The sequence below is a fragment of the Engraulis encrasicolus genome, chromosome 18 (genome assembly GCF_034702125.1).
Source record: "Engraulis encrasicolus isolate BLACKSEA-1 chromosome 18, IST_EnEncr_1.0, whole genome shotgun sequence".
NCBI classification, from domain to species: domain Eukaryota; kingdom Metazoa; phylum Chordata; class Actinopteri; order Clupeiformes; family Engraulidae; genus Engraulis; species Engraulis encrasicolus.
Window position 1 is genome coordinate 22,656,452 of NC_085874.1, and position 119,755 is coordinate 22,776,206.

The window sequence follows — 119,755 nt, forward strand, 5'->3', positions numbered from 1 at the left end:
GCCCACTGTGTGCATGCGTTCGGGTAGGGATGGGTCACCGCCCGGCCTGGCCCACTGACATGGCTGGGGTGAGTTTCTCAAAAGATAAGTTGCTAGCCTGTTAGCAACTTCGGTAGTTGCCAATGGGAAAATGCATTGAAAACAACAAAGTAGCTAATGTAGCAACTTTGGTTTCGAGAAATCCACCCCTGGATTGGTAAATGGCATACAGGGCATTTTCCCGGTGGGCCGACACAGTCCTCAGAGGCTGATATTGTTGTTGATGTAGTTGTTTTCCTCGAGACTGGGGCACAATTTTTGACAGGGAGCCCCATTGCTCCATCTTCAATACAGTGGACTTAGGCAGTATGAGAGGGGCCTGTGTCTGTGTTAGGGGCCGGCCTATGCCAAATATGCCTGGGCCATTTTTCTGTCCCAGTCCAGCCTGGCCCGCTGACTATAGCCAAACTGTAGGGTGAATTTGAAATGATCACACGCTTACTTCGTTGGCTACGTTTACGTGACGTTTTTAATTCAGACTTAGTAATTCAGAATTTAATCGTTCAGTCATGTTTACTTTGATTTTTCATTTAATTCAGAATTTTGAAGTGTTTACATAACGTTTTCAAAGTGTAATTAAGCTTTATTCAGAATCACGGTGAGTTCATTCTGAATTAAATGTCTCATGTAAACGTAGCTAATGATAGTGCAATGTTTGAGGAACAACTAAACAACGCAACTTGCTAGTAAACTAGATGAACTCAGCAAGCATCCCAATTTTTTTGTTTTTGTTAGACGAGTTGGTCTAGTCTCATTCATTATTTGATCACCACAACAGGCACCAACCGTAACCCACCAATCACAATGCAAGTTTTTGTTTCCCTCTCTGTCTTAGGGTGGGCTTTGGCCGGATGATGAAGACAGTATATATCTAATGACAAGCCATTGTTTTATTGGTCATGGCTTTGGCTAAGGCAGTGCAGAAGCAATTTGAAGCATAATGACAACAGTTTGGTCCCCACCCACAACCTTCTGCCGTCTGATACGAGCGATCCCAGAATAAAGTTCTCAAATTTAGTCTGTCTCACCAGACTAGCAATTGGCCCCCAATGTCTTGAAGTATGTAATGTATGGGTGACAATCAGGAGAACTGGTGAGCCACCTAAACCAGGGGTGGGATGTCTATGTTTCGAGGGCCATTTACCCGGCTCCTAATATCATTTTAATGTTATGTAGTTAGTTTGACATGAAATTACATATTTTGTAAAGAAATCTTAAACATTTTTGCAATGCAATTAAGTTATATTTTCAGGTGACCTAGTGGAGGTGGGGTCTTTTGTAAAAGGGGTCAATATAGGCCTAAAGTGCAAGGGGGAAATCCTGGTTTGTGTTCATAGTACAGCCCTTGGAGGACTTAATAAAATTTGAAGTGGCCCCTCCAATGAAAACTGTTACTCGCCCCTGGGTCCTAAACGATGTAGCCAGCCATGTCCTTGGCCTCATGGTTGGTCTTTGGGTCAGAGGGTTGTAGGGTCAAATCCCACCCTGACCAATTGATAGATGGTGTTTTCGATACACCCTCATCCATGACTGAAGTGGCCTTGAGCAAAGCACGTCCTGTAGTGTAACCCCATGTTGCAATATCCTTGTATAACTCTTTGGACTAGTGGAATGGCCTGTTCTATAGGTAGTGAAATGCCGTAAATGCCACCTGACACTATATACCCGTAAAATCTGTAAATGTATTATTATTATCATTAGTAGTAGTAGTAGTATTTATTATTGTTGTTTTTGAGTGTACTGTATTTTTTAGTAGGTCTATCTGAATATTCAGTGGAGATGTCCTCATGTCTGTCTGTATCAGTGTTGCCAGATGGAAAATTATCGCACCAAAACCTCAAAATGGTTGTAAAACATGTTTTTTTTTAACCGTACAGAGGACAAAACGGTCACAATTATGGTACAAACTCGATAATTACCATACACACTGGCATAACGAAAGTATTTTAGGCCCCCCTGCAAGCTAACAAGAATGGGCCTCCGAACGAAAAAAGAGCGCCTAATATCATGTGGAGAGGGTCCGTTTCTTCAAGTCAAGGGCCCATGGGCCCCCCGCCTCGTATGGGCCCCCCTGCCTCGCGGGGGCTGCAGGGGTATACTTTACATCCCTGACCATACATCTGGCAACACTGGTCTGTATGCTACATGTTGGCTGTGAGAAGGTGTCATGGAGGTGAAAACTAATTTCCTATTGGGGGTAAAAAAGGCATACTGTATCTACCAGTAATACCCGAAAGGAGTTACGTAAAATATCTGCCAAGAGGAGGATCACAGGTTCTGCTATTGGTTTAGCTCGGTAGAAAAGTTGCAACAGACACTCACTGAAGACTAGAAGACTGAGCTTAGCTATAATGTTGTAGTGTAGTGTGTTGTTTTGTGATGAAAGCCGCTATCTTCTGGAGTATCAGGGATTACCTTCTCCCGTTTCCAATTACCTTGCCCTTTGACCGACTAATCCCCGTCACTTAATCCAAGTAGACTCCTGTGACTCCTGTGACGATTAACAGCAGCGGGCTCTGATGAAATCTGTTCCATGTGAAGCCAGACGCTTATTGTTATTATTACATATACAATGCAAAAAAAAACAACAACAAAATGTTCCTTTTAATTTGATATAACGTATCAAATTTCAACAGAAAAGAGCTTTGATGATGACATACAGAAATACCTTTTAAGTCAAATTTGATTCAAGAGAATTTTCATTCTTTCAGAGAGGTGGCACATACTGTATATTAACTAGACTGCCTGTGCAGTCGCCTTCGACTGCTTAAGGTATATCCCCGAAACGCGACGCTTCCAGTCCCACATCATTCCTACCACTCCCGTCCACCATTTCGTAAACGTATATACAGACGTGACATGACGCGCATAGGCTTAAAACCAAACGACTATTGTGAAAATGAAGCAAAAAATGGGGCAAATGGTAATACTGTTTTAATGGTTCAGTGGATATACCACATTAGGTACAGTGTAATAACCAGTGTAACAATATTTAATACAATGTAATTTTTTTTACTTGCATCATGTGTTTGTGCGTAAGTGGTATTACATGGTATTGCATATTGTTACACTGGTATTACACTATATTACATGGTATTGCATACTGTTACACTCGTTACTACACTGTACCTGATATTGCATATTGTTACACTGGTATTACACTAGTATTAAATGGTATTAAATATTGTTACATTAGTTATTACACTGTACCTAATATGGTAGATTCACTGAAATGGTGAACCATTAAAATAAGGTGTTACCGGGCAAATCAATCCACCCAGTCAGAAGTTATGGGCCAAATGAAAATTCCGCCATTTTGAAAGTGTTGTCTTCCAAACTCGAATCAGTTCATGAACCTACCCTAGAGCATTCACACACAAAATCTGGGACAAATCCATCCAACCGGTCAGTAGTTATGGGCCAAACAATAATTCGGCCATCTTGAATTCAGCCATCTTGAAAGTGTTGACCTCCAAACTCGAATCAGTTCATGAACCTACCCTAGAGCATTCACACACCAAATCTGGGACAAATCCATCCACCAGGTCAGAAGTTATGGACCAAACAAAAATTCGGCCATCTTGAATTCAGCCATCTTGAAAGTGTTGACCTCCCAACTCGACTCAGTTCATGAACCTACCCTAGAGCATTCACACACCAAATCTGGGACAAATCCATCCACCCGGTCAGAAGTTATGGACCAAACAAAAATTCGGCCATCTTGAATTCAGCCATTTTGAAAGTGTTGACCTCCAAACTCGAATCAGTTCATGAACCTGTCCTGGAGCATTCACCCAAAAAATCTGGGACAAATCCAAACATCCGTTCAAAAGTTATCGCGCTAACACGAAAGACCTTACGCGGCGGCGGACGCGGCGGACGCGGCGGACGCGGCGGACGCGGCGGCGGCGGACGCGGCGGCGGCGCACGCAAAACCATTACATCCCCGATGCTCCGCGTTTCGGGGATATAATTATAGTGAGTTTTTTTTCCGTACCTGTGCCATAGTGTAGGGCAGGGGTGGGGAACCTTTTTCATTCGAAGGGCCACTTCAAATTCATCCGAGGGCCGTGAAAGTCCTCCAAGGGCCGTACTATGAACACAAACCAGGGTGTCAGGGGCCGGATAAAACGGCCTCGGGGGCCGTAAATGGCCCTCTAAACATAGGTTCCCCACCCCTGGTATAGGGCATGGGTGCCATTAGGACTGGACTGGCAATCTGGCATACAGGGCATTTTCCTTGTGGGCTTTGTCCACAGGGGCCGATGCTGTTCTTTTTTCTAAGGGACTGGCCCACAATTTACAAGTGGTGGCCCATTGGTCCTTCTATAGCAGCGGTGGGGAACCTTTTTCATTCGAGGGGCCACTTCAAATTCCTCCAAGGGCTGTAAAGTCCTCCCAGGGCTATATTGTGAACACACACCAGGATTTTCCCTTGCACTTTAGGCTCATATTGAAGGCAGCCACCTTTAAAACAGACCCCCTCTCTAGGGCCCCTGAATATAACTTACAGCGATTGTATATTGCGAATGTAAAGATTCCTTTACAAAATTAAATTTTTCATGTGAAGCTGCATAACATTAAAAATATATCGGGGGCAGTTAAAACGGCCTCAAGGGCTATAGAAAGTGGACTGACTGATTAGGATAGTGTACGACAGAGGCTTGTGCATGTGTGAGGGGCTGGTATAATCCACAAATGCTAGGGCTGTTTTTTGGGCCTATTCAACCCTGGATACCATCATAGTTACTGCCTGTTAGGGATGGGCAGTTCAGCCTCTGCCAGTCGAGTAAGTAAGGGAAAATCTGAATGAGGTCAGAGTGAATTTACATCGATTTGTGTATATCGTATCTATCACGAATGCACTGTTCATTTGTATTAAAATACTGAAACGTGGGGAATGATTTGAAGATGCCTATCAGTCTATAGTTCATATTTATGGTTATGGTTATGTTTCACAATGCCAGCCAATGCGTTGATTATGCCATGGGGCAAATTAAGACTGTATTTGAGATGTTAAGACCCTCGAAAGAAAGTGCTGTCCAAATAGTATCATAAATAAACTGGTAAACTATAAGCATGATCCATATCTTTTGTCATATTGATTAGACATCTTGTTACTTTTCCAAGTATCTCTAGATCTGATTTCTTCCATATGAAAAAGACCTGATTGTTTCAAGGCCTCCACTCTTCTCTCCACTCTTCTCTCCCTGATCCAGAAGAGTAACAAGGCTGCTATGTATTCATAGCTCCCCAGGGGTGAGTTTCTCAAAAGAGAAGTTGTTAGCCTGTTAGCAACTTCGGTAGTTGCCAATGGGAAAATGCATTGAAAGCAACGAAGTAGCTAATGTAGTAAGCAACTTTGGTTTCGAGAAATTCACCTCAGTTCCTCTTAAACCAGCTAATATCCATCATATCAACCCGAGAGCGCTGGAATACAAAGGAGCCTTTGATCCTGCGTCTGTGTTTGCCTCCTGCCTCCTCAGAAGATAGAGCAGGTTTATCGGAGGATAAACAAAAACACCAAATGGAACACTTTGCCGACCTTTTCTGTATACTGGGGACTCTGAAATTGGGAACAGATTGTGAACAGGGTTGCCAGATGTGTCAGATAATTTCAAGCCCAAAGAAATGCGCCTGGAGGCACTAAATCCCGCCCAATTTGAACCAAATTTTATTGATTTCTATGGCCATATAAATATAAAAGAAATACCCGGCCAATGGCCTTTTTACCTGCAGACGGCCATCCTAAACAGCCCAATTGGGTGGGAAACCGCCCAATCTGGCAACACTGAATTTGCAAAAGGAGACTCAGCTTCAGATCTTCTGTCCCGTAGTGGCCATGGTTTAGGCCTAAGCAGCACATCCTAGAAAAAGAAATGCATTCAAAATGCAATCATAGCCTACTTCTACCTCTGCACTTTGCATGCTGTATAATTGTTTATCGATTCTCTGGATTAAATAAAATTCTGAAGTAAAGCAAAAAAACTGATAAACAAACTATCATCTGAAAACTTTTCAAGTATTCTTTTTGGGTGATCCTCAAGGGTGAGCTTCTTTTTACCTCCGCCAAGGATGTTATGTTTTTTGGTCGCGTTGGTTTGTTTGTCTGTCTGTCTGTCTGTCTGTCTGTCTGTCTGTCTGTCAGCAGGACAACTCAAAAAGTAAAGAACAGATTTTGATTAAATCGTGTGGAGTTGTTGGAAATGACAAAGCAACAAGTTATTGAAATTTTCACGATCCGGATCTAGAAATTGTTTTGAAAAAATTCTTCACCATTGTGGGACAGGGCAAATTTGGAGATTCCAGTTTCAAACTCCACAAAAACAAGGCAGAGGGCCTTGAAAAAAATAGGGTGTAACATAATAGGCCTATAATGTTCTAGTTAACAGAAAAGCAAACACAAAAGTTTTTGATGATCGGATGTGGATTCCTGATCTGTTGTTCCAGAATGTGGAAAAATATACTGTAGAAAATGTGTATTTGTGAGGTGACAAATGAAGGTACTTTTAACTACTGAACAAACATCATTGTACGTTATATTATAGGCATTGGATTCAGTGATTCAGGATTCAGTGACCCTATGGCCTTCCTTCGCGGAGGTTTGCACTCTCTGAGTCTCTCTGGTCACTGAATTTAGAGAGGTTTTGCCTCGATCATTAAGTTGTTATTGCTGTTATTTAAATACAAGTACATAACCAGTAGTGGTGTCAACAATAATCGATTCGGCAATGCAATGCAATGCGGGGCACAGACAATTCAATTCAATGTGGCAAGTTCCAGAATTGATGCTGCATTTTTATTTAAGTTTCAATTACTTCCGTGGATATTTCAGGAGCAAATGAATGTTAAATTAAATAAAAGCACTTCAAAGCATTGAAAACTGCAAGACTGATACAGAAAACAGCCAATAAAATGTTGTGTAGTATCGGACTACTTGTATTGCCTCATCATGACTGATGAAACATCTGCTTTGCTTTCAGTAGAAATGTAATGCATTGCAATGCATCGTAGAATTGAATCGAATAGCTACCTCCCGAATCGTAATCGAATCGAATCGTGAGGGCAGTGCCAATGCACACCACTAATAACCAGTCATGATGGGGCTTTCGGCTGGGGGCCATATAGGCATTAGTTTGCTTGACTGATTGTGACAGACCTGCCTGTCTCTGATCAGATTGGAAGGTGAAACTGCGAAAAATAAAAGACACACACCGGAGTACACATCTTTGTATTTATCACAAACACGTTTCTTTTTTAAAATGCTTGATGCAGTGAAATGAGACAGGAATGATGATGATGTACATGGATTAACATTGTTCTGTTGTTTTTGCCCCCGGATGCAGTCACTGCTACGGAGGAGGCGTGAGACTTGTGAATTCCCTTTTGACCTGTGGCTCTCAGTGGGTGGTGCACCGCATGGACAGAAGCAACAGTTAAAAGCTTAAAACGTTACAAAATGGACAATAAATACTGTACAGGGATAAAACGTTTTAAGGATAGTCAATGAAATGACTTATATATAGGACTTGCATGACACGAAGCACTTCAAAGAAAAGAATGCAGCATTTCTGGCAAACAGTCATCCTTTCTCCACGTATACAACAAATTCAAAGTCATTTGACGGGTCAACTCTCATATATAGCCTACTTTGAATAAAGTGCCTTTCATAAAGTGTGAGTGTGACGCACATTATGCACACACACCACAAAATCATTATGTTCCTGAAAATAGTCCACAAATTAATACAGGCATCGTAACATGTTATTGGAATAATAGTGAGATATATAATAATTATATCATTATAACATATACATTGACTGACATGAGCAAGAACTTCATACTTTTGCCAATAAAGACTGCAGCTGGATTATTATGCAAATGCACAAATGGTATCAACAGTGTGCCATTCATTCTCCGATCTTCACTTACACCAACTACTTTATCCATATATTTTACTCGCTAACATTCATCGTTCTTCATTAACGCTAAGTACCAATAGTGCTTCGTCATAGAGGTACATTTACTCTAACTGAAATAATAATGATCTCCCCCTGAGTTTAACAGTGAAAAGATGTCCTCTCCTTTCGGTGCCAGGAATTGTCAGTGATTTGCTGACAGTATTAAAAGGAAGGAGGCATGTGTCCAAAAAAAAAAAAGCAATCAATAAACACAGGTGCTTGACAAACATAGCAACAACTGACTTCTAATGAGAGGTGGCATGTACAATGTTTTGCTCCAAAGTTTCTTGATAGAACAAAAATCTGTTTTTTTTTTAAATGGCTAATTTGGGAATGACAGCAAGCAAGGGCAATCCAAGCAAAGAGAGTTGTTGTTTAAGGCCGGTGTTGGCATGGGCGTGTTTGCCAGTCGACAGATGCTCTTCCATCTTCTAGATGCTTAATAAGATATCTTGTCAAGATGTTCATTACGGTACATCTGATTTTGATTACACCACCCACTTCACTGGGGCACTGAATACTGAACACTGGGTGTCTCACATTCTCTCCCACTTTGCGGCAGTGTTGAGCTCTATTTGAGCCTGCGGACCTCTCAGTCTCTCTCTCTCTCTCTCTCTCTCTCTCTCTCTCTCTCTCTCTGAGCCAAAATAGTTTCCAAAGGCTGAGCTTCCCACAGTCAAGACAACATGGCCCAGTCACACAAACACATGCAGTGTTTGATCCCGTTAAGTTGGTGTTGCTTAGTTTCAGTTGAAGAAAAAGAACTCTGTCTAATGTCTCAGCCCATTGCAAGCTGTTTTTTTTACATGCTGTATGTGTGTGGGTGGGTGACTGTTTGAAAAAGAAATAAAAAATCTTAAAAGGACTTGTGTCTAATCAAACATCATAGTACTACATCTCTACACATCAGTGTCAGACACCCACCTAGTCACACAGCATCATCTAAGCAGCGTCACTGACATTAGCAAATGGTGTGTGTCTTCCTGTCTGTATTTTTGTGTGCGTGTGTATATCTGCGTGTGTGACAATTCATTGACATTGGTTTTAAAGAAAAACCTGATGAAATCTCTAAATGCTGCCTTGCCAATGGACATACATGTATGTAACATGCTGGTCCTGCCGAGACCAGAGTGGCATTTAAGTTACATGCAGTACACATGCCAACCACAACAAGAAAAACAACAACAGCAACAACAACAAAATGACTGATGAAAACGGGCATTGTGCTCTTGTGCTTGATGTCGCACCAGAGCTTGGATGATTTAAGAAATCCATAAAAAAGACCATGATGAAAAAAATCTTTGTTTGGGCATGTTTTGAGTAAGTCTGGAGTTTGAGTTAGCTTGAGTGGTCGGTGAAGCGGTTTGCGAAAACTACCAAGTGGAACATTGGCCTCACATTGAGAGACATATTTTTGTGGTTTGATTGAGTTCCTTGTTATTGGACGGGATACGGCTTGACTTCATTGGTGTTTTGGTGATGTACTATACCTAAATATACCTTGCTTTCCATCGAACACTGCATCTTTCTGGCCTTGCCATCCAGTTTTGAACTCTTCTTGAGCCTTGGTGGAGGTGATCGGTCAGTCAAACTTATTTTTCTTCCTCTAATAATCTGAAACAGTCTGCATCAATTTGCCACTGGTCAGAGGTGGACTAATCCAGGATCAGTTAGTAAAGGCATCCGCCACATAGTATCTGTTTCAACCAAATTCAGTCAGCCAGTTGATCCCTGGGTGGAGCTTGGTGAACGCACCTGTGTGAACAACTGTGTGAACATGCAGGCAGGTAGAAGGCATATATGACAGGACTACCAACCCAATCTATTGTAGTTCATCCAGCCCTGATCTGGTGGTTCGGTTTAAGTCTGGTTTCTGTCCACTTTCAGTCTGGATCAGATCAGTTCCCATCCCGTCCGCTTTTTTAAATCCAGTTCCGGTTCTGATCCAGTCCGGTGTCCGTCCTTCCTCCTCAGTACTCGCGAGCCTCCTCCAGCTCGTTCATGAAGACGTCCTCGTGAGGGTTGGCGGGGCACCCCAGGTCGTTGTTGGGCGGCCGCACCTCGTGGAACCGGCTCCAGTCGCCCTTGCACAGTATCCAGGGCAGCACGTCCACCTTGAAGTGGAGCTCGCGGGAGAACTCGGTGCTGATGAGGTTGGGCGTGCCGGCGCCCTTCCCTCGCGTGAGGAGCTGCCCCTGCTCGTCGTAGCAACAGTGTTGGGCCGCCAGCGTCGTGCCGTCGCTCCGCAGGGCCGACCGGGCGCACGTCCTCGCCGACGGCTTGTAGATATCCAGGCGGTCCTTTGGGCTGCTGGCATCGTGCCAGCCAAACGTCCGAACGTGGACCTCGTCGAAGACCTCCACCGCCGCCGCCGCCAGCGCCAGGCCCTCGGGGTAGACGCAAGGGCAGCTGGGTAGCTCCGCCAGCGCCGTCTGAATATACTGCTGCAGGTACTCGCTCTTACAGTTCAGCCACTTCTCACAGGTGTCCACGTCTGTCGGGAAAAAATAAATCACCATAATATTAGCTTTTTGACAACAGCTGCTGATGGGTTTTGTTGTTTTTATGTGTTTTTATATGTTGTGGTGACTCTTTGTGTGTCTTTAGTTGACGCATTGTTAGCGAGCTCTATGAGATGACTCCAAACGGTGAAAAGATCATGTCCCAACTCCCATTACTTTTTAAATGGCAGGTGTGTAAAAAGTGCTAGGCTGGCCCAATTAGCCGGGGAGCCAAAGTCCCAAAATTGGGTTGGACCTGACATGGCTTGCCATACTTTTTATTTGTGATTTTTTGGATAGTTCTATCCCTTAGGAAAAATAATTGGAGGGTCTGCTCGGGCGGAAATATCGCAAAAAAAAGTTGTGCCTATTTGAATGTATGTACCCTTCATTTTTTGAGAGAAATTTCTGAAAAATGAAAAATGACCTGAAATCCTTGGTGGCTTGGGTAAGCTGTCAATAAAGGCTTTCCAGGTGCACAGGACATACATGCTGACAACATTCAATAGAACAAATATTCTTAAACCACATTTCAATAGGATTTTGACTCAATTTTGTGCTTAAAAATTAGGCGTTTTTTCACTTTTTTGCTATAATTTCATCTTTACCTCATTGGCAATCAAGTTTTTCTTCATGTTTTGACATTAAACAATATGCCATTCTTTTTATTACGAAGTATAGTGATACCACAACAAAAACTATGAAAATACAACCAAAATCAATGGATCTGCGATGACTGTAATGTATGTACCCTTCATTTTTAGAGAGAATTTTCTGAAAAATGTAAAATGACCTGAAATCCTTAGTGGCTTGGGTAAGCTGTCAATAAAGGCTTTCCAGGTGCAAAGGACCCATCTTCTGATGATATCCAATAAAGAAAATATTGTTGAACCACATTTGTACATGATTTTGGCTCAATTTTATGACCTAAAGTTAGTTGTTTTTTCACTTTTTTTGCTATATTTTCATCATTTCTTCATTGGCAATCAAGTTTTTCTTCATGTTTTGACATCAAACAATATGCCATTCTTTTTATTAAGCAGTATAGTGATACCACAGCAAAAACCATGAAAATACAACCAAACTCAATGGATCTGTGGTGGGGACTCCAACTCTAGTTGGTGATCAACAGGCCCAGAAAGTCAATAGAATTTCAGCCTACAATCAAAATGCTGAAATGCATGCTGAATACTGAGCCATATGACACACACACACACACACACACACACACACACACACACACACACACACACACACACACACACACACACACACACACACACACACACACACACACACACTTAATCTGGGGATCCTACAATGATCTCCACCCCAGGTAACACCCTGCATACTGTACATGCTTTGTACATACCCTACACATACATAGCCCTACTTCCTGGATGTGACACAGTGAACTAATTACACAGATGGGGCCTAAACAAAGCCTGGAAAGCCTATATTTTCAGGAATCACATAACTCATTGCAGTTTGCACACAGGCCAAACTGTTCTACATAGGACATCATCGCCAGCATGCTTCATACACTACTGGAGAACATGGAGCTGAGGAACACATATGCACATTTTTGGACCACAGTTTGGCCTCCAGCACCATCCAGCCATAGAGTCTTTGTTCTAAACCCCACTATCTGAGATTGTACACCATCATGTACTGTGGATTTCCTCTCTAACTGCTCCCTCTTGTTATCAACACCAGCACACCTCAAGGGTGTCTGCTAAGCCCTCTGCTCTACACCCTATCCACCCTCTCGGATGACACGGCCATTGTTGGATGCATCAAAGATGGGCAGGAGGGGGAGTACAGGGGACTGGTGGAGAACTTTGTCAAATGGTGCAGAACCAACCAGCTGCGGCTGAACACCACCAAAACCAAAGAAATGGTGATTGACTTCAGGCGAACCACCCCACCCCTGGTGCCTGTCTCTATCGAGGGGGAGACTGTGGAGACAGTCTCCACATACAAGTACCTGGGTGTTCACCTGGACTCTAAACTGGACTGGTCTGCCAACTCACATGCACTGTACAAGAAAGGCCAGAGCAGACTCTACTTTCTGAGAAAGCTGAGATCTTTCAATGTCTGCAACAGACTCCTGCAGATGTTCTACCAGTCTGCCATGGCCAGTGTGCTCTCCTATGCTGTGGCATGCTGGGGTGGCAGCATTAGGAAAAGAGATGCTGGACGGCTCGACAGGCTGGTGAGGAAAGCAGGGTCTGTTGTAGGCACAGAACTGGACGCCCTCACAACCACAGCCGACAAGAGGACACTTGGCAGATTGGACTCTATTTTGGACAACGACAAGCACCCACTGTACCCAGTCCTCAACAACCAGAGAAGCCTGTTCAGCTACAGACTGCGCGCCATCTCCTGCAAGACAGACAGGCTGCGGAAGTCCTTTGTACCCAGGGCCATTCAGCTTTTCAACATTGCACAGAAGGACACACAAAGAGAGATCATCATAGGGGACTGGACTGCATAAACAGATCCCACTCCTGCATACTCTTTTTACCTGGACTCTCTACCCTTCGACTCCTTTTCAGCGGAATGCACAGCTGAGTGTGTGTGTGTGTGTGTGTGTGTGTGTGTGTGTGTGTGTGTGTGTGTGTGTGTGTGTGTGTGTGTGTGTGTGTGTGTGTGTGTGTGTGTGTGTGTGTGGGTAGATACTCAGTCTGCGATGTGTGTAACCCCCCTGACTACTGATACTCCTGGACTATGTACACTTTATTTCTGGTGTGTGTGTGTGTGTGTGTGTGTGTGTGTGTGTGTGTGTGTGTGTGTGTGTGTGTGTGTGTGTGTGTGTGTGTGTGTGTGTGTGTGTGGGTGTGTGTGTGTGTGTGTGGGTGTGTGTGTGTGGAGTGACACAGGGGGTGACTTGTGTTTAACCCCCCATCTCTTTTTCTAAGGAATACAATGGACATTGTTCTAGGAAAGAGACTATGGACACTCCTGGACACTTTATGGCCACCTTGTCTTGGCTACTATGTGCCACTTAGCTAAGGCACATGTGAACACTGGACACTTTACACTTTATATTTTTGGTGTGTGTGTGTGTGTGTGTGTGTGTGTGTGTGTGTGTATGTGTGTGTGTGTGTGTGTGTGTGTGTGTGTGTGTGTGTGTGAGAGAGAGAGAGATGCCTTGGCAATAAGTATGCAACAGCGAGCTATATATGATTATTTTATTTTATGTGTAAATATGTGTGTTATGTCTTGTGGACAATGTCTTTATGTCTTTATTTATGTGTGTATGCTACTTGACACCTTAATTTCCCCCTGGGATCAATAAACGATACTCTACTCTCTACTCTACTCTACCCTATCCACCCACAACTGCCTCTTTCTCCTCATTTGCTGACACGTTGTCGCACTAATTATGAATGAAGACAAGACATACTACAGGAACAAGACAAAACATCTTCCGCCGTGGTGTAACGACAATTACTTCGTATTGGACTCCAAAAACAACAAGGGAATCATTGTGGACTTTCACAAAAACAATCACAGAAGTCACAGACCCCTCTGGTGACTCATACAGTGGTGGAGAGGGTCAGCAGCTTCTGTTGGTCAACTTCCACATCTGTGCCATCAGAGGACAAGTAGGCACTCCAGCATGTGATGACAACAGCTCAGAAAATCCCTGGGATGCCTCTACCAGAGATTAGTACTATCAACCACACGCACTGTCAGGATGTGGACACCAAAAGCAGAAGAAGTGCTGAAATACTGCTTTGAGTCCACTGATTGGTCTGTTCTGCAGCTGCTGAAACATCTGCATGGGGGAGTTCCCAGTAGTTTGGTACAAATGTGTGTATGTGCATGTTAAATGGGCAAACATCCTCTCTACACGTTTTAATGTCATCAACGGGGTATGACGGGGGGAAATTTTATCTCCAGCCTTATTCAATGCTTATATGGATGAAATGAGGTATGACAAACAAGTTTTATAGTTGGTGATAGTTGGTGTTGACTAATCACTTGCTATATGCAGCCAACCTTACCATTCTATCTCCAAGTAAGAGTTAGTTCCAACAGCTCCTTTATATCTGTTCTGATTATGAGGTAGAGTTTGACATTAATAACAATGTTAGGAAGAGTGTGATACTGTGATAAAAGTTCCCTCCTGTCTATCTATCTAAGAGCTGGGAGTAGCAAATGCCACAAAATATCTGTGGTGCATCCTGCATCCTGATGGCTGAAACTGATAGCGCAATTAGTTGATCCAGGTCATAGCTCTGTTAGGAACATGTCTATGAGCAGGGAACACTGGTATAAGTGCCTTAATTAGCTTCCCTGTTTATATGTACTGTATGTAGGCTACTGTATGAAAGTATGCTGTTGTGAAGTATTGGTGTACTGTGTATTTCATGTATCCCTTTTGGTCCTCAAGCCTGTAATATTATTTAACACATGTACAAAAGAGGTAGCTGAGCCACTGTAACACATCTTCAACAAGACTCTACAAACGGGTAAGGCACCTGTAGATAGTGCCTACAGTAGAAGACCTCTTCTCTCATACCAGTCCCCAAAAAGCAACACAACAATGATTGCAGACCAGCTGCTCTCACATAATGAGAACATGTGAGTGGGTACTGCTGCTCAACAGAAAGAAAACCCAAGTTTGCCATGCTCTGGATTCCATACAGTTCATTTATCAGGATAATGTGGACGGTATCCTGTAACTGCTACACAGGGAAAATTCTCACTTGGATAAAGGAAACAGTGAGAATCATGTTCTTTGATTTCTCTAGTGCCTCAAACATCCAGACACTTTTGCTGAGAGATTAACTTCAGCAGATGGTGGATACAGCTCTGGTGACCTGAATAAATGACCGCAGTACATCAGACTAAATGACCTTACATCACAAACTGTGGTCAGCAGCACTGGAGTGCCACAAGTAATGGTGTTCTCCTTGGTGTTGTTCACCCTATACCACCTACTTTTGCTACAGCACTACCACATGCTTTTGCTATACCTACCACATGCAAGTTTCCATAATGACACTGCAATTGTGAGGTGTATCAAGGGTGGGTAGGATGGGGAGTACAGGCGACAGGTGGATAACTTGGTGCCGGACCAACTAGCTGCAGCGGAATTCCATAAAAACTAAGGAGACGGTGCTTGACATAAGGAGAACCACCCCTCCACTCTATTAGAAAGGGTTCTACACAGTGTGGTCTAAAACGTCAGCAACGGAAATGTCTCACACACTGTTGTGTTGTATGACCACCCTTTTCTTAAATTATGATACAAATTTGGTGTTGTATTGTCTTAATAAATGTATACAATGTCTGTACTTACTTTCACCAAGTTTCACCAATGCAAGATCTTGTATTGATGATGGTAGAGTCTGGACACCATGTAACACCTTCTCCAGCATATCCCAAAGATTCTCAGTGAGGTTGAGGTCTAGACTCTGTGGTGGCCAATCCATGTGTAACAATGATCGCTCATGCTTCCCGAACCATGATTTTATAATTTGAGCCTGATTAATCTTGAAATATGTCCGTATTTTTTTTTTTTAAATCCATTGACATAATTGCATATTGATTCAGCTGTCCAAATACAAAGTATTTCAGTGACTGTTAATGGAAATTATTTAACCCCTCAAACAGACTAGCATATTTTATATGACCTTATATGTTCATTTCTTTAAAGAAGTTTTAAAAAGTTAGAAACAAGTTGTTGCACCCATTGGTTCAGGGAACACAATTGGTATTAGCCTCCTCAGAGTTTAGATCTCTCATTCAGATTCTTGAGCTTGGTTGGAGAACGCTTTACATAGAATTCAAATTCTACCATCATACAATACCTTGGTAAAAACGTAAAGCAACACTAGATGGAAAAAGTCCAGATATTGCAGATTGAGTGTGACCTTATAATAAGCACCATATGCATTTTTTGCCTGCCTGAATTTGATACATATTATTATGGTTAAGCTTACCCCACCCTCTGGAAGATGAGGGCCCACAACTTTCAAGCCATAAGTGAGTTAATCGCTAGAACCTCATCTCCATGGCATACTGCTGTATGCATAGGTGCTGTGTGTATATGATGTGTATTACAGAACAGTATGTGTGTGGTTGTGTGAAATGCCTTATGGCTAAATGTGTGTTACATTATGTTGTGCAATAATATGTATCATGTTTTGCATATCTATTTATTTATGCTGCTAGAGACCTTAATTTCCTTCAGGATTGATAGTTATGTACTCTACTCAACAGTACACACAGTGTATCTTTCAGAATTTTGAGAGTAGTCTAGGCTTTCCTCTGGGTTACTGTGCCTGCAGTCTCTGCGGTCTCCCCCTTCTGTGAAAATAGCTCACTGTCACATCCACAAAGTATGTACAGAGTGTACGGGTGATGTACTGTACATAGTAGTACATACGTTGTGGGGGGTGTCACCTGGGATGCAAATCATTGTAGAATCCCCAGATTACTTGTGTGCGTGTGTGTGTGTGTGAGAGGATGTATGTCATTGCTAAGTATACAGTGTGCTTTTCAGCATTTTGATTGTAGGCGGAAATCCTATTGAGTTTCCGGGCCTATTGATCACCAACTAGAGGTGAAATCGCACAGATCCATTGATTTTGGTTGTATTTTTTATATTTTTTTTGCTGTGGAATCAGTATACTGCTTAATAAAAAGAATGGCATATTGTTTGATGTCAAAACATGAAGAAAAACTTGATTGCCAATGAAGAAATGATGAAAATATAGCAAAAAAGTGAAAAAACGCCTAATTTTAGGTCATAAACTTGAGCCAAAATCATGTACAAATGTGGTTTAACAATATTTTCTTTATTGGATATCATCAGTAGATGTGTCCTTTGCACCTGGAAAGCCTTTATTGACAGCTTACCCAAGCCACCAAGGCTTTCAGGTCGCTTTTGATTTTTCAGAAATTTCTCTCTAAAAATGAAGGGTACATACACTACAGTCATCACAGATCCATTGATTTTGGTTGTATTTTCATAATTTTTGTTGTGGTATCACTATACTTCTTAATAAAAAGAATGGCATATTGTTTGATGTCAAAACATGAAGAAAAACTTGATTGCCAATGAGGTAAAGATGATAATATAGCAAAAAAGTGAAAAAACGCCTAATTTTGAAGCATAAAATTGAGTCAAAACCCTATTGAAATGTGATTTAAAAATATTTTTTCAATTGAATGTTGTCAGCATGTATGTCCTGTGCACCTGGAAAGCCTTTATTGACAGCTTACCCAAGCCACCAAGGATTTCAGGTCATTTTTCATTTTTCAGAAATTTCTCTCGAAAAATGAAGGGTACATACATTAAAATAGGCACAACTTTTTTTCGCGATATTTCCGCCCGAGCAGACCCTCCAATTATTTGTCCTAAGGGATAGAACTAACAAAAAAATCACGAATAAAAAGTATGGCAGGCCATGTCAGGTTCCCCTCATTTTAAAGCACTTTTGAGAGTTTGGCTCCCCGGCTAAATGGCTTTTCTTATTGATTCTTAAAGTGCCTTTCTGAAGAGGTCAGTACATCTTCCACAAGAGGTCCATTTGTGACTGAACCGTTTAACTTATAAACTTCATTCAAGGACTGTTAGAAAGATCACACGTATGACTCCAATCTGTGAGCAGGACATGTGCCAATTCTTTTTTGTTTTCTAACAAGAGCGATCTAAAAACTAGAAACTGTTTTGATTCTGCCTTCTGCCTTAGAGCACAATACTAACTGCCATACAGACAATCAGGACAAGTGTTGCCAATAAAGGGTTCCATCTCAACTGTCACATTATCTCAACATTCTATTCTTAACGAGCAGCTGCACTACAATTCTATTGTTCAGCTCTTCAATGCAATGTGATATTGACTTGCTGGAATGCTCTCAACAGCCTACTGTTTGGCTCAATGGTAAAGGTGCTGGATTAGCGATATGGAGGTTGTAAGTTCGAATCCCACTCGGACCCATGTCGATTTTCAAAATTATATCATATGCAGTGTTCCTTAGCCAACTTAAAATAGCATGTATGTCATTTAGTATCAATGGCAAAGGTGCTGGATTAGAGATATGGAGGTTGTGAGTTCGAATCCCACTCGGACCCATGTTGATTTTCAAAATTATATCATATGCAGTGTTCCTTAGCCAACTTAAAATAGCATGTATGTCATTTAGTATCAATGACAAAGGTGCTGGATTAGAAATATGGATGTTGTGAGTTCGAATCCCACTCGGACCCCTGTTGATTTTCAAAATGATATCATATGCAGTGTTCCTTAGCCAACTTAAAATAACATGTATGTCATGTAGTATATCCACAAAATGCGGAGCCACAACACTTTCAAGATGGCTGAATCCGAGATGGCTGAATTGTTTGGCCCATAACATCTGACTGGGTGGATGGATTTTCCCCACATTTCTTTTAGCTTTGTTTTCTCAATAGTAGTTTGTTTTTAATTTAGGTATAGAGATATCAAAAATAAAACTGCTCAGCTCTGCCCCAAAAGGCAAGCCCGCTTCCAGCATTTTCTGTGAGAATGCAATCTAGTTTATAGTTAGCTCTTATTTATTATGTTCTTCTCTGTGTCTGGAATGTGCTGTGTGGATGACCAGGTGGCATTCAATTTCCCCTGTGGGGATTAATAAAGTCTCTCATCATCATCATCATCATCATCAATAGCCATTTAATAACCATTTAACAGCAATGCCAGCCATCTTAAAAATGTATAACTACAAAAGGCTCTGTGTCTTGTCGTCATAGTGTTGTGCTATGGTTGTGAATGTTTTTTTTTTTTTTTAAACCAGTTGCAAAGCATTGTATGCAATGTAATACATTCCACTGAGGGAATGGCGCACATCATTATGCTACATGATTGATATAGTACCTATAGTCGCCTGTCTGTGAAACTATGCCAACGTCTGTTGGAGTACACTACTAACCGGTGCCGAAGGGTTCGGAGCCATTCACCATTGGAAACGGGAACAGGTCGGCCACCAAATTTAGATCATCTGCGTTAAAAAAAGAGAAAAAGGTACTTTCCCATTAATGTCAATCATCATTGTCATCATCATCAATCATCACCCTCTTAGCTCGCACGCACACACACACACGCACGCACGCACACACACACACACACACACACACACACACACACACACACACACATAAAAGTAGTGTAAAAGTAGTGCTGTGTATACAGGCAACTGTACTTTGTATGTAGGCTAGATATAAAGGTAGATAGATAGATAGATAGATAGATAGATAGATAGATAGATAGATAGATAGATAGATAGATAGATAGATAGATAGATAGATAGATAGATAGATAGATAGATAGATAGATAGATAGATAGACAGATAGATAGATAGATTTATTGTACCGGGGCATGGTTCCAGGTCGCAGGTGCGCGTCTCCGTGGCAGTGCAGGCGTAGCCACACGTGCGTCTGCGTATCTGCTGGCCCTGGCCACATGTCACGTTGCAGGGGGACCAGGTGCTCCACTCCTCACTCATCTCTGAACACACAAACAAACACAAGAGTCGTCGTCAGCGTTGCCAGATGGAAAATCTATCATCGTACCAAAACATCTTATCTAACGTCATCTTTTTTTTTTCTTGAAGAATAACGATCGCAATCAGGGCCGCTGACAGCTTTTGCTGGGCCCAGGGCAAAGTCATCTGAAAGACGGGGGCCCCCACCCAATACATACAATGCAATGAAAACCCAATTCTGGGCCCCCTCTCTTCCTGGGCCCGGGACAACTGACCTCTTTGTCCCCCCTTGTCAGCTTCCCTGATCGCAATACAGCCCAGGATGGAATGCTACAATCTGACTTGCAAAAATACGGCGTTGTTTAGCCAATATGTATAAAACAGGTCAAACATGTAATCGTCACTGTGTCAGAAATGCCCTTTCATGACGTTGAAAAACCAATGAAATTATCTTGCAATCATGTACAACGAACGCGTCCTCTTGCTTTTGAGCGCTGTCAGTCACTCACAAGCTCAGCGAGATCCGTATGTGGCGCAGAGCAGTTTGAAAGGCCTCTCTCTCTCTCTTTAAACGCTTGTTCTCGACCACACTCGTTTAATGGGCACACCAGGAAAAGGACAACAACTTCAAAAGAGTGATTAGAGGGGCTGGCAGCAAGCTCCCACACTGGCAATACTGGAGGCAAAAAATAGATTTTAACCTTTGATTACCGCCGCACCGCCATGCAGGCCCGACGAGGACAAGCAAATTCCACCAAAGCTTTTGCCATTGGATAGATCCGAAGCATATAGGCAGTTTGAGTAGAGAAAGAGATAGATAGATAGATAGATAGATAGAGAGAGAGAGAGAGAGAGAGAGCTAATTCCACCAAAAAATTGCCATTGGATCCGAAGCATATAGCAGTTTGAGTAGAGAAAGAGATAGAGAGAGAGAAAGAGAGAGAGAGATCCTTGTTTTTGTTTGCTCTCATCCATAACCCACACATTGTGCCTTTACAACTGATATCAATATCAAACAATATCAGCATCAAACAAAACCACCTCTACCAGGCTGGGATGGATTATGACTCCATGGGCCACTGGGCAAAACAACAAGAATGCCCCCCCCTTCCATGCAGTGTTGCCAGATGTATCTGATCAAGTCCTGCCCAAAAGGTTATCCAAAAACGCCAAAATGCGCTAAATTCCGCCCAAATTCATCAAATTACATTGACTTCTATGGACCCAAAAAGGCTGAAAAAAAACGCCAAATGGCCAATTTTTCCAGTTTTTACCCGCAGACACTCATCCCAAGTAGCCCAATTGGGCGGGCACCCGCCCAATCTGGCAACACTGCTTCCATGCATTGGAAGGTTCCAAAAGCCTTTAACCCGTTAATACGCAGCGTCATAAAATTTGCTGATACCAGAATGTGTTAGGTCATAGTGTTGTAGTAGTACTATGGTATTTAACTGTTCAATTACAGCGCGCCACTGGAGTTACGGTGCACAGTTATCTGCGCTTGCTACAGTGTGGAGTGTTTTCTTCCACCGTTCCCTCTACTGCAGTTCCATAATGAAAAGCCTTCACGATTACAGGCACACGTTATCTCAATATTTGACATTCAGGAAACAGCTGAGAGGGCAAGTTAGTCTGGTGGTGTTTGGTGGAGATACAGACGGACTGGCCAGTTGGTTTACACAGACTACAGATATTCAGAGGGATGAGACGGTGGCTTTTGCATGCACGCGCGCACACACACACATGTACACAAAAGCACACACGCACGCACGCACGCACACACACACACACACACACACACACACACACACACACACACGTGCACAAAAGCACACACACACACACACACACACACACACACACACACACACACACACACACACACACACACACACACACACAGACCCGCACACAGACACCACGCACATGCACACACACACACACACACACACTGTAGCCATGCCAGAGACAGAGGTGGCCAGCTTGTCAGCGTGACACAGGAATAGACTCCCTGGAGCACTTTAATTACAGGAGTATACAGCGCAGTGCCGCGCATGTGTCTAAGTCATGGTCAGAGGCGGACTTTCCATCGGGCAAACCTAGGCAATTGCCTGGGGCCCCCAACCAAATCTGTCCTCCATAGAGGCCCCACTTGTCACACCAGCTGCGGTAAACACACAAAATGTGTCACTTAAGCAAAATAATCTAAGATCTACGTGTATATGACAGAAAGCATTTAAATAGCATCAAAACATTTTCTGTCTATAACCTATAATGTCTTTTCAGGGCAGCATGTTGATACTTCGACTAGGGCCCCAAAATGGCTAGAGCCGCCCTGGTCATGGTTTTCCTCCAGACATCAGACTCGCTGCCACTATCACTACTGTTTAAATCTACTGGAGACTGAAAACATACTTTTACACCCCAGCCTTTGCTTCTTAGTTTTTAGCTTCTCAAGTCAAGTCAAGTCAAGTAGGTTTTATTGTCAATTTCTTTACATGCACTGGTCATACAAAGAATTTGAAATTACATTTCTTGCTTTCCCATACAGACATAGACTAATCTAGGTAAGGACCAGAGGTGGAACGTAACTAAGTATTTGTACTTCGTTACTGTACTTAAGTATTTTTTTCTGGAATTTGTACTTACTTGAGTAAAAATAAAAATGCAGACTTTTACTTTTACTCAATACATTTTTTTGACAATTACTTGTACTTTCTACTCCTTACATTTCTAGAAGAGGACTTAGTTACTAGTTACATTTATCCTAGGTTTTCCTGTTGTGTTTCGTGGATATTTGAGTAGCCTCAGCTGCAGGCAGGGAGGCGGGACCAAGCCCCTCTTTCAAACTGACACCCAGACAGAAAAGATACTTTAAAAAACATTAACAGGACTCCATAGTCATGTTCAAATAGAACCGAAAACCGTTGCAGAAACTTTTTCCTATTGGATCAAGTAGGCAGACATACTTGTACTTTTGTACTCAGAAAGTACATTTAAAAGTTAGCACTTATGACTTTTACTTAAGTACATTTTTGGTGTACAACTTTTACTTTCAATTGAGTATTTTTTTCGCAGGGTACTTCTACTTTTACTTAAGTACACAACCTCTGTACTTCTTCCACCTCTGCTTATACATGGACTTAAGACAGTATGGACATAGACAGTGCTCATACAGACATTTAAAGTGCAAGACTGGACAACAGAAGACTTGTAGAGGACATACATTAAGAGGTATTGTTGTGCTTTTGTGCTTTCCTAAAAAAGTCCTTTATAGCGTTCTGACATGGTAATAGTAGCATTTTGAAGAAAAATAAATATTAAATATTAAAAAGGTCTGTCAAGTCAAGTACACCAGCAGCAGTGTGTGTGTGTGTGTGTGTGTGTGTGTGTGTGTGTGTGTGTGTGTGTGTGTGTGTGTATGTGTTTAGTGCAGGTAGAAGGTGCGGTGTGCGTCTGTGTGTGTGTTCGTGTGTCTGTGTGTGTGTGTGTGTCAGTGTGTGTCAGTGTGTTTATGTTTGGGTTTAGTGCAGAAAGTGCAGTGTGCTTGTGTGTGTGTGTGTGTGTGTGTGTGTGTGTGTGTGTGTGTGTGTGTGTGTGTGTGTGTGTGTGTGTGTGTGTGTGTGTGTGTGTGTGTGTGTGTGTGCATGTTTTGAGTTAGTGCAGGTTGAAAGTTCAGTCACAAGTATAGTAGTGCAGGTGGAATGTTCAGTCGCAGATATGGTGGTGGGGGATGGGGGGGGTTGTCAGTGGCCTTGCTGGCTAGAGGCTGACAGTGGAGGGAGAGTGGGTTGAGTATTCAGCATCTTGATCGCTTGGTGCATTGTGCTGCTCGCCAGCCTGGTGGTACGGGAACGGAGGCGCCTGTACCTCTTTCCAGAGGGCAGGAGGCTGAACAGTTTGTGTGCAGGGTGGCTTGTGTCTTTGATGATCATCAGTGCTTTCCGGGTGAGGCGTGTGGTGTAAATGTCCTGCAGGGAGGGGAGTGGTACTCCAATGATCTTCTTCGCTGTGTTCACAACACGCTGGAGTGTCTTCCTGTTTTTCTCCGTGCAGCTTCCTCCCCACACTGTGATGCAGTTGGACACGACGCTCTCTATGGTTCCTCTGTAGAATGTTGTCATGATGGAGGGTGTAGCACTTGCCTTCTTTAGTTTGCGCAGGAAGTAGAGACGCTGATGGGCCTTCTTCGCCAGTGATGTAGTGTTGGTGGTCCAAGAGAGGTCGTCGCTGATGTGCACTCCAAGGAACTTGGTGCTGCTCACTCTCTCCACAGCATCGCCGTCGATGGTCAGTGGTGGCAGTTGTTTTTGGACCCTTTGGAAGTTGACAACAATCTCCTTGGTCTTGTTGACATTCAGCAGGAGGTTGTTGTCTTTGCACCATCTGGCCAGCAGGTCTACTTCTTCTCTGTAGTGAGTCTCATCGCCCTTGGTGATGAAGCCCACCAGTGTTGTATCATCCGCAAACTTCACTAGATGGTTAGTGCTGTGGGTCGTTGTGCAGTCGTGTGTCAGCAGCGTGAACAGCAGGGGGCTGAGAACACAACCTTGCGGAGCCCCCGTGCTCAGGGTCAGGGTGCTTGAGGTGTTGTTCCCTACCCGTACTGCTTGTGGTCTTTGCATCAGGAAGTCCAGCAGCCAGTTGCAGAGGGAGGTGCTGAAACCTAGTTTGTCCAGTTTTCTGATGAGTTGTTGTGGTATTATGGTATTGAATGCTGAACTGAAGTCAATGAACAGCATTCTCACATATGAGTCTTTATTGTCCAAGTTGGTGAGGGCTGGATGGAGGGCAGAGCAAATTGCATCCTCCGTGGATCGCTTGGCTCGGTATGCGAACTGGTAGGGGTCTAGGGTGGGGGGTAGGGTGGCTTTGATGTGTGACAGGACTAGCCGTTCGAAGCACTTCATGATTATGGGCGTCAGTGCTACAGGACGGTAGTCATTGAACCATGATGGTGATGATTTCTTCGGCACAGGTATGATGGTAGCAGCTTTGAAAAGTGATGGGATGACTGCTTGCTCCAGAGAGATGTTAAAGATGTCTGTGAAGACATCCTTCAGCTCTTCTGCACAATCCTTCAACACTCGGCCTGGTATGTTGTCTGGGCCAGCTGCTTTGCGTGGGTTGATGGTGGCCAGTGTCCTCTTAACACTGGCAGAGGACAGGTAAAGGGGTTGATCATGGGGGGGAGGGGGAGTTTTCTGTGGGTGAGTGTCATTTTGTGCTTCAAAGCGGGCAAAGAAACTGTTCAGGTCGTTTAGCAGAGAGGTGTTGTTGTCACAGCTTCGTGGTGCAGGCTTATAGTCCGTGATGGCCTGTATGCCCTGCCACAGGCTCTGTGCATCTCTGCTGTCTTTGAAGTGTGTTGTTATTTTGTCTGAGTATTCCTTTTTTGCTTTCCTGATGCCCTGGGACAGGTTTGCCCTTGCTGTCTTTAGGCCAGCTACGTCTCCTGCTCTGAAGGCTTTGTCTCTGGCCCTCAGCAGTCGGTGAACGTCTCCTGTGAACCATGGCTTCTGGTTGGCCCTGGTGGTGATGTGTTTTATTTCTGTAACATCATCGATGCATTTTGTGATGTAGGAGGTCACGGTGTCTGTGTACTCCTCAATGTCAATGTGATTGCTGTGGGTGGCAGCTGTTTTGAAAATGTCCCAGTCTGTGGTTTCAAAACAGTCCTGTAGTCGTGAGATGGCTCCCTCAGGCCATTTTCTCACCTCCTTCTGAACTGGTTTGGTGAGTTTTGCCCTTTGTCTGTAAGCTGGCAGTAGGATAATCGTTGTGTGGTCTGATGATCCAATGTGGGGGATGGGCTTTGCCTTGTATGCTCTCTTCTGATTTGTGTAAACGAGGTCCAGGGTGTTTTGTTCTCTTGTTGGGAAGTTGACATGTTGATGAAATTTTGGAAGTACTGTTTTGAGATTTCCGTGGTTGAAATCCCCCAGTACCACTGTGAAGGCATCTGGGTGTGCATCTTGTTGTTCACTGATGCCCCGATGCAGCTCGTTCAGTGCCTCGCTTTTGACGCTGTTGTTGTTGCTGGGTGCGAGGTAGACGGCGACTAATAGGATAGCGGATATTTCTCTGGGTAAATAGAAGGGTCGGCACTTGATGATCATGAACTCCACTCGTGGAGAGCAGTGCCTCTGTACTACCGTAGCATTATTGCACCAAGCATCATGTGTGTAGACACATATTCCTCCCCCTCGTTTTTTCTCTGCAAGGGCTCTGTCCGCTCGGTGGCACGTTAGTTGTTCCAGTTGTAAAGCCGAATCGGGTATGCCGTCGTTCAGCCATGATTCGGTGAACACCGTAACGCAGCAGTTCCTCACGGTTTTGTTCGCTGATCTTAGTAGCCGTATGTCATCCATCTTATTGTCCAGAGATCTGACGTTTGCCAAGAGAATTGATGGTATTGCTGGACGAGTTGGGTTGGCTGCAAGCCGTGTCTCGACGCCACCTCGTTTGCCCCTTTTCCTAATTCTGGAGCATCGCTTTCGGTGTCGGCATGTAGGCGATGCAGACGGGTCTGATGTAGTCCTATGCCGCCGCAGAATTCCTAGTTCTTCCAGAGTCTTCGTTTAGCTTCTTCACTCCCTTAAGCCACTGCTTTTAAAGGATAACTTCTGCCAATTTCAATATGCTGTTGTATTGCTCACGCTACCCTTGACTTGTCAGTGCATTTTTCGACTCAGCCCTTTCCGAGATCTGAGCTATTCTAATGGGGGCAGACTTTGTTTACATTAAAAACCTTAACATAGGCCTATTCCAAATATTATCCCAAAAGGTACTGCTGTTTTCTTGTTGTCTCCTGATGTTGCATAACCTTTTGGATGTATTAGCCTACCTATTGCACCTATTTCAAAGACTGAAAAGTCCAGGGTAGTGTGAGCATTACAAATGCATGTCGAAATTGGCACAAGTTATCCTTTAACACCTTTTTATGTATAATAATTGCTCTAAAACAGGGATTTCTTGACCTTTTTGACGTCAAGGCCCATTTTTTTCCAGTGCACAGTGACCCGGGGCCCATAGTACCCATGTATATTATATTATATAGGCTATATATTATATTACATTGCATTATATTACATATTACATTATATTACATCATATAGCCTACAAAGCGGATTCCAAAAAAGTTGGGACACTTTGTATTTTGTGAATAAAATCAAAATTGTGGCATTTTCAAAACATTCAATATGTTAATAAGGTAGAACATCATATACAGACAACATATCAGTTGTTAAAGTCATACAGAATTATTGTTTTGAGGTAGGGTAGAATGCCCTAAAGTGGGACGATGCCTAATGTGGGACACCTTAAGGTTTAAGGGGTGTAGCTTTGCCCCAAGTTGGTAAATGTTTACAAAACTATAACCAAATAAAAGCCCTATCATCCTGTTATCATAATATCATGATTTAGTAAATGTATAGTAATACTCCAGAGAGTGGTTACAATTAAGAAGAAGGACCCTGGGTGAAGTCCGTCAAATGGCAAATTACATAGCATTTGGCCAAATTTGTCTTTAGGGTATAAATCAATTCCAATCAAAACAACATTGTCAATTTTTTGATAAATATGTTGGGTAGGTATATGTTCATCAGAAAATAATGTGTGGTGTATATAAAATAATGTCATATTTTATTTTTAAACCATATTATTAGTGTCCCACTTTAGGATAGGTGCGTCCTAAAGTGGGACATAAGATTTTCCTAATGTGGGACAGTTGTAAAAGTAGTAATTTAATAAGTCAAACAATTACTATGAAGTCAAACACCATGTCCACATAAGAAAATGGATATTTACATCTATATCAAAGGTGTATTTCAGTCTTTCTGGCCTAATCTACTGGAGCACAGCTATCAACACAACATTTGGGTCCAAAAACCGGAAGTTCTTTCCTCAAATAGAGCTGCCATGTTGAAGTGACCAATTGTGTGCAATGGGTTCAAACAGTCTCAGTCATATTTACCAATAAAAGAAAGTAAAATTAATTCATAAAACATGCTCTAAATGTGTAGCTGATATGTCTTAAAGAGTGGCAGATCTCATTTTGAATTAATATTTTACACAAACATGTTTTAGAGACCTTTTAATATACACTGTCCCACATTAGGAAACCGATTGTCCCACTTTAGGGATAACCATGGTTTTTGACCAACTTACATTAATATCCAAATTATTCAAATTAGAAACACTTAACATGTTTTTAAAGGTTTTATTTGATTAGAGCACAACTAGAGGATGAAAATGGTGTAATTTGTTTGTATTGAAATGTTGTCATTAAATTTTAATAAACCATCAAAGTTGAAGTGACAAAAAATGTCCCACATTAGGGCATTCTACCCTAATTATGTGGTCATTTAAAATTTCACACGCAACACATCTCGAAAAAGTTGGGACAGGGTCAAGAAAATGATTTTTATATTGGATAAGACTAAACACAACGCAAGGGATGAGACTGAACAGTTAAATACTTTGACTGATGGCATAATTGTATTCAAAAATTAAATCTTTTGATGTGCGAGACATGATTTCAGCAGCTCAACTGATAGGTGTGTTCTTCAACTTGTTTACCTTTTTGTTATGCTTAATATGTGGCATATCCTGACTGCAAGAAAACAATTTTTTGACCTGTTTACTCTTATGATGGAACCACACTGTTGGAACATAGAAGAGATTGACATTTGCCACCGTTATGGGGCAATATCTAAAGGCGGTGCTCCAAAATATAATGCCTTGGTAGCTATGCATGCTGTTTAAAGTCTGTATTTATCATTCAACATTCATTTTAATGCTCTACATGAGCAAGAAGACCATAACCAAGGCACCTCTGCCCCCATTTACCATCATATATGCTCTCTTTAAGACTGAAAACTAAATCAAGCTGAAGTATTCACTTTCTATATAACCTGGAGGGTGCATGACTCCTAGATTTTAAAAAAGGATGAAATATTTTCCATTCTGTAATCAGAGGACAGTTTCACATGTCTCCTAGGTCCATCTAGAATGAGCTTTCCGCATGCAACACTGTTTAATGTCTGCATCATGTGCATTAATCAAGTGTTGTGTTTATGGTCATTTTTTCGAGAGCTGTCATTGTTGGAGTGTCATAGTTTGCTTATTGACGATGAGTATGTCATGATCTCATAACTCATGCAATGATTACACAGAACTCTATATTACGGAAATAGGCCTTATATGCCTGCAATTTTGATAATTCAATCTTTCTGTGTAATAGATATAGTAATTAGTCCCTCAACATCTTCACTTCTGAGTGACACAGCCTCTCTGTAATGACCTTTTGTGCATTCATGTTGGCAGTCAATATAGTTCCTTTTAAAATATTCTTCCTTGTGTTATTTTTAGAATTATCCAACTATTACAACATGTGTTGGCCCTGTCCCAACTTTTTTGAGATTTGTTGCATGGGTCAAATTTGAAATGATAACATAATTACCTCAAAACAATAATTCTGCTTGACTTTAACAACTGATATGTTGTCGGTACATAATGCTCTACCTTATTAACATATTGGATGTTTTGAAAATGCCAGCATTTTTATTTTATTCACAACATACAAAGTGTCCCAACTTTTTTGGAATCCGCTTTGTAATACAATATAATGATAATATAATATAGGCTTTTTTCCCACAAGGGATAGCCCTATATTAATTAATGTTAATGTTAATCTAATTTAATCTCACTCATAAAATCTACTCACAGTTTAGCAAGACAGTCATTTACATATTTGAATGCCTGTCTGACATCTCAAAGTTTGCGTGACAGCTCTTGACTTGCACTTTGTAATGAATCTGCTGGTCATAAATACAAGACGCTTTTCTATACAAGTGGAAACGCAACGCGGGAAGAACAGAAGTGCCACATCCTGACGGAAAACTTTCCAGTAGGCCAAGGCTATCAAGCAAAATCCGTAAAAGGACTGTCATGTTCGGGACACTTGGACAAGGATAAGGGATAAAGATTCAGTAACTAGAATTATTTTGAGTAGCCTGACCGTTGAACACTAACCGCTAAAACTTGAGGATTTTAGGACAAGACGTCGCCAAATCAGCTGGGAACCGGAACCGGTTGGTAATTTCTCCTTTAACCGAACACCAGTAATAACTAGCGCACTGCAAAGTGTGTTACAATCACAGGCTGTGTTACTTCTTGTTCGTAATGAATCGCCCTCCAACAAACAACAACAAATGGTGGGGTGTGGTCATTGCATTATGACAGTGTTGCGTTTGAGGGAAAAGACGCACACTAGTAACTAGCAGGGCCGCGTTATCCTATGGTGCAACCGGTGCTGCAGCACCGGGCCCCGCCACTAGAGGGGGCCCCGGACGTCGTGAGATCAGAGAGATTGGAAAATATGAAACGATATTTTGAGACAATCAATTGCACTTTTGACGCATTTCGCCATCCGTAGGCAAGCAGAGGCGCATATGCATATCTTGTCACTAGGCTAGACAGGCAGCTTGGCCCCCCCAAGACTGTAGCTGGAGAACAGTAGTGGCGATTTGTTACAAGTGTTCTTTCTTTTTAATTTTCGCTTGGCCCCCCTACTGAGCCTAGAATCGCCTCTGCATGCACGCAGGAATCGGAGGTCGGAACTTATCATTTCAGTCAGATGCTTCTGGTTGTGTGCCACCAGTGAAAACGGTGGTCAATAATTTTATAGTTTGATGATGGGCTACTGTCTAAAAAAGATGTGAAACTCGGCGTCAGCACTTGCTTCAGATTGTACGGATAAACTTCAGCCCGGCATGGATTAACGCATTGAAGAGAAGGTTGGCAACGTTATCCATTTTTGTAATGTCAGTGTTATAATCGCTTTTTGTAATAATTGTTGCATAGCGATCATGGACTTGTGCAATCATGTAGGCCTAAGCTAAGCAAACAGAGCACAGCACACCAACCTAACTTTATCTTATTCTATTGTTAAAACATGGGGAAATAAATCACGCACCCAACTGCATTCGCGAAACAAAAGTCTTGCATGGCGCGGGGAGGACCACTTCTGAGGTGTTTTTTAAAAAGTGTTCACAACAATGCTACGTAGCAAGTGCACCAACCAGCACTCAAAGTTCTGACAGTCTGACAACAACAGGGCAATCCAATCTAGCAAACACTAAAATGATATAGGCTAGTCGCATTTTTCTAAAGCAATGTTATGGCCATTTCCCTAAAGCACTGTAATAGGTCTAATGTCGATGCTCTGTCAGCGTATATCTTTGCGTTCGGCTTTGTGTTCAGTTAAAACATGCCTGGGTACCACTCGCGGATTGTTCAGTTAGCAAGTGGCTCTTAACTGGGAGGGGAAAAAAACTTGCGTGATACATCCACACATCTAAACATTTGGCCTACGAGTTTGCACTGTAATCTACTGTAATGATTGCACACTATTGCATTGTAATGCACCATCTAGATGAAAACCGCTGACTTCTTAAGCCTATATGGTACATTTTGAGGGGATTTCGTGACAACTTCACTTTGCTGTGGTTCGCTGCTAAGGGGATTCCCCTTCCTCGCGTCAAGCGACAGCTGAGTAGGCTACTTTCCTTTGACAGACAGCCAGTTTTTCCAAGGCCATTGGAAGTTACATTAATTAACACGTGTTTCTCACAACGGTTTCGATTCGACAAATTGGTCGGCAGCAACGTAGCAAAAATAAGAGACTTTTGGTTGTGCTTCTGTTTGGTAGTTCTAGCTGAGCCGACGTTTACTCTGCCAAACGGTAGTGCACAGAATCTCCTCCCTGTCAGCTGGCTAGCCTTCCAATGGCTTGCGTTGCGACTGGTGAACTCAGCAGGGGGTTCCGCGCACCCTTTTTTGTGTTGGAGTAGAACGTGTAGCCTGGGTTGTTTCATGCGTTTTAAATAGGCTATGGCCATTGAGAGTAAATAGAATGGAGGCCAAAATTCTATTTCATTGTTGAAGCCAAGTTGGAGCCAAGGTTGGACCCAAAAAGACCAAAAAATGGCCAAATCCCATTCATTCCTATGAGAGACATAAAACCCTGTATCTCCCTTAAATGCCACTCCAGGGGGATCATTTTTCGCTCAACTAGTAGGTCCCCTTGCTCTCCAACTTACCAGGGTGGTTATTTTTTGTGGTGATGTTTTATTTTAGAGAGATATTAAAAGTTAAATTGACCAATGAGCATCAGAACATGGTTTGATTGACCATTAGAAGTCTTGTTGTTGTCCAATCAGCACCTGCGTTTGGCGTTGCTAAGGTGGAATGTAAGTTGGAATGTTCCCAAATCTGGCTTCAAAGCGTTGAATGGCAAATAGCGTTGATTTGGCGTCCATTCTATTTACTGTCAATGGGTATGGCTCATTATAATGTGGTGTAGGGGCCCCGGATTGCGTCTGCACCGGGCCCCGGCGAGGGCTAACGCGGCCCTAGTAACTAGCGGTCTCACGGCCCATCCCGGCCCACTGGTGCGAAATTGAAAGTTGTCTGCGGCCCAGGAGTTTGTGAGCGCGGCCCAACTTTGGTCCGTGGCCCTATGGTTAAGAATCCCTGCTCTTAAACACTTTTGATGTATCTTATTATTGAACGCTTCATCTTCTTTTACCATGGTCAATGCTGTCAGTTTTGCCACTGTACCAGAGATTCTTTAAGTATATAGAGATATGCCATTGTAATAGGTTGCTATGGGCACCTAACATGACCAGGTTCCGGTCTGCCTAAAGGGGCGTGTCATAATACTCCTAGCATTGAATAGAACAGTCCTTAGGTCTGCTTAGGTCTGCCTAAAGGGGGATCCCCCCCCCCTTGCAATAATAGAACCCGGAAACAATGGAGCCTCTCTCTCTCTACTCTCTCTGACTGTACACTGCGGCCAGATGTCTTTTGTCTGTTGGAATGCTGATCAAATGTTTTCTTACCATTCTACTACAGTAATATGCTTTATTGCTTTTATTTTTGTTCAAGCCAGACACTGTAAAACACGTTTTTGCTCTATTCTTAAATGTGCTTTATGAATAAAATGTACTTTAATACTTACTGAATTTACTCCAAGTCCTTTGCTCTGCTGCACTGGGGTGCATTTCTCGAAAGCGTACTTGTTAACAGTTAGTTGTAGTTGCCAATGGGATGTTGCATTGCAACCAACAAAGTAGCTACCGTAGTTAGCAACTACACTTTTGAGAAATAAACCACTGCACTGCAATGCACGTCTGGCCACCCTGTGACGCCCATGTGTGTTTCAAAGCTCACACAAGGTTACTTATGGAGGGGCTGAGTGTTTATAAACACAGAGAGAGAGAGAAGAGAAAGATGCTAGCCACACATGGAGAGCCTTAAACAGAGACGTGCATGCATATGGAAAAAGAGCACACACATGCACACACAAACAAGTTGAAGCACATGTGCACACACCTCTGCACGCATGCACGGACATACGCCCGTGCACACACATGCACGCGCACGCATGCACGCACGCACACAACGTGCAAACACATATTCCAGTGCACTTTGTAAGATGCTTTGGATATTATTCTTAAACATACTTATGTATGGGCAAGCTTATACATACACAGTCATAGGGGTGGATGCATGAAGCAATGCATGCACATGCAGACACACACACACACACACACACACACACACACACACACACACACACACACACACACACACACACACACACACACAGAGAGAGGGAGAGAAAGAGAGAGAGAGAGAGAGAGAGAGAGAGAAAGAGAGAGAAAGAGAGAAAGATAGAAAGAGAAAGATAAAAGGCCCTAATCTAACAATCTTATCTACTACTGCTCTGTGTTCAATTAGGGCTACATATTTGCGGTCCATGTCAAGCACTCTGGGAGAAATGAATGCCAGCAACAGCAACAGCAACAGCAACTCCACTCGAGCGCTTGCACTCCTGCGCACAAATACCGACGGCCGGGCTGCCTGCCTGCGTCAAAGCAGCCTGGCTGCGCTTCCTTTCCCTGTTCAGTGGCGGCTCCTCTCCTCTTTTCCTCTCTCTCTTTTTTCTTCTTCTATCTTTCTATCTCTGGCTCTTCCCCGCACCAAACACCCCCCCCCCCAAACTCCACCTCCACCGCGCCACACGGTCAGCTGCCAAACAGAACAGAGAGAGAGAGAGGGAGAGAAAGAGGGAGAGAGAGAGAGACAGAGAGAGAGAGAAAGAGAGGGAGAGAGAGAGAGAGAGACAGAGAGAGAGAGAGAGAGAGAGAGAGAGAGAGAGAGAGAGAGAGAGAGAGAGAGAGAGAGAGAGAGAGAGAGAGAGAGAGAGAGAGAGAGAAAGGCATGCCGTTCCTTTCCCACCAGAGCGAGAGCAAATCGGCAGAAAATTAAAAAAGATGGAAAAAAAACACAAAACACAGACACACACAAACACACAGACACACTCACACTCACACACACACACACACACACACACACACACACACACACACACACACAAGCACACACACAAAACAAAACAAACGGAAAAAAAACAACAGAGGCATAATGTTATGCGTGACCCTCAAAGGGCCAGCCGAAATTCTGAGCTGAGAGGAGCAAGAGTGCTAGGGGCCAGGGAGGCGGCCGGCAACCCAGGATAGCGGAGGGGGAGGCTGGGCAGAGGATGAGGGGAGGTTGGGGAGAGGCTGGGGAGAGGCTGGGGGGAGACTGGATAGCGGAGGGGGAGGCTGGGCAGAGGATGAGGGGAGGTTGGGGAGAGGCTGGGGGGAGACTGGATAGCGGGAGGGGGAGGCTGGTGGGAGGATGAGGAGAGGTTGGGGAGAGGCTGGATAGTGGCAGGGGGAGGCTGGGGAGAGGATGAGGGGAGGATGGGGAGTGGCTAGCGGGAGGGGGAGGCTGGGGAGAGGATGAGGGGAGGATGGGAGAGGATGGGGGGAGACTGGGGGGGGGAGGGGGAGGGAAGAGGATGGGAAGAGGATGAGGGGAGAGGATGGGGGGGGGTGAGGGGAGGCTGGGGGAGAGGCTGGGCAGGCGCTCAAGTTTTTTTTTCTTTCAGGGTGGGGGGATGAAAAGAGCAGCCGAAAGGGCCCTGTCACTCAGTGTTCCCAATCTGCACCCTTAATTGAACACAAGTACTGCCGCGGCCCGTTTCTATCTCTCCTCTCTTTTTTCCTTTTACTCTTCTCTTCTTTTCTTTTCTTTTCTCTTCTTGCCTGGGAGAACAGCTCCGTGCTGCCATTAGCGAGGGCCATTGCCACAGGGCCTTCAAAAAGAGCGTGTCTCTCTCTCTCTCTCTCTCTCTCTCTCTCTCTCTCTCTCGCTCTCTTTTGCACTCCCTCTTGCGCTCTCTCTCTCTCGCTCTCTCTCTCTCTCTCTCTCTCTTTTGCACTCTCTCTTGCGCTCTCTCTCTCTCTCTCTCTCTCTCTCTCTCCAGAGCAGAGGACTCGCGTCAACTTCAAAGGCCCTCAGCCCTCGCTTACAAAGAGAGAGAGAGAGAGAGAGAGAGAGAGAGAGAGAGAGAGAGAGAGAGAGAGAGAGAGAGAGAGAGAGAGAGAGAGAGAGAGAGAGAGGGAGATGGTCCTTCAGAAGTCTGCAAAGCTTGAGCTTTTGTCCTCATCTGTAGTACTTGTTATTCCCCACATTTGTTGTGATTGGTCTTTTCTTATTTACTATAACTTTTGTCAACACTCTGGATATGATGTGAGTCCCCTTCCTGTGCGGCTGTGCTATATGTGGGGTCATGATTGCACACCTCCCACCCCCCCCACACACACACTCATACAATGTAATGGGGAGTGAGTTCTGGCCCTCCTTTTTTCCCTGGGCCCGTGACAGGTGGCCCCTTTGCCCCCCACACCCCTCGGTACCATCCCTGATTACCATGATAAGATATGCAGATGACAACGCCATTGACCCGACTCACACTTTGAAAGTGTAAGTGAAAGCCCAAATGGGAAACTCCAACTCCCATTGTCATTGTGACCTAGCATTCCACAGCACACAAGTGCACACTGCACACAACGAAATTGCATGTATGCCTCACCGGTGCAAGGGGGCAGCCCCCAGTGGCGCCCCAACGGAAGAGAGCGGCATGGCGGTACCATCCTCAGTCATGGAGGAGGATGGGGGAGAGCATGGGTGCCGCGAGGGGGGGAAAGGTGGTACAAATTCTAAGGGCCCAACAGCACTGATAGGGCCCTTGGAAGGATGCTGATAACATAATTTGTCATTTTGGGGGCCCAAAATTTGAATCTTTCATGGGTCCCAACATTTTTAGCGGCGCCCCTGGGGGAGAGCACTGGCCAATTACTCCTCACACCAACCTGGCGGGTCGGGAGTCGAACCGGCAACCTTTGGGCTAAAAGTCTGACTCTCTAACCGCTTACCCATGACTGCCACTCTTTATGAAAGGGTTAACACATGATCATAGTATTGGGAGACGAGTATGATACCTGCCGACGGCAAGGAAGTCTTTTTTTCTACGTACTCCTGTTGTCCTGCAGCGTGTTCCCTATTCCAGGGGTTCCCAAACTTTACCATGACAAGGCCCCAAATATACTGGTAGATTCCTGCCAAGGCCCCCCTAACATGGGCCGTGCCAGCGACACAATTTTTTCTGTGTACACAGTTTCACAACTCGATGGAGTTGGTGCATTCCTAAACTCATTCAAGTACTACAGAAAGCATTATACATAAACATTGTAAAAAATAAATGGATTCCACTGGGATAGTTTAGCTTCATTTAGGTTTATTTTGGTTTACTGAAGTTATTCACTTTATCAAGTTATTCATTTTATTTTGCTACACTTTACCTGCCAGCCTTCCGCGGCCCCCCTGGCATCCCCTCGCGGCCCCCCAGGGGTCCCCGGCCCCCACTTTGAAAACCACTGCCCTATTCTACTCTCCAAGCTTTACCAGCACTGACCGAGCACTGGTACCACCCATGACTGCTGCTCCATGTCGTCGGGACTAAACTCGTAGCAGGCCTTTATGCAGCCTGCAAACATTTCCTTGAGCTTAGGGCTTTCTCCAAAAACACTTCCCCTCACTAGTGGAACGAAACGTGTTAGGCACGCGGAGGTTCCGGTCAAAGTCAGCCCAGCTGTTCTGTCTGTCTTGCCTGAGAGGTTTGTAGCGAAGCTGGCCGACAGTAGCCTAGTAAAGATTTTTTTGTGGTCTTTTTCGACTTTATTTGGTAGGACAGTGTGAGAAGTGGACAGGAAGCGAATTGGGAGAGAGACGGGGAGGGGTCGGCAAAGGACCCGAGGTCAGCCGCATGGCAGGCGAGTGCCCTACCGGTTGGCCACGGCAGGGCTGACACTAGCCTAGTAAACTAGCCCCACATGCCTGCGGCCAAAATTATTTTTTGCCTGCGAGTGGGTCTTGCCTCGGACAATGCCCCAGGCCCTGAAACAGGTGGACCAATCACAACGCAGGAGATTTGTTTTGAGTCTTTGGATGGAAATAGGACTGGGTTTTGGTCAGAGCGTTGGCCTATAGGCACGGACACGGTTTGGAAAACAACGGGTTGTTCCCATCAACAATCTTCCGATGTCTCATTGATCGGGGCCAGACTAAATATTCACAACAAAAACACAACATACAGTGAAACCTAACCCTTGTAAGGTGTTTGGGTCATCTTGACCCATTTTCAGTTTTTTGCTTAAGAAAAACAGTATCAATTATTATTCTTTCACACTGAGATTCACTTTGGGTCACTATCTGTGAGGAACTGGAATCTGAAATAGATGCCTATTTGACCTCAATTGGGCCGCACCAGTAACATAATTGCAAAACATAGCACATTTCTGCTTCATATCGGAATCGCATTGCTAGTCAATCATGTTGAGGTGGGTGACACCGGCTATATCAAGAGCACTGACTGTAAATGGCGACCAAAACAGATGTTTGTTCTCAAGTTCTCTCTACAAGTCTGGGGCCGGATTGGACCTTCTGGCGGACCGCATCCAGCCCCTAGGCCTCATGTTTGACACCCCTGTCGCAAGCCGTTTTGTTGTACCACGAGTATCCCCTCACTCATGCTCATATATATCGTATATCTCTTCCTATATTCCACTGAGACTATGTCCCATACAGTAGGCCTACACTTTTGTTATGTTCACATTTTTTTCACCGTCGAAAAGACTGACGCCTGTCTGTTTGTCATGCTAACCCTGGATTAAACTGCAGGAATTACACCCGAGAGTACGGCTTTTTTACTAGCTATGAACTTTAATGTTTGCTCGCACCCGAAGACCTTGTAAGAAATACTTGGGAATTGAGCGCACTTTCTAAAAAAATAAATAAAAAATAATAATCATTTTTCCACCAACAGTGTGATTGCTTGCGTAACCCTGGTTGGGAATCGCTGGTCCACCAGTAGAAGTAGTGTCACAAAGTTCCCCTGCGAACAGCACCAACACCCCCAACACAAACTATCCCCAGGCAGGCAGCGTTGGTTGTTATGACTGCCCCTTGCTCTCGTCTCGTGCGAGAAGGGGTTAACTGCCGAGTCCATTTTTTTAATTCTGTGTACTGCATGCTGTAACCGCGCAACCACAGCGACAAACAGGGCCGCTGACAGCTTTGGCAGGGCCCAGGAGAAAGTCATCTGAAAGGGCCCCCCACCCAATACATTCAATGTAATGAGGACCCAATTATGGGCCCCCCATCTCCCTGGGCCCGGGACAGCTGACCCCTTTGTCCCCCCTTGTCAGCTTCCCTGGTGACAAATTCAAGCGAGTGCTGTTTGATGCTGTTTGAAGTGGAATGTGTGTGGAGTGGACCAGACCAGACACCTCCAGGCAAGACCATCATTACTACATTTGCGCTCCACTCGTGATAATGTCCAGGCGACTACCAGACAGCCAAAAAGCCCATGTACAGTGTTTCTCAACAGAGGCTCTACAGCCCTAGCCAGGCCGTGCCCTCCTAGTGACGCAACAGCTTCAGCATTGCTACCAGTCAGGTCAAGAGCAATGCAAGTACTTTCTGAGTTCACGCAAATACGGGAACTCCTCCCACTTTGTTGGGAACCAAACAATCATTAGCAAACCAAGGGAGGCAATTCGGGAAATGCCGTTTGGGAAATGTTAATTGTTATGCACTTGGTCAGACCAAGGCTCGAAGAGATTTGAAAGTCGATGATAATCAGGCTACTACAGCCCCCCAGGGCCATTAAGGAGTTAAAGTTAGGTCAAGAGCCGTGTAATTATCGTCTCTGATCTCCCGAAAAAAAAACGGGAAGTCCACCCACTTTGTCGGAAACTAGTCAGCCAGTAGCAAAGCAAACCTAGGGAGGCAGGTCAACCATGCCGTTTGGGAAAAGTTAATTGTTATGCTCTTGGTCAGACCAAGTCTCGAAGAGATTTGAAAGTCAAAGATAATCAGGCTAATTACAGAGGCCTCAGGGGCGTTGAGAAGGAGACAGTTCAATAGCTCAATGGCCTATTTTACTGTATTTTTTTATTAGCAGGCTTATGATGAGGTCAAGAGGACATTGGTAGACTAGGCTTATGATCAAGGCTTATGATGAGGTCAAGGGGGTATTTGTTCCAAAAAAGGTTGAGATGCACTGATGTAGGGCTTTCTCACTATGAGTTTTCTGTGCCTTTTGAGTTATACTTTTATACAGTCCCTATTACAACAAGGCCGACAGGCGGACAACAGATGCGTCCCTCTATGCCAGTTCCAACCTTTTTCCCCCCCAAAACGCCCCGCTGGCCTCCTCCTAACCTGTCAACGCCCACCCCCCTCTGAGGATGTGCTTTTTGTTTATTGGTCATAGCCTATTGCCCATGGAAACTCCAAATAATGTGGCAGGCAGTGAAATGACGAGACAAAGCTTTGTATTTTGCAGTTTAGACTATAATAAGGTCATCATGCTTGGATTTGGAAAAGAAGCATCTAATTTCAAATTTCACATAGATCAAGTGGCTACATTACAAATTACCAGATATTATTAGTACTAGGTTATTTATCAACCTTTAGTAGGCTATCACGCCATTTCAGCGTCATGTGCATGTGGGAAAGAAACTAAACATCGCCAAATAGCCTAATAAATAAATAAAACCGTTTGGGTGAATCATGCGCTATGGGTTCACACTTTGGATGCATTGTGCGCTTAATTTTCAATGCCAGCTTTTTACCGTCAAGGCACAAAGCAGTGAGCTTCAGTGGCAGAGTTTACCAAATGCATACGACTGCAAACGAAGCAAAAGACGCATTCTGTCCCGTGCTCTCTCTGAGCGCAAGGGAAAGCACCTGTGGGGTCCACGCGCCGCCAGCAGAAAACGACTCTCCCTTGCAATATGCCCGAGAACATCAGTAACACAGCGTATGTGAAATGCAAATGGCCCATCTGTCTACTAGTTCGAGAACACTGACTACTCGCTGAAACGTAGTGGCAGAATGTTTGCAAACTCACGTTTAGAGGAAGAGCTGTAGCGCTGCTGGTCGCCTGTGAACTTATTACGGCTCCATGTCGTGGAGCGTTCTCCCTTGCAATATGCCCGAGAACAACAGTAACACAGCGTATGTGAAATGCAAATGGCCCATCTGTCTACTAGTTCGAGAACACTGACTACTCACTGAAACGTAGTGGCAGAATGTTTGCAAACTCGCGTTTAGAGGAAGTGCTGTAGCGCTGCTGGGCGCCTGTGAACTTATTACGGCTCCATGTCGTGGAGCGTTATGCAATGCTAACGCCCCTCTATCCGAGCACAAACATCTGTGAAATACTGCCTGCCGACTTGTAAATCGTTAATTTCCATTCTGATGAACCAAAATAGCTGCACAATGCGACACTGTCAGCCGAAGTGTAGGCCTATCACAAGACCGTGAACATTAAGTGACACTCACAGTGGTGTTGGTGTGCTGTGGAGAAGGAACGAAGTTGCCTACCACTGTCCAAACGCAAAACAATGCTGAAAATTTAATGCACCCCTCAGTTGTCTCACAATGCAATCAGCTTAGCCTTGCCGGTTTGGTAACATATCGTATACGTTTTGACACACATTCGCTCCAGGCCAAAATGCCTCTCTGCCTCCGCCTTGTGGACACAGGAAGGAACGCGTTTCAGACAGCGTTTCAGACAAGACAGCGTTTCAGACAAGGAATGCGTTTCAGACGGACGGACGGACGGACGGACGGACGGACGGACAGCGGACGGACAGACCCTCTTATAGAGATGCTGGGACGCATCTAAAAATGTAACAGCTTAACACATTATGTACTGTAGTGTAGGTTTAGAGTTAATATTAAGAGTTGGGGGTTAGGAATAGGGTTAGGTGTGCACAGTGTAGCCTGATACCAAATAAGTTCTCAACTCTCTCTGGCAGGGAGATTAGTAAGTAGTTTCCATGTCTTTTGTCATGTCATGTTGTTGTTCCTAACTGTACTTCATGTCATGTCATTGGCAGGTAATGAACAGGTCTTGCGTGCCTGACTTGCTGGCCAAAAAGTCCCCATGGGGGGAACTATAAACAAAAATCTTGTAAGAGAGAAAAATATGTTAAAACCCGCCCATCCAATGCAAAGGAGTGTACTCAAAATTTGGTCTCCTAAGGGGAGGGGGTTGTCCCTCCCTCTTCTTCTCTTTTTGTGTCTACAGCGCTAAGGGGACTCCATTTATTCTCGACCTCAAGACTCCTAAGGTCTCCTAATCGAAGGTTTCCTAAAGGAGCGTTCACCCGACAACACATGGATGCTGGAAATGAACCCGCCTGATTTATCTCTCTCTCATATACGATTCTCTGCTATGAAGTTTGTAACTAACGCTCACGCTAATGTAGTACTGCTCCATAAACTGTGTTATGCTGTGCTATGTTGTGCTGTGTTGTGTTGTGCTGTGCTGTGCTGTGCTGTGCTGTGCTGTGCTGTGCTGTGCTGTGCTGTGCTGTGCTGTGTTGTGCTGTGCTGTCTGTGTTGTGTTTTGGGGATGTCTCACCGTCGTATCCCTGCGTGGCGTCCCATCCTTCGTTCCACTGGCTGTCCCATTCCCCTCCTTCTCCTCCTCCTGCTCCTCCTCCTCCTCCTCCGGTCACGTCCACTCCACTCAGCGGGGGCTCTCCGCTATCGTACTCCAGAGGATAGTCATCCTCCCCCACGCCCCCTCCGCCTCCTCCCACGTCCTCCAGGGAGGAGCGCCCGGTGCCGTCCTCGCTCGAGTCCGAGTCCGTGTAGCCCCAGAACAGGGGCCAGAAGAGCTTCTTCCCCTCCGGCCAGTCCACCGTGGAAGGAGCTGAGGAGGAGGAGGAGGAGGAGGAGGAGGAGGAGGAGGAGGAGGAGGAGGAGGAGGAGGACAGAGAGGTGGGTAAAGAGGCCGAGGTGGAAGAGATGGAGAGAGATGATGATGATGATGAGGAGGAGGAGGAGGAGGAGGATGAGGAGGAGGCCAGTGTAGCCGAGGCGGCGACTCCTAGGACTGGAGAGGAAGAGGCGAGGGGAGGAGGCCATTTGCTGTCGGTCTCGCTGCCGGCTAGCTCCATCTCCATCTCCATCTGCATCTGCGGCTCGTCCACCACCTCTATGGTGACCTGCATGACAGAACAAACATTCAATCAGATGTGTCAAAAGTAAAAGCAAGAAAAAAAGAAGCAGAGTTTCCTTCCAACACAGATAACTTAGCTGAGTAACCAGTAGACCTGTGCACTTGTCTTATGACCAGCTGACTCTGCACTGGCGGGATCAGGTTTGTGGTGAGTTCTCGTTAGGTTTTTAGTGTTTTTCATAGGGCTGGGACATGAACGTGTTAATTTCGATTAATTAATCACGCAATTTGATTAATTAATTAACGTGATTAAAAAAATGAATCGCAGTATAATATAGCTACATAGTTCTGGATTAGACCAGTGGAGGGCAGCATTATGCCTGATGGTGAACAGTCTGCTGAAATGCTTTTAAAAAAGAACATTTTTAGATGAAGCTTATTTATTGTAATTATTCAAAATCCATGTGGGAAATAAAAGTTTTTCACTGTTCTCAAGACAGATATTTAAATGTGATTAAAATGTGATTAATTCGATTAATTAATTCCAAAGCCTAAAGATTAATTAGATTATTTTTTTTATCGAGTCCCAGCCCTAGTTTTTCAATGACAACACAGTCTATCTCATAAGGTACAATGGGGTAAATGCAAAGGCAAGGCAAAGATTTCCGTGCTGGATTCAACAGTGTGGGATGTCCTTCAGTTTGGAACGAGGGCAGCGTGGGAATTCCCTCAGTGGACTCGTCAAAGAAGGGTGTTGGGACGACATGGCTGAGAGGGCTAGTGCTCCGTACTATTTTGCCAGGGACACAGGTTTGATACCTGCCTGAGGTCATTTCCCGATCCTTCCCCGTCTCTCTCTCTCTCACTCATATTCTTGTCACCATCTTCGACTGTCCTATCTCGGTAAAGGCTACAAAGCCCAAAAACAAATATTTTTTTTAAAAGTAAAATAAAAACTTACAATGTAATGTATTGGTGCTGACTGACACACCCAAACATGTGGCCTTGCTTTTCACTCAGCAAAGGCAAATTTCCATTACTTTGTCACACGCTAAGAAATGAAAGCCATGTTTTGCATCAATGTTCTTTAATGGCTTGTTAATGTTAGGGTATGATATCCTGGTGGTTTGAGCAAACAGATATTTTGATTCGAAAGTCCAAATTTATGCAGATGAAGTGATGTTATGCCCTCAGAATCAATAATTCCATATTTTTGAATGGGATGGTAAGCAGTGTAGTCATTGAAGAGGTAAGCAACAACAATCTTCACATTTTTTGCTTATTTACTTCTTCCAACCTTTGCTCATTCACCCATTGGGCAAATCAATAAGCAAAAATATGTCGAATGCTGTCCTTTACGTCTTCAATTTACCTACTTTATGCGGGATTCAGCGTCCAGCGTTCAGCGTCCAGTTAAAAAAAGTTGAAGAATGAGTAACAGGAGCTTGTGTTGTGCGGCTTTTCCACTTTTCAAGCAATGCAGTGACAAGGAGATCCAGGAGAACCCAACCCTGCCTTTAAAATCTCCTCCAGTCTACGGAGAACCAAACCGGAGAAAAACAAGACTCCAGCTACAGCAAAGACAGCGAGACAGATCACTATACACATGAGAAGCCAAAGGCAGAAGAGGGAGAAAAAATAGAACCCTTCAAAACACATTCAAGTGATTTCCTGTCTGCAGAGAGAGAGAGAGAGAAAGAGAGTGAGAGAGAGAGAGAGAGAGAGAGAGAGAGAGAGAGAGAGAGAGAGAGAGAGAGAGAGAGAGAGAGAGAGAGAGAGAGAGAGCACGAAAGAGAGAGAGAGAGCTAAAGAGAGAGCAAGAGAGAGAGAGAGAGACAGACAGACAGACAGACAGACAGACAGACAGACAGACAGACAGACAGACAGACAGCAGTGTCTGGAAACAACCTGCTAGGGCCTCAAAACTCAGAGGCCAGAGAGTCAATTGAGCGCACTTCCCCCTGTCTCTGCTGGAGCTGTGATCGCTTATCATGCCTTACTACTCGCCCCTTAGGAGGTGCATAGGGATGAGCTGTGATCGCTTATCATGCCTTACTACTCGCCCCTTAGGGGGTGCATAGGGATGAGCTGTGATCGCTTATCATGCCTTACTACTCGCCCCTTAGGGGGTGCATAGGGATGAGCTGTGATCGCTTATCATGCCTTACTACTCGCCCCTTAGGTGGTGCATAGGGATGACTCATTCTGGATGTTAAGTCCAGTTGTAAGCCAAAAAGGAAAGGAGAAGAGAAGAATAAGTGTCCATCCAGCCTTGCACACTTTGAACTGCAGGAGGTATTTCAACTGGAAACATCCTGGCAGCCTACAGTCCCAGGAAAAAGTTTGTACACCCTTTGAAATTTCTTACCTTTCTGTCAAAATTGGTCATAAAACATGGTCTGATCTTCCTGGAAATCACATGAAGGAACAACCAGAGTCTGCTTTAACTAATTCAACCCAAACATTTACAAGTTTTCATATTTTCATTGGCCATAAGATGTAAACATTCACAGGAGAGCAAGGCATAAGTAAGTACACCCTTGCATTCAATAGGTTTTAACCCCAAGTTAGTCGCAATAACCTCAACCAGATGTTTCCTGTAGTTGCAGATCAGATTAACAAAACAATCTGGATGTATCTGCTCTCCCTTTTCTTTAGAAAAATGCCTCTCGTCAGCAAGGTTTGTGGGATGTCTGGAGTGTATAGCTTTCTTGACTTCATGCCATATAATCTCAATTGTTTTTTGTCAGGGCTTTGACTGGGCTATTCCAGAATGTGTATTTCATTATTATGAAGCCATTCTAAAGTCGATTTGCTTCTAAAGTATGAGTTGTTGTCACATTTCAGCACCCATCCTCTTGTGTGCTTCAACTGTGTGACAGACTACCTCACTTTTTTCTGTTCATTGTTCATAGTTCATTGTTCCACTGATAATAGCAAACTGAAAAGGGCTTGAGGCAGCAAGGTAGCCGCATATAATGATGCTCCCGCCACCATACTCAAAGGTGGAGATGATGTTTTGGTGAAGGTGTGGTTCTCCAGTTCTCCTCCAAACATGATATTGTGTGTTCCCCTGAACAATTCAACTTTGGTTTCAACGTTGGTCTACAGAATATTTTGCAGTAATTCTATGAAGCATATAAATGCTTTTTCGCAAACCTCAAAGGTGCAGCAATATTTTTTTGGACAGAAACCCCATTCGTTTTAGATTGGCAGAATGAATCCCATTTTTAGCTATTCTTGGTTACATCTCCTCTTCTGAGTATGGTGGCAGGAGCATCATTATATGCGGCTACCTTGCTGCATTAGGCCCTTGACAGTTTGCTATTATCAGTGGAAAAATTAACTCAAGTTTATTGTGATATTTTACAGAAAAAACGGGAGGAAGTCTGTCACACAGTTGAAGCACACATGAGTATGGGTCCTGAAATGTGACAACAGCCCATACTTTAGAAGCAAATCGACTTTAGAATGGCTTCATAATAATGAAATACACATTCTGGAATAGCCCAGTCAAAGCCCTGACAAAAAACAATTGAGATTATATGGCCTGAAGTCAAGAAAGCTATGCACTCCAGACATCCCACAAACCTTGCTGACGAGAGGCATTTTTCTAAAGAAGAGGGAGACAAGATACAAACAGATTGTTTTGTTAATCTGATCTGCAACTACAGGACAAGTCTGGTTGATGATATTGCAACTATCTGAGGGTCAAAACCTACTTAATGCAAGGGTGTACTTACTTATGCCCTGCTCTCCTGTGAATGTTATGGCCTTATGACCAATAAAAATATGATAACATGTAAATGTTTGGGTGGAATTAATTAAAGCAGACTCTGACTGTTCCTTCTTGAGATTTCCGGGATGATCAGACCATGTTTTATGATCAATTTTGACAGAAATGTAAGAAATTTCAAAGGGTGTACAAACTTTTTCCTGGGACTGTATAACAGACTTTGACTGACAGACAGACTGACTGACAGACAGACAGACAGACAGACAGACAGACAGACAGACAGACAGACAGACAGACAGACAGACAGACAGACAGACAGACAGACAGACAGACAGAATGAATGAATGAATGAATGAATGAATGAATGAATGAATGAATGGCTAGCTTACTGACTGACTGACAGGCTGGTTGCTTAAGTAACTGTGGAATGTTTCCAGGAGGAATGTGAAAAATGGAACAGTCAGGAGGGGTTGCCCTGGGTTAATAGCCAATAAAGCGATTTGCAAATGGGTCAAGAAGGGAGGTTAAGGATTGTTTTTTTGACCACAACATTCTCAGTTCCATTGTTTTTTTTGTAACCCCTAATATAATCCAATTACACATGGTTTATGAAATAAATGGCTCCAGAAATAAAAAAAGAGTGCAGTATTTATCTCAGATATTGTGTCTGCATTCACATGAGTAATCAGATTCTGACAGCGAATTCTGGCCTTGGCCTGCACACAAAGACACACACACACACGGACGCACCCACGCCTTCACAGACACACACACACACCCACCCACCTGAATGTTTGGGTTCTGGGAACTGATCTCGGCGTTGGCCAGTTCTGGAAAGTTCTTCAGATCCAGGACGAAAGGCTTGGTGTCCTCCTCCTCCTGCTGCTCCTCCACCTCCTCCTGGGGCTGAGGTTTAGGGAGCACCCCTGCGGAGCGGAGCTGAGACCACCTCCGCTTGTGACGATGGCGCGGAGACGACAGCACGCTCTGCACCTGGTTCAGGTGATGCAGGGGGCCGTGTGGGTGATGCGGGTGGTGATGGACCTCCTTGGTAGGTGTCTGCAGATTTGCCTGAGAGAACAAGACAATTCTGATTAATACGTAGTATATCTTTTTTTCACATGGATGTTACAGTTGCTCTCAATTGTTTAAAAATACGTTCTCTGCTACTTGACACAACACACAATTCTGAAAACATGTCACCCATTTACCAAACCCATGAACCAATGCCACTGAATGTCAACCACAAATCCTTCTTTACACTCAAATGTCACTTCTTTAACACACTTTCCCCCCAAATCCCTACATACAGTTCTCTGGATTTTACCATTTTCATGATGGAAAGCCCTGGCTTTATCCTGGAACACACTGTCATTCAAAATACTACAATCAATTATCATGCTATGTGCAATTCCTTATCACATGGGCAAACTCCTTTCATACCAGTTTAAAAGCAAAAGTGAAAGTGAAAGTGAAAGCCCACCTGGGAAACCCCAACTTGTCATTATGACACAGCACTCAAGTGTTCACTGCACACAACAAAATGGCATTTTATGACTCATCCTCGCAAGGGGGCAGCCCCCAATGGCGCCCCAAGGGAGCAGTGCGGCGGGACGGTACCATGCTCAGGGTACCTCAGTCATGGAGGAGGATGGGGGAGAGCACTGGTTAATTACTTTCCCCACCAATCTGGCAGGTCGGCACTCGGGAGTTGAACCGGCAACCTTTGGGCTTACAAGTCTGACGCCCTAACCGCTTACCCATGACTACCCTAAGAGAAAGACAGGCTGCATTGGCAGCGCAGTGCAGCACAGCGCAGCACAGCACAGCACAGCACAGCACAGCACAGCACAGCACAGCACAGCACAGCACAGCACTTAAATGCATGGCATAACACAGCACTGCAACACAGCACTGCAACACAGCACTTAATTGCACACCACACCACACTGCACAGCACAGCAAGCACAGAACACTACCACACTTGAAAGCACACCACAGTAGCATGCAACACAGCGCAGCTCAGCTCAGCACAGTGCACCGCCTGGCTGACTGTTCTTCCCGGAGTGACTACGGCCAGGCCTGGCATGCCATGCGGCTCTTTGATACATGATGGGAACTTGTGCCAAATTCCCCAGGCCTAATGAGATGGGCCAGCCCAGTGAGGCATCATGGGATCTCATCTCAGGGATGCCTGCTTTGTGTCTGCCTGCCACAGCGGTGTGGTGCCGTCGAGAGGGACAGAGGAGACATGAGCAAGCGAAATGAGCTGAATTGTGGACACTGTACCTCACCCGCCAGGCCTGGACTGGCAATCTGGCATACAGTGCATTTCCCAGTGGGCCCACGCGGGGGGCGCGATGCTATTGTCTGGTCCACACACCAGCCCTACGCACAGCACCGCACCGCACCACACGCCACACCACACCACACCGCCCCTCCCCTACCCTCCATCCATCCCACCCCATCATATCACATCCCGAGTCCCAATCTCTTCTATCACAAACATACACGCACGCACGCACACACACACGCACGCACATATGCTCTCTCTATCTCTCTCTCTCTCTCTCTCTCTCTGTCTCTCTCTCTCTCTTTCTCTCTCTTCCAAACCTCTCCCATTTTCACAAATGTTCGGGGCCCACCTCTGACATGATAAACAATAAAACTCAAGTAAATCAACAGCAACACACAGAAAAATATTTCATTTTTAGAAAATGATTTCTAGGCCCACTTGGAATGGTTGGAATAGGTGAATAACAAGAGCGGCGGAACAAGCTGTTCTCTTCTTCAGTCACGCCGACCGGCCGCACCCCCCCTTTGAACAGTCCTGAGTATGAACACATGGACACATGGCTATTATTTAGGGGGGACAATGTGTTTACATTGCCGAGGTATTCGATGCTCCACGGATGCAGTGGTCAGCTTTCTGTTTACAGGCCAGTGTTCAATTGCATTTCGGACCCACTGGCAACAGCAGCCTCACGGACCTAAAAAGTCGGGTCTTTCTTTGCATCAGTGGGTGCCGTGGTGTATTGAGCTGAGCCGTGCCTCTGAAAACGTGTGTCCCTATGTGGAGCATACCATTTTGGCTGCCTGGCACTTTCTTTCTCTCTCCACCGCCACCCCACTACTGTAGACCCTCACAATAATCCTAGAACGCTTCAACCACCATGTTGCCCAATCCACAGAAGGCATTCTGCATCCACACAGCCATCTAACACACCACCAAACACACACACACACACACACACACACACACACACACACACACAACAAGATCAAGCGACAGAGAATCACACACTGATTCTTGAGAAAGTGGCAAAACAGGTTGTAATCTTGAAAGAAAAAAAACGACGTGTTCCAACATTCCCATTGGCTGTGGCGGCTGTCGCCGAACCGCATCATAGCTAATTTGCATAATATTAGCTCAAGTCCAATGACACACTGTCAAGTCGTGCGAATTGCCTCTAGTCGCCCGAATCGCTTTTGTCACTTCACGCAATACAATGTCAATTACTTTACTCGCGTTACTGTAATTGAGTAGCTTTTTTGTGTACTTGTACTTTTTAAACTACTTTTTAAAATTTGTAATTTTACTTTTACTTAAGTACATTTTCTTTCGAGTAATGTACTTCGGTACATTTTACAGCACAAGCGTTACTGAGTAAAAAAAACAAACAAACAAACAAAAAACCTCTAGAATTGTAGCCTATTTTATAAAGAGTTGGCGCGTGCGACCTGTCTCTCACTTAAACGATGTTGGCTGACATGGAGGCTGACGATGGAGATTCACTTAACTCAGAGGAGATCAACATTAGCTGTTCTTCCTCTAACCCAGTGCACCCCTTGCACATCTAGAGGCATAAAACGCTGATTGTTGAAAAGTAACTTTTTACTTTTACTCAAAGTACATTTTAAATTATTTACTTTTTACTTTTACTTGAGTAGATTTTTTGACTGGTAAATTTACTCGCACTTGAGTACATTTTCAACAGAGTAACAGTACTTGTACTTGATTAGAGTATTTTAGTACTCTTTCCACCTCTGCNTAACGCAATACAATGTCAATTACTTCCATCGCAGGAATCGCTCATGTCGCGCTTGGTCCATCCGTGCCTTTGCACTATAGTCAATTCAGAATGTATTGTCAAAGAAGGTGAATCTAAGAAGAAGCGTCATTTTGTTTCTTTTCCGGTATCCACTTTATGTCGGGTGAACGCCCCTTTAGGAGACCTTCGGTTAGGAGACCTTCGGAGTCCTGAGGTTTAGAATCAATGAAGTCCCCTTAGCGCTGTAGATGGCGGTAGCGCACGTCTTGCGCAAACACCTCAAAAAGAGAAGAAGAAGTAGGGGACAACGCCCCCTTAGGAGACCCAACTTGAGCATACGCTTTTGCATTGAGTGGGCGTGTTTTGCGTTATCTTGGTTTGATTCAGTATTTTTGGTATTGTGCTGTCTCTTTCTCACGCACATCAACACGTTGCATATGGTACGGAGTGACTATGTGGTGTGGGCGTGTCAGCAGTGGCCCGACTCAAGGCAAAGCAGGCTATAGTATTACAGTTTTTCTCAATTGGTTTTGTACATTTCTCACAACAGAATAATGATTCTCAAAAGTCTTTGTTCAATTGTGACTTCCTGGTGTTACCTGTGCACATGGTCAAATCAGTTTCTCATTATTTTCGGCATATAGCAAATGCTCTCGTCCACCATGCCATGGCTGTGTACAATTCTCAGTGATTTCGTACATTATCAATTGCTTTTGTCATATCACTCAAAAAGCTTTGTCACTGAATGCATGAAACTATCTCAATCTTATCTGATCAATGTAATATAAAGCCGAATTTAAAACATTTACCATCCAATCTAAACAACATTTCACTTCAGAAAAGATCCTCAAGAGTGTACTATTCAATTGACAACATGAGAAATTGATTTGACTAGCTTGTCCATACACTATGACACAATGACTAACCATTCTGCTGGCGCTGATACGTTCATTGACACAAAAAACTTGATTTTGAACGACAAATAAGGGTTTTGAGCAAGCGACTCGGTTTTGCAGGTTATCCACTGTGTTTTGCCATTTGTTAAAGCTGTTTTGAGAATGAATATTATGTTTTGCAAATTGCGAGAGAGATTCGAGAAATGTACAAAACCAATTGAGAAATACTGTAATATGAGACCATAATAAGTGACAGGTTTTCATTTCCTCGTTTGTGTTTGTTCTTGCTTTGTTTTGTGTGTATGTCTTGTCTTGTGATCTTGTGTTTTGTGTAAAAAAGAGGGGAAAAAATGAAAGCATGTAAGAAAAAAATGCATGGATTTGTTTGACCACAGGAAGAACAGCGCTCCTGCAAAGGGTAAGCTGATGTGTTGTTGTCAATGAATGAATGAATGAATGAATGAATGAATGAATGAATGAATGAATGAATGAATGAATGAATGAATGAATGAATGAATGAATGAATGAATGAATGAATGAATGAATGAATTAATTAATCAATCAAACAAACAATCAAACAATCAAGGCAAAGCAGAGATGAGGAGTGGGAGAGCAGGCAAGCAGTGTCCTAGGAAATCCGATGCATGATTGTTCGATTGTTATTACTCAATCACTTATTGTTACTGGTCTATCACTGGTCCATCACTGTCACTCACCATGCTCAGTTATTATCTATTACTCCATCACTTTACTGTTATTGGCTCATCACTGTTACTTGTCCTGTCTTGCACTTTGATGTCAGTCTGTAAATGTCAGTCCTGTGTATATACTGTATGTCCTTACATGGTATAGAGAGAAAAACGTAATTTCATGTTCCTTGTATGACCTGTGCATATGAAGAAAGTGACAACAAAAGCTGACTTGACTTGACTTGTTCTGATCTGAAAGACAGCATGGAAACCATCGCTGAAAGCTTCACCCGAGTTTTTGGTTACCTGGCCAAAGAACACTGAGGAAGAGTACGACATTCTACAAGGCAAACAAAAGCTTGTCGTTTGTGTACAGATCCAACCGGGGTATTCCAAGAACATGGTTAAAAAATAAACCTGGCTAGTTCAACCTACAGGAAGTGGTAAACCTGCCGTCATCATTTAGCTAACAAAATAAGGACTGGCCCTGCCGTGTGCGCTAACGGTAGGGCACTCGTCTGCTATGTGGCCGTCCTCGGTTCGATTCCAGCCCGAGTCGTTTGCCGACCCTTCCCGGTCTCTCCCTCCCCACTCGCTTCTTGTAAATGTCTTCGCTGTCCTATCAAATAAAGGCAAAAAAAAGCCCGAAAAAACATTAAAAAGAAAAGAAAACATGAACTTCAGGCTCCTCTATTAGGTGATTTACCACAGCCTCAAGGTTAACCTAACCTCATCTACTACTGAGCCAGGATCTTGGAATACTAGTTTTTGGAATCAAAAGGAATTTAGATAGTATTTTGCATAGTTTAGATCAGTCAGAGGTGTCAAACATAAGTTCCCGGGGGCCGGATGGGGCCCGCCAGACGCGGCCCACTTGAGATCAAATAGGCTGCATCTGACCCCTGAACTGAAGGAGTTTGACTACCCTGGTTTAGGTCAACCTTCCCTACGAGAAATCAATTGATGCTTCTCATAGGGACAGGGACAAAGTCATCTGAAAAAGCCCCCCCAACCAATACATACAATATCATGAGTGCCCAATTTATTTTGGTCTTATAGACTTTATTAGTGACAGGACAGTGAGAGAGACAGACAGGAAACGTTTGGGAGAGAGATGGGGAAGGGTCGACAAAGGACCCGGGCCAGAATCGAACCCAGGTCGGCCGTCAGGTCAGCAGACGTGTACCCTACTGTTAAGCCACCATAGGGTCATGAGTGCCCAATTCTGACCAATGCCCCCCCTCCCCAACACCAATGGGCCGGGGACACCTGATCCCTTTGTCCACCCTGGTTGGCTTCCCTGAGTCTGGCGATAGCCATGCCAGGCAGGAGGGGCAACAGGCTCACATGCTGGCAGATGAAACATGGATGCCGGGGGCAGAGACGCTGACAGGGGGGAGGGGAAAGAGATATGTTGCCCCAGGCCCAGGGAGAAAGGGGACCCAAAATTGGCTCTGCATTACACTCATTATATGCATTGGGTTGGGGGCCCATTTGGTTGATTTTGTCCCGGGCCTGGCAAAAGCTGACAGCGGCCCTGGTCGGGAGAGGGGAGAGAGGGGGATAGGAGGGGGTGGGGGTGCTGGTGACGGGGTCAGCTCAGCAGTAATAGCCCAGATTTATGGGGGCAGCCATATCAAAGGAGCCCAATACCAGGCCATTTCCAAACCATTGCGCAAGAACAATAAACTGCGAAAATCCTTTCACTATTGCCTTTGAAATGGCAAAACAGACACACACAGAAACACACACACACACAGACACACACATACACACACACACACACAAACACATGCATGCATGCACACACGCACACGCACACACGTACGTACGCACACACACACAGACACGCGGACACATGCACATGCGCACACACACGCACGCACACACACACACACAGAGAATTGAACACACAAACAAAGATGCATGGATGTTTTGTTATGCATGCAGTATAAACACGTCTGTTTATGTGGGCCATCTTAGCCGCACTCTCTTCCAACAAAGATGCTAAGGCAGGAAATTCCATGTGAATGAAAAGGACGAAAAGAACAGAGGGAAATGGGAACACTATCAGCACTGTGACCTACGACCCCCGCCTCTCTCTCTCTCTCTCTCTCTCTCTCTCTCTCTCTCTCTCTCTCTCTCTCTCTCTCTCTCTCTCTCTCTCTCTCTCTCTCTCTCTCTCTCTCTCACACACACACACACAAACTATAGCCCACTCGCACACTCACTGCCTGCCCCGGTTATGTAAGGATCCAAGTATTGTCCCGCTTTACTGTACTATGCTCAATGAAATGCCCAGCACCTCAAGCCCCACCCCACTTTCCCACCACCCTCCACCACCACCAACACCAACACCACCACCACCATCCTCCTCCTCCTCCTCCTGCCAACACAAGTCATGGAAATCTGCACTGTCATCTATCACGCCGTACTGAATTGCGTTGAGAAGGCCCGGACAGCAGACAAGGACACACTAGCCCATCAACATCAACGTTTGAAGATTTTCAGTCATCCATATCATGTTAGGCCAAAGAGTTACACGTACAGTATGTTAGTAGTCATAAGAGATCTGGAAACTCGTCTCTGGACTCAACATAGTAGCTCATAACATAGGCATAGCTCCACAGTCAGAGATTGAATTTTATTTTGGCACGCTAAGCCCCCCCACATTTGGGCTTGCATGCCCACAGGGACCCCTGTTCGAGTCCGGCCGGGGTCATTTCCCGACCCTGCCCCATCTCTCTCTCTCTCTCTCTCCCAATAGTTTCCTGTCTGCTCTCAAACGGTCCTGTAGTAATATAGGGAAAAAATCCCCACCTTTTAATCATCAACCATCTTGGGCGGAGCAGGGTCTCAGGAGCCTTTGAACGCATCCATTATACACTACACTAGACCAGGTTCCCAATATTTTCCAACTTGGGGGCCCACTTGACATTTTCACAAATATTCAGGACCCACCTCTGTCCAATAGGCAGTACAACTCAAATCAATATAGTCAACAACAGCGACACAGCAACAAACGTAATCAACGTTTTTAGGAAACAATTTCAGGGCCCACTTGGACTACTATACCTTCGTGGCCCCACCAGTGAGCCCCGGCCCACAGTTTGAGAACCACAGCACTAGACTAATGACCAAAACCTCTTGTCTAATGAACAGAGTCTACTCAGTGGTGCATAGCCTATCCACGGCAAGTGTCAGAATTGGAGGGGAACACAGTGATATTTTTTTAACTCACCATGTCACCAATTCATCATAAACCAAACATCATAAACATCATATCATCAAAAGGATCATGTGTCCATGCTTTTTTTAAATCTCAGTTTTCTTAATTGTATAGTGGACCTTTTTGTAAAAAAAAAAGACAATTTTTTTTTTAAAAAGAAAGAGGAAAGAAGGTGGGGTGTATGTCCCCAGGAAATCTGCATCCAAGTCCACTCACCATCCAATGTTACATGTCACTGCAAGTGGAAAAGCCACTGCGAAGTGTAATGTGTAGCCTGCTATAGGCTGCCTGAACTGCTGTAGGTAAATTATCGCATTGAATGGAAATAATTATTGCAAGGGAAAGACTAAAAGCCATTGGAACTTCAGAGCTGTGATAAATAGGCCTAATATAAAATAGAAGTAGTGAGTGAGACCTTTTCATTTCAATGTCCACATTTTCCAACATTTTACTTTTTGGAACCAGTAAAACACATGTAATGTGATCAATCGCAGTTGGTAGCCTATGTAAACACACAATAATGTAAGTGTCAGATTTAGATGATGACTAAGTTAACTTACCTCAGGAAAAACCGCATCCTGTAGTTTACTGGTTTGGCTCTGGTGGTACCGAGGCAAACCATCCACGTTCCCAATGCAGCAGGCGATGAGGAAAGCGCCCAAGAGCAACAAAACTTCTGTTTTTGCATTAATCATTTCTACCTTATGCTGCAGACAAGACCCCAAACGCTACTTCTGCTTAACTCAACGCGGTACTTGTGGTGTTTTCAATACGTGTCTGAATTCGAAGAAAAATGTCTCTTTCAAAAGGAAATGCATGATCAAGTGGGCTATGGACACAGGAAGAACAAATGTCAAATTTCTTTCTCCAAGTGTAGGCCTAACTTCAAAGAGAAGCGAAATGGCATTCAAAATAAATTCTACCACAACGTCCAGAAGAAATAAACCTGAAAACACCAGTCGTCAATGAATGTATCAGTCGTGGTGATCCGTTTGAAAATCCTGACTGCGCGCGACGCACTCTGTCAGACTTCACTGCTCTCCCCCTGACCATGTGCTACCCGTTATGTGCGGGTGCGTGCGCCTCGGTCAGTGACCAGTCCGGAGACAGACTCGAACAGTCCACACTGCGTTGAGCTCAAGCAGACCTATAAAATCCCCGAACGACGCTCTCTAGCCCACGCACTCTCCCGACCCGCACCGGCGCGCGCTCAAAAAAAACTATAGGGCTGATTTCCCTTCAATAATGCCATCTGGAGTTCAATGTAGGCTGCATACGTTTTAATCTCCGATGCCTTAATCCATTATCCAATTGGGCCTCCCTTATCCAGAGATCTTCTGCTGGATAAGATGCTCCAGTTCTAACGCGTCTTGAGACATTAATGTCTGGCACCTCTGCCTGAGCGACCACAGAACTTCCAGATCGTGACGTTAGGGAGGGGAGATTATTTCCTTGATGACTCGCAAGCACTGTCACACACTTCAATTTGTTCAGCCACTTAACCTGCCTGTCACAAATCTGCGCACGACATGGGCGATTGCTGCCTGGCCTGGCAGTGTCCAAATCCAGCTGCATTTGTAGGCTAATGCTCCTCACATCACTATTAGAGGGATCAATTAGTGCTGTTTGGGCCAGGGATTGACGTGCTGTTAATTAGTACCCCGGTGAAGGCCATAGCCTACGAGTTGAGAAAAAACACGGCGCACTGCTGCTGTAATGGCCGTGTGTTTCAGACAGGAAAACAAACAAAAAAATGTTACGGATTTTTTTCTACACTTGCAAGGTCTCACGGTGTAATACCATTTCCCGTCAACTTTCTCAAGGAGGTTGAAGTTTATGAGTCTCCTTGTGCCATCTCGGCATGAGCATGACGCAAGGCCAAAGTGGATGCGGTAGACCCTTTTTTTTACACAGCAGGAAATGCGCACATGTTTACTTCAACTTAAAGTTTTTTTTACAATGAGAGTGCATTATGTAGAACATTACCTCTATGCCTTGATGTTACAGTCATAGTGAGCAACGGGAACTTGCAGATAAGGAGCGGAGCCACATAGCGACACCTAGGGGACATTAACCAATATAACTGGCTGGTCAATGGACACTGTCAAAGCATCTTCACAGGCCTGATAGTAGCCTATACTCAAATCCTGAGCCTGAACCTTTAACCGTTTATGAATGACATGCACATTGCATAGAAAAATAAAGGCAAGAAACCTCCAGTTAAGGATTTAAATACATTCTTTTATTATTTTCTGGCCCTGTTGGTACAAACAGTATTTAATGAGGTCACACAAAACAAATAATAATAATAAAAAAATAAAATCACAGTTATTGAGATGAAGCAAAACATGTAGATTATTATTTTAGCCATAAGTCTGACTGGCTACATACAGTTGGACATGACTGATCAGTTTATCATTGTGGAATCAGTCAAAATATATATATAAAAAAGAAACATATATTTTTTTTAATGTACAAAGAGACAACGACTCACAAAGCACAAATAGAAGATATTGGAATGCCCTTTGGTATTCTGTAAGAAACCCACAACAGCAGAGTAGCTTCAAGTTCCACAGTGAAACCAGAGATTCTTTAAGTATACATTTCTTACCTACTCTCTCTGGTGAAACTAGCGGCTTCAGCCGTTACCTCATCTACGCATGGTGTGGCTTCGCAACTACGCACGCTCTTCAGTAGTACGCGCATCGCTGACGCAGACTTCCAGAGCTGCCTTAGGGAGCTTTACGAACAAATGTGTCAGAGAGAGACAGGACCACACAACATAGACAATGTGACATTTACAAACCTTAATAAATTACTGGATGATCTGTACATCAGACAAGCATTCCCACGCATGCAATATCGTCATATGTTTAGATGGAGGCGCATCATTGGCATTGTGAAGTCATCAGCGCTTCCCAGACCACCGTTTCCAAAATAGCAAAATGCAATCAGTGAAAGCCAGTGATTCTAATCTCTGCACAACTGATAAGTGTCTTCTTCTATACAGCTTTGCCTTGTTTGAAAAGTGCAAAAAGTTTTAAGACATTTTTTTTTTAAGGCATTAAGACAAAGAAAAAAATAAATAACAAGCCCACATTGCTTTGGACAGCTCAATGCTTTCAGCTCAGAGGTGAGCTGACTGATACTTGTCATTAGTCATCTCCCCACCTATTAACCAACTGCCTCAGGCGAAAGTGGACGAGGGAAATCGCACAGGAGAAGAAGAAAAAAAAAAAAGTCCTAAGCGACAATCTCCTGACCCGCCCCTATGGTGTTGCTGTAGCAACAAGGTCAAGTAGTGGAAGGCAAACGCATGTTCAAGGTCAATGGCAAAAGAGTAAACACTTCCAGTAAGTCAAGAATTCCAAAACAAAAGGTTTCAAGTTAAGACACGGACCACATCAAAGGGTGTGGTGACAAACGGGGGAAGAAACAAAAATCAAAAAAGGAAATAGGTGCTAACATGATTAGTAGACATGAAAGTAGTGTTTACAAAGTACAAAAAATAATAACAATACAAATAAAATGTTCATGTATTTTGTGGATTTGGAGGGTTGTAACAATATGTGATGTGTGCTCCAGGCCCATGACGATTTGATCAGCCATGTTGCTTATCATGACAATCACAACTGAGGCCTATACTACAAAGCTGGTTCAGGAGTAAACCAGGTTAAGTTAAGAGGTAAATAATGTAATAGAAGAGCCTGGAGTTCTCATTTCCTTAAGGAAATCAGGATTCCAGGCTCTTCTACTAGATGATTTGCTTCTTAACTTAACCTGGTTTACTCCTGAACCAGCTTCTTAGTATACCCCTCTGTTCACAGGGAACAGTAAAGTGAAACATATGATATGTGGTGGGGGGACCAGAACTGAAATATCAAGGACTTCAGAAAATGTACAGACCTTTTCTTTGAAATGCTATAAGCTTGATAACAATCCTGAGAATCTTTGCTCCATACATCATTCTCTGGTGATAATAACAGTAATAACATAAATTATTTTCCAGTCATAACACAAAAAACAAAAACGCACACAAAATCAAACAAACAAAAACAAACAAACCAGTTCATTCAGTGGTGCAAGTTTCGTCTCCAAACCACGCAATCTGTCAACACAACGGATAACAAGAGAAAGAGCAACAACAACTTTACAAAAGACAAGAACTTTTGTCAGGGGCGGTGTCCGAGACAAAAGAAATGGGGGATTTGAAGTAATATGAGGATATGAGTTTTTTGTAGTGGATGGTTGCATCTCGTCTTGTGTCAGTCAGGTCGTGGTGCTGCGTAAGCTAGTTTATGCTAGTTGTCGTCGTCACTCTTGACTCTCTAGGAAGGATGTGGCCTCCTCCAGCGGAAACGGCCTTCCGTGCCGAGAGTACTTCACTTGGAGCAGATCACCCACTTCACTGATGGCGCTTAATGCCTGGGAAGACAAGAAGAAGAACAGAGGGGGGGAGGAGAGTGATGGAGAGAGAGAGAGAGAGATAGAGATAGAGAGAGAGAGAGAGAGAGAGAGAGAGAGAGAGAGAGATTTAAAATTAGGTTTCATATGCGATTTTCATATGTGATTTAACACTGTCAAAAGGGTTTGGCTCATCAGAAAAACAAAGTTAAGCGAAAGGAAGTCAGAGAGCTCTCCAAGCAAGAAGAGATGCTGGATAATGATGGGAAGTGAGTCATCGGCCTGCTAATACTCACTCAGAGATGGGGGCGGCCATCCATCCCAAACCGGACAGAATCAAGGAGTTTGTGAAGCGCAGAAATCAGACTGACTTGCAGTGCGGGCAACATAACTGTCGCCACTCGACTGACACACACACATTTGAACTACTTTATTTATGTCTGCAATTCACAATATGTACATATGGACATAAATGTTACAGATACAACCGATATCACCCAAGAAAAGGACAGCAATCTTAAAAACATGTAGAGGGACAGAGAAAAGTCTGGCCAGGCAAACCATCGACAACATTTCTCCATGGAAGATGCAAAAGGGCATGAACTTTCCCAAGTTTCACCTACAGGCAGCTGTTGGAAATACTGAAAAATGACTGGTTACCCTTTTCTGGGAAAATGTGATTGTTTCCCTTTTTGAGAAGAATTTCAAATGTTGTAGGTGGTTTGCCTGGCCACACTTACAGTAAGTCTCAAAGATACTTGCAGTCGCAGCAGACAGGGACACATGAGGGCCAGGGGCCGGATTCACAAAGCTTTCTTAAGAACTAAATAGTTCTTAACTGTCACTTTTCTGACTTAAGACAAAAGTTAAGAAGATTCCATATTCACAAACGGAATTCTTAAGTTGTTTCTTAACATTCTTCCTAAGATTTTCCCCTAAGAAAAAAGTTAAGAATATTGAGATTCTTGAAGACCATTTTCTTAAGATTTGTCTTAGTTTTCTTCTCAAATTTAAGACAACCCTACACCCTGTCTTAACAGTCACATTTTATTTATTTGAACCCATTTTCACAAAACGGAATAAAAAAAAAAATTCTAATGTAATATATTATTATTATGAATGTTTTGTGACTGTGTGAAATCTCTATTTTTTTTTTTTTTTTTCAGTTAGTCTACAAGCTTTAATTCAATGTAACTTTAGTGGCTTTACCTTAAGCCTATTGAATGTAGTCAGAACTAATGTTGCCTTCACAGGCTAGGGACCTCTCCAGACAGCTGACGACACTGCTCACATGACAACCGAGTTCTGGAGTTTGGCGCATGAACGCCACTGATCCCGGAACAATCCGGAATCATGCCTGTTTTGTTTTGGTCCTCTTTTCCTTTTTTTCACCTCGACTTGAGCCTCCATATCCACGACACATCATTTTAGCTGAAGTAAGCTAGATTAAACAGTCAGAGACCAGCATTACTGACATATCTGCGTCTGCAATTGAATGACATTAACTGGTGTTGTTGATAGCGATTACAAGATGATATTTTAGCATTTATGATACTGTTTACATGCCAGTTGCATGCATAGGCGCCATGTTGATGATGCGCGTGTCGTCACACAAAACATGAGCTCGGGAACTCGTTGTTATATACTTCCGCCTGAGATCAACCTTGATAATTATTGATCTGACATTGCGTCACCAAATGTTCGCGCCCACTTTCCCAAGGTTTTAGGTCGGTTTTCTTGGGATTCTCGACTTTTTGAATGAGCCATAAGTCCCTAGAGCCAAGTCATGATCAATTTTCCTTGGCAACGGAGCATGTGATCCTTAATGGCTTTGGAGGATTCAGACATGTAAGAAACATAACTAGTAGGGCTGGAACATCAACGCGTTAATTACGATTAATTAATCATCACGCGATTTGATTAATTAATTAACATGATTAAAAGAATCAATTCAAAATCCATGTGAATTTTTTTTTTTCACTGTTCTCAAGTCAGATATTTTAATGTGATTAAAATGTGATTAATTCGATTAATTAATTCCAAAGCCTATAGATTAATTCGTTTAAAAATTGTATTCGAGTCCCAGCCCTAATAGCTAGTATTCTGAAGAGCTTGTGTGTTGTCCACATTTTGCTGCACATGTTGAGCTTCAACTATTGTTGCGTGGCTACAAAGGATGTGCCAATAGTAATAATAGCAAATGATAAGTAATCTATGTGACCATGGTCAATTATTGGTTGAGATCGTGTCAGTCTTTTGGCATTGATATAGAGATGGATGTGCGTGGCTTTTTGGCTCTACATATTTTCCATAAACAGACACACACACAAGTACTGTTATGCAGAAAACGGCTTCTTTCTTCCAGGAGACTCACCGTGTCAAGCATCTCTCTGGTGTGTGCAGCCGAGACGCAGAATCGCGCCCGGGACTCGATGATGGGCGTGGCAGGGAAGCCCACCACCACCGTGCCAATGTTTCTCTTCAACATCTCCCGGCCAAATGCACTGAGAGAGGGAGACAGAATGACAGATGAGAGAGAGCGAGAGCAAGAGTGAGAGCGAGAGAGAGAGAGAGAGAGAGAGAGAGAGAGAGAGAGACAGATGAGCGAGAGAGTGATATAAGATAAGATAAGATAAACTTTATTGTCCGTTTGCACAGAAATTTGTCTTGCATGACACTTCTCCACAATCCACATGTAAACGCACATTAAAGACACATAAAAAACACAATATGGCCCATAGAGTCTAGTCATCTAGGTCCATAAGTGGATTAGGGCAGCAAAGTTCAATAAAAATTTGAAAGTGTGTCAGGCAGATCTTCCTGTGATGAAACAACGTCTTTTCTTTGATCTTTTCATGAATATTTACTGAATAATGAACCAATATTTATGAATGTGACCAAAATAAATACATTTTGCAGATAAAAATGTCTGCAAAGTCAACATGGTGCACAACAGAGAAGAGCCCCCTTTTCATGTATGAAAAGTGCAATTTTACCAGTCATGATGAATACTTAGAATTTGCTGGTGGTGGTAAGTATTCATGAAAAGGTAACATTTCTGAATGAGCAGCATTAATTCTGGAAATAAAACACTAGAAATATTACACAGTGCACCTTTAAAGAATACAAGATGACATAACATAATGTGTGATGTTCAGTAACTCACCCAATCTTGGCCGGCATGTAGAGCATGACGGGCACCACGGGAGAGTCTTCGTTACCGTAGATGATGAAGCCCAGCTCCTGCAGACGCCGCCGGAAGTACGTGGTGTTCTCCGACAGCTGCCGCAGACGGTCACGACCTAGCACACACACAAGGAAGAAAGAATCAAGGAGGGCAAGTTATTACATTACATTACACTGCATTTGGCAGACGTTTTCGAACCAAAGCGACTTACACACGAGGACATACTCATAGCACAGGAAATATATAGAACAACAAGTGCAGATGAAAAGAAGGGTTAGTAGTTTTCTAGCACACAGGGAGGAAGGAAACAAGGAGCGTAAGTACAGTAAGTACTGTAAGTAGTTTGCACAGTCAACTAGGGGTGGGTATGGGGAAGGGGTTCACGATTCGATGCGGATCACGATATACATGCCACGATGCGATACTATCACGATGCATTGCGATATTTACTTCATTAATTTAAATTGGCAACATTATACAATAAAAATAGAAATAAAAAACTATGATAGTTTAGATGTAGAACATGTTGCAAAAGGCTAATAATTAAGTTTCAAAATAATGATGATGATTTTAAGCTGATGAACACTATCACATCATATCATGTGGTTGATTTCTGGACTAAAGGGTAATAGAACTTTGAAAGGACACATCACGATACTGTGCCCTTGCATCGCGATTCAGTATCGTGGACTGCAGTGCGCATCACGATTAATCACGATTTGATATAATATCGTCACAGCCCTACCGTCTACTGCGCCAAAAACGCAGTAAATAAACACACAGAGATCGAGCATCAATGACGGAAGGAAGCACATTAATGATCTTGTTTATTAATGATATTTCTCTGCCAACCATGATGACAACGTCACATGCAGTAACGCGCACAAGGCGGTACATGAACAAGAGTTGATCAGTGTTTGGTGAACAACTTTGGTTTGAAATACAGTATGCAGGAACTGCGAAGGGAAGTAGAGGTGCCCACCCAGGACTCCAACCCGGACCTTCTGGGGTAGTAAACTGGGGCTCTGACCGCACACCAAAGAGCCAGGCTCGTTGGCGTGACAGTCAGAACACACCCACAACCCTAGTGATGGTCACTCCATCACACATATCTGACCTGTCACTCATCTTCTGGTGTGTCGTCTATTACTATGGTGCATTGCCATTGTCATCATGTCAAGGACTGAGGGCACAGCACACAATGGCTGGTGGCCGTTCAAAAACCACATTATGCGAACTGTAAAGATGCATGTCGGTGATGAGAGCATGCCACAAAAGCACAATCACATCTGACACATCCGAATGGGAAAAACGTGTTCTATTTCGTTCCTTCTGACCGCCAGAGGCGGTGCTTTCAGCACTGAATATTCATCTTACGGATCAGCAGGTCGAGAATTAATATCAACAAAGTAACACGTGACCTGGGTGACGTCACCCGGTGACCCCCGTGTCAGGGGTTAAGACACCGGTGAACCCAGGAAGCGACGTCTTTCATCTTCTCGATTGCAGGCATAGAGGTAGAAAATAACACTAGAGAGGACCCCGCCCCCCCTTTTACGGCAATCTGTAGCGGCCATTATCTGGAGGTAGATCAGAGAAATGGAAATTAACGGAGAACGAGGCTCTCCTCTGTCAAAAATGGCTTAATCATGTGAAAATGTCCATCAACACACTATACAAGGACAATAGTTGAAGTGTGTTGCTAACTATGTTCATAAAATATATTATTTGATTTTTAAATGTATTTTATCGACTCATATGATTTCAGTAGATATGTAGCCTGACATTTCAAATCTGGTCTTTGATTAAAGTGTTACTTTATATTTACACAGTTTTAGTTAATTTCTTGACAGGGGTGGGCGTGCTCTCCATTGACTTGCATTGCCTGAAAGTACCTACACTACCTACGGAAGTTGGGAAGCTCCAGCTGCCATTTCCCAGTGCTGTCGCAAATTGCTGTGTCCTCTCTAGTGTTATTTTCTACCTCTATGATTTCAGGTTTCGAGTTGATCGTTTGAGATTTTGGGATTGACCTGACGCTTTGTTCGTTTCGCACCCATAGGGTTGGGGCTGTGGGTTTTCCACCCCCCATGAAACGGCGTTGGTCGCTTTTTCCTTTGAGTATCTCTTTCACATTTACGATGTGTCCGACTCCGACTGAGTGTTATCCGCTCGGTGGAGGAGGGCTGGCTAGGCTACCTAGCCTGCCTAGCCCCTGGCTCGAGGCACTGTTCTCGCCGACTGGAGGCTAATAACTTGTCCTTTCCCGTGGAAGGTAGGCCGTTTTCTGATCATGTATTAACTGCTACCGCGTTATCTTCAGTAGTGTTTCCCGCAACTGGATTTGACGAGCGGTCTCGTGGCGTGATACGCTTTCGAGTTGGGATTAGGTATTAACGCCTGCCTGCCTATGTTGGCCATCGTTTGGGTAAGTGGACTGTCATTTACTGTTTCGATTTATTTTCGCGGTGTTTCTCGCCGCGGAATGTTACTATTACTGGGCGATTGTTGTGACACTCGACGCGAGCTCGGTTACTTGGGTTCGCGTGCCTGTATTTACGTTACGGCTTCATTGTTTGTACAGTGTAGCCTGTCTGTACGGTTGCTCCACGGGCCAGTGTGTTTCGCTGTGCCCTTGCACCGTTGGCGTCACGCTGCTCCAGAGATTCAATCTACAATACAATCTCTCTCTCTCTCTCTGGCTGCACTCTGCTCACCCCGGTTGTTATTCCTGCCGGGTTGTGTTCTTCACTGGTTTATTATTGTCTGTTTTCACCTGGGGTGTCTTCGCCCCAGAAGTGTATATTTGTGTGCTACTCCTGTCTGCCGAATGATATTGGCTGTGCTTATGGTATGTCCTCTATTGTGAGTCACTGGGTGTACAGCGCCTACCGACTACATTGCAATGTAATGTACTTTACTTTACTTTATTTCTTCAGGACATTGCACATGAATGAACGTATACATACATGTACATATATGTAAATATGGCAGATTGTAGCCCGAGGGCTAATTTCCATCTGGTGTCCAAAATAGGCCGAATCCAAAATGTTAATGTCCATTGTTATTTGCTTGTCAGCTTGGTGTTGCCGCCTGGCTGCTGGCTCCTGTTGGCTACACTTGGGGCGTCCTCGCCCCTTGTGTTTTATATTCACAGTATTTGCTGGACATTGTAGTGTCATCTCCTACCTGCTGCCAACTTTTTACCTACTATTTGGGTGCCCTCGCCCTGTGGGTATGTGTTGTTTGTTTGTTCCCTTCTGTGTGTTGCAGTGTTCGCTTCCCGACACGGGACCCTCGTCTTGCCTGATTACTGGGTTTCTTCTTGGCTGCCATTGGATGTCCCAGCCCCTTCTGTGTGGTATTCACCAGTTGGCCTGGAGCTCTTGCATCGGCTACCACTGGGGATCTTCGCCCTGCTGTGCGTATTGCCTTGTTTACCTGTCGGCCCTGACTGTCCGACTGCTGGCTTCCCTCTCGGCTACCACTGGGGTGTCCTCGCCCTGTGTGCCTGCCTGCCTGACTGATGCATTGTCGTCTAGGCCCCTGGGACTGGTGCCTCTCCTGCCTGGAGCTGAGATGCCTGCGGCTGAGGTTGACAGATGTGGCCTGTGCTGCTTGCTCAGGTCTGCGTGCGAGAGCACTTACGGCCGGGCTGACGCGATTTGGCCCTCGGCCTACAGTTCCGCTGGCCACTGGTGGAGTTGTCGGCCCTGTTTTGCCGACCTGCAGCCTCTGACACACGGTGACCGTGTTTTCAAATGTGCCCTGCCTGCTAGCGACCCGGACGGTCGCACGCCGCCGCCACGGCTGTCGCCCTCTGCCGCCACGGCTGTCGCCCTCTGCTGCCACGACTGTTGACCACCGCCGCCACAGCTGTCGCTTGCTGCCGATGCCCGCTCCATGCCCTCTGTTCGGGAGACACCGGCACAGCCCAGTTGCATTGCTTGTTGCATTGCCTTGGCACTGGGACCTTTCTGGGTGGGTTGGCCATGGGTGTTTTTCGCCCGATGGCTACATGTGAGTGCCGTACCTGCTGCTGCTACAGAGTGGGTTTCTGGCCTCCACCCTGTGGCATGCTTGTTGATGCCATGGCTACTACAGCTGCCACGGCGTGCCGCTGGGCCATACGCACCCTGCCATTCCGGTTTACATGGCTTGCTCGGTTGCTTCGCATGCTTGCATACTTGCTCTCTTGCATGGCTGCATGACTTGCATGAGACCGCATGTGTGCTCCCCGCTCCTCTGCTGGTCTCTACCATTCAGCGTCCTGCGACTGTCTGTCGCTCTCCTGGATACCGCCTGCTGTCGGCTGTTTCATCCATTGGCTTCTTGTGGACGCCCGGAGCACCTCAACCGCCATGACTACTACAGTTGCGCGTGTTGCTCCGCTTCATGCCCCTCTGTGTAGCTTGCTTTTCCCTACCTCACGACTGGTTCTAGTCGTTCTCCTGGGTTTGGCTGACCGTGGGTGTCTCCACCAGTCAGCTCCTTGCATGCACCGTTGGCGTTTCCGCCTGTACGACTGCTGCTGCTCTGGGTGAGTGGTTTCACACCATACCCTGTTTTATGCTCTTTGGCACTCCTGCGGGACTGTCTGGAGTCTGTTGGCCTTGGCCGACTTCACCGTGGACCGTTGTGATTACAGTTGGTGCCTTCGCCTCTTCTGCTGTGGCTTCGGTATGCAAGATATGCTCTGCGTCCTGTCCGCTTTTGCCCACTGTCGTACGTCTGGCATGTCGTCGTCCTCCTGACCTGGTTGAGCCTGGGACTCTTTTGCCCCTTGGCTCGCGGAGTGTGCCGTTGGGCTTAAGCCTCTGTGACCGGTGCACGTGTATGTCGGCATTGCTGCCCTGGGTACAGGACCCAGGTGCTTCCTTCATTGTCCTCGACTGTGGCGCGTAGGTCGACTGCTGCACGTCGTCCCCCCGAGCTCTTGGGCTATGCGTGGACTTGCCATGGGCTACTTAAGAGTGCCATTGGTGCCGGCACCACTGCAGCTGCGGCTGCTACTGGTATGTTGGAGCGTTACCGCTCCTTCTCCCATTGTTCTTCATGATTCCCCACTTCATGTGTGGTATGTCCGGGGGTCAGGATGCCACTCTGACTGCTACTACTGTACGGGAGTGACCCCACTCCGGGCTCTCCCTTCGAGTTTTCGGTGGCTTACGACTGTTCGCTCTGTTGGCCTCGCTATGGATGGCCTCACATGAGTGCTCTGGGCACCGTTAGGCGTACACGCCCCTACGACTGTGGATTCTGCATCTGGCTGGTTCAGCTTCATGCTCTGCCGTCTGCTGCAGGAGCATCGCAGTTGGCTTGTCATGGGCATCTGCGCCCTGTGTCGCGCACCTTTCCCGCTGGGCCAGGCTTGTTGACGCTTGGACTGTTTACGCGTCTCTGCTGCAGTGGCTGTACCTACTACTGGTTACCCTGCCTGTCCCGCCTGTCTATACCCATGGCCCCTATGTGGCCTTTACTGGTGTTTGGCTGACCGTGACGCTGTGCGCGATGGGTCGACGATCAGGCATTGGCCGGGCTGCAGGAGGCCTCCATCTATGGCTCTGCCAGGTATTGAACCACTTCTGACCGCCCTCCTTGCCTTGCCGGTCAGGGCGTTGATCTGGCGGGGTGCACTGCCCTGGCCACTTACACATGTCGCAGATGAGCTCGTCTGCGAGGTCTATGATGCAGCGCTGCGTACGACGTGCGTTGGGTTCTTGATGTCCCATGTCTTGTTGGCCTTCTCTCGGCCCCCATGGACCGTTTTGGGACGCCCCCTGTGACTCCTGGTTGCTGGCATTCGCCTGTCTGGCCTGAGTGCCGGGGCAGAGTCACACAGACCTTGGCCGTGGTACGGTGATTGGTTTGGCTTGCGCTACACCCTTGTCGGGGCCTTGCTGGAAGCAGTCTGCTCTCTTCCGGCGGCCCCCATATGTCCCTTTTGGTCCGTCCGCTTTGGGCAAGCCACAACGCGGCTTTTGTGTCGCACCGGCCGTGCAGCCGATGCTGCATGTGGTTTTGTTTCGCTCACGCTGTTGTTCTCGACCTGGTGCGCTTTGTCCTGTTCTCGACATGCAGACCCCCGGCCTGGTGTCTCTAGGCGTCGATTTCTGCTTATGACCAGCGTACTTGCGGGCATTGGAAGTGGAGGCTCTCCTTCCTTGCTCTCCGCCCCTTCCAGGTGTTGGGCATGCCGACCTCGGCGTCCCACGTTGTCCCTCTTGGCCTCTGCTTGCTGAGGCCTCTTTGGGTTGGATATGCCGTTATGGCCCCTGCCAGGTCCTACTGTCGCTGACTGCTCTACATTGCGTCTGGCTACCATGTCCGCCTTCGACCCTGGAGGTGGAACTCGCGTCTGTTCTGCTCTGCCCTTGCGCCGTGGAGTCATGCCCACTGCTGCTGCCCTTGCGCGGTGCGGTCGTGCCCACTGCTGCTGCCCTGGACGGTTGGTCTGCGGTGGCAGTCCAACACTGCCTGCGACCTGTGGGCCCCCTGATGATGGCCGTACCTTGGATGAATGTAGGGACTGGCCATCCTGATTGCCCTCAGACGCTCTCTGGCCTGTCTTGCGGTCTTGTGTGGAGCGGGCGGCTCATCTATCATGTGCGCCGCCTTGAGTCCTTGCCCTCTCTGGGCCTGTTACAACGGCTGCTTTCAGAGACCGACACTTGTCTGATGGGCATGGGAGCAACTTCCTTATGGGCGTCCAGTGCCCTGTTGTTGACCTTTTCCGTGGTTCGCCTTTTCCATTGTGGCTCCTCCCGTTTGTGGCACCGGGTGGTATGGTACTGCTACGGGGTGGCACAGGTGTCCCCGTCAACTGCTATGCTAACTGCTTACTTGCTGCCCCCTGTGGTTCTCACTCTGGGCCAGGTTACACTGGCTTCCATGTGGCCGTTGGTACGTGCAAGGACGTGTACGGCACGGCCTCCTCAGCATCAGGCTGCACCATTGCCTGGTTTTCTTAATGTTGCCCCACATGTTACTGTGGTGCTGGCGGTGGCTTCAGGCCGTCTCAGTAGTACTGACGACGGGTAGGCACTCCTCATGACTTTGTTGGTATTAGTCATCCAGTGCTGAAAGCACCGCCTCTGGCGGTCAGAAGGAACGAAATAGAACGAAGGTTATGTATATAACCACGGTTCTATGAGTTCCGGATGACCGCCAGAGCTTGGCAGTCACTCGGAGTGTGTTCGAGAAGATTTGCCAAGACGTCGCTTCCTGGGTTCACCGGTGTCTTAACCCCTGACACGGGGGTCACCGGGTGACGTCACCCAGGTCACGTGTTACTTTGTTGATATTAATTCTCGACCTGCTGATCCGTAAGATGAATATTCAGTGCTGAAAGCACCGCCTCTGGCGGTCATCCGGAACTCATAGAACCGTGGTTATATACATAACCTTCGTTTTAGTGCATCAGTTCAGATGACGATGTGCATCATATGTAGAACTCACATCTTATGACACGGGGAGGACGGACGACGACAACCAGATGCCAATATCAAAAGGAAGCTTGCTTTTGATCTGACAGAAAAAAAGATACAAGTCTGCAGGCCAACTATCGGTGTGAAACATTTCTGGTTCCATTCAGACCATCACCAGCCATCTGGACGTACACAATAAATACCACAGACTTCACACTTGCTACATGCAGGAAAAATGCATGTGGATTCTGTGTGCCCGTTTGCCTAGTGTTATTCCATTGAGCCTAACTGTCCTCTGCTGCATTTTTTCCTTCCCTATCTTTCCGTCTTTTATTTCTGTCCTCTGTTGTCCCTGCAATCAGAAATGGGGGTGGGGGAGCTCTATGTGCTTGTTCTCTCCTCTTCTTCACATAGGATGAGTCCCCCCCTTACACCTCTCTGAACACCTCCAGAGAGTGGTTGTTCTCTCTCTCAGAGAGAAAGAGAGAGAGAGAGAGCGTGGTCCCAGGGCCTCGACATGGAGCCAAACCACTTCCAGATGTGTCCGTGGGGGCGCAATGCAGTGCAGTGCTGCGCTGATCGGCACTCCCCTCTCCTCTCCTCTCCCTCCCCGCGGCAGAGGCGTCCAGATGGGTTTCAAAGGGACGCCGTGCAAAGCCGCGCCGAGGCCCTGTCTGTTTGATGGACGGCCGTCAGGAGGGGCCCCAGATTAAAGACAGAGGCAGGGCCCAGGGTGGGGGGGCCCCTGCAGCTCGGCAGCACGCGGGGGGATATGGATACAGCAAGGGGCCGAGCTCAGCTGACAGCTTTGGGCCGGGCCCAGGACAAAGTCATCTGAAAGGGCCTCACACCAGAAGACTTATTGATGTAATGAGGACCCAATTCGGGGCCCCCTCTCTCCATGACCCTGACCCCCACCCCGTTCTGTCGACTTCCCTGGATGCATCCACTGCTGTCGCTGCTCTTTGGCTGGGCAGGGTTGCCAGATGAGGCTGATGATTTCCAGCCCAAAAAAAAGGCTCAAAACCCACCTGGAAGCACTAAATCTTGCCCAATTCTATTCATTTTTATGGCCAAAAATTGGGCATATTATTTCTTCTAAGTGCCATTTTTACCCGCCGACGGCCATCCTAAGCAGCCCAATTGGGCGGGAAACCCCCCAATCTGGCAACACTTTGGCTGGGTGGATGGTAGAGTTGTGTGGTAGTGGTGGTGCATAGCAGAGGAGGTTGCTTGGTGGGTTGAGTTGACTGAACACAAACACTTTTTTTTCCTTCTCTCTCCTTCAAACAGTGGAAGGCGGTGAAGTCTGGTTTGAATGACGTGTGGACGGACGCTGGTGGATCAATGCTTTATCCTCTCTCAATACTTCTTCCTTCCTCTTCAAACTTTCATCTGCTTACTGGCACACTGGAAAAGGCCATGTCAGCACAGTCCAGCCGCATCTCTCAGCCGCTCAGTTCACAGTCCCCATTGCATGTTGAAAAAAGTATGTTAATCATCTATTTCAGTGGTTCTTAACCTTTTTTTCTTAACGCACCCCCTTACCTGTGGCCAAGACGAGCCACGCACCCCCATCCCCAACGTCTACACGTGTACGCATTGAAGTGAACTGATTTAAGTGATCAATTACAATGATTCTTGCTTGAGACATTAAGCATTACCTTATGACTTTACATGGGGACAAAACATGTTTTAGTTTAGTTTGGATTTGGCCTAATTGTAATGTTTGCAAGCAGAATTTCGGTCGCATCCTCAAAACAAACAAAATACTGCACCCCCCCTGAAATCTCTCGCTCACCCCCGGGGGATGCCTGCACCCCAGGTTAAGAAGCACTGATCTATTTCATAGCTATTCATAACATTGGGCCCCGTTACATAAGCTTACTCTTTTGCATCACTTGGGGACCCTTTTCTCCATGCTGTTGAGCTTTCAATGTGTGATGCAATTGAAAGATAAATGAAGAGGATACATGAGGAGGAGGATGATGATGATGTGAAGAAATGCATTCATTCATTCCACCTGTATACTTACATTAAATTATGCTCATAACGGAACAACTTATTCTCTGAAACAAAATGAATGCATGCCACAAATGTGCTAGTTTTCCAAAACATGTTGTGCAGTTGTTATCCCAATGACATCATCTCTATTTGTATTTGTTATTAGGTTGGTTAGTTGTGGTTGTTGTTGTTTTTTAAGTTTTTTTTTTTAACAGATATAAAGTCTGCAGTCTAAGAACCGCGAGCTCTACGTTGCAGGACTTTATTTTTCTTTTTTCATGTGACTTTGCTAGTCCTGCACCTGTATTTGAGACGAGTCTGCATGCTTTTTTCATTGTTGTTTTTTTCCCCTCGCATCACAATCAACTACAAGGCCAGAAATCCAGAAGGGAGACAGTAAATATTAAATATGAATTAGGAGGACAACTAACAGTATTAAATCCTGTTACATCCTGTGCTGTAAACCTACTAATAGAAACATGTATTAAAGTGAAAGAAAGCTCAAGATCACTAGCAGTGATCAATACATAGCTGTGTGCGGTCGGAAAAACTAACTCAACAGTATTATATGTCTAGGGTATTGGAGAGGCAATTCTCATGCAGGATCAGTTACTTCTATGATCGTCCAAACTTCAAAGGAAAGCAGAGAGAGAGATGAGAATCATCTTAAGTCCCTGTAACCTGAGTTGGAAATAAATCAAATTTGTTTTCAGGTTTTTAGGGTTTGGACTGTTTGACAGACAAGACCTCGCTGACTATAACACCCAACAATGTCTTTCAAAACAGCATCCTTTTTCCAGAGAGCTTGGTGTGAAAAGGTGAAGTGAAATAGCACAGACAAAAGGAGAACAAAACCAGGAAAATAACAGCGGATAACAGGGAACTTTCAGTTGCAACCTTTGCTTCAACTTTGCAAACGAGAGAGAGAGAGAGAGAGAGAGAGAGAGAGAGAGAGAGAGAGAGAGAGAGAGAGAGAGAGAGAGAGAGAGAGAGAGAGAGAGAGAGAGAGAGAGAGAGAGAGAGAGAGAGAGAGAGAGCGAGAGAGAGTGGACAGGGTCAGCAACTCTTACGTAAGCTTATTCCAGACCGGTATGACTGGCTGACCAACCCAGGGTCCATCTCAGACTAAAGGTATTGTATTATGCATTACATACTGTGCCTGATTTCAAGCTGTGTAAGCTCAGACCTTTCAATACACCGAATGCTATATAGCTTCTATGCTGACGCTTGTCACGGTTTCCCTGTAGTCCCCATTTACCACTAGTGTTTCAACAGTGATGTGCTGCCACCTGGTGGCCTTAAAATAAATACACTTCAAAACGTTTCCCCTCTCTGATCCTCACATCCTCACATTATGTATTCATTTGTGAAAGTCTCACAGGACTGTGTGCGTGGTTGCATACCTGTGTGTGTGTGTGTGTGTGTGTGTGTGTGTGTGTGTGTGTGTGTGTGTGTGTGTGTGTGTGTGTGTGTGTGTCGGTGTGTGTCGGTGTGTGTGCGTGTGCAATGTGTCGGAGGGAAAGGCAGTACAACAATTCCAATTCCAACACAACAATTCCATTTTAATTTGTAATTGAGGACCTTGTAAAAAAAAAAATGGTGTCAAAAATGGAAAGAAAAATCTGCCTGGGCCACCCTGCTACTCAGAGTTTTAATTGTCCACTTTCTGCCCGCATTCATTTTCCGCACCAGTGTTTACGGTGATATTTATTTGACATTTCCAGCAGAGAGGGTTTGAAGAGGTTGGGGAGACATTTGAAAGTGAAAGCCGTGAAAAAAAGGCCAACTGGGAAACTCCAACTCCCATTGTCATTGTGACACAGCACTCCACAGCACACAAGTGCACACTGCACACAAAGAAACTGTATTTGTAACTCAGCTGTGCAAGGGGGCAGCCCCCAATCAATGGCGCCCCAAGGAACAAGTGCGGAGGGGATGGTACCATGCTCAGGGTACCTCAGTCATGGAGGGGGATAGGGGAGAGCACTGGTTAATTACTCTCCCCAACAAACCTGGCGGGTGGGGAGTCGAATCGGTAACCTTTGGGCTTCAAGTCTGACGCCCTAACCGCTTACCCATGACTTACCCATTTAGTCCCGGTCATGGCTCAACCTTCACTTAACGTCAGTTGAGGATTATATTCTGTGTTTAGAATGGACACTTGGCTCTTAAAATCAGAGCTGTCAAGAACATAGGCTGCAGCTATGGCGTTATTCCGTCAAAGTCTCACGCATCTGAATAATAGGATGCACGATCCAGTCATAGAGATCAGAGTGCTCACCGAGAGTGGTGCCCTCTTGTCCCATAATGTAAAGCAGGTAAATAAGTATACACAGATGCTGCAGCCGGTCTTAAAGGGACACTGCGCCGGAAATGGTCAAAAAAGGAACAGCAACTATGCTGCTCATTGAAACTGGGCTGCCTATTGCCCAATTTGATCTTTACATGAAAGTTGACTAAGTAATAGCAAATATTTTTTAGTATGGTCTAAGTACAGTCATTTTTGCAGCTAAAAATGGCTATTTTTGGAAATACAAAATGGCAGGCCATGGAGAAGATCCCCCTTTTCATGTATGAAAAGTGAAATTTTTCCAGTCATAATGAATACTTAGAATTTGATGCTGGTGGTAAGTATTCATGACAAAGGTCACATTTGTGAATGGGCTGTATGAATTCTGGAAATAAACAACAAAAATCTCACAGTGTCCCTTTAAAGGTAAATACCCAGAGATGAGTTCTGCAGTCTTAATGGGCTATAATGCTCACCGAGAGTGGTGCCATCCTCTCCCATAATGCACTTCATGGAAGTGATGATCTGCTGGGCGACTGGAGGGGACATGGAGGTGGCGTAGACCGCGCTGTGGGAGTGCGACCTCAGGTAATCGATCAGCTCCTGCACAGCAACACACAAAACAACAACACATCACTTCATTTGTAAACAATGGCAAAATAGTTTGTGTTTTACTTTGCTAAATAATTCAGGTAGTGCCATATGCCATACAGAAATTCTTAAAACAAGTCTACATTAACAAAGTCTAAAATGTTTTGTACAAAAAATTCAGCTTTTTTTCTTCTTTTTTTAGAATTTCATCCAAAAGTGCAGTTTTTGTTTGTTTGTTGACAGTAGCAATGTTACTCCAAACACACAGAGATAAATAAACAAAAACCCTACATAGATGCACCTTTGTTAGCATGTAGTACACCAGCATCTCTCATTTCTTAAAAATTGTACACATAACAGCATTACCAGATCATGGTACCATCATAAATGAACAACTTCATTGTACCATTCTCTCATCTACAGAACATTTGTATTTGCTAACATCGAACTCCTTCCTTGCCTTTTTGCCTCCGATGTATCCTCCGGCGGCCCCAAAGCTCTTGGTGAAGGTGCCCATCATGATGTCGACGTCCCGCGGGTCCAGGCCGAAGTAGTCGACCACACCGCGGCCCCTGGGTCCTAGTGCCCCAATGCTGTGCGCCTCGTCCAGGTACAGGTAGGCCTTGTACTTCTTCTTCAGGGCGATGACCTCCGGCAGACGCACGAGGGAGCCCTCCATGCTGTTACACACACACACACACGCACACACGCACACGCACACGCACACGCACATAGACACACGGGGCAGAAACGATTACAATCACATCAAAATAAAAAAGTGGGAGCAAAATGTCCTGGTTGAAGTGGACTCAAATCTTTTATTTGTAAATGCTCCTACTCCCAGGTGAGACGCTTGGATGTGCAGGCTCAATGCATGGAAGTAGGTGCAGGACATTCCACCACACGCCAATCAAAAGTGTGCATACTCCGTATAAGGTAAATTGCAAGAAGTCGGAGATTAAATCCCTCTTCCTCTTCCTCTGATTACTAATGCTGAGGAGAGGAGGTAGAGCTGGGCTCCAGTTGCCTGGTTAACCCGCCTCCCTCGGTTTGCTACTGGTCAAGGCCAGAAAAGGCTGTGCTAAAGTTTAATCCAAACATTTTCTTACTCCCAATAGAACGTCTGCTTAAACCACGTCACTGCCTCGAAAAGGCCTCTACACAGGGTGGTTGGAGCTGCTCAAAGATGACTGCTTCCCAACAATGTGGGTGGAGTTCCCGATTTCTCCAGAGCTCAGAAACGATATTTGCATTGCTCCTGGCCTGACTAGGAGGGCGTCACTAGGTGGGCGTGACCTGGCTAGGGCTCCTTGACTATAACTGTTGCCCCATAATACCTCAACAACCCTAATAATAAAATGAATATACTTTGTACAAATTGCCGTAATAACACAATATATCCAGTGTTTGGTCAGGGTGATTCGTCAGAGTGATTGATTGAGGTCAGTGTGAAGAAATGGCTGAGCTGACAGTTGGCCTGTTTATTATCAGGCAATTATTCACGCTGAATTTAGAATCAAGACTGAGCATATCCCAGGGTAAGGTGCAGGACAAAGGCTGGTTCAAGTTTTTGAGAGAGGAGTCAGCACACTTGAAATTCTTTCTTGTCTTTTGGTCGTTTTTGAGGTCTTAGAAGGCTGCACTAGTCGAAACGTAGTTCTGCCATGGTATACAAAATAAACAAGATTTCAAGTGTGCAGACTCCTCACTCTACGACTTCATCACGCTGACCCTCAGAGAAAAATGAAGCAAAACAAAGGAAATGTGCACGCCGCGCTTCTAAATTAACAATCCGGTGCAACCAGAGCAGGACTAAATCATAAGCAGAAAGGGAAAAGAATCTGGTGCCACACAGATGTCTATTTTTTCTTATTTTTTTATCAGTCTGAATGCACTGATAAAATAAACATCTGTGTGGCACCAGATTCTTTTTCCTTTCTACTTAAGAATTGAGACAACCTGGGCAGCATACACACCTGTAAATGCCCTCCACCAGAATCAGGATCTTCTTCCAGGGCCGGTGGGTCCGAGGCTGCCCGTGCACTACGGCGTCTCGCAGCAGTTTTTCTAGACTCTGCATATCTGGGAGAGAGAGAGAGAGAGAGAGAGAGAGAGAGAGAGAGTTATATATATACAGTATATATACATATATATATATATATATATATATATAGAGAGAGAAATAGAAAGAAAGAAAGAAAGAAAGAAAGAAAGAAAGAAAGAAAGAAAGAAAGAAAAGAAAGAGAACATGAAAAAAATAATTAAGCACATCTCTTGCAGCCTTCATCTGCACTTGTTATTTTGTACATTTCCTGTGCACTTTATATCTGCTAGTGATGCTGGCTATCCTCGTTTGTACGTTGCTTTGGTTATAAAGCATCTGCCAAATGCAATGTAATGTAATGTAAAATAATTAATGAAAGAAAGAGTGACTCAGTAACAGTCATAGGTGTGCGTCTACTTTCCACCACCTGTTAGAAGTATGTAAAGCATCCCTGCCCGTCATCACGCCTGAGTGTCCAGGGGGTCAGGCTAACTATACTCGTGCGGCCCTGTGTACAACACCCTCTGTCTTTGGTTTCATCACACGTGACTCAGTGATAATATCCGGGCAGGGAAACTGGAGCTGATAACACGCTGCATGCATGCAAGATAAGAGGTGGAGGGGGGGGGTAGAGAGAGAGAGAGAGAGAGAGAGAGAGAGAGAGAGAGAGAGAGAGAGAGAGAGAGAGAGAGAGAGAGAGACAGAGAGAAAAAAGAAAGAAAGAAAGAAAGAAAGAAAGAAAGAAAGAAAGAAAGAAAGAAAGAAAGAAAGAAAGAAAGAAAGAAAGAAGGAAGAGACAAAAAGAGAAACACCTACTGTTGTGTTTGAAGACGCGGATGGTGGATCCAGACAGCCTTGCCCCCAGCACCAGAGAGGCATGGTTCAACTCATCGCTCAAGATCAGGCAGCCCTGAATAAGGAAGGAGATGGAGAGATGGAGAGATGGAGAGAGAGAGAGAGAGAGAGAGAGAGAGAGAGAGAGAGAGAGAGAGAGAGAGAGAGAGAGAGAAGGAAAAAATGAAGAGAGAAGATAATAAAAACAAAGAAAGATGGAGAGTGAGAGATGACAAGGAGGCAGGGATTGACATAGAGGGTAGAGAGAGAGAGAGAAATTAAAAAGTACGGAGAGAAGCAGAAAACAACAATGGAAGAATGGAGAGGGAGAGAGAGACAGAGACAGAGACAGAGACAGAGACAGAGACAGAGACAGAGAGAGAGAGAGAGAGAGAGAGAGAGAGAGAGAGGGAGAGAGAGAGGGAGAGAGACAGAGACAGAGACAGAGACAGAGAGAGAGAGAGAGAGAGAGAGAGAGAGAGAGAGAGAGAGACAGGTGTGTCTGTGTTTAGTATGTAGAGGGTGTAAACTGGAATGCAGAATGCCCTTCACCCTGGTGCGTGGGCGCTTATCTGTGCATACAAGGATATTAGCACCTTTTCCTGTGCACTATCAACCAGCAGCTCCATAAAATAATCTACTGCTCTGAAAATATAAACAAACCAACGCCACCGTGGACTCATATTTTCACCTGACGTCATGAAGGTCAATGACTGACTAAGGCTGTGTTTTTCCAGTTATCCTTCCACGCCCAAGGCACATCGTATGCAATGTGCCATCTCTTGGACTTTCCTGCGTCATATATAATATGAGGGGGTTTGCCTTTTCTTGTCCTATGTCATGCTGTGTTTTTATCATGGTGTGGGGTTGTATTGGTCTTTGGTGTTTTTTTCCGTTTCTGTAACGATCAGATGCACTGTCAATGGCACAGACCAAGTTTCTGTAAAGACGAATAAATAATCTACCAATCTATCTATCTATGCTTAAACTCTCAAACTTCACCAGGAAGCACAGTTGCAGTCACATTCCACAAAAAAATTCTGTTGTTACGACAGAACAGGGTCATGCTACCAAGCCTAAAGTGCATCACATGCTGAGAGTCTTCACTCGCGCTAACATCGTTTCCTTCCCTCATTCAGAAACCGTCATGATGACATTTGACCAAATGTCTGCTGTTGCAGCAACACACTGACTAGTCATTCATTATGTTAAAGCTTCAAGCTAGCCATGCCTATAGGCCATTGAATGCAGTGACCTATTGCCTCGTCTTCTCATTTCTTCTCGCTTAAAACTCTGACGCAAAACATGGTGTAGCGTCAGTGGCATAGCGCAGGCTCATGTGCCGAAACTCCTGATTCGCTCGCTCACTGCCAGTAAAATACCAGGCAAACAGGAAGTGGAGGTGTGACTCAGAGGGCAGACCGGACTTCCCATGAACCTCCTGTGCGAGGCGAGCCAGGCGCCATGGCGACGGGTCGTTTGGTTGTGCCTCGAGGTCTGAGTTTGAAAACAGGAGGTGATCTGGAACACCAACACTGCACTGTAACCTTGTGTCAACACGAGGTGCCATTAACAATGCACTTTCATAACACGAAAGACGGAGGTAGCAACTCCATTAGTCGAACTGAGCTATTATGCTTTTGAGGAATGTTTTTTTTTTTGGCTCAGGAAAACAAGAATGTGTCTCACAACATAGGAAGCAAGCGATTGAGTGAACACATACTGTACCTTTCCAGCCAATGCGGAAATGTTGTGGACTTTTCTTTTTGACACAGCAATAGGTTTCTCACAACAAAGGAAGTGATTAAGTGAACGTGAACACAAACAGGCAATGTACCTTGCCAGCCAGAGCGGGAATGTTCATGGAGTTTGTGGCGAAGCCCATTCCGAATGCCATGGACGCCTCCACGCCCAGGAACCTGGCCACCAACTCCTCCAGCTCCTCATGCTTGTCCAGGTTACCTGCACATGGAAGAAAGATCAGCACAGATGAACAATTTTATCGTCATCAGAAAAAGTAATTGTTACAGATAAATGCTAATGACCTAACTTTAATACATGCATTTTAATTTCTCTGGTTACCAGCTGACCTAATCACAAGTGAGATAAGGTCTGGAGACCTGCCTACTGTAAATCCTGTAGGGGGTGTGTGGTTTACGATTGACGATGGCTGTTTATTGGGCGTTACGAATGTCTATCATTTGGCATACGTAGCCCATAGCCAATCGTGTCAGTTGCATCTGCAGCCATCGCATTTCCATGCCTCCCTGCTCTCTGATTGGAACCCACAATCGGGAACCCTCTCTGAGGCATAGATTCCATCCAGTCTTTCAGATCGGAACATTTGTGCGAAGTAGCATGGGATTTCCCAGGCTACATTTTAATAATCGCAACTCTGGTTTATAAGTATATAAATCACGGTCATATCCTTGAGAAGTAAATAAATAAATAAAGAGTGTTATCTGGCTTTACTTTGCTTTGAGAACGAAGCTCTTTTGCCAGCGGCCTTTTAGGGGCTTGACTAATTAATTAGACTAGACTTACACAGGTCTGTAACTAAACCATGCAGTTGACTCAGGGCCCTGGTCATACGAGTCCTTTCACTGGCAAAGGGCTTTGGCGGGCAGACAACTTACAAGTGTCTGGCTACAATTGGAATGGTACTAATTCGCCCTAATTCAACTGTGGATTTATGCCAGTGCCTTTAGACACCAGAGATCCTCTGAACCTATGCTCTGGTGAAACAACGTAGTTCAGTGCTCAGACTTCATTTAGAAGTGTGAAAACATTGCTTCAGTTCTCGCCAGAGTATCCAGGAGCACAACAAGCGCACGCCAAAAGTGTCTCCAAGCAGACGACAAGTGGATGCCAGACAATGCCAGTTCTGGGTATAGGCTGTTTAGGAAAATGTTGCTTTTTTTAAAGTAGCAGATGCACAGTGGCACAACCACAACAATTGCCCATTCCTGTATTTATTAAATAGAGTAACTAATAATAAATGAATGAAAATTAATGTACAAGCAATGCAAATTATCAAGTAAAAAATCGTTTAATTTAGACCCAGCCACTATGGACATTGCGCCTCTAAGAATCCTGGTCCTAACCTACGCTCTTCTTCCTCTGCCTTCCTGTTATTTCTGCCTCTCCTCTCTACCTCTCCTTTTAAATCCATCTCCAACAATGATGTTTTTTTCCCATCTGTTAAGCACTTTGAGTTGCATGCCTTGAATGATACAGTGCTATTCAAATACAATTATTATTAAATTATTATTACATTATTATTATTATTATTACATTATTATTACATTATTATTACATTATTATTATTATTAAATTATTATTACATTATTATTATTATTAATAATTTATACAAAAGTAATATTAGCTGCTTGTACCACCCTGACGTCTGCTATCTAAAAAAAATGTCTATGGCCGCTTGTCATCACAGTGCCACAGAGAAGTGAACAGGTTAAACAATTACCCATTTCATTCCGGGTGCTGTTGACCCCAACGCCATACTTCAAGGTCACGTCTGCAGACTCCTCTGCGCAGGTGCCAACGTTCTCGGCAAAGCCCAGGTAATTATAGGAGCCCATGTTGATAACGTCCTTGATTACCTTGCCGGTGTGCCTATGGGTGGACAGGAAAGGAAACAAAAACAATAGTGTTGTCAACAATAATCGATTCAGCAATGCATCGCAATGCAGGGCAGGACAATTCAATAATCGATGTGTCAAATGCCATAATCGATGCAACATATTTTTTCAAGTTTCAATTACTTCCATGAGTATTTCCAGAGCAAATGAACTTAACATTAAATTGAAGCATTGAAAACTGAAGGACCGAGGCACAAAAACAGCCAATACAATGTTGTTTAGTATCTGACTGCTTGTATTGCGATAGGACTGATGGAAAAACGTACCTTGCTTTCAGTATAAATGTAATGCATTGCAATGCATCGTAGAATCAGATTGAATTGATTCGAATCGAAACCTCCCGAATTGTAAAAGAATCGAATCGTAAGGGCAATGCCAATGCACACCACTAGAAAACAAGGTATGCTGTTATAGCCTCCTCTCTTCAAGAGAACACAGTTACTGTAGATAGCCCCACATGTCTACGAAGGAAACCAAAATAATAACACCAGTAACGCAAATGTTACACCCTGGGCCTGTACTACAAAGCTGGTTCAGATGTAAACCAGGTTAAGTTAAGAGGTAATCAAGTTTGTCAGAGGACGCGCTCAACTTCTTGGAAAAAATGAATGACTTCGGGTGCGCAATAAAAGGTATCAACTTAAAGAAGAAAAATCCGCACTCACAAGCTACGTCTCATTATTCATTTATAAATTACCACCATGTCCACATTTATGTGAGAGGCAAGTCATCAGAAAATGAGGACTCCAGGCTCTTCTGTTAGATGATTTAGCTCTTCCTGGTTTACTCCTGAACCAGCTTTGTAGTATAAGCCCCCTCTCTTCACAAAAAAGCGCAAAGCATCAACCAGAAAGTTCCTCTCTACACAGCACTGGGCATGTACTGTAGCTTTCAGAAGGGAGGGAATACATTTTGACGGGTTTTTGTGCTCACAATTCTAATCAACAAACGGTCTGCTTTTAATGTTATTCCTTAGCAGGCGGCCACACTGTGATGATAAAAGTAGAAGCTCTTGTTGACAGTAGAAGGTCTTGTTGACGCACAAACACAAACACAAACACAAATATAGACAAACACACACAGAAACGCACACATGCACGCACAGACAGACAGACAGACAGACAGACAGACAGACAGACAGACAGACAGACAGACAGACAGACATCTATTCATCTCCATTATTTGCTTGGTTTCTTCCCCCTACTCTGCCTCTGTAAGCAAATATTTACCTTTGTGCCGAGAATAAGTCAGCTAGAATAACCGGGACATCTGAAAGTAGCAGCCATTTATATCGATATTGAGGCCGATTAGGTCAGTGAGTCATCCCCGTCACGCAGTCCCGTCAGCTCTGCCCAGCTCTGCTGCAGCTACTGATACCATCAAAGGCTTCTTGTACAGAATAGATCCACCACAAACAAACAAACAACCAAAGCCTGGTGCTAGCTACGGACAATTGACCAGATATCAACGCCTCATCCTCCCTCGGCTTATCCGCAAACAGAGGAGTCAATCCTGGGATAAAGACCATACTGACATGTTTTCCTTCAAACACAGCTGACTTTATGGAGTAGCTGTGGCAGCCTTTTTAAATGCTCTCAAGCTGGAATAGACAATGCTGATTCACTTTTGTGATATTGGAGCCCTACAAGCTTTGCAGAGCAACAATAATCTCTGGCAGCCTTTTGAACCTTCTGAACCTTAACCTAGGAATGACACCTCTGATCCACACTAGTGGGGACCGTGGGGCCTCATTTAGTACTAAGACTTGCATACATTTCCAACTGGATCTCTGCGTATGTGAGAATATGAAAAGATCAAACGTATCAATTCATGCCTTAACAAACTTCCATTCACATTGCCATGGTACATCTGATTTCACATGAAGTTCAGTGGTCAAACGCTTTTTCATGTTGAATATATCTTGGTACATCTGAACGTTTGCGTGAGAAGTTACAAAAATATGCGCAAGCACAATGCGTAAGCAAGCTTTGTACACGAGGCCCCAGGAACGCATTAATTTCCGTAACGTGAAGTGGGACGTGTTGTACGGTAACTGGCACTCACTCAAAGGTCCAGTTGTAGTCGGGGGTGACCCGCTCCACCAGGTCCATCCGGGCTCCCGGAACGCTGCAGATGGGTCGGTTCCAGTTATCCCGGATTCTCATGTACAGGTTCCGCGTGTAGAAGTTCTCAAAGTCCTGGTACAGGGGCACAAAGTCCTGCAAGACAAGGAGATATTTTTGATGACAATGACCACAGTTATAGGCAAGGAATGTTCCGACGGAATCAAGTCAAGTCAAGTCAGCTTGTCTGAAATCGGAATATTCTTAATGGTGGCAGTATTCTGTTTGTGCCGGAGTACTGTACACTCTCTATTCATTCCATGAATATGTTCCACACATGTAATCTGACTATTACAAACTTGTCTAAAACGAAATACAATATTCTGTTCCGAAATACTATGCGCATGTAACTGGGATCATTGTGTTACAGTGTGTTTAATGCATGTGTAATAAAAATAGAGGTGAATCTACTTTACCCTCTCCCTTTAAAGCACGATAAAATGTAATGTTTTGGACTTTAGTCTTACCTTTGGTTCCTTTATATGAATGCTGAATGGCACTTATGAGTTTACAAGAATATTTGTTTTTTATTGTCACATAAAGTACATGACAATGCCGTAAAACCATACAGTCATTGAGTAAACCATAGAAGTTAAACAAAACGTCCAACACTGTGAAAATTACATAACATATGAACTTAAGACATGCTCTTTGCCTAAGTGCGTAACCTAGGTACTTAACAAAATAACTCTCTTCACGTCATCACTCATCACTATGCTACAGGGTTGTAAATAAGTGACTAAAAGACACAAGTGATAGTTGTTGTGTTTATGTATGAGTTTATGTGTGAGTGCGCACGCGTGTGTGCAGAAGTAGTTATGTGTGAGTGGTTATGTGCAAGTACTTGTGCGTGTGCGTGCACATGTAAATGTGTGAGTACACAAGTAGTTATGTGTGAGTGTGCAAGTACTTGTGCGTGTGCGTGCACATGTAAATGTGTGAGTACACAAGTGTGTGCGTGCATTTGTGTGTGTGTGTGTTTGTGCGCACATTTGTGCGCACGTGTGTTTGCGTTTTTGTGTGTGTGTGTGTGTGTGTGTGTGTGTGTGTGTGTTTTTGTGTGTGTGTGTGTGTGTGTGTGTGCGTGCGCGCGTTTGCTACCTTCTGCTCCTCGCGTTCCCTAGCGATGTGGCACTTCTCGATTTTCCAGTCGCGGAGGAAGTCCCGGAGGTATCCGAAGATGGTGAGTATGCCGTAGCCCATGTAGGTGAGCACGGCCACCAGCAGCGGCGTCTCCTCAAAGGACTCCACAAACGGCTTGTTGTACAGCGACGCATTTCGGGACGCATGCTGGCTCTGGATAGACTAACCCACACATAGGGGAGAGGGGGGGGGAGAGAGAGAGAGAGAGAGAGAGAGAGAGAGAGAGAGAGAGAGAGAGAGAGAGAGAGAGAGAGAGACAGAGAGAGAGAGAGAGAGAGAGAGAGACACACACACACACACACGCATCAGTATAACATAGCCCCGACAAGTACCCAGCCAAACAAACACATCAGTATAACATAGCCCCGACAAGTACCCAGCCAAACAAACACAAACATTAAATCAAATCAACATATTCAGTTTGTCTACATACATCAACTAAGTCTCAGTCTTGTGCACACTCCTTTGAAATATGTTATTTTTAACCCATGCCTCACAAAGTTTTCCTTCACAGAAACATTTCAGTTTCGAGGTAGGGAGTTGGGAACCATTAGGGATGTGTGGAGGTACTTCAGGACGGTCGCAAAGAGAAGGGCCTGTCTGTTAGCACAATACCCTAAATATGCCCTTATAAAACAACCATTCCACCAATTACGCCTAGTGGGCAACGGTTTGTCATTTGGAATACGGGAGGTGGGGATCACAGATTATTACGAGGTCCAATAGGGGGTCCTAAAGTTTAGGAAGCACGAGTTACAACATCCAACAACATCTCCTGCACTTTCTCCTGCATTGATTCACCATGCAGCCATCTATGGCCTTTTGAAGACAGGCGTTGTTTCAGATAGACGTGTGTGTACACAACAGCACATAGGTGTCAGCTGATGACCGGACGGTTAGATAACCTGGTCCTCTCTCTGGCCCTTGACTTGCAGGGCAGGTAGGCGGGAGGGCCCAACTGACTCTTGACCGTTTCATCACAGTACTGAGTTGCACTGAGTGACTCACACTGTGGCCCCCCCTTTGATGCTCCCAAATCAAATGATCCAAAAAAAGAGTTCAGAAAAAAAACGAACGAACGAACAAACAAACGGGAAAAAAGGGCGAGTCAGTGGCTCCATCAAGTCGCTCATTAAAAGCTCCTGGGCTGCTTAGCGACGGCATGTGACTGGTCATGCACGTCTCTGAAATGCCTTTGGTAGCAGAGTGTGACTGGTGTGTGTGTGTGTGTGTGTGTGTGGCACTCGAGTGAGCTTAGCATTAACAATGTCTGATCCAAGTCCCTTTGGGCGTCGCAGACTGGTTACTCAGAAACCAGGCAAAGACCCCGGCCCCACTGGGAAATCCCATTATATTCTAAAACGTACACAACAAAACTCTACTACACTACATGGCAGAATCAACTACAGACAACTAACAGCACCGGGACTCAGGATGCAAACAACAACTGTGGATTTTTTTTTGGGTGACTACAACGAGAGACAGCAGTGTTGCATTTTTGTGAAATCTCTGCGTGTCCCCAAGTCAACATAGCCATCATTCCTGAGGTTTAAAGATGGGGGGGGGGGGGGGGGGGTCCAGGCAATACAGAGAGGAAGAAATGCAAGCTCTATGTATGAACAGCAGGAACTGTAGCCTACCAACTGATGAATAGGAAAATCCACACCCTCATCACACCATTCAAAACTTATGAAACACCCCTGGTACACCATTCAGTACACCATTTCCCAACCTGATGAAACAGGTTAAACAGGGGGTAGAGGAGCTGTGTGGGGACAACTGCCATTGGAGTGAGAGGAGGAAAATTCCTTTTGGAACTGAGAGCCGCTCCCTTTGCTCCTGGGAGAGGCAGGGGGGAGGAAACCTGAAGTTTGCATGAACCCTCTCAGGTTACCATAACGTATACTCCACCACAATGGTGTCAAATGTAAACAGAGACGAGTCACCAACACAACTGACACAACAACACATAATTCAAGCTCAGCAATGGGTCGTCGGGGTTGCTTTACAAGGTGGACTGTTTACTATACTGTATGCTATGCTTTGGAGTAAACATCTCATTGTGTGACGTCCATTTAAATGTAAAGAAGTAGCCATGTTATATGGGTAAATCAGCAGGCCGTATAGATGTCATTATAGATTGTATCACTAGATATATTAAGGCAAAAAAGTATAGAAGTTCACATTTTCATTCAAATAATGAATGGGGGGGGGGGGAAACAAAGTATGGACATTAGAATGCTTCAATTGAATTGACATGAGGAGTTGCCACTAAGAAAGTAAACACTACTTCTATGCTATTTTGTAAATCCTCTACCGAAAATGTCCTTATGAAGACAGGTAGGCTGGCTACGTTATCTTCAGCTTGGTCAACTGTGACCATACTTGATATTAGCGGAATCTTTGGTTAGCAATGAAATGTTACACCAACGTCAAAACTTTTAGGGCGATGGTATGCTCGAAACTAGAACTACTCGTCAACAAATACACAAAATCCACAGAGTTTAATACTGAAACGCCATCAGCCGGGTGACTATTGTATTTCCGGGTATACGTCCCACACTGCGGTTGTAGCTACAGGGCCTCACCTTCTCCTTCGGTCGGCGGTACTTTTGCAGCTGCTGCTGTTGTTGGAAAAGACAGTGGTTCTTTACGAAGCCGTTTCTCACTGACTTCTTCCCGTTGGCGGTTCTGTGACAAGTGTCTCCATTTAGCAGTTTACTCGCGGTACCTTCGGTCATGATGTTGAGCTGAGCCAGAGGCCCGTTCTTCGCCAGAGTCTCCAGTTTGAAATTGTAAAGTTTCAACGCCGCTTCGTCGCGATACAGCCGACTCACTCGAGTGAAAGGAAATACCACCGCCCACTACGGTACGAGCCGGATGGAAAACGCCCCTCTGGGCAGACATTGACCAATCACACGCCAGTTCGTCACACAAGGCGCGGCATGGTGTGAAAAATTAAAGAGAAGGCTGTCATGAAATGTAGTCATTGGGAATAACCTGTAATAACCCCGTGTGGGAGTGGATTTACATAGGTGTGGGGCCACAGCACTCACCACCATTCCTGTCATAGTTCCGCAAAACATTGCACTTGGCTTTGTGGAGTTCATCGATACCAACGGCAAGGATGGCCTTGAGGAGAATGAATGAATGACTAATGAATGACGAGGAAGGTGTGTCGATTTTCCCCCTCAATAAAAACGAGGCAGCTTAATTGAATAAGATAGCCTACTTTTCACCTGTCGTGTAGGATAAGTGATCGGAATATCCCTCAGTTTGCCGTTGTTTTGAGTTGTATTTTGTTTTATTTGGTTTGAGCTTTACCAATTATAATGTGGTTGTGAAAAATATAATAATGTGTGAGTATGACATGGTCTCTCAGATGGTAAGACAATCAGACTTATAGCAGACCTCAACAAACCTGATGCTCGCCAGAACAGGGCTGTGTGGCTCTCAGTGGAAAGCAATGTGAAGCTTGGAATAATTCATTTGGCAGAGCTATGGATGGAACTGGTCTATGAAGTTTCCTCAATTGACCACTAGGAGCTGTCACTGAGAGATATTTTTTATAGTTTTATCCGGGCCCCAATATGTTTTTAATGTATGCAGCTTCACATGAAATATGTCATATGTTGTAAAGGATTATTAGAAATTACATTTGCAATACAATTAAGTTATATTCAGGGGTCCTAGAGAAGGTGGGGACTGTTTTAAAGGTAGCTGCCTTCAATATAGGTCTAAGTGCAGGAGTAAATCCTGGTGTGTGTTCACAATACGGCCCTTGGTGGACTTTTATGGCCCTCGGATGAATTTGAAGTGGCCCCTCGAATGAAAAAGGTTCCCCAGCCCTGCTATAAAGACTGATAGCCCAGAACTTTGAGGATACCTTATGCAGGGCCACTGACAGCTTTGGCCAGGTCCAGGACAAAGTCAACTGAAAGGCCCCTCTCACCTAATACATGGCCTACCATATATGAGAACCCAATTCTGCCACCCCACCCACACACCCCTCCATGGGCCAGGGACAACTTAACCCTTTGTGACCCCTGTTGGCTTCCCTGATCTTATGCACCATAAAGGCACACGACTCATGAGTGTGTTGCATAGTATGACCTCCAGCAACACGCAGTTATTACCCTAGTGGTACGCCCATCTAACCTAGTGTTTCTCAAAGGGGGTGGTACAGCCCCTCAGGGGGCGTCGTTGGAGAGCTCTAGGGGGGCGTTGAGAAGGATAGAGAGCGCGATGCTTAGTTGCCATTAGGGGGCATTAGTCCATTTAATTTTTTCATACTTAGGGGGGTGTTGTGAGGCTCATGATGAGGTCAAGAGGACGTTGGGAGGCTTGTGATGAGGCCAAGGGGGCGTTTGTTCAAAAAAGGTTAAGAACCACTGATCTAACCTGACTTACAACATCTGGCTGCGTTTCACCAAACCACATGCGAGGGCCACGCCAGCTGGCATGAGTCAGGTTAACGTCCTGTTCATTCCATGCAAACAAGTGTTTACTCTTTCATAATGGTTAAAACCATAATTCGTTCATGCAAAGAACATGAACATGTTTATAACCCATATATACCTATTGCATTAGATTAGATTAGATTAGATTACATTACACTTAGCTGACGCTCTTTATCCAAAGCGACTTACAGTTATTTAGGTACAGGGTATTGGTTACATGCCCTGGAGCAATGTGGGGTTAGGTGCCTTGCTCAAGGGCACTTCAGCCATGGACGAAGGAGCTGGTGAGGGCAGGATCACTCTTTGGATAAAAAAGAGTTAGGTTTCTCTCTAGGCATATGTGATCAGACAGAGCAAGATTTACATAATATTTTTTGTTTTGTGTTTTTGAGTGATTTTATATGATTTTGAATTTGTTTTAGTTGACTGAATCGAAACCACTGTATGCACAATTAGTGTGCTTGGATGTATAAGGAGGAGCGTATGTGTGTGTGTGTGTGTGTGTGTGTGTGTGTGTGTGTGTGTGTGTGTGTGTGTGTGTGTGTGTGTGTGTGTGTGTGTGTGTGTGTGTCTGTGTGTGTATTGTACATGTCTGTATGTTAGTGTTTGAAAAACTGCACATGTGTGGGTGTGTATTGTCTGTGTGTATGCTGTGAATGAATGTGTTGAAGCAAGAATTGTAAATTCATGTATGAGTAGGTTAGTTGTGTATGTGTGTGTGTGTGTGCGTGTGTGCGTGTGTGTGCGTGTGTGTGTGTGTGTGTATGTGTGTGTGTGTGTGCGTGTGTGCGTGTGTGTGCGTGTGTGTGAGAGAGAGATTATTGTCAATGTCTTATTTAAATGTGTGTGTGTGTGTGTGTGTGTGTGGTGATATGGTTGTCATTGTGGATCACCTAGAAAAATATGTTACATTCAAGGGTATTTCATGCTAGATTTTTTATTTTATAATATCACGTCAAACATGGTAACATGGAAAAGATAATACCGTATGTCAACAATAATGTTTTTTCTTATTGCAAGCCCTATAAGTATGATGTAACCTGTGCCTTGGCGATGGCAGTCACGGGCCAGAACGTGAGCGTAACATTCTTTGAATCAATCTCCTCTCTCATGCTCCCTGACACGTTATCAAGAGCACAGAAGGGGTCATTATTACTCCTCTCATTCATCATCTTAAAATGACGTGATCTTAATGGCAAATTATGAAAACACAGTATTATACGCACAGGCCAGATGTATGACTGTGTATGTCACTGAGTGATCCATCGATTTGCGATGCTAAGCATTACAAATCACTTTGGTTATGGTCCAAACAAAGAGATGAATGATTTTCATCTCGGTGTGCCTCTGCTTTGAAGAGGCATAGCCGCCAGCCAAATCTCACATCTTAAGCAAAGGCTGGCCGACAGAAAGCTAATCTTATCGGCACCTTGTGTGACGTGAATATCAATAGCCACCCCAGTCTGTCGAATCTCTGTCATCGAGGTAAAGCTTTTGGGCTTTTAATACACAACAGCACACAGCAATACAGATAACTCGCTGTGTTCTATGAATTCAATGTTTGTAATGTATTCTTTGCGCAAACATATGTTACTGTACATTTTTGTACTTCTCAACTACTGTTTAGTTTCTTTTGTCACAAAAGTTAGATAACATTTAGGAGCTGTACAGTGACTGAAAATGAAACTTGAAAATTAATCAACTTGAAAAAAAAAAAAGAAACAGAAAAATACAGAACAAATAAAAAAACAGGAAAAAAAGGTCTTAGAAAGCATTGCATTTTCATAAACAGGACATGGAATGTTGAGGCAGAGGAGAGGCGCATCTTGTCACCAGGCAAGCCAGGCAGCGGCTTGGGGCCCCCAAGCCCCTGGATGGTGAATAACAGTTCACACCATGCTAAAATAGTGGCAATTTTTATTTCAAATGTTCACTCTTTTGATGTTTTGCTTGGGGCCCCAGCTGAACCTAGAGACGCCTCTGACCGTCAGAGGATATGATTAGAAGGAAAATAATGGTTCTGCCTGAGCTGACACAAACGTAGGCATATGTTGCTTGGGAGTTGGGGAAATGATACAACCTCATATTGTTTTTGTGCCCCTCAAAGCTCACTGATACACACCCATCAATCTCTGCTTTTGTTTGGCTTGGTGAGGTTTCCTATTGTGGCTGTGCACAATGTGCCCGCTGTTCAAGCCTAAAGCCACACAAAAGCTTGTATAAGAACCAATTTTCTTGGTCCACAGTACACACCATGAATAAGAAAACTCATTCGTCCTCCACTGCACGCTTCCCGAGATCCTGACAAGAAATGCGAGCATAGTCATTATGTAGCTGCCTAGGGGAGGGGAAAGAGACGCACCTGCACAATGCATGCAGTGAAAACACAAGACGTGAAAAAACATGGGAGGCAGGCCTCAAACAAAGTTCATCTGTAATATTCACAAGCACAGTTGATTAACATCTCCTAGCCATTTTAGCTAGTGGTGAAAAAAGCAATTTCAGAGCCCTGGTATCAGGTAGCCTCTACTGCAGAAGAGCCTGTCGACGGGCCCATTTACTCTTTGCTGAAAACACTCAACTACACCATGACAACATTGCTATAGCAATATAAGCCTTATTAAGGAGTCTTCGATAACTCGATTAAGACTTGGTCAAGACAATTTTGGTGATAATAAGGTTATAACAGAGTCTCTGCGTTAAGGGGTTAAGGCAAGACTGTTGAAGCCGTTGATGAGTGGAGGTGCAGAACGCACACCAGAAACAGAGAGGCTGGCAACCAGTAAAATACATGAAGGTGGAGAGAAGTGCCGCATACTCTCGAGTTAAATAAACAAGTTTTTAATGTGACAACGTTTCGGCCTCTCAGCCTTCCTCGTCACGTGGACTGTTGAAGCCTGCAACAATGTCTGCCTATCCACAAGGATTAAAGAGCCGCGGATTTTCAAATAATAATTAAAAAAAAAATGCATAAAAATATTCAAAGGCAGAACCAACCAGACCAATATCCACTAAAACCTGCAGTCAGTTGGGGTGAGGTGTGATCTGGTCTGTAGTGTGTGTGTGTCAAAAGGCAGGCAGTAATTCAATTCATTGGGTCTTTTGTGGTCTCTGTGTAATTCATTAGGCCGACGATGGCAGCTGGTACCTGTAGCGGTGGTGCCACAGGTGCCGTGGCACAGACACTAATCACCGTCAGGGGTGGATCTAGCCGTTTTGGGGCCCTAGGCGAAATATTAAACACAGGGCTCTCAAAAGTCATTATATAGATATAAAATTATGTGCTATTTTTTAGTGTTTTGTCTCATGTACGTACATCTTCAATTACTGTACATACGGGACAAATTAAGATCAAGCCTTTTGTCTGTGTGTGTGTGTGTGTGTGTGTGTGTGTGTGTGTGTGTGTATTTACCACGACTGATGTGACATATGGAGGACAGGTTTCGCCAGGGCCCAAGGCAATGGCCTAGGTTTGCCCGATGGAGAGTCCACCTCTGATCACCATAACCCTGTACCCCGGGGGACAAGGGAGATGACTGCAATGATGACCCAACTCCCATGTCGCCACATGATCTGGCTGATTGCAAATTGGCCAGGGAATAGTTGTTTTTTTTCTAGTAAACATTATTCTGGCAGCCTCCTCTCATTTTGCGGTGTAGACAGGGCCGTTGACAGCTGTCGCTAGAACTCGACGACCCAAAATCAGATGTCACACGCCACCTCTGTGATGCCTCTGCACCCGCCCAGTGGGGCTTAAGCCCCACTCTGAGAAACACTGCTGTATACAATGTAGTGGGGACCCAGGACAACTGATCTCTGACCCCCAGTGGTTTCAATTGGTGTAGGACAGGGGTGGGGAACCTTTTTCATTCCAAGGGCCACTTCAAATTCCTCCAAGGGCCGTTAAAGACATCTGAGGGCCGTACTATGAACATAAACCAGGATTTCCCCCTGCTTTTTAGGCCTACTAAAGGCAATCACCATGAAAACAGACCACACCTTCTCTAGGTCCCCTGAATATAACAATAATTGACACCAGTGGCCGGACAAAATGGCATCAAGGGCTGCAGACGGCCCTCGAGACATAGGTTCCCCACCCCTGGTGTAGGACAAGGGAGTTTGAATGTTTTGCTATGCAAGTGCAGCAGTGCAGTTCCTACAATGGGGCGGTAAAATATGTTTACACAGATCGCAAATTCCCAATAAAGAGCAATGAGGCAAGGACCGTCTCATCCATCTAAGGAAACACTTCGCAGGATGCTGGCGCGCTGGTAATTCTTCATAATGGATGGTACATAATGTTACCAGATGATATTTAATTGCCTATGCAAATTGAACAAAATTCTTCCAAGAAAGTGATTAAAATTGGGGCAAACTGTGCAATAAAGTGATGGATTAGACACCAGAGCTTTTTTTCCCCTCATTCCTCTCCAACTGAGTGGCTGACTTCTGAAACAACTTAGAGTATTTCCTGGAATACTCAACTCCCTTCACCTTCACTGCTTAGTCCTCCTATGTCACAATATGAAAACCATGTTGCAATCCTACTCTTTCCAGCATATCCACGTAGTTATACAAAAAATGGCAATTAATGTGGACAGGAAAAGGACATATGCAGTGAAACTTGAGGTCAGTCTTACTTGTATTATCAGACTTTCTTACATAGGGGAAGGTAGAGGGAGGTCACAGAAATACTCATGTTATCAGGTGCTACTCTTAAAAAACCTCATTCCATCTGTGATCTTGCAGCAATCAATAAACAAGCCGTCTTCGATATGGTCAAACATCACCAACGGTATGTGCACTGCAAAAAGATGATTACAAACTTGTGGTCTTTCCATGTACAAATTTATTGACTTGTGGGAAGTGTGTCAGATGACCTATACAAACATCTCTTTTTCCATCGTCAACTAAATAGAAGCACATGGTTATTCTGGTCAGAAATAGTAAAAGGATACATCTACTCCTCCAAACAATATTAAAATAAAAAAGGACAAAGGAGACAGAATTGGGGGGTGGGTGGAGAACTGGTAAGTCTTATATAACTTACAAGCAACTAGGGTTTGTTTCCACGTAAAATACATCATAGAATTTTGCATTTAGATTACAATACAAACTATGGAATCCGTGCCTTTTAACAAAATCCAGGTCCACTCTCTAAGTAAAGCCCTTGTGAAATCCTCACAAAGGTTTGGGGTCATTCACACAAAATAACTATAAAATCGCCACAACAAACAAAGGAGGTTGTTTGGGGGCCTGTACAGACCTACAGCTAACCTCTCTTTTGCTTCACTAACTCACTCATTCATTCATTCACTCAGTCATTTCTTCCTATACTTCTCGTCATGGTCTTGTTACACTTACACACACACACGCACACACACACGGTTGCTGGAGTCTCTCTGCCCGGTTTAACACCCTCTCTCTCCTCTCCTCCCAACATGTCTTGTCAGGGTCTCATTACAAAGAACCCCACCCCCCGGCAAATAACAAAACAAAAAACATACAACACATAACGGGTTGCTGTGGTTTCTATAGGACTGTCCTGGACCCCGTTTCTCAAAAGCATTGCTGCTAACCAGTTAGCAACTCACTATGTTGCCAATGGGAAATAGCATTGCAACCAAGTAAGTTGCTAACTTAGTTAGCAACGACGACGCGGTCGATAAACGCAGCCCTGGACTCTCCTACACTCTCTCTGCCCCCCTTACTCGCTCCCTGCCTGACTGCCCCTCACTCCTTTCTGCGCTTCTTGTCGTGGTCGTAGTCCTTGGAGCCTCCGCTGGCGGACGGCCTCTTAGAGCCCCCGCCGTGCTGCTTGGCCTGCTTCAAGAACGGATCCAGACCGAACGGATCCTCCTCAAACTGCACCGGACCGTCGCGACGGTGACCCTCGGTGGCCTCGGTGAACCCACGGCCTGGCACAAATCTGTAGCGGAGAGAGAGAGAGAGAGAGAGAGAGAGAGAGAGAGAGAGAGAGAGAGAGAGAGAGAGAGAGAGAGAGAGAGAGAGAGAGAGAGAGAGAGAGAGAGAGAGAGAGAGAGAGAGAGAGAGAGAGAGAGAGAGACCCATTATGAGTAATTTGCTTGTTGTAATATGCACATGGTTGAGATGTTGTTCTGTTCTCCCTGCTTTGGGCAACTACATGTCAAGTAGGCAGATGGAGAGAGCGTGAGAGTGAACGAACGCGAGAGGCAGAGATTGAGAAATGGATATGATATATGCATGTGTAATGTCGAACATAATTGAGCCTGCAGCTTTGGCTTTCAGATAACTGCAGCTGCAAAGGTAAAGATTCGGCACGTTGATAAGGACGCTCACTTGGTCGGTCCCAACATCATGATAACCATACTTCCTTTTCCATTTCCGTAATCAGCACGGTAGCCCACTGCGCATACAATGACAGCTATAATAGAAGGATAATTCCTGTATTTCTTGACTTGAATTCTTGACACTGTTACACTCTCCTTACTATGTGTCCTGCCGTTCTGGTTTTCATTTTAATGACTGTCCTGTCCGTCTTTGCATGAGATAGAGAGAAATGTAAGTTCAATGCCCTTGTGTGACCTGTGATGTGCATGTGAAGAACGTGACAAAGCTTGACTTGATAACACTGGAAATGAATGTGTTACGACATTGGCAGACAAACGCACATAGCTGAAAGCAAAAGTCTTTATTTTTTTTAATATAGGCTTACTTTGCCTCGCAGTAAATCGCAATATTTAAAATTCTGTGGAAATGAATGGCTGTAACGTTTTTAAGACCTTGGTAAAATAAAATTTAGACCTAGAATGAAAATCTGGCTGTTTTTTAAATATACTTTTTAGGCCTAAAATTGCAGCTTCCAAATTTTAGACTTTTTTAGACCCCGCGGGAACCCTGTTACTACCATGTCCACGCATGCGATGCATTTCTTACTGACGTGCAAGCCCCATACTTATTTTACTCAAATATACTGTATTTTACAAAAACACATATCTAACAGAAGTCTTTGTCCTAAAATGAAAGCTGTCTACAATGCCCTACAAAGGCAAAGTGCAGTAGTCAAACTTGAGTTGAAACTCAAAATGGTCTTCATTACACCTCCTTGGTTTTATGACTAAGCCTCAAGGTCCACACGTGTCCTCTTTTAGAGATATTGCCAACTCATATTTGCGGTAACAACAATAATAGCCAACCTAATACCAAAGCTATGAGGCCGTCATTCTTAGTATCAATTCATTCTTAGTTTTGTTGCAGTTACTGCGCATTGCCTTTGTAGGGCAGCACAGTGCAGATTCTGGGTTCCATTTCTCAAAAGCGTAGTTAGCCAGTTAGCAGCTTGGGTAGTTGCCAATCGATAATTGCACTGCAAGCAACAAAGTAGCAACCATGGAGAAATGCACCCCTGATTTGGGGGTGTTCAACCCATTGACGCCTAAGGGCTTTCGCACACCGGCTCCGACAAAGTGCTGAGCACTGCTCAGCTAAAATTCGATTCCATTGTTTTCAATAGAACCACGCACACTGGCGCCGATGTCCGCGGACATTCGCCGATGTCGTATAGCAATTAGAGACAAGTTCTACTTTGTCGGCGACGCCCATTGACTATCAATGCAATGTTGGTGTGAAATTGGGTTTGGGGGTCCGAATTCTGTCGGAAGCAAAAGTGCGCCGCAGTGCTGTCAGAGCCAGTGTGCGGCCGGCCTAAGACAACTGCAAAAAAGGGTGCTGAATGCCTGAGCCCTTTTTAAAGTGGTAGTTCGCTATTTTAGACATTAAGCCCTGTTTGTGTGACTTCTGGGGTGAAGTAGAGATGTTCTCATCACAATTTTGACATTTGGTGCTGAACGGAGCATTTGGGTATTCAAGACTGCAGCCCCCCCACCTTTACATTGACTCCAATGAAGCACTCAAGCAATCGATCATAAAATGGCATTAAACTTTTGTTTGCAGAGACATGAAACTCACCGAGTGGTCAGAGGTGGGCAGCGATACGTTGGCTCGAAAATCACCGCGAAATACGCTTCCAGAGAAGATATATTCATTATTGTCCGTCTTCATTGATTGTATTGGTTTGACTAGTATTACTCCGCGCGACCGGAAATGAGGGTGCGTTTGTTTACGTTACTATCTATGGTTTGTATGCAAGCTGTAGTTTTTGTAGCCAGTCCCGCTCAAAGATAGCCGTTCTACCTCGCTCCTTGATGTCTACATAAACAACACACTATCGCTACCTACTGGCTGGATGTCTACTGCTATTCAACGGCGTCTGGGGAAAAATAGGTCCGCCAAATGCTAAACAACAGTTAGAAGGTATATTTCGCTGCAATTTTCGGGTCAATTTATCGCTGTCTACCACTGACCACACGGTGAGTTCCATGTCTTCTCAAACAAAAGTTTAATGCCATTTTATGATCGATTGCTTGAGTGCTCTATTGGAGTCAATGTAAAGGTGGGGGGGCTGCAGTCTTGGATACCCAAATGCTCCGTTCAGCACCAAATGTCAAAATTGTGATGAGAACATCTCTACTTCACCCCAGAAGTCACACAAACAGGGCTTAATGTCTAAAATAGCGAACTACCACTTTAAGAAAAGCTGCCCCCAGGCTATAAAAACCTAAATATCTTAGCCACTGAAGCACATGAAAACATGCAATAAGTTGCATTTAAGACGCCAAGACCCTCATCTTTCATTAGAATGTGTTCCTTCATCTCAAACAAAGAAAGATATAGTAATTTTAATAAAGTTGTCTCAAATCTCATGAGCCTGAATGTTGCGTAATGCAGCTACAGGCGCCAGGGCCAATGTTGCGCAACGCAACATCCAGCATCAATGGGTTAAGTGAGAGACGGGGAGAAGTGGTGATTGCCAACCTGTTGTTCTGAATGAGCGAGTCCAGGTCGTCTCCATACATGTCCTTGTCTGCTCCCTTGGTGGGGCGGTAGATGCTTTGAGCCATGTCCCGGCTCTCCCTGAAGGGCTTGTCGTACACGTTGTACATCTCATCCTCGCCTCCGGCAAAACCACTGCTCATTCCCTGGGACACATAAAAACACACACGCACAGGGGAGAGGAGGACAAAATGAGATCAAAACATGCACACCTTACAGACAAAGCCACTGTCCATGCAGTTGGGGGGGGGGACACACAAATCATGCACACTCCTAACAGAAACTCTAGCAATTCTGCCCCTTTCCCTTGGATGCACAGGAAAGCGAAAAAACAAAAAGGGTACGACCATGCACAAATGCCTGAAAAAACACTTATTTCTATAGAAGGCTATAGAGGGGGATTTCCAAAAGCCTGTTTTTGACATTGAAGTATTTGTGCCATTTTTCCAAGTTTTTGAAGGTAAAAAAAAATAAATAAATAAAAATACAGATGATGCAAACAAGGCCATTTGCACACATGGCATGCAGGCATTAAGCTGAAATGTAAGCTCACAGTGGGGGTGAAACCAGACACTTCCATTTGTACGCAACCAAGACACCTGCTAACCCTATTTTTCCAAAACAAGACCACAAGCCGTGGGAGGACTGCAGTACCACTTTTACAAAACTGTACGACACAGCATAATCATACAAGCAGCAATCGCTGGAGCTCATTCTTTTTGTTGCATATTTTAAGGCCACTCGTGAAAGTTCAGAAAAATACTCCCACCAGTGGGAATTTACACGCACCGAGTTATGCAAATGCAAGATGAATTGTTTTGTTAAAACAGGGGAGGGCTTCTGAACAGCTGTCTTATCAAAACAGGACATTGATTAATACAGGCCCATCTTATGGAGAGAGTGAGAAAGAAAAAAAAATCACACCTCATGGAAATGTATGTTCCATTGACAGGTGCATTATTCCTCATGCATAAAAATAAATACATTAAATTTCTGTTAGTAAAACCCATTTTTATATGCCCATGTTATTTCCTGTATTTTTTAAAAACCCTTCCAGTTATGATTATCACTTAGAGTGGCCAAAGTATGGTTAGTATCTGCATGGAATCTGATCTAATTCCGAGAGCCTTTGCTAGCCTGGCGGTCACCACACTAGTAGTCAGTCACCTTGCTCTGGTTGAAGAGCCTCTGGTCGTACTGGGCCTCACTGTTGTTGTTGTGGCGCATGTTGGGGTTGATGGCCATCACCTCGCTAATGTCTCGGTCCTGGTCTCGCTGCAGCTTGGACCTGTCCAACAAAGGCACAGGGGCAACACACACACACACACAGACACAGACACACACAGACACACACACAGACACACACACAGACACACACACAGACAGACACACACACAGACAGACACACACACAGACACACACACAGACAGACACACACACACACAGACACACACACAGACACACACACAGACACACACACAGACACACACACAGACACACACACAGACACACACACAGACACACACACAGACACACACACACACAGACACACACACACACAGACACACACAGACACACACACACGATTTATCTATACATATGTTTTTACAGGATATTTTTTCAAACGTTTCTTGCCTTTATTGATTAAAGAGTCTGAGAGAGAGAGAGAGAGAGACGCATGGAACACATGCCTCTTGTCCTGTGTAGGGCGGAAGTTACATGTACCTCTTGTTATGTGAAGGATGCATGCTACATCATGTGAAGGAGGAATGTTGCATACTGGACCTCTTATGTGAATGATGTATGTTACATACTTCTTATATGAAAGATGCATGTTGCATAGCTCTTTACGTGTGAAAGGATAATGTTGTACATACCGGTTATAGAGTGAAAGATGCATGTCACAATGTACCTCTTTGCGTGTTAAGGATGCATGCTACATACTTCTAATGGTGTGAAGGATGTAATGTGGTTGTACATACCTCTTTTCGTGTGAGGCCCTGGAGATGTTCCTCTCGTGCTGTCTGTTTTTGTTTCTCTCCTGGCGAATCTCGTCACGCTCTCTGGCCTCACCGTCCTCGCCACCTGCTGACACACACCATAATCAGAACCGTCAAGTCATGAAGGCATGAAGGCACACACAAGCACACACTATGATCAGTATTGGACTGCACTGTAAAGTAGAGCTGGGTATCACAGCCATGTTCCTGGATCGATTCGATTTCGATTATTAGGGCTTTAAATCGATTAATCACAATTCAATTAGATTCGATTCAATCCGAATCGATTCAATCCGTTCCCCTCTTGGTGCCAGGAGTTCCCCCAAAAGATACCGTAGCCTATTTTTACCAAAAGATTTCAAAGACCTGTGGTTTGACAGTGTTAACAGATTGCCAATTTTTAATTAGTAGGCCTAGGCCTAATTGACCAATACCTACAGGGTATTTTCCATAGACCCACATCAAACAAACAGAAAAAAAAGAAAAAGAACCGGCCCTACTGTGCAGTGAAGGAGCGCGTGCGCACACTGGGCGAGATGGAGAGTGCGAGACAAAGCGAGAGAGTTGTGAATGAAGGCAATAGTTCCACAATAGGACACCATTGAAAAGGATCATCCTTCACTGAAAGGAACATTTCTTTTTTTTCCCCTTTTTGGTCTTTTTCGACTTCATTTGATAGGACAGTGTGAGAGCTGCGAGAGGAAGCGAATTGTGAGAGAGACGGGAAGGGGTCTGCAAAATGGACCAGGGCCGGGAATCGAACCTGGGTCAGCCGCATGGCAGGCGAGTGCCCAACTGGCTGGCCACGGCAGGGCCGAAAGGCAAATTTCAATGGAACGGAGAGCTTAGCCCCTTTCTCGCTGGTCAGGTGACGCATACATGTGTAGCTCAATACAATAGTGCAGCACATGCACCGCAGTCTGACGTTGCTACTCACTTATGTAAACATCTCCGATTCCCCGCTTGGCAAACCGTTGTGTGGTCCGTGCAGAACACGCCAGTTTGTTTTGCTTGGCTGAACTTGTTTCATTGTGTATGTGTACATGTTTGTAACATTTGTGTGTGTGTGTGTGTGTGTGTGTGTGTGTGTGTGTGTGTGTGTGTGTGTGTGTGTGTGTGTGTGTGTGTGTGTGTGTGTGTGTGTGTGTGTGTGTGTTCAACAGCGGGTCCACGTACATGTTGCCCAGTTGTGTCTGCGTGTGTGTGTATACATGACCACTATGTTATATTGGAGTGTGTGTGTATAGTATCAATAGGGGGTCTATATACATGCTGTCCAATTGTGTGTGTGCATGTGTGTGTGTGTGTGCATATGTGTGTGTGTGTGTGTGTGTGTGTGTGTGTGACTGGATGGTGGCTCTGCGGGGTGTGTGTGTGTGCGAGAGAGAGATCAGACGTGTGTGTGTGTGTGTGTGTGTGTGTGCGCGTGTGCGTGTGCGTCTGTGTCTGTGTGTGTGTGTGTGTGAGATCAGACCTTTAACTCCCCCCCTGGCTCTTGATACCTGCTCTGCAGGGTGTGTGTGTGTGTGTGTGTGTGTGTGTGTGTGTGTGTGTGTGTGTGACTGGATGCTGGCTCTGCGGGGTGTGTGTGTGTGTGTGTGTGTGTGTGTGTGTGTGTGTGTGTGTGTGTGTGTGAGAGATCAGACCTTTAACTCCCCCCTGGCTCTTGATACCTGCTCTGCGGGGAGTGTGTGTGTGTGTGTGTGTGTGTGTGTGTGTGTGAGAGAGAGAGATCAGACCTTTGTCTCTGTGACTCTTGATGCCTGCTCTGCGGTGCGTGTATGTGTGTGTGTGTGTGTGTGTGTGTGTGTGTGTGTGTGTGTGTGTGTGTGTGTGTGTGTGTCTGTGTTCAGACCTTTATCTCAGCCGTGGCTCTTGATGCCTGCTTTGCGGTGCGTGCGTGTGCGTGCGTGTGCGTGCGAGAGGGAGATTAGACCTTTGTCTCTTTGGCTCTTGATGCCTGCTCTGCGGTGTGTGCGTGTGTGTGTGTGTGTTCAGACCTTTGTCTCCGCCGTGGCTCTTGATTCCAGCTCGGCGGTCCCTGGCGGCCTGGGCCATCTCCCTCAGCTTCTCCTCCTTCCTCTCCTTCTCCTTCTGGGCCATCTTCTTCTCCACCTGCGCACGCATCTCCACCGCCTCTCGCGCCTACAACACAACACCACATCAAAACCATTACAGTAGTGTTTCTCAACGCGGGCGATACAGCCCCCAAGGAGGCATTGGGGAGCTGGGGGGGGGGGGTTTGAGAAGGATACAGCTGAGAGGGGGTGGTGCTCAGTTGCCATGGGGCACCTAAGTCACACCCTCTACTTCCTGGTTCATGGGGTAGGGGGAGTCAAAAAGTAATTACAGGGCTTGAAATGAGTGGTTTTTCGACACCAATCCAAACCTTTGACCTCCACCCACGACTCGCCTCGTTCACTTCCAGTCAATTTTTTGCAACTTATTGAGCAAGAACCAGGAAGTAGAGGGCGTGACTTAGGTTAATTTTTTGATACTAAGGGGGGTGTTGTCAGGCTTCTGATGAGTTGAAGGGGGCTTTGGGAAGCTTGTGATGTAACCAAGGGGGCGTTTGTTCAAAAAAGGTTGAGAACCACTGCATTACGGTACGGCTGCTTATTCATAGTCAATGCAAGCAACACGATGCATCTAGAGTAGAGTGAGTAGATTAAGTTTTATTAATCCTGCAGGAAATGAAGGTGTCCGTCAGCTTACACAAATGTAGCTGAACAGGGGTGAGTTTCTCAAAAGAGAAGCTGTTAGCCTGTTAGCAACTTCGGTAGTTGCCAATGGGAAAATGCATTGAAAACAACAAAGTAGCTAATGTAGTAAGCAACTTTGGTTTTGAGAAATTCACCCCAGACTTGGTGCCGCACTGGACCGTGTACAGCCTTGCATGCTTACAAAACAGTAATACATTATCTGGTGGACCATTTCACATGTTGCATTTCAGGGTCTCATAAAAGTACAAAAAAACAATGAGTAGTGTGTCGACGCACAACATCTGTGTAATGTGCAGGCATGCAAACAGGTCAGGGGTGAAAAAGGTGACAAGAGCGCGGTGCGGCGCGGTGCGGCGCCGCGCAGTGCACGCGCGCAAACGTAGGTGCACACGTGTGTGTTGTGCGCAGTGGATGATCTTGTATAACAGTCTCAGACTAGGGGGGAGAGGATTTAGCTAAAAAAGTCTTTAAATGGTGAATTTTGAGCATACTGTAGTTATTAGCGACCAAGGGACAGTGAACATGAGAACTGCCAACCTTACTCCATGACTTAGCTGTCATGTCTGATGGGGGGTTGGGTAGATAGCTTGATAAAATTGTTTTTTATCATGATAGAGCAGTGGTTCTCATAGTAAGTTTCCCCAACACCCCATTGACCTCATCAAAACCCTTAGTAGGCCTATTAAAAAATAAAATAGGCCAAAATGCCCCCAAATAACACTAAGCACCCCTCTCATCAGTCTCCTAACACCCCCTCAACACTTGCCTGGTTGTCATCTCATGCATATTTAATCATCATATTTCAGACAACTTGCAATAGGCTACAAAAAAAAAAATCTTTGTCAAAGTTTGAATTAGGTACTGAAGTTTTACTCAAACTACTCAAATTTTAGCCTATTCACCTAGTAGGCCTATCTCTTTTAATGTCTTCCTGTAGAAAAAATGAGTAGGAATAGGAACGCTCCAACTTTGACCTGGAAAAAAGTATGTTTCACTAAATATCGTTCACTTTTTTAAGGTCATTTAGATATAGGCCTACAACGGAATCGGATTAAACAAAAACTTGGAATGATTTGGCCAACTATTGCAATTTGTCCTGTGCCAAACGCTAGACTGACTGGCCCAGCCTTCTCTCTCCCTTCCCTCTGCCCGCGTAGTCTACATGCGCTTTTTCACCTGTTTTTTTATCCATATTTTTTACCCGGTAGCTACTTTAGACTTTTTCCCCCTAGCGCACTCTCCCGCTGAACACTCCAAATTGGATTCACTCGCGCAGAAATCAGATGTCCTTTGCATCGGCTATAACCGGAGAACAAGTAGGCCTACAGCGAACGGAAACTGAACTATTCTACTGTTAGCGTAAATGGACATTTCAAATCATTAACCGAAACAACAGAATACCAGGAACACGTGCGTGTAACCAAGCTTTCGGAGCTCTTATGAGAATACATTATTTTTCACGAGGGCAGGGAAGCTCCGGAGTCAAATTATCAGGCAAAACAACTAAACCAACTGTGAGGTGTGGGGTACCTGTTCACTAACCACGCAGACTTCCACGTTTAGAGCTAAATCCAAAGACGGCACATTTCAGGATTTGGGTAGGGGAAAATGGTCGGACACAACTAACTTAAAGACATTTGATATAACTACGCAGCCCAGCCGACCAGAAAACACAGGGTTTTGCGCTCTTTCCTTTCGAAGTATGAAGACAGGGCGGGACTTAGATTGAGCTCGTTCTTGTTATTGGCTGTGCCGACAAACAGAAATACTGTGATTGGTCAAAAGTCATTGTCGGTGGTGGCATCTCTCCAGCAATTTGCCATTGAGCTGCATGACATTTTCTGCGGTATACATTTCAACTCGCTCGAGCCCCCCCCGCCCAAATATTTTCTCCTCGGATCTGCACGATTCACAGAAATGACCCATTTTTATTTCAAAACGGCGAATTTCGCCGAAAAGCGGCGAGTTTGCATGCCTGATTAAAAAAAACAGTGCATCCAATTCTTTTACGAGGCAAAAAAAATGTCTTACATATGCACATTATACAGTACTATAACCCATTTTAGCCGGAAGACACATATATGCTGCATTCAGGTTCTTGAGATTTGAGGGTTTTTAATTAAAAATGTGGGTATGTTAGAGCTGAATTCTAATGCAAAATGAGGGTCCTAGCTTTTAAATGCAACTTAATCAATGTGCGCATGTGCTTCGGAGTCTGAGATATTTAGGATTTTAATAGATAGCGGGCATCCTTTCCCAAAAAGGGCTCAGGCTAAAAGGGGTTAAAAAGCCAAAAATGTATTGCTTACTTTTCTGTCAGCTATGTAGAGGGCCTCTGCCAGCTTGGCAAAGTTCTCGTTGATGTGAACCGTCTGCAGGCCTCTTCCATCCGCAGCCAAGCGCTTGTCCAGTGGGATGGTGTAACCCTGGGAGAAAGAAACAAAGAAACAAAGAAAGGAAGACACGCCACGCCATGGCCATGTTAACCTCAGTGGTCAATGCAACACCTCTGTCTACATCTACATTATTCATCAGGGCTGTTATTCTGGGAGTGGGGGGAGGGAGGGAGGGAGCGGGAGAGAGAGAGCGAGCGAGCGAGCGCGAGAGAGGGAGAGAGCGAGAGACAGAAAGACAGACATCACACATAGCAACAGACCTTTGCGTTCTTCCAGTTGGATATACACGGAGGAATCTTCCATTCTTGCTGTTCTTTCACGGTCATCTGAAAGGAGAGCAAAATAGAAGAAGGGAGGAGAAAAAGAGAGAAAGAGAAGGTTAGAGTGACAAAGTGCATACGGGTACTGTGCACCATTTTTAGCCCGACATGTCTACTGTTCGCCTAAAAATCCTCAAGTAATTAGGGGCCGTTTACTGCCCTCTTGATGATATTTCTTTTCAGAGCCCCATGACATATACAATAGACATACACTTGAACACAAAAACTAACTCATTTAGCCGAGGGCTATTAAACAACACTCTAGTGCACCGTTTGACTCATGTGCAGGATCTCAAATGGCACACTTGTGCACTTCAGTGTTCATGTTTCAGTGCGTATGGCGTATTAGTTACGCACTGAAACATAGTGCCCGAAGAGCACAAGTGCACCATTTGAGATCCAGCAATAGACTTGAATCAACATACATATACGTCTAGACTCAAATGCTAATGAGTTATCCTCATACAACAGGGCTATTCAAATGACGGCCCTGGGGCCAGATGCGGCCCTTGGACGGCAAGGTTCTGGCCCCCCACAAGCCCCTTGAAATACAGAGTCGTTTTTGGAATTTGGAGAGAAAACTATGGGTTCCGTATCAAGCTGAAACGAGACACGGGACGTCAAAATGCAGGAAATTACAGCCAAGAGATGCAAAACTTTCTGGAGGAGGACCCCCAGACCCCCACCTCAATGAAGTGTCTCGTATTTTTTTCATTGACAGTCGGCAACAATAACACATACGTACAGTTCGGCCCTTTTACTGGGAGGGATTTGAAAAATGGCCCTACATTGACATTTAATTTAATATCCCCGTCATACAACATACATGTATAAAGAGCTGCCACCGCACCACCAGCACCAACCTTTGCCTTTGAACAAAAGAAACCTGAATTCAGCAGAGGGCACATAACTACTTGCCGCTGGAAACCTTCCTTCAGAATCAAGTACTCTACCGTTTGACTCATAGACTGGATCTCAAATGGCGCACTTGTGCACTTCGGACACTATGTTTCAGTGCGTAACTAATACGGCATACGCACTGAAACATGAACACTAAAGTGCACAAGTGCACCATTTGAGATTCAGCCATAGACTTACATCAATATACATGGCTAGACTAACACATGCTAGTGGGTCATCCTTATACGATATACATGTGAAGAGTTCAGATGCAAAACCCCCTAACTCCATTTCTGAAGACCTGCACTTCTGTATTTTTAGAGAACCCAGTTGTTTGTTTGGTTTACATTCATGTACTTGATAATACATATAAATAGTTATATTACATAAATAAAATAAAAAATATGCAATTTTGATAGCTTTCTATTAAATAAAAATGAATTAAGATTATTTTCTGAAAAGGCACTTAGGGGGTTTTGCATCTGAACTCTTCATGTACACCACCACCCCTTTACCTTTCTGCTGGGGGAGTGCATGACAGGGGCAGGAGGAGAGGGAGGGCCACGGGGAATCTTCTTGTTGATCCTGCAGAGAAGAGGAAAAAATGTTTTAAATAATTTACCACTAGAGCCACAGACTAGTTCCTGAGCCATTTCGGGTAATCGTGGTGGCAGGTTAAGAACCAGTTCATGGGTTTTGTGAGGAATTTTAAATGAAACGTCATAAATCTAGGCTGTAGGTGAGGCCAAGAACAACACAGAAAACAAGTTGTGAGTGTGTTACATAAACCTTCACCTGCTGTGATCGCATTAGTGCACTGACAGACACAGCTACAGTGGACTAAAAGGCAGGGCAGGAGAATCTCCTAGTGCAGTCTTTTTTAGTACATTTCTTAAAATCCCCTTAGGGGTCCCGTTCCATTTCCGGTTCTTCAACACACAAGACTTGTGGCGTGAGCACGCCAACTGGTTCAAGATGAGGTGTGGGAAGGGAACCGGCACGGTTCTCAGTCAGTCTGAACACGCACCCACATTCATACCGGGTTGCGTTCCTTACAACAAGTGATGATGCGTTACCTGGGTGAACCACCTAACATCTATGGTGACGTCACAGTTAACTTTTTTTGGTTCGTATTGCGAACCATCTTTTTGGTCCCTAAACACGCACCTTTTTGCCATGAACATGTCAGTTCGAAATTAGGTGTGGGAGCGGAAATCAGCATGGTCTGAACAGAAATGCTTTAATAGGGTTTTCAGGCTGATCAGAACGGAGCCCGTGCCAGTGCCCGCACCAGTTGCGTTCGGCACTGAAGTGCTCATCTGTGAACTGCCCGTGTTCATACCGGGCAATGAGCTTTTTCCGCACGTGACTGTGTAACCCAGATGAACCTGCTGACGACCACGTTGTTGTCACAGTTCGCGGAGAAAAAACTAAGTATTTTGTGGTTCGCATTGCGACCCAACTTTCCGGTTCGTGAATGTTAATTTCTGTGGGGTGAACACGACGGCCATTTGTGATTAGGTGCGGGAACGGGCACCAACATGTTTTTCAGTCGGCCTGAAGGCGCCTTAACAGTCGAAAGGGTTGCTTGACTCACTTGAAGCGCGGGGGCTCCATGGGGTCCTTCTGCATCTCCACCATGCGAATGACACGCTGCTTGGCTCCCGAGTTGAACGCCACTCCCTGCTGTGACGGCGTGTACCTGCAGCAAAAGCACAACAGCATTGATGTATATGGGAAAACCTGTGCAGAACAAAATATATATTGACACCATGCGAACCTATCTGTTCCAACAAGCTGCTCACGTACAAATGACCTTCCATAAACCATGTCAAAGTGGAGGTGGACCACTTTCACTTCCATTTAATTTCAAACCATTGGCCATTTCAGACATACTACATTTCACCATCATATGGTCAACTTGTGTGCAAAAAGGTACAGAGATTTCAAAGAGACTTCTGCCAGGGCTTGTAAAAATATGCAGCATACATATGCACCTCTTCCAATTTTACATCAAACAGCGGGGGGTAAAAAACGAAATCTGCAACAACTGCATGTTGCTATAGGAAACTTTTCTTTTTTTAAACGGTGACATGAAGGGGCTTAACGTGTGCCCACAGCAGCTTACCTGATATACTGTGCTGGGGCCTGCTTATCTGCAGCACGCACGGGCATGGCAGCGGCGATCTTCTGCGACACGGCTTTCTCCAGGGCAGCCCGCGTCTTCTCAGTTAGCTACAGAAGTAGAACGGGACAAAAACACACAAATCTTACTAATCAGGAGGGCCTTCAACACAATCCCTCAGCAACAGGGGAGTGACTACTCCACGACCAAAAAATAAAAACCCTGATACCAATTTGATCTCTATGAATCACCAGCTCATGAAGTCGTTATTCATAATTAACTGCTAAAAATAGGTAGAGCAGCTACTCTTAGGTGCCGTTTCCAAATATATATATATATTTTCTCCTGTTAAGGTGCAAGCGCAACATGTGGATACAAATCATTGCAACAGGTGCGTTCCAACACGGAAAACAATTCCGTGTCCAGGGGCACCGAATTTTGGCAAAATGGACACGGATTTCATGTCCCAAAGATCCGTGTCCATTCCACGGAATTCTGAGCAGGGCTGGGCGATATGGAAAAAATGTTGTATCACGATATGGATTATTTTATATCACGATTGCGATATGTATCACGATATAGCCTTAAAAAAAAAAAAAAAAAACAGTCAACCAGTTTGACGGACAAGGACGAAAAAAATCTTTCATCGCCTGTTTTCACCAGTCATCTCGTTTCCCAATGTGAGAGTCCCACGAACCAAGAACACCACAGATGCGCAAATTGCGGCCATAAACAGCAAGGTTCACGTTAGCCAACTGTGGCCGGACATTGGCATTAATGACCGGCAAAATAAAATGTGACTGGACAAAATGTCTGACAAAAAATGACTGCAATTAGTCAGTAAATTATATTAGCGCATTTTAAATAGGCTTAATGTTACAAAATACCAGTAGGCCTAATATGAAACTGAACAAAGCTTAACATATTTGTGAATAGCCTATGTAAAAGAACTTGTTAAATAGCACGCAATAGCCATATTGCTTGCTCTCGTCCCCACCATCGTTGTCCCCAACCACGTTATGCTTCCCGATAATCACTTGACTCACGCTAGTTGCTGTCAAGGAACAATTATGTTTTTTGTATTTTTTACAAATATATCAGTGAACACAACAAAGGGCATTGCATTTGCAAAACCGTTTCATGCCCAGAAGTCAAACCTAACTGTTTGGGACTCAATGGCATGCGCAGCATCATAGCATCGAGTCACTTTAACTTTTAGCCTACCTCTGCTGAAAAATGGTGGTGGATTTCCAAGTAGGCTACAGAGGGTCAAGTTAAACATTTCAGAGAATGATGTGCTCACGAGAAGTCCCAGTGAAAGTGCACGAAGGGCTTTATAACTGTTTTCATCACCGGCCAAAATGTGTAACCCATAGTGCGTCGTACGGAACGTGTCAATTCCATTACTTTCGAGATCCATTGCAAAGCAGAGGTTGTGTAGGAGAGATGCGCTTCACAGAAGCGCAAGGGGGAGGGGGCTCGGGGGGGGAGTCTCGTGCTCAGAATCTACAAAACAGCGCAGGTAGGAATGGCAAACGTCACCACAGCATCTAGTTGGCTCATTTTTGGTAAGTTGTCCAACGCCTTTTTCCAGCCATGATTCGCACGCTTGCTGCCCGGTGCTCGTCACGTTAGCTGGCAAGGCAGTGGCAAAGACACTTTTCCGGGTACTGCACTCTAGGGGGCGTCAACCGAGGAGTGACTGCAACAGACTGAATAGGCTGCGTGCGCTCTCTCGACAGCATACGACCACAAATAAATCATGGGAGTAAACAAATAAAATAGCCTAGTTTGGCCCACAAAGAAGTTTTAAAATTATTTTTAATTGCACATGTTTACAATCATAAAATGGCTATATTAAGAGGTGAAATTATTTAAAAATGTGTATTAGCTGTAATAATGAAAATATTTCTTTTATCACGATATAAATGATAGAGGAGAAAGGTCATGATAGACACGTTTCTATCGTCCTCACGATATGTCTCGTCAGCCCTAATTCTGAGAGATCATGTTGTCTACGAGGAGTGTGAAGCCAAATATCCTCTAAGAGAGAAAGACATGTTAAAACCCGCCCATCCAATGCAAAGGAGTGTGCTCAAAATTCGGTCTCCTAAGGGGGCATTGTCCCTCCTTCTTTATTCGTGGTGTTTGCAAAAAATGTGCGCTACCTCCATCTACAGCGCTAAGGGGACTCCATTTCCTCTCAACCTCAAGACTCCGAAGGTCTCCTAATCCAGTGGCTCTTAACCTGGGGTGCGGGCACCCCCTGGGGGTGCGCCAGAGATTTCAGGGGGTGCACAGAATTTTGTTTATGTTGAGGTTGTGACCAAAATTCTGCTTCCAAACATTATAATTAGGCCAAATTAAGACCAAATTTAAAAATGTTTTCGTCCCCATGTAAATTCATTAAAGTATTGGTTAATGTCTAAAGTAAGAATCATTGTAATTAATGACTCATATCATTTGTTTGGTGCGTATACACGTGTAGACATTTGAGATGGGGGTGCGCAGCTTGTCTTGGGAGCAGCTAAGGGGGTGCGTTCAAAAAAAAGGTTAAGAACCACTGTCCTAATCGAAGGTCTCCTAAAGGGGCGTTCACCCGACGTAAAGTGGATACCAGAAAACAACCCGCCTGATTTATCTCCCTCTCATATACGATTCTCTGGTGAAGTTTTACCTCTTTAACCGCCTCCTCATCAGGCTTCTGCAGGTCTGGCGCGTCATCGTTCAGCACTTCCTTGGGAAGCAGGTCTGTGTACTTGCTGAAGATCACCTGCAATCACATGTTAACAATTATTACATTTTAAAAATAAAAACACACAAACAAACAAACAAAAACAGTATTTGATAGATTGCATGTATGAACTATATTCCGTGTTCAGAATATGGGGTGGTCAGGGCTCATGAAAATTTTCTTGAGGCTAAAAGGGGGTCCCAGCAGAAAAAGTCTGGGAATGGCTAAATTAGTCATAGAACTACAATGACCTTTCTCCGAGATAGACACGGCTTTCCTCCCCCTCCATATCTCATCCCCAAACTACACTCTATACTTTAATAACGATGAAAAGTATACACTTAGCTGACACTTTCATTTATTCAAAGTGACTTACAACTATTGTTTTTCAGGGATATGTTAGAAATGTGGGGTTAGGTGCCTCAAAGGCCACGGCTGACCCTGATGACTGCAATTTTGCTCTGTGGCCTACTTTACCTACTTTAACCTGTGCATGTCACAAACAAACATGGCTGTATGTATCCTTGTGGAAGGCGGTACCTTGTCTTTGCCCTGGCCCTGCCTGGCAATGGCGTCGTACTTGATCTTGCCCTCTGCGTCCACCTGCACCGCTAGGGCATTGGAGGTCTTCTTCTTCCTGCCCATCTCCAGCGGGTACTGGGCCACATGGATCTCCGGGAAGGCGCCTCCATCTCCAAAGTCCTACCACCATACACAATCATTCAAACACAGCACAAATTACATTACATTGCACTTAGCTGTCGCTTTTCATTTTATTCAAAGCGACTTACAACTGTTGTTTTTCAGGGTATTGGTTACAGTCCCCGGAGCAATGTGGGGTTAGGTGCCCCTTGCTCAAGGGCACTTCAGCCATGGATGGAGAATGTAGGGAGAGGTCAGGGGGATTCGAACCGGGAACCCCTAGATTGAAAGACCAACTCTCTAACCACAAGGCCACGGCTGCCCCACAAATTACACATGTGATCCTCGAGTCGTATAAATCTCTGTATGCATACTGTATAGATTCTCTGCATTTTACATAGCAATGCCAAGCCAGTCTGGTACCTCCAATGAGCGGGGGACCCATGACTTTCTAAAGCCATAGGGGGGTGGTTCTCTGCGGGAGGACACAAGGGCTGTGGAGTGCGATCTCTGGGCACGCGTGCGGTCCTCTGCCTCCAGCTGGTCCTGAGACAGCTGTGTAGGCGCCGGCAGAAAGCTACAGAGAAAGAAGGCAACTGATTTAGTTTGAGAAACAATCTTTGCTTCAAATCCTTCCACCATCTATATCTGATGAACTCTCATTGCAACTTTCACATACTAGTGATGGACCAACATGAGAGACCATTAAACCATAAAAGCCTTGGACCACACTGACAGGACTTTGCACCTCCAATAAACGAAGAAGATGAACTTCGAGTCTAATACAGTGGCCTACTTAATTTAGTGGAATGGAACGATATTGTTATTATTCTGTTTAAAGCAGATCACACATAAGTTATTGCTCTAATGACATATATGTTTCAAATGTCTGATTTATCTGATTTATGTTGAAAGTGCATATAGTGAGAACTTTCAGCTTTACCACCAAGTGTGAAATGATGGAAGGCTTACTGCTGTACTAAATATATGTTTACTTCAGTGTGCTATAATGTGTAGTAGGCCCGAGTGTGTGTTTTGCTTGCGTAGGTGTGTGTGTGTGTGTGTGTGTGTGTGTGTGTGTGTGTGTGTGTGTGTGTGTGTGTGTGTGTGTGTGTGTCTTGTAAGGCTTTCTGCTATATTTTGTTTACTGCAATGTGCAATGTATTAAGTATTTGTTTACGTGTTGTATCTATATAAACTATCAGACACCTCAATTTCCCTCGGGATGAATAAAATACAGTACTCTACTAAGTTAAGTGTGTTATCGTAACTTGGTCAGCAAGGAATGTAGAACTTAGACTAGGTAATAACTACGAGCCTTCTCAAACACGACTGGATCAATGCACACACAGTGTGTCGATAACTATACGACCAGGCAGTGTGTAGCCTAAAGACAGAGGGTCATTATACATTACAGAGACAGGTGTGTTGTGAGTTTTTAAGGACAACTGAAATAATACTACGAAGAAATGCCAATAGCAACATCAAAGTCCTTTCCAACCTGCTAGCCTAGCACTGTGCTGCTAGTCCAACACATCAACATTGATTAGCTATGATGCTATGTTGTAGTAGAGCCGTGTTAGCTGCGACACAAACCATTAACAGCAGTGTATAGTCAGCTGGATGTGGTGCTGTTCGACCACCAGTGTAAACAGTAGTTCTTCTAGAAGACAACCATAACCATGAGCCTAGAAACGAGAGCTGATGTTACGCGTTTGGTCTGGGTCTAGCTCGCTGATATCGGCTCAACTAGCATGCTATTACAAAGCCCACGACAGGCCAACGTATTCCCTTTGGCACCAATAATGATGTACCAGAATAATGTCAACAATAATACCATTCCCCGTTATAGTGAAACACACTGTACTGGACAAAGTGATATTCAAAAGCACTCACAAAGGTTGGATCGTTTAAGAATAAAATGTTGGAAGTCAGAGCTTACCTCGCTAGCGACATTTTTCTCCCAGTGCTGACAAAATGTGACGTCATTAGCGTTCGTCTCTCGCGATAAAAGATTTCTATTTCTGACATCACGCCAAAGCAAAAAAAAGGCTCTGTCTGACACATTTACTAACAAACTAACCAACTGAATGAATGAATGAATGAATGAATGAATCAGAAATGCACTCAGAGAGTGCAGACCTCTGCCAAGGACACGGTTTGAAAGAACATTTGACTATGTTAGGCCAACACACCCTATTTTTTCCCCAAGTCTTTGTCATTTCCAACAACTCCATCCAAATCCTGCTGACAGACAGACAAGCAAAACAAACACACAAACAGACATACTATGAACATAAACCAGGATGCCCCCTGCTCTTTAGGCCTAAATTAAGGTGACCACCTTTACAAGATTCAAGATTCAAATTCAAGATTCAAAAAGCTTTATTGTCTAATATGTTGCCATATTAGAAAATTGTCTTTTGATTGAAGGTGTGTGTGTGTGTGTGTGTGTGTGTGTGTGTGTGTGTGTGTGTGTGTGTGTGTGTGTGTGTGTGTGTGTGTGTGTGTGTGTGTGTGTGTGTGTGTGTGTGTGTCCAATCCAGTCCAGTAGTGGCAGTTGATAGCCTGTGTTCCTGTGCTCTATGCGAGTCTATGGAGAAGGTAGTGACTGACGTCATAGATGTGGGAATCTTGAAAGACGGACACGAGATGTCCTGGAGACGGCATTTCTTGAAATGTCCAAAAGATGCGTTTATATGCCGCTGGCGCATTGTCACAAAAAACACCGGTATCTGGTGTTAAAGTTCAGAGGGAGTGCAAAATGACACAGACGGTATTCGTTGCATGATCACTGCAACTCACAAACGGTTTAGAATTGCCTGTCCACTTCACTCCCTTAAATAACTTCATATTTAAAATATCTTATGGGCCTAGTTGTGGGCCAAATATTTTATTATTTATTACTATGCCATAATGCTACAACATGTGCACAACACAATTATCTCTATTTTTAAATACAGTATAGGCCTATGTTCTGCGCTATTGTCTAGTTTTGCACTTTAATGTATGTAGCCTATGCCTTTCATTGCATATGTCTACGTCTAAACCTAAAGTCTGTCTGCATGGGGAAGTAAAAAACATATTTTCAACCAGTACATGTAAAGAAATTGACAATAAAGCCGACTTGACTTCTAATTGTGTGTGTGTGTGTGTGTGTGTGTGTGAGAGAGAGAGAGAGAGAGAGAGAGAGAGAGAGAGAGAGAGAGAGAGAGAGAGAGAGAGAGAGAGAGAGAGAGAGAGAGAGAGAGAAAGCCATTAGCTAAAAACATAGAGAATGGGGTCATGATGACTATGTTTTCATTTGTACAAACAATTGCCTCTGTCACCTCCTGTTACCGCCTGTCACTCAGTTTCCCCCCTCACCAGGCTGTCAGTCATTGTCAATATGGAGACTAAGTACTTACTGTGGATGGAGTAATTAGTGTTGTCAGTCAAAATGTGTGAGACATTTTCCATTGTTGCTTCGATTATAGCAACAACGATGACGTTGTTCACATTGGGTTTCTCTCAAAAGTTAGTTCTGTCCAACAAGACAAAAAAGTCCATAAAATGTACAATTAATTGCACCTAAAACGGGATGTCTTGTATATACGTGTGTGTGTGTGTGTGTGTGTGTGTGTGTGTGTGTGTGTGTGTGTGTGTGTGTGCCAAGCTTTAGCCACTTCAAAGGAGGATGGTACTGATAATTTAGCATCTTCTTTTACCTGCCCTCTTACACGCTAAAGCAGGCAAAGGAAAAGTGTCCCCAAAGAAAACAATAAACATACTAAATTAATCTTAACACTGTAACATATATTTATGGTAGTACGCATTGTTGTAATACGTATTGTACATATTGTTGAGAATTTTTGTGAGCTCATCTACCAATGGTCTGCTGCACAGTGAATGTTGGTGTAAACGCAACATGTGGATAAAAATAAATCCTCCATTGTAACAAATGCGTTTCAGCCCCCTAAACAGGATTTTTTTCTCCTGCTTTTCATACCTGGATTTTAAATATCTGCTACGTGGAAACGGAAGGCCAAAACCAATGCAAAACCAATGCAACCAGGAGAAAAAAATATCCACATATAAAAATATCCAGCTACGTGGAAACACCACCTTATGGTCCGAATTACAGTAAATTCAGCTCGTTAAGTTGAACCGGCCACTTTATTAGGCACACCTGTCCAATTGCTCATTCATGCACATTTCTATTCAGAGAAATTAGAACACACAGGGAGAAGGCTCACTCCCATTGGTTCCCATTGTAGCCAGTTAGCTTTGCATCCATACTGCAGTAACGAGCGTAGGCCAGTCCTTCATGTGGGAAAATGTATGGAATGGAAAGGGGAACCCATGCTAAATACATTGCTACTGCCATTTCCAGTCACAAATATTATCAACAAAACATTCCTGGTAAGCACTATGACTGTTGTTTAACAATAGGCTGTATTGACAAATCGTTCAGGTGTGTAGTTTTACAGCAGGTTAGAAGATTTCAACCTGTACTCGCTAGCATCGTGCTAATGTTTATGGGTTTGGCCCCATAAAAATTGAGCTTTGTGACTCAGTATATAATAATCTAGTGCCGCAAAATAATCGAAACGCTACTCAAATGGGGTCTTATTATTTCTAGCTTCGAATTTAATATTAATATTTCAGGACAAAAAACTCTAAAAAAAAAAAATCACAAAAATAGTAATGGCAGAAAACTCCATTGACACCCATTCATTTTGCACTGTCCCGTGGTTAGGGTTAGCCAGTTGTGGCTAGTAGGAAGTTCCGTGAGTGAACAGCCCCTGTTTCTATTCAGCCAATCTCATGGCGGCAACTCACTGCTTTTAAGGTGGTGTTTCCACGTAGCTGGATATTTTTATATGTGGATATTTTTTTCTACTGGTTCCTAGTTTTCGTTTTCGTTCCTTGAACCGGTTCAAAGCCCTGGTTACAACACCACAACTACAGAATATTGTTGAAGACGGCAGTTCTGAGGGCAAAAGGGGGTGCAAGCCTGAAACAAAATGTACCTACCTGTAAGTCAGGGGTGAGGAACAGGCCACTTCACATTTTAAAATGTCCTCCAAGGGCCGTACAATCAACACAAACCAGGATTTTCCCCTGCACTTTAGGCCTATATTGAAGGCGACCACCCTTACAACATACACCCCACCTAGGTCCCCTGAAAATATAACTTAATTAAATTGCAAATGTAATGTCTAGGATTTCGTTGCAAAACATATCATGTTTAGGTGAAACTGAACATCATTAAAATTATTTTGGGGGTCGGATAAGATGGTCCCAACGGCCCTCAAGACATAATATGTTCCCCACACCTGCTATAAGTAGTCGGTAGGTGCAGAGAGTTGTATTCAACATTCCTTTTGAGCATATATGGCCTTGAGTGTTGTTCAACACTCAAAGAGTTAAAAAATAAATAAATATATAGGCCTATATATATTTTAGGGATTTTTTGCCTTTAGATTTGACAGGACAGTGGAGGAGAGACAGAAAATGAGTGGGGGGAGAGAGAGACGGGGAAGGATCAGCAAATGACCCTGGCCAGAATCGAACCCAGTGCCCTAACGCTAGGCCACAACAGGGCCTCAAACAATTAAAATTCAACACTAAAATGGAGTTGGACCATATGCATGTGCTCAGAATAGTATTGTATTTATACAGCAGCATTTAGGAGCTGTTTCCACATAGCAGGATATTTTTATATGTGGATATTTTTTTCTCCTGGTTACATTGGTTTTGGCCTCCCGTTTCTTCATAGCAGATATTAAAAATACAGATATAAAAAAGCAGGCTTTAAAAATATCCTATTTAGGGGGCTGAAACGCAATGTTCCAATGGAGGATTCATTTTTATCCACATGTTGCGTTTACACGCATTTAAAAAAAAAAAAATATCCTGCTACGTGGAAACAGCACCTTATTGTGTGGCGTGCTGCACAGCATCTTCATCTGTTGTGTGGGCTTCATTGATTCTCCCTTGGCATTGAAGATGAATCTGCTGTTCAGGGGTCTCAATGCGGTACTGAAGAGAGATAATACAGGACAAATTAGCTTGAATACTCTCATGGGCAAAGCATTTGGCAATGCAATGAAAATATATGCTTTTGACTACAGCTCAAAGAGAAAACCTCTTTCTTTCTTTCTTTTTCTTTCTTTCTTTCTTTCTTTCTTTTTCACCTCCTGGAATGTTCTGAATGTCCTGTTGTTCTGGTTGGGTGCTGGCTCAGGGGTGTCAGAAATGAGTAATTTCTCAATTGCTACGTGTACATGATGTTTTTGAATCGGATCTAATAGATCGGATTTAAGTAGATCGGATTAAGAGTTATTTTGCGACGTGTATACATGGCAATTTCACTTAAATGCGATTAAACGTTTGGGGAAAATAAAGCATTGCGATTGGACTGAGGACGCACGTGCTGAGTGAGCCAAATAAGGCGTGGGGGCGTGGTCGCCAAACCTCCGGGGAACTACTGGGACACAAGCTAATGTTCAGCCCGAAAATGAATTCCCTCAGTGGACTCAAGGCTGGTAAAATCCCCTTTGGGTCTGGTTCTTTCAAATGCTAGTTAGCACCCTCCTAGCTTAGAAAAACGAACTGGTGAAAGGGTGATGTGGAGTAACTTTGTTGTGCTTAATTACTTCGTGGGGCACTTTTACATCAATATATGGAAGCCACAACATTTATAGTCGCTTAGGGACTTTAAATTAAGCAAAACTTTCATGTGAAAATCAACAGGAAGTGCCGCCATCTTTTTCTCACTGACAAAGAGCACGGGCTCTTGGCGCCATTGTGTGGTCAACGAGCATGCGTGGAACGACCGGATTTATTGTAATTCTGATTAAAAGGTTACATGACAGAGGAACGTGTTTAATCGGATTTAAAAGAGGAATAAACCACCCACTTTAATCGGACTTAAGTTTAAATCGGAATAAACTTAAATCCTGTTCGGTAAGTGTTTACATGATGTTTTTAAAGTGGAATTAAGTTTTAATGAGATTTAAAGTGAGTTAAATCGGATTTAAATGCCTCATGTAAACGTACCAATTGACTCACAAGAAAATGCTCCAAGGAAGTAAGCGCAACATGCATGCACAGGGCCACTGCCAACTTTGGCCGGGCCCAGGACAAAATCGCCTGAAAGGGCCCACCCAGCCAAATACATAGGCCCCCTCTCTCCCAAGACAACTGTTCCCTTTGTACTCCCCTGTCGGTGGGCCTGTGCATGGATGCACGCACGCACACATACACCCTCCATCCGCTGTCTCTCTCCTTTCTTTTTCTTTTTTGGCCCAAATTGAATACGCAGGAGAGGACAACGAAGTGGGTCAGTACCAAACACAGCCCTCCAGACTGGCCCAGGCAGGGCAGTGGAGTGCGGGTCTGACTGAACAAGCCAAATTAAATTTGTTGTTGGATAGAGGTTGCGCCAGGCCAGCAACACCCTGGAGACTGAGCCAAAATTTCACCAACCCCAAAAAAGATGGCAAGAAAATAAGGGGGTGAGCGAAGCACATGGTATAATCAGAGATTCTTTAAGTATAGAGATATGCCATTGTAATAGGTTGCTATGGGCACCTAACATGACCAGGTTCCGGTCTGCCTAAAGGGGGTGTCATAATGCTCCTAGCATTGAATACAACAGTCCTTAGGTCTGCCTAGGTCTGCCTAATAGAACCCGGAAACAATGGGCCAATGGAACCTCTCTCTCTCTACTCTCTCTGGTATTATGACATTGAAAAAGACGTTTAAAAAAAAAAAAAATGCTGTCACAGTGAGATGTTTTCGAGCACATCTTTGTTGTGAGCGAGGCACATCTGTTGTGAGCGAGTCATATGCTAACTAATGACATT

The 119,755-nt window shown here is 44.5% G+C and overlaps 3 protein-coding genes across 5 annotated transcripts; all 3 read right to left on the reverse strand.

Annotated features, from left to right (window-relative positions):
* Positions 1–7,293: 7,293 nt before the first annotated feature.
* Positions 7,294–56,257, reverse strand: ism2b (isthmin 2b). Its single transcript, XM_063223282.1, has 6 exons — positions 55,586–56,257; positions 46,946–47,230; positions 41,881–42,469; positions 19,874–20,008; positions 19,433–19,501; positions 7,294–10,494 (listed from the first exon to the last, which is right to left on the reverse strand). Exons 1-6 carry the CDS (start codon positions 55,718–55,720, stop codon positions 9,971–9,973), a joined length of 1,737 nt encoding a protein of 578 aa, XP_063079352.1. The 5' UTR covers positions 55,721–56,257; the 3' UTR covers positions 7,294–9,970.
* A 988-nt stretch (positions 56,258–57,245) lies between these two features.
* Positions 57,246–87,565, reverse strand: sptlc2b (serine palmitoyltransferase, long chain base subunit 2b). 2 transcript variants are annotated; one of them, XM_063223290.1, is made up of 12 exons: positions 87,317–87,565; positions 84,687–84,881; positions 83,527–83,681; positions 81,288–81,436; positions 79,644–79,768; positions 77,789–77,882; positions 76,905–77,010; positions 75,389–75,608; positions 74,814–74,940; positions 62,596–62,731; positions 61,804–61,933; positions 57,246–59,450 (listed from the first exon to the last, which is right to left on the reverse strand). In XM_063223290.1, the coding sequence occupies exons 1-12, from the start codon at positions 87,467–87,469 to the stop codon at positions 59,340–59,342; spliced, it is 1,701 nt and encodes a 566-aa protein (XP_063079360.1). In that variant the 5' UTR covers positions 87,470–87,565; the 3' UTR covers positions 57,246–59,339. The 2 variants fall into 2 exon arrangements, with proteins under 2 accessions (XP_063079360.1, XP_063079359.1); XM_063223289.1 differs by having other exon boundaries at positions 84,687–84,890.
* Positions 87,566–94,014: 6,449 nt separating this feature from the next.
* snw1 (SNW domain containing 1) lies at positions 94,015–113,890 on the reverse strand. 2 transcript variants are annotated; one of them, XM_063223292.1, is made up of 14 exons: positions 113,845–113,890; positions 112,326–112,479; positions 111,801–111,962; positions 111,204–111,299; positions 108,530–108,636; positions 107,999–108,103; positions 106,917–106,986; positions 105,442–105,507; positions 105,095–105,211; positions 102,063–102,207; positions 100,045–100,147; positions 99,230–99,350; positions 98,045–98,208; positions 94,015–95,117 (listed from the first exon to the last, which is right to left on the reverse strand). In XM_063223292.1, exons 1-14 carry the CDS (start codon positions 113,856–113,858, stop codon positions 94,922–94,924), a joined length of 1,620 nt encoding a protein of 539 aa, XP_063079362.1. In that variant the 5' UTR covers positions 113,859–113,890; the 3' UTR covers positions 94,015–94,921. The 2 variants fall into 2 exon arrangements, with proteins under 2 accessions (XP_063079362.1, XP_063079361.1); XM_063223291.1 differs by having other exon boundaries at positions 100,045–100,150.
* Positions 113,891–119,755: the final 5,865 nt, after the last annotated feature.

Bases quoted from the DNA above. Each gene is read 5' to 3' on its own strand.
- ism2b (XM_063223282.1), bottom strand. From the start codon at position 55,720: ATGATTAATGCAAAAACAGAAGTTTTGTTGCTCTTGGGCGCTTTCCTC. The intron at 47,231-55,585 runs GTAAGTTAACTT...TTGTTCTCTCAG, and splicing joins AGGATGCGGTTTTTCCTGAG to GCAAATCTGCAGACACCTAC. The intron at 10,495-19,432 runs GTTAGTAGTGTA...TTTTCCCGACAG, and splicing joins CTCCGAACCCTTCGGCACCG to ACGTGGACACCTGTGAGAAG.
- sptlc2b (XM_063223289.1), bottom strand. From the start codon at position 87,469: ATGACCGAAGGTACCGCGAGTAAACTGCTAAATGGAGACACTTGTCAC. The intron at 79,769-81,287 runs GTAATTGTTTAA...TTCCATGTGCAG, and splicing joins CAGCACCCGGAATGAAATGG to GTAACCTGGACAAGCATGAG. The intron at 77,883-79,643 runs GTACATTGCCTG...TTCCTTATTCAG, and splicing joins TTCCCGCTCTGGCTGGCAAG to GGCTGCCTGATCTTGAGCGA.
- snw1 (XM_063223291.1), bottom strand. The intron at 105,508-106,916 runs GTAAAGGGGTGG...CTCTCCTTTCAG, and splicing joins TGCACTCCCCCAGCAGAAAG to ATGACCGTGAAAGAACAGCA. The intron at 99,351-100,044 runs GTATGTACAACC...TTTGTTGGACAG, and splicing joins AGGGCCTCACACGAAAAGAG to GTCCAAGCTGCAGCGAGACC.